Genomic DNA, 144,179 nt, shown 5'->3' on the forward strand with positions numbered 1-144,179 from the left:
TCGTAAGGGCCGCTGAGCCGGAGTGTGTTGTTTCCACCGAAAGAGGTGAAGTGCTCGTCAAGGCCGAAGTGCTAAGAGCAGAGTTAAGCATGCATATGAATAAAACCTTTGTTCCACGGTGAAAACCGTGTGGTTGATTGGGGTCGGGTACATACTTCTCAAAGGCTGCCCTATAGGCATGCAATGTTCGTCAAGTAATTGTAAGACCGGCAGGCCCCTTTCAGAATTTCTCACCGAGGAAGACGGTGATGGCGCAGCCTTGAGTGACATATATTTCACCCGAACCTAATAGAGTTCATTGATGGCCTTCGTCACTCAGAGGTATGGAGGTCGTGGTTATCCTTAAATATCTAAGGATTGAACCCAACTACTGCAGTAGCAGAATGCATTCGGATACCTAGTAAGGATCTCTTCCGGTATGCTGTACCGTCCTACTAGGGGGATGGGGTCAACAGGCCTCTGGGGTATCTAAAATACATAGAATAATCAACCCCCAGATCGTCGCGTTGTCGCCCAGATATGAGTCCCCTAAGCCCAGGGGGAGGTGCAATTATCGAAACAAAGCATTAGCTTAGGTACAGCGCTACTTTGAATGTATGAGTGGATGACGTTGTTGAGTCAGTCCTGCATAACCTTTGTGAAGGTGTCATGGTCGGTATACTACTGGACCGATTGGGAAAGAACCCCATTGATATCCGTACGACTAAGTGAAGCTCGGAGAGCTGTCCTTAGATTCGTAGGATACGGATGTGCCAAGCATAAAGGCTTGAGCTAGACATCCATTCGTGACTCTGAGGAAGTCAAGGCTAAGTCGTAGAGACTTAAGAGGTTATTCTAACTCACAGCCCTGAAGAGGCTTATGTGAAGTCATGACGACTTGCATGGATGTTCAACTCATAGCCCTGATGAGGCTTGTGCGATATACGCTAAGTCATGGAGGCTTGAGCGTCGTATTACGAACTGCGACCCTGAGTGGTCTATGCATTTACTTGAGTTGAATAGATAGGTGTTTGCCTACTTACCAGACCATCAGTGGTTCTGACCCCGTTTAATGGGGATTTCAGGTGTTGAACCTGCGTGGCGATATGCGGAGCAAGGCGGCATCAAGTTCCAGGGTTTCTCTAGACAGAGTTGTACTGCTTCCTTTTTATTGAACCTACACTGCTTTCCTAAGCAGTAGTGTTGTAATAAACATATGTTTTCGATAAAATGGAACACTTTGGTGGTCAATGAGTTGCTTGGCCACATACCTGCAACGTGCTCGGAGTTTTCTAAAACTGACGACTCATTATCGTCTTATTCCGCTGCTAAAAGCTTTTCTAAGTTCCGCTGCAATGAAAAAAAAAAAAAGGAAATTCATGAAAATTTTAACTTAGCTTTGTTTTGGAAATCCGGGGCGTTACAGAATTGGTATCAGAGCGTGAGTCTGAGAAACCTGGTTCAAGATCCGTCATGGTACCGATATCGCACTGTAAGTATATGTTTTTATACTTTTGTTCTGATCTGGGTGCATCTTTGTATAGATGGCAACTCATGACTCGCGTGGATATTGCTATCGCTGCAAGGTCATGCACGATGAGTGGATATGCCCGTATGAAGTCCAAGACTGCCAATATTGTGGCGAAGATGGGCATTCCGCCAACGAATGCCAAAGGAAATATACCGCCGATATGGGTCGGCGGGCTTCAAAGGGTCTCAGGGATGAGACTTCGCGTGTCAGTGGACCGCATCACTCTAGTGTTGGGAGCAACCATACCCCAACATCTTTTGATGAATTACCAAGGCTGAGGGATTTTGATTTGAACTTCCCTGCAGAAGTCTATCACTCGCCAAGCTACCATCCGGCATCACATATGCCGAGCTTAAATGGCAGGAACAAAAGAGGAGATTCTTTCTGTTCGCCAATCATTATTCCAGACTCCCAGAGTCTTGATCTTGCTGACTGGGAAAGTGGACTGGAGTCTCTCATATATCCCCAGTATTCACTTGCTAGTGCGGAAGTGTCGCCCAAGCCGAAGCTAGTAGTGCCTGCACCAAGGCCATGTGGCAATAGATGGACCTTTTGGAGTTCGTCTTCATCAAAGAAATCCAAGTCTTAAAGAGACTGGTGATGTTTTGGAGTCAGTAGACTCATGTATATAGTTTCTCATTGCCTAAAGTCTGCCAGTGCGGCATGACGTTTTGTTTAAGGCAATGCTTGTGTAAATGTGATGTATATTAAGTAAATAAAGCTTTTACTTCCTCATATACATCGAGAAACTAAAAACAAGTGCTTGTGTGTGCATAGATAAATGGCTCCTACGACGAGGAGAACCATACCAAGCGAGGAGTCCCATACGCAAGGATTCCTGTTGGAGACACTCAACAACCTGGTTACCGCCATCCGTGAAACGAGGCCAGAACCAGTCGCACCACGAAACGAGCACCTGGGAGGAGTGACTTATGAGAAGTTCCTCAAGCTTGACCCGCCAGTTTTCATTGGCAGAGCCGATCCTGAGCTCGCAGAAAGTTGGGTCGAAGAAACTGAACGTGCCTTCCTGGTGCTGGGAGTACCAGAAGAAAAGAAGACCAACTTTGGCACGTACAGGCTGAAAGACAACGCACGGAAGTGGTGGGATACCACTAAGATTATCCAGTTCTCGGAAGTTGAAGTCATTCCTTGGACTGACTTCCGGAGAGCTTTCATGGATAATTACTTTCCATTACACTTCAGAAACAAGAAGAAGATGGAGTTTCTGGAATTGGAGCAGGGTGGCATGAATCTGATTGACTATACCACCAAATTTCAAAATCTTGAACGGTACTGCTCCCGGTTATTTGAGACCGACCAAGAAAGGGCCGACAAGTACATCAATGGACTGCGAGAAGGGCTAAGGTCACGGGTTATCACCAGCATGCCCCAAACGTTTCAAACGGCTGTGGCAGCAGCTTCAAAAATACAAGTGGATTGGGAGCGATCAAAAGTGATCATAGCAAAAAGGCCCATAGTTGATGGTGGGAACAAGAAGAGAATGTTTCCAAGTGGCCAGGGTTCACGACAACCCTTTCAGAAGAAAAGGTTCCAAGGTGGGAACAACACTCAACAAGTTGTAAGGCCAAGGCAGAACATGGCTCCAAACAACCTGCAGTCCAACCCAAACTGCCCAAAATGCCATGTTAATCACGCAAGAGGACCATGTCCACGTGACACAGGTGGATGCTTCTACTGTGGCAAAGTGGGCCACGTTGCAAGACAATGCAGGAAGAAGCTTATTGATGAGCAGAGGAGGAATGCCGGATCTGCCGGACCCTCTCAACAAGTACCACAACGAACACTAGTCCAACGACCCCCACCTAGGGTAGAACAAAGGCCTGCTGCAGGTCGTGTATACGCTGTAACGACTGAACAAGTCGAAACCGGTGACCTCATTGAAGGCATCGTACCTGTTAATGGACATGCAGCTTACGTCTTGTTTGATTGTGGTGCTACTCATACGTTTATCTCTGACGATTTCACCGAACAACTCCACGCTTCGGTGCAACCGATTGATAAAATGATCGAAGTATATAACCCGTTGGGTTCACGCACCAAATGTATCCGGTGTGTGAAAAATTTGGATATTGAGATAGCAGGGCAACACTTGCCTACTGATGCCATCCTGATCGATATGATACAGTACGATGTCATTCTGGGAATGAATTGGTTGGCTCAGAATAATGCCAAGATTCTGTGCCGCGAGGGCAGAGTGATTCTATCTCGACCCGGATTACCTAAGATGGAATACCGGTTATCCAAACCAGTTCCACAGAAAAGGCTCATATCAGCACTTAAGGTACAAAAATACCTTAGGAAGGGTTGTGTGGCCTTCCTGTTGAGTCTCTCGGTGGAAAAATCCAACGACCAACCCCTTGAGAGTTTGGAAGTAGTGCGGGAGTTTCCCGATGTGTTTCCTGAGGAATTGCCAGGACTTCCGCCACTTCGTGAGGTTGAATTTGGAATTCAATCCTTACCTGGAACAGCGCCGATATCCAAAGCCCCGTATCGAATGGCGCCAGCTGAACTCAGTGAGTTGAAGTGTCAGTTGGAAGAACTGATGGAACAAGGGTTCATCCGACCAAGTATGTCACCATGGGGAGCCCCGGTACTATTTGTAAAGAAGAAGGATGGATCCCTTCGGTTATGCATCGATTATCGGATGCTTAACCAGGCAACCATTAAAAATAAGTACCCATTGCCTCGGATTGAGGACTTATTCGATCAGCTCAGAACAGCGAGAGTGTTCTCCAAGATCGACCTCAGGTCTGGATACCATCAGCTCAGAGTAAAGGAAGAGGATATACCCAAGACAGCCTTCAGAACGAGATACAGCCATTATGAGTTCGTAGTAATGCCCTTCGGACTCACTAATGCGCCTGCTGTCTTTATGGACCTGATGAACCGAGTGTTCAAACCATACTTAGACACTTTTGTCATCGTCTTCATTGATGACATTCTCGTGTATTCAGAGAATGAGGAACAACACAAGGAGCACTTGAGAATCGTCTTGAAAACCCTTCAAGATAATCAGTTATATGCCAAGTTTTCAAAATGTGAATTCTGGCTAGACAAAGTAATGTTCCTTGGCCATGTGATCTCAAAAGATGGAATCGCAGTAGATCCTGCGAAGGTCGAAGCTGTGATAGACTGGAAGCAGCCAGAAAATATCACTGAGGTCCGCAGCTTCCTTGGACTTGCCGGATATTATCGGAAGTTCATACAGGACTTCTCCCGAATCGCCGTACCAATGACGAAATTACTGAAAAAGGGAGTCAAGTTTGAATGGACTGACCAGTGTAAGGAATGCTTTGAGGTTCTCAAACAGAGGCTTACCACTGCCCCTGTCCTTACCTTACCTTCTGGTCAGGGAGGCTTCATTGCTTATACCGATGCCTCGGGAACGGGTCTGGGTTGTGTATTGATGCAGCATGGCAAAGTAATCGCCTATGCATCCCGTCAGTTAAGAATTCATGAGAAAAACTATCCAACCCACGATCTGGAGCTTGCCGCGGTAGTGTTCGCGCTTAAAATCTGGCGACACTACCTGTATGGAGAGAAATTTGAGGTCATGTCGGACCATAAAAGCCTAAAATACCTCTTTTCTCAAAAAGAACTCAATATGCGGCAACGGCGATGGCTGGAATTCCTCAAAGACTATGAATTCACGCTTTCCTATCACCCTGGACAGGCGAATGTTGTAGCAGATGCCCTTAGTCGCAAGACTGTTGGCACTCTGGCCAGCCTAACCGGACAATGGAAGTTGATGGAGGATTTCGTCAAGTGGAAGCCATTTTTGGCTGATTCAGGTAGAATCAAAATGTCATGTTTGACGATCCACATTGAGTTCCTCGATCGCATTGTAGCCGAACAGTTCAAGGACCCCCAGTACTTGGAATTAAAAGCTCGTGCCGAAAGAGATGACACTTTCTTCCATTTAAAAGAAGATGGAGGAATATGGATGGAAGAAAGGATTTGGGTCCCAAATAACCCTGAGCTAAGACAGGAAGTACTCCAGGAGGCTCATAACAGCAAATACACCATTCACCCTGGAGGTACGAAAATGTTTCGGGACTTACAGAGAAAGTACTGGTGGAGGGGTATGAAACGGGATGTGGCTACATTTGTCTCAAGGTGTTTAATCTGCCAGCAAGTAAAAATTGAGCATCAACGACCTGGTGGAAAAATGCAACGGATCGAGATTCCAGAATGGAAATGGGAGGGCATTACGATGGATTTCATCGTTGGATTGCCTCGGTCCAAGAGACAACATGACTCAATATGGGTGATCGTTGACAGACTCACCAAGTCTGCTCACTTCCTGCCAATCAACACTCGATACTCAACTGAACGATTGGCGGAGATCTACATTCGGGAAATCGTTAGACTCCATGGAGTGCCGATTTCGATCATATCTGATCGTGACCCGAAGTTCACCTCTCACTTTTGGGAGCAACTTCAGAAAGCCCTGGGGACGAAACTCAAGTTCAGTACAGCATTCCATCCCCAAACAGATGGGCAATCAGAACGAACCATACAGACTCTTGAAGATATGCTAAGAGCCTGTATGCTGGAATGGAAAGGTGATTGGGATTCCCACCTAGCGTTGGCTGAATTTGCTTATAATAATAGCCACCACGCTAGCATTGGGATGGCACCGTATGAAGCCTTGTACGGGCGACCCTGTAGATCACCAATCCATTGGGGTGAAGTGGGTGAGCGAACCTTGGACTCGCCCATTGTGTTGCAGCATTACACTGAGCAGGTCCACATGATCAGAAAGAAGCTACTGACTGCTCAGAGTCGACAGAAGAGCTACGCCGATCAGCGGCGTAGGGAACTCACTTTTGCGGTTGGAGATAAGGTTTTTATCAAGGTCTCTCCAACCAAGAGTGTGTTTCGTTTTGGAAAGAAGGGGAAGCTCAGCCCTAGATTCGTTGGTCCCTTCGAAGTTTTGAGCCGAATAGGAGAGACTGCCTACCAAGTAGCATTGCCACCACAATACGCGCAAATACATGATGTATTTCACGTATCAATGCTTCGAAAGTACGTTCATGATCCTTCTCATGTCATTCAACATGAGGACATTGACATCCGAGAAGATATGACGGTAGAAGAAAGGCCAGTGGAGATCATGGACCGACGGGAGCAAGTGCTAAGAACGAAGGTCATCCCACTTGTTAAAGTGAGATGGCAACATCACGGAGTCGATGATTGCACTTGGGAGCCCGAATCAGATATGCGGGATAAATATCCTGAACTCTTCACTTTGTAATCTTAACTGAATTTCGCGGACGAAATTCCTTTAAGGGGGTAATGATGTAAGACCCGCAATTTTTCAGAAAATATCTGAATAAAATTCATGAGGCATTTACCGGTAAAAATAGCATTTCTTCTCAGAATGCGAAACGAATCAATTCCTGCGAGCCAGTTATACTTAGGGTATTCGTCGAATTGCGAATATATGCTCAAATACTCTGGAAGCCATAACTTCCTAACTAAACGAAATCAATAGATTCGTACGAGCCAACTTTCTTAGTTACGTCAATACGAAGAAAATGGCGTACTCAGAATTTTTCGGAAAAAAATCGCCGGAAACCCGAAATTCTTGCGGGACCCACGGAAATATTGGTGGGACCCACAGAAATATTCCTCAGAAAATATCTGGTGGGACCCACAAAAATATCCCATGGAATATCCAAGTGGGCCCCACACCAAGGAACCTCTTGGAATTAAAAAGAAGCCAAGGGGGTAGTTTGGGCATGGAAAAACCCAAGAGGAGGTGGGCTTGGGCTATAAATAGCCCTCCCCACTCTCTCTCTTCTCATAAAAATCGACCCCCTCTCTCTCTTGCCTTCTCTCTCTCTCCTAAACCTCCCCTACCTAGCCTAGCCCACCTGAGCCCACCTGACCTGGTCTGAGCCTGCCTGACTTAGCCTGAGCCTGCCTGACCTGGTCCTAACCCACCTGACCTGGGTCTGAACCCACTTGACCTGGTCCAAACCCAGTTGACTTGACTTGAACCTAGTTGGGTTTAAAGTCAAAGTCAAAGTCCTTTTTGGTCCAGATTCCGGTTTGGATTTCTGAACCCAGACTTAGCCTACTTGAGCTGAGTTCGAACCTACTGAACCCAGTTGACTTGGATTGAACCCTGTTAGGTTCAAACCACTTAGGTTGAGTAGCTTGACCTGCTCTACCTCTTTCTCAACTAAGTCAGCTTCATCTGACTTAGTCTGACCTCTCGAAGGAAGGCTCGAAGCCAAAGAAGCAACCCGGAGCCGTTTCTTCCACGATTTGAAGTAAGTTCGCTTCGTTGATCCATCTCTCTCAAGTATTTGACTGTTTGTATATAGAATATACTTTCTGAAGTAGTATCTTGCTTTAGTTCTTGGTTGAGCCCTCTAGGACACTTCGGTGTTCACGCGCTCGCCTCGTAACTATCGTCGGATATATATGTTCGAATACGCAGTATATGCGTTCTTCAAAATAGTATCTCACCCTAGTTCTTGGTTGAGCCCTCTAGGACACTTCGGTGTTCACTCGCTCGCCTCGTAACTATCGTTGGATACAGATCTAGGTGTATATCTGCTGATACTGCCGACGCGTCTTATATCGCACAGGCCATGTAATTTACCTTTGCCGTCGCGTCGTATGATGCCAAGGCTCCCTGCTTTCTGTACTTCCGATTACTGCACTTCCGATTATGTATTTACTTACGCCGTCGCATCGAACGATGCCAAGGCTTCTGCTTTGTTATATATGTAGAATATTTCGTTCAGTCACACACCCTGAACAATAGTATATGCATTTCTTTACGCCGCCGCTGTATAAAGCACAGGCTTCTGCTTATATTACATATATGGCGCGTAAGTGAGCGTTCAAACGGAGATCAACTCCAAAATCGCCCATGCGATTCCCTTACCGCTCCTCGTACAAGATTCTGCTTGACGAATGAAGCCCCTATTGGAAAGGCTTCGCCTTTTGGCAAAATGCTCTTTACGTAAAGACTAAATCAATTACGTATGGCCTAGTTATGGCCCAAGGTTCCTGCAACCTTGATGGATGCAAAGTACGCACAACGGTGCGCATCCATTTCCCGAGTTAAGCGTAGCGATTTCCCACCAAAGAGGGGAGATGCCGCTGAAATGGATAAAAGAAACGCACGCTTTCTCCGTAAAAGAGAGGAAGTGCTGCTGAAATTCCTGAAGGAGCTTAGAATGGCTCAGAAAGAACGTAGCAGAAGTGCTACCCAGTTATGAAACGCCTTCTACAATGTAGAAAGGTTCGTCGCACCACTGCCGGTAGAACAGAGAAGGTGTTGACAGAATGGTTGGCAGAAGAGCTGCCAAAACCAGTTAAGTGGCACAATGATGTCCTTTGTTGGAACGATGTCAGAATGACTCGTCTTCCTGACACCTGCAAGGGCATCATACTTGTAAGAGCCGTTGCGCCAAAGTAGTGGTAGCGCCTTGACGAGGTCCTGAGCTCGTTGCGTAAAAATACGCCGAGTAGCCGATCCGTAGAGATCGAGTCATGTGCATGCTCATTGAGAATTATCAGACAACCAGACTCGTAAGGGCCGCTGAGCCGGAGTGTGTTGTTTCCACCGAAAGAGGTGAAGTGCTCGTCAAGGCCGAAGTGCTAAGAGCAGAGTTAAGCATGCATATGAATAAAACCTTTGTTCCACGGTGAAAACCGTGTGGTTGATTGGGGTCGGGTACATACTTCTCAAAGGCTGCCCTATAGGCATGCAATGTTCGTCAAGTAATTGTAAGACCGGCAGGCCCCTTTCAGAATTTCTCACCGAGGAAGACGGTGATGGCGCAGCCTTGAGTGACATATATTTCACCCGAACCTGATAGAGTTCATTGATGGCCTTCGTCACTCAGAGGTATGGAGGTCGTGGTTATCCTTAAATATCTAAGGATTGAACCCAACTACTGCAGTAGCAGAATGCATTCGGATACCTAGTAAGGATCTCTTCCGGTATGCTGTACCGTCCTACTAGGGGGATGGGGTCAACAGGCCTCTGGGGTATCTAAAATACATAGAATAATCAACCCCCAGATCGTCGCGTTGTCGCCCAGATATGAGTCCCCTAAGCCCAGGGGGAGGTGCAATTATCGAAACAAAGCATTAGCTTAGGTACAGCGCTACTTTGAATGTATAAGTGGATGACGTTGTTGAGTCAGTCCTGCATAACCTTTGTGAAGGTGTCATGGTCGGTATACTACTGGACCGATTGGGAAAGAACCCCATTGATATCCGTACGACTAAGTGAAGCTCGGAGAGCTGTCCTTAGATTCGTAGGATACGGATGTGCCAAGCATAAAGGCTTGAGCTAGACATCTATTCGTGACTCTGAGGAAGTCAAGGCTAAGTCGTAGAGACTTAAGAGGTTATTCTAACTCACAGCCCTGAAGAGGCTTATGTGAAGTCATGACGACTTGCATGGATGTTCAACTCATAGCCCTGATGAGGCTTGTGCGATATACGCTAAGTCATGGAGGCTTGAGCGTCGTATTACGAACTGCGACCCTGAGTGGTCTATGCATTTACTTGAGTTGAATAGATAGGTGTTTGCCTACTTACCAGACCATCAGTGGTTCTGACCCCGTTTAATGGGGATTTCAGGTGTTGAACCTGCGTGGCGATATGCGGAGCAAGGCGGCATCAAGTTCCAGGGTTTCTCTAGACAGAGTTGTACTGCTTCCTTTTTATTGAACCTACACTGCTTTCCTAAGCAGTAGTGTTGTAATAAACATATGTTTTCGATAAAATGGAACACTTTGGTGGTCAATGAGTTGCTTGGCCACATACCTGCAACGTGCTCGGAGTTTTCTAAAACTGACGACTCATTATCGTCTTATTCCGCTGCTAAAAGCTTTTCTAAGTTCCGCTGCAATGAAAAAAAAAAAAAAGGAAATTCATGAAAATTTTAACTTAGCTTTGTTTTGGAAATCCGGGGCGTTACACGCGAGGTCCTTTTTCTTTTCAGGACAAGAGATAGTTCTGAAATCTTTTATCATCAATTTTCCTTAAAATTCTGCCAATTTCTACCAATCCTTCTCAATTTTTTATCAATTCCAGCAACCTTATGGAGTCTTTCCTTTTGTCGATTCCTTTTGTCCTCTACCAATCTCTACCAATTTTTGATCGATCTTATTGAATTTTATTCTTCTTCAGGATGAGGGATAATCCAGAAACCATCATAAATAAAATTCAAATCTTAGGCCATCTTGGGCCAAGGATCTTGAATCACTTTCTCATCTTCGTCATAATCGTCGAAATCTATTCGTGCCTTTTGTCAATCCTTCCAGAACCTGACTCCTGGGTTGGAGTTATTTCCTTTTCATCTGAGTTCCGACTCAGGTTTTTGTTTTCTTTTTAAAGGTCTGAGTTCTGACTCGGGTCTCATATATATTCTTATTTTCGGAGTTGCGAGTTCCGACTCGGGCTTCCTTTTGGATCCGATGTTCGCATTGGACCAATTGTTACATCGAGAATTCGAGTTCTCAAACTCGATTTTCTCATTCATTCTTTTATTTTGAAAAACTGGGTTCCGACTCGGGTTTTCCCTTTTGTATATATTCTTATTTTCAAAGTTTCGAGTTTCGACTCGGGCTTCCTTTTGGATCCTATGTTCGCATTGGACCAATTGCTACGTCGAGAATTCGAGTTTTCAAACTCGATTTTCTCATTCATTCTTTTATTTTGAAAAACCGAGTTCCGACTCGGGTTTTCCCTTTTGTATATATTCTTATTTTCAGAGTTACGAGTTCCGACTCGGGCTTCCTTTTGGATCCTATGTTCGCATTGGACCAATTGTTACGTCGAGAATTCGAGTTCTCAAACTCGATTTTCTCATTCATTCTTTTATTTTGAAAAATCGGGTTCCGACTCGGGTTTTCCCTTTTGTATATATTCTTATTTCCGGAGTTGCGAGTTCCGACTCGAGCTTCCTTTTGGATCCTATGTTCGCATTGGACCAATTGTTACGTCGAGAATTCGAGTTCTCAAACTCGATTTTCCTCATTCACTCTTCTATTTTGAAAAACCGGGTTGTGACTCGGGTTTTCCCCTTTTGTATATACTTTTATTTCCGAAGTTGCAAGTTCTGACTCGGACTTCCTATCAGATTCAACGCTCGTGTTGAAACCGATCGTTCCTTTAAAGATTCAAGTTTTTCAAAACTCAGGTTTTCCATTTTTATCATTATTTTGAAGATCCGGGTTCCGACTCGGGTTTTCCCTTTTTATATTGTTTGAAGTTTCGAGTTCCGACTCGTACTTCCTATCGGATTCAACGCTCGTGTTGGAACCGATGGTTCCTTTTAAAATTTGAGTTTTCAAAAACTCGATTTTTCTCTTTTATCTTTTATTTTGGAAAACCGGGTTCTGACTCAAGGTTTTTCCCTTTTATATATATTTTTTATTTTTGAAGTTTCAAGTTTCGACTCGGACTTCCTATCAGATTCAACGCTCATGTTGGAACCGATCGTTCCTATGAGAATTCGAATTTTCAAAAACTCAATTTTTCTCTTTTATCATTTATTTTGGAAAACAGGGTTCCGACTCGAGTTTTCCCCTTTTGTATATATTTCTTATTTTCGGAGTTATGAGTTTCGACTCAGACTTCCTATCGGATTCAACGCTCGTGTTGGAACCGATCGTTCTTTTGAAAATTTGAGTTCTCAAAACTCGATTTCCTCATTCATTCTCCTACTTTTGAAAAACCGGGTTCCGACTCGACCCTTTATCTTTCATTTTTTTTGCGATTCTGAGTTCCGACTCGTATTTCCCCTTTGATCTAATGCTCGTATTGGACCAAAGTTTTTTCATACGGTCTTCTTTCAGGTTAAGGGACAAACCTAAACTTCCCCTTTAGGATAAGGGATAATCCTGAAACACCGGCAATCATTCTTGCTTAATTCTTAAGTATCTTCGAATGTCGGTCTCTTTCTCAACTCTCCGTTGGAAAACCCAGTGGTCGTACTGGTGCATTTTGAAAATCCAGTGCTCGTACTGGTGCATTATCGAAAACCCAGTACTCGTACTAGTGTACATTCTTCAAAACCCAGCGCTCGTACTGGTGTGTCTTTCAAAATCCAGTGCTCGTACTGGTACATTTTCAAAATCCAGTGCTCGTACTGGTGTTTTTCAAAACCCAGTGCTCGTACTGGTGTGCATTTTCAAAACCCAGTGCTCATATTGGTGCGCATTTTCAAAATCCAGTGCTCGTACTGGTGCATTTTTGAAAACCCAATACTCGTGCTGGTGTGGATTCTTCAAAACCCAGCACTCGTACTGGTGTGTCTTTCAAAATCCAGTGCTCGTACTGGTACATTTTTAAAATCCAGTGCTCGTACTGGTGTTTTTCAAAATCCAGTGCTCGTACTGGTGTGCATTTTCAAGAACCCGGTGCTCATACTGGGGCATTTTTGAAATCCAATGCTCATGTTGGTACATCTAGCGCTTGTGCTAGTGTCTGGCTGACTGATCAAGTTAGCCCTCCGGGTTCAGTCTTTGTACTAACAAATCATCAACATTCAAGCTCTAAATTCTCAATTTCAACCTTCGGGTTACCATTTTATCAAAAATTCAACCTTGTTCTCTTGCGAAGGACCCTCTTCTAGGGAGAGTTCGAGGGAGCACGTTCCTTTCGCATGCAACCATCTTTCGTTCGCAAGAACCCTTTTCTAGTTAGAGTTTGAAGGGACTCTTTTTTTTCGCGAACAGTTTGCAAAACAACAACCAACTTTACACAAAAAACCCTTTTTCCAGGAGGAGCTTCGACGAAAGCTCGTTTCTTTTTGTGGCCCCCATTTTTCTCATCTTTGGCCAACCCCTTCACAGAGGACCCTCTTCTAGGGAGAGTGTGATGGACTCGTTCCTCTGTGATACTTTCTCAAAACTTTATTTTCGGCGCCTTTCCATAAGAGAAGCCTAGAGATAGGGAGTTTTGATGAAAACTTAATTTCTCTTCGAAAGTTTCGTTTTTGCAAACACCTCCTCTTTGAAGAAGAGAGGAGTATTTCCAACCTTCCATTCAGGTAAGGGCTAAGCCTGAGTCTCTCTTTTTAGGGAAAAATAAAAGAGAATTTTGTCACGGACGTGTCGATTCGATATCAAACAATTTCTTTTATCAAGGATTTCTAGAATACTTTGTCAATTTGCTATCAAAAGTCATTGTTGATCTCAAAGCTTTCATCACATAAAGAATTTCCTTAAACTACCTTTTAGTATTATTTCCAAAAGAGCAAGACTTTTGCGAAATAAGAACTAAATTCAAGCTTTTTCTGTTGGTCAACCAAGAGGATGAAGAAAAATCTTCGATATGACCGGCAAAGGAAAAATTCAATGATGTTGAAAAGTCATAAGTGAATTAATATCGATCATAACTATAGCACATTCTTAAAGATCATTCTTCTGGTAGTAAAGACAGTGGAAATATCCTCGGGAGTAAAAAGGACCTACCCAATCCATATCTCCTCAGTCATTTGAGCTGCAATCAAATATCTGCAAAAGGGATCTCTCAATTGTCGTCAAGATGAAGACGAATATGCGAGCTAGACCCCCGGGGCCAAAGAAGATTTGGATCATCTCCGAGATGAAAGATTTTGTGATGGATCCTTCCAGGGAACGTTCAGATCATCGCCAAGATGAAGGCGACTGCGATGAACCTCCCGACAAACCCTAAAGGATATTTGATCTCTGCTATCACCCAAAGATTTTGACCAATGAACCAATGTCATCAAGCATAATTTCTAAGAAAGAAAAAGAAATATCGGAGCATCTCCAAGATGAAGAAGTTTGTGACGTACCCATCCCCGAAAAAGAGAGAAAAGTTAGGACATCTCCAAAATGAAGGATGATGTAATAAGCTTCTCCCAAAAGCCCAAGAAAGCTCCATGACTCCAAAGAGTGCGAAAAGATCATCATGGAAATGCCCCAGGATATCAAACTGCCCGAAATTGCTAGGAATCATCTTTGTCTATGTGAAATTCTTCATCAATATATTTTCACTCAATTGCTTTTATGAAGCTAAGAATATTTCCTCTCTTTTCATATCAAAGAAATTGATATCATCCTTGAAAAAACTCAACAACAATAAATTTTGAATTTGATTCTTGATTCTACGGAGTTAGTCCAATTGAAGTTAATACTCTAGGTAGAAAGATGTGATATTCTCACACATATGAGCACAATTCAATCACTCTGAATCAACTACAATTTTTGGCATATTATTGGCAATACTTTCTAGTTATCCAAACATGAAGTAAGAACTTGATGTTCGTTTTGACGTATCCTGACATCATCCCTTCTTAGGACTGAAAAGTCCTTTCCTTCCATCTAACCTGAGCGCTCTCAGATTCGCACGCTTCCTTGTGTTCCCCACTATCCCACCATAGACAGTTTCCGCTCAGAATAAGGGTTAAACCTGAACTTTCTGCAAAAGGTTTGTTATTGTCAAAAGCTATTTTCAGTCTCAGCAATAAGGCACCCAAGATCAACCCCTTTTCAAGCCTTAAGGACCCCCATTTTCATCCTTTTACAAACCCCTCTTGGACTTGTTGTGCAAAGTCTAGAGGTCCCATCACAGTTTCCTCGCTCCTCAAGGATTTTGTATCCATTCAGGCTAAGGATTAAACATGTTACCTCGCTCCTCGAGATGTCCCTCAAATCATCCATTTTCCAGATCATCCATTTTCCAAGCTTTAGAGAATCCCTTGTTTTTCTCTTCTCGCAAACCCCTTGCAGATTTGTTCGTCCAAATTTCGAAGGTCCCATCACGGTTTCTTCGTTCGAAGATTCTGTATAGTCGCCCCTTTCAGGATAAGGGTTAAGCTTGAACCTCGCTTCACGAGGTACTTTCCATTCAGATTAGGGTTAAACCTAAGTTTTGTTTCGACTAGATATCCTTTCTAGTCCCATCACGGTTTCTTTATTTGTGGATTTCGTACGATTCCCCCCCCCACTCAGGTAAAGGGTTAAACCTGAATTTCGTTTCGACGATGTATTTCTTTTTGTCCCATCACGGTTTCTTCGTTCGAAGATTCTGTATGGTCGTCCCTTTCAGGTTAAGGGTCAAGCCTGAACCTCGCACCTCGAGGTAGCATCCCTTTTAGGTTAAGGGTTAAGCCTGAACCTCATTCCACGAGGTATCTGCCATTCAGGTTTGGGTTAAACCTGAGCCTCGTTTATACAAAGCAATCCTCCTAGTCCCATCATGTTTTTTTTTCCACAAAGGGATTCATGCTTTGTATATCCATCCAGGAAAGAATCATACTTGAGCTTCATCTCACGAGGCATTTTCTCAAAAATGTCCCATCGAGGTCTGCTTACCTTCCTTTCCCCATCCAAATTATCTGGATATATCTTCGTCCCATCCAGGTTAAGGGTTAAACCTGACTCATTCCAAAAAAAATCATCTTGTCTCACCCACAAGACTTGATCAAAATTCTAATTTTCCACCATTTTGAGACTTTCGCCCAAAGTCCCATCACGATTTCCTCATTTCTATTATTCAGTCATATCATTTTCGAGGATTTTGTCCCCCCAGAACCATTCAGGATAAGGTTTTAAGCCTAAGAAGCCATGTTTTCAAGATAATTCTTCCACACCCAGCTCAGATCTGCTGACTGAGGCATTTTTCAAAATTTAGAGTGTTTCTTTGCCACTAAGCTCGGCTTTCAACTAGCTTAGTAGCAAAGAGGGGCATCTGTGAACACCCTAAAATTTTCAAAATATTATAAATATTCCCTTTTTGCCCCTAACCCCATTTTCTGAATAAATCGAGTCATTCTCGTGCAAAATTTCAGTTTATTTCTCAAAATTACTGGAATCAAATCAACTCTCTATATCTGACTCAATTTCGGATCCGGATCCAATATCAAAATCCAAATCTGAGCCTCGTCGTCCAAATTTCAAATTAAAATTACAAAAATACCAAAAATAGTTTTGAAAGGCTTGGACAGTCCATCCGGCATCCGTTTGGATTCACTGCTCTATATTTTTCAATTCGAGGTTCAAAACTCGAAGATTTTCTCAAATTCTGAATCCAAACCCGTTTTTTGAAGAATTTTTCAGAAAAATAGCTTTGAGTTCTCGAAAAACCTTTCTTTTGTGAATATTTTCAAATTTTACAAAAATATGTCAAAAATCCTTTTGTTTTCTGGAAAATTTTAGAGTTTTATTGTCAAAAATACAAAAAAAATGCGAAAACATGAAGAAAAACAACAAAAAATCCAAAAAAATCGAAAAATATGCAAAAAAATAAGTAGTTTAAAACTCTTAGAAGCTTGTTTTGCTAAAAACCCATTTTTGAAAACTGTTTTATGAAAAACCATTTTTTTTAGGAACCCTCTTTTTGAAAAATGGAAAATGCTGCAACGGTTTTTTTTTCCTTCTTCATGATCCCTCTCTCATTCCCGCTCTCCCTCTGAAAGCCTCCATTTGCCCTCAACCCTTTGATCGGCTGCCTTCATCTCCACCCGCCCATCGCCAACGACCCCCCCTCCTTCCAGATCTTTCCTCCCTCTCCTATATAAGCAAACCGCAGGGGAAGGCTAATCCATCCATGACATCCCCAGTTTCCGCTCATCCATTAGCACTTTCGTCGAGTCCTCATCCCTTCACCAGATTGTATTTCCCCCTCTTCCCCTTTTCACTCTAATTGATTAGCAACATCCATTCTCCCCACAAATCCCCTGGTGGTTTCCCTTTCCTCCTTCAACAGAAGAGAGTCCCCACAGTAGAAGAAGGGTCTCCCCCCTCTGATCTCCAAAATTTCTACAAAACTAAGGTAAAAACTACTTCTCCTATTTTCTAAATTTTGTTTTTCCCCTTTCTGCAGTCGTTGTAGTGTCGATCTGCTCATTGAAAAACCGACCTACACACATGCTATATCAAAAGGAATAATTATGTTCCAACATCCTTTCGTTCCTACATGATGTATTTCGAATTTCTTTAACAATTGGGTATTAGTCCTTCGTTTGCATCAATGTTTTCTCGTAGCAATTTTGTCTGGCATTCTTTGATCCTTTGCACATTATGTTTTCATTTTTTTTTTTTGCTCTTTGCATCTCGTTGATGTTCTGTTTTACTTTATACTTTTCCTGCGATTACAACCACCATGCTTTTCTAATTTCATTTTTTCTTTTGTTTTCTCAATGCAACACATTCTGCACCTTGATTATCACTTCATTGCCCCACCGTGGATATATATATATATATATATACCCATTAAAGTCCGACCTCTGCTATTTATGTTAGATAAGAGCTGGGGGTTCGTTTTCTTGATTAATGTTCACATTCGATTCTCATTAACGACATGTGGTTTCTTCAAGAGGATGAGATTTTATTGAAGCCATTCATGTCATCTTGACTTTAGTTCTTCAGTATTCAGTAGCAAAGGTTGATATTGATTCAAATCGATTATGAAATGGCCTGAATTTATGACCATCAGAGGAATCAGTGAATAAATTTTCTTGTGCCTAAGTCGGATTGTTTGTTGAAGATCGATCTGCATAAGTCGGATTGTTGGCTTGGGTGTTATCACTAAGCTTGGGAAGTGATTGGTGATGCCCACGTATACTGGAGCTAAAGGGAGTAAGCTGGGATAGTATAATACACAATTTCGTTCCCGTTCATTTACCTTCTCCTAACAAGTGATTGCATTGTGCTATATACCAAGATAATGAAGACTCTTTTAGCATCCATTATACATAATGCATTTTTTTTAATAGACTTTGTATCATACTTAGTTCTGTCACTTTCCCCATGTGTTCATTCCTCATTCCACAGTGTGTTTCTACATTTTGATCCACTCGCACGCACGTGAGCCTCCTGTGCTAGCTGAATCCCTTGGCATTCATTGGCATTAGTTTATACCCTTGCACACCATGGCAAATTGATTCTTGTGCATTTGCATTTAGTTTGACCATTTATATCTCATTTTTTTTTCATTCACATAGGGTATTATTTATAGCAATTCACAAGTAGGCTATCCTAAATCCACGCTACTGTATCTGTCTACAGCAACACCATACTTTTCCCCTTTTCTTCTTTTCCTTTTTTGTTTTATGAACTTAGAAGCATTGGAAGCATCCTGGGTCAATTGTGTGTTGTTTAGCCCTTTTTTATCAGACATCGAGCTTATGTCAATTATATGAAATTAACATTATTCATACATCAAGGTTCATCGCCCAGCATCTCGTTCAAAGATTTTGCCTTATGTTTTTTTATAACATCTAATTCCATCTTTTGCTTTTATGAGGTTTTGTTGGTCTGATTCTAGCAGCATCCTGTCCAGTTTTTTTTTTTTGTCACAACATCACCAACTACCCACTGGAGCAAACGATTTTGAATGCTCACCTTGAGACAAATATAGCTGAAAAGAAATGTATATGCATGTACAAGTTTCATGTGACATGCATACCACTTTGTTCATGTGAATAACACATATGCACATAGAAGGGATTCTCCATGTGTTTTCGTAAGGGTATCTCCCTGGCTTCACTTAGCAGTCTACTGCACAATATCAGGTCACTATTCTATTGGGTTGGAAAATTCTGAATCAGCCTGTTGCAGGAATGAAGCAGCTCAAAACACTGACAATAGATAATTCCTTATCCTTAAGGTAATGGTATACCATGAGATACTGCCTAGTCAAGCTAATGTTGAAGTCGGCGTACTCCTGTTAGGATTTTAAAGCTTTGTATGGTGATTCTAGAAGTTAGAAGTTTTTGGCATTAGTTGGAAGGGAGTCTCTCATTCTGCTGGTGTCTGGTTTGTAACTCGCTAGAATACTTTCACAGGGAGACCCTTAGTGCTGAGTGTTGGGTCCACCACGGGCTCTGTTTGACAAGTAAGATGTTGTCTCTTGGTTCATACTGCCTATGTTATGTTGGTCTGAGTTTATTCATCTCCTAAAGCTAAACACAGTACTAGAAAATTTTGCATATGCAGGAATAAGCTCTTCTCTTGATCCCCATATTCATCATATGGTTTGTATATGATGAGTTATGCTGGGGTCAGGCTACTGGAGTAAGGCATTGACATTGCTGAACTTATGGCTACTATTTCGGGCCTGATTGTCCCTGATGCTTGTTATTTCAAAAATTGATATTAGTCAGTAATATAGTTTTATCATTACTCAATGAGGCTACATCCCCTTTATTACTTTTTTTTGCACCCTTCATTGTTACAAACATCTTCTTCACAAGACACATGCTAGAACCTCATCAGCTCCAGCTAGGTCCCTGACACCTTAGCACCCCATTTCCATCATGTGCTTTCATTAGTTACACAGTAGCACTTTGCTATTTTCACCTCATTACATTGTAAGCACTCCAGCTCCTATTTTACCAGCACTTTACCATAGTCGCACTCACCTGTGGCTGCCTCACTTACTCATACCATCTCACAATATGCACAGCTGCTGCGAAAAACCCTAAAACCTGCACTTTAGCATCACCTACTACATGCTGGTTCAACATAGTATCACCTCATAAACATTTAGCTTCCACCAATCACCTGTTGTAGATCCTTACTTCCCATTTACTTCATGGCTGGTATACTATATTCTCATGAGCAACCTCGCAGTAGTGCATTTACACATCTCTCCATGGCATATACACAACAACTTTTGCTTCTTAGGCCATCATATCCTTTTACCTAATGTGAGCATTGTAAATAGATAAGCATTGTGTTTAAGTAAGGCATGGGTAATTGTTCACTAAACACACACACACACACACCTATATATATAGGCAAATATCCATGGATTTTCATTCAGGTTTTGAATGTGTCTACCTACATGTAGATTTTTCATTAGCCTGAGATATCATGTACCTTCATTTTCCCATATGCATACACACTTCATCATTGATATAAGCATGAGCACTTCATCAACATATCCTGTATATTTCCTCATTAATGTGATATATCAAAATATTATTATCAATGTAGAGCATATGCATGAATCTTTTAACATTTTGCATTATGGATCCAAGATTATATTTTATAAATTTCCTTTTATGTGCATCTTTTACTTCGTACTAACTTGGACTTTGCAAGAATTAGGCCAATTTTCATTCTTAATTCAGGAATTTGATTTTCAATTCCATTCAAAAACTTGTAATAGCTAGATATAATGAGAATTCTTTACATTTTCTGCACTAGATTAGAATGTATGAACATCTTAGAAATTGCTTGTTTTCATATCATTTTCCCCTTTTTATTTTCAAAAATTCACAAATGAGAAACATGAATGCCACGTGCACCATTTTATAAGAGGTGATTAAATCCTAAGTTGATGATTTGCATCAATGGCCATAGTCAAGGTGTAAACAAGACTTAGGATTTTCATCTTTTATGAAATAACACTGGATCCACACTGGATCCCTTCACAAAAAATCATCATATTTTAAATATTTTCTTCTTTTATCAGAGCTTAACTTAAAATTAACTCAAAATATATATCTATGGCCACAGTCTGGATATATTGAGAGTTAATTTCATTTTAAAACTCTATAACAGCACCAAAATATATTTTATTCTTCACCTGAATCCAAATATGATTATTATATAATACATTCAATGACCATAGTAAGGGATGTATTATATCTTCAATCATATTTTAATTCACTTAAAAAATGAAATATACTTTTCAAATCTAATTTCAAATTCTTTCAATTCATTCATCATTAGGATAGAATTGCATCATGTTTTCAAAATTCCTTTTTAAAAATCCAAGTGATCTTGAATATCAAAATTTCAATTTCAATTCATTCTTCTATTCAAAATTCAATTTCAAAGTCCAATTTGACTTTGAAATTTCAGATTCATTTTTATTTTATTTTCAAATTCAAATCAGATTTTAAAGTTCAACTTAAACTTTGAAATTCCTGATTGATCTTCTAAATTCAAACTTCAAAATCAAACTTATTTCTTCAAAGTTATACCTAAAGATTGAGTCATGATTCTCAATCAATGTTTTGAGATTGATTTTAAAATCTCAAAAATTTAGTTTTTCCTATGTTTTAAATTCAATATGGGTTTTCAAAAACCCAGATCCCTCTTCAAAAAGTCCCATTTTGGATCTTCAAAAGATCCAAAATTCCACCTCGGATTCTAAATTTAGAACCCAATTCCGTATTGGATTCAAATCTTCAAAAACCAATCTCACCTTGGATCCCAGAATTCGGATCTAATTCCAATTAGGAGTCCAAATTTTGAATCCAAATTCCATTTAGGATTCCAGATTTCAAATCCAACTCAATCTTGGATCTCAGACTTCGCATCCAAATTCCAGATTTCGGATCCAACCCCATCTCGGATCTCAGACGTCGGATCCAGTTCTATCTAGGATTCCAGACTTCAGACCCAATCCCACGTTGGATTCCAGACTTCGAATCCAATTCTATTTAGGATTTTAGATCCCGGATTCAATTCCATCTTGGATTCCAGACTTCGGATCCAAGTTCCATTTTACTATTTCAGATCCAAATCCATCTAGCATTCCAGATTCAAAATTCGAATTCAAAACCCATTTTTGACTTTGAAACTTCATTTCTCCTTTTCTATCTCAGCTTTAAAATTCCCCTTTTCTTCATTAAAATCAAGATTTATTTTTCCAACTCTGATTATTTCAAAACTTAGAACTCCAAAAATCTTCCCAAGATCTATCTCAAAGTTCTAAGTTAGATTCAAATTTCAAAAACCATTTCTTCACTTCACTATCAAGTTCATCTCAGAAACACTTGGAAATTTCCAAATCATTTTCTCAAAAGAGTATACATCTTTGCATTCACACAAGCATGATTCTTTGTGCATTTAGACTTAGAATAAATTCTTAGATCATATTTCAGCAAAGCAAAAGGCACAAATTCGATCCTTGGTTAGATTACTCCTGGTAAAGGCGCCAGGAACGGTCGAACCTCGTTCCGACGAGCGAATCCCGTCTCCCAATTTTTCTGCGAATATTTTAAAACAGAGGCGAGTAATTTTTCTAAATATTCTTTCAAAATTAAGGTCAAATGAGACCTTCACAAAAGAATTCCTCTCTTTTCTTCCTTTTCTCATTCTCTTCTTTTCTATCTTTTATTCCCCTTCAAAAAGGGAATAGAGGTTAGAAAGGTGAAGAGAAAGGAAAAGAGGAACAAGAGGAAAAATTTTGTGATGATCACAAGAATGAAATATGCTTTTCAATATCCAACTTTCAAAATTCTTTAATTCATTCATCATTTAGGATAGAATTACATCATACTTTTTAAAAGTATTTCAAGTTTTCTTCAAAAAACCAAGTGATTTTGAGATAAATTTCATATATTTTCTCATTTCTCAAATCAATTTTCAATTCTTATTCAAATTCATCTTCCTATTATCAATTCTATCTTATTTTTCAAAATTCAATATTACAATTTCAAAGTTCAATTTAACTTTGAAATTTCAAATTCATCTCTAAATTCAAAATTCAATTTCCAATTCAAATCAAATTTCAAAGTTCAATTCAACTTTGAAATTCCAAACTCATTTTCAGGATTCAATTTCAAATTCAATTTCAAATTCAATTCAATATTCCAGATTGAATTTCCAATTTCAATTCAACTTTGAAATCCCAGATTCATCACCTGATTTCAAAAATTCAAGTTTTAAACCAAGTTTATTTTCTATTCTTCAAATCCCTAAGTTCTTTGGAAATCTTCTGAGTTTTAATCTTCAAATCACTTTGAGATTAAGATTAGTGCTAAATTCAAGTCCATTTTTCAAATTCACTCAAGATTTCTCAAATCCAACTCCACATTTTTGAATTCCACTTGATTTCTCAAATCCACTTCCAAAATCAAATTCAATCTGGATTCCCAAATCCAAATCCAAATCCATCTTCAAGATCTATCTAGACTTCTTGAATACAATTCCAACTTTTAAAGTTTCATCTTGAATTCCGGATTTCAGATCCAATTCCATCTTGAATTCTGGATTTCAAAAATCCAATTCCATCTTGGATACTAGATTTTAAATCCCATTCCATCTAGGACTCCAGACTTCAAATCCAATTCCATATTGGATTTCAGATTTAAAATCCAATTCCATATTGGATTCTAGATTTAAAGTCCAATTTTCATCTTGGATTCCAGATTTCAGATCCAATTCCATCTAGGATTCCAGATTTCAAATCTAATTCCATCTTGAATTCAGATTTTTCAAATCCAGTCCCATTTTTTTTTTCAAATTTGACTTCCAATTCCAAACTCAATTCTATTTCCAAATCTCATATTGATTTTCAAAATCCGGATTCCAATTTCAGCTCTATTTTTAAAATTCACTGATCCCTTTTCAAAATCGATTCTTGAAAATCGATCCAAATTCAAAGTTCATCTTGACTTTGAAATTTCATTCTTACTTCAAAAATTCTAATTTCAAATTCCAATTCTCCTTCTCTCTTTATCCAAGATTTATTTTCCAAACTCTGATTATTCCAAGACTTAGAATTTCAAAGTCTCTTCTTCCAGATCCATTGTTCAAAGTTCTAAGTTAGATTCAAAATCTAACTTTTTCAAATCAATTTCAACCCTTTGAATCATTTCTCCAAGTATCTCTAAATTTATTTCAAAAATTACTTGGATAAATCCAAAGGTTTTAAAATTATTTTTCTCAAAAGCATACATCTTTGCATTTGCATTGCACAAGCATGATTCTTTGTGCATTTTAGACTTAGAATAATTTTAAACAATATTTAAGCAAAGCAAAAGGCATAAGTTTGATCATTGGTTCGATTACCCCTGCTAAAGGCACTAGGAACAGTCGAACCTCGTACCGATGAGCGAACCTGTCTCTCCATTTTCCCGCAACTTTCCAAAAACAGAGGTGAGTAATTTTAAAATATGTTCAAAATTATGGTCAAGTAAGACCTTTGCAAAAGAGTTCTTCTCTCTTCTTTCTTTTCTCTCTTTTTTTGTCTTTTATTCTCTCTCAAAAAGAGAAAAAGAGGCTAGAAAGGGAAAGAGAAGGAAAAGAGAAAACAGAGAAGATTTTTTTTGCAATGATCACAGATTTGGCGACTCTGATGGGACTCGTCTTCATTTGGTCAAATTTGTGCGTATCTTGATTGGGATCCGATGATCTAAATCTTAGAGTTAGGATTAAAGTCCTACAAGCCATTTCAAATATTGCATTTAGAGTCAGCTTTTAGGGAGTGTTGTTTGTGCATCCTTGTTTGTGCAACTGTAATTATGTGATGTTTTGTATTTCCCTATATATATTAACCTTTTTCAAAACCCTGGGTATATTATTCAAAAATTTTCCTTTATTTTCCAACCCAGGCGTATATTTTTCCTTTGTCTTCATTCTTTTCTCTTTTATATCAAATTTCTTCAAAACCCTGGAAATCCTTTTTCTAAAAATCCCTTGATTTTTTTCCAAAATCCCATGTATGTATCTATTCTCTTTTTTCTTCAAGAGTCTATCCGTAAGTCCTGCATTCTATCTAATTCTCCTCATTCTTATTTGCCCCAGTATTATTCCAATGGTGTCCAATTCCCTCGATGCTGTCTTTTCCAGAGATCATATCTTATAATAGATAAAGGATGAATCCCCAGATCATCGAACTATCCAGACTCATTCCTTCTTTCCTCGGTAGTATTATTCTTTGTTCGCCACCTTCTCACGTATGTTCTCAGACCACTTAGATGACTGTGGATTGGAGATGGCATCGATAGTGGGCAAGCAGACCATCAACGGAAGTCTGATTTAGGCCATGACAGAGCAGTGAAATCTACATACCTGCATATTTTGGTTTCCATGGGGAGAGATGACTCTACTGATAGATGAATTCAATGATATCATGAGATTGCCAGAATCAGCTAGTCAATTAGATGATCCTGTCAAGCTGTAAGACCCGCAATTTTTCAGAAAATATCTGAATAAAATTCATGAGGCATTTACGGGTAAAAATAGCATTTTTCTCAGAATGCGAAACAAATCAATTCCTGCGAGCCAGTTATACTTAGGATATTCGTCGAATCGCGAATATATGCTCAAACACTCTGGAAGCTATAACTTCCTATCTGAACAAAATCAAAGGATTCCTGCGAGCCAACTTTCTTAGTGGCATCAATACGAAGATAATGGCGTACTCAGAATTTTTCGAAAAAAAATCGCCGAAAACCCGAAATTCTTGCGGGACCCACAGAAATATGGGTGGGACCCACAGAAATATTTCTCAGAAAATATTCTAGAAGATTCTAGAATATTCCAGCACCTTTCAGCACCTTCCAGAGCCTTCCAGCTCCTTCCAGCACCTTCCATGGAAGGGATTCTCAGAAAAGCCCAAGGGTAAAGAGGGGATTCTGAAACTTGGGGCCCAAGTTTCAGAATCTATAAATAAAGGAGCCCCCCTCTTTTTAAAAATCGCCAACCCCTCTCTCTCTCCTCCTTTCCCAAACCTCCCCTACCTAGCCTAGCCCACCTGAGCCCACCTGACCTGGTCTGAGCCTGCCTGACTTAGCCTGAGCCTGCTTGACCTGGTCTGAGCCTGCCTGACATGGTCCTAACCCATCTGACCTAGGTCTGAACCTACTTGACCTAAGTCTGAACCCAGTTGACTTGACTTGAACCTGGTTTGGTTCAAAGTCAAAGTCCAAGTCCTTTTTCGTCCGAAGTTCGAAGTTGATCCTTTTTCGAAGTCGAGCCTCGTTCGAAGCGTTTGAAGCAATCGGAGTCGTTTCTTCCTCAAATTGAAGTAAGTTCGCTTCATTAAACCATCTCTCTCAAGTATTTGATTGTTTGTATATAGCATATACTTTCTGAAGTAGTATCTTACTTTAGTTCTTGGTTGAGCCCTCTAGGACGCTTCGGTGTTCACGCGCTCGCCTCGTAACTATCGTCGGATATATATGTTCGAATACGCAGTATATGCGTTCTTCAAAATAGTATCTCACCCTAGTTCTTGGTTGAGCCCTCTAGGACACTTCGGTGTTCACTCGCTCGCCTCGTAACTATCGTTGGATACAGATCTAGGTGTATATCTGCTGATACTGCCGACGCGTCTTATATCGCACAGGCCATGTAATTTACCTTTGCCGTCGCGTCGTATGATGCCAAGGCTCTCTGCTTTCTGTACTTCCGATTACTGCACTTCCGATTATGCATTTACTTACGCCGTCGCGTCGAACGATGCCAAGGCTCCTGTTTTGTTATATATGTAGAATATTTCGTTCAGTTACACACCCTGAACAATAGTATATGCATTTCCTTTACGCCGCCGCTGTATAAAGCACAGGCTTCTGCTTATATTACATATATGGCGCGTAAGTGAGCGTTCAAATGGAGATCAACTCCAAAATCGCCCATGCGATTCCCTTACCGCTCCTCGTACAAGATTCTGCTTGATGAATGAAGCCCCTATTGGAAAGGCTTCGCCTTTTGGCAAAATGCTCTTTACGTAAAGACTAAATCAATTACGTATGGCCTAGCTATGGCCCAAGGTTCCTGCAACCTTGATGGATGCAAAGTACGCACAACGGTGCGCATCCATTTCCCGAGTTAAGCGTAGCGATTTCCCACCAAAGAGGGGAGATGCCGCTGAAATGGATAAAAGAAACGCACGCTTTCTCCGTAAAAGAGAGGAAGTGCTGCGGAAATTCTTGAAGGAGCTAAGAATGGCTCAGAAAGAACGTAGCAGAAGTGCTACCCAGTTTATGGAACGCCTTCTACGATGTAGAAAGGTTCGTCGCACCACTGCCGGTAGAGCAGAGAAGATGTTGACAGAATGGTTGGCAGAAGAGCTGCCAGAACCAGTTAAGTGGCACAATGATGTCCTTTGTTGGAACGATGTCAGAATGACTCGTCTCCCTGACACCTGCAAGGGCACCATACTTGTAAGGGCCGTTGCGCCAAAGTAGTGGTAGTACCTTGACGAGGTCCTGAGCTCGTTGCGTAAAAATACGCCGAGTAGCCGATCCGTAGAGATCGAGTCATGTGCATGCTCATTGAGAATTATCAGACAACCAGACTCGTAAGGGCCGCTGAGCCGGAGTGTGTTGTTTCCACCGAAAGAGGTGAAGTGCTCGTCAAGGCCGAAGTGCCGAGAGCAGAGTTAAGCATGCATATGAATAAAACCTTTGTTCCACGGTGAAAACCGTGTGGTTGATTGGGGTCGGGTACATACTTCTCAAAGGCTGCCCTATAGGCATGCAATGTTCGTCAAGTAATTGTAAGACCGGCAGGCCCCTTTCAGAATTTCTCACCGAGGAAGACGGTGATGGCGCAGCCTTGAGTGACATATATTTCACCCGAACCTGATAGAGTTCATTGATGGCCTTCGTCACTCAGAGGTATGGAGGTCGTGGTTATCCTTAAATATCTAAGGATTGAACCCAACTACTGCAGTAGCAGAATGCATTCGGATACCTAGTAAGGATCTCTTCCGATATGCTGTACCGTCCTACTAGGGGGATGGGGTCAACAGGCCTCTGGGGTATCTAAAATACATAGAATAATCAACCCCCAGATCGTCGCGTTGTCGCCCAGATATGAGTCCCCTAAGCCCAGGGGGAGGTGCAATTATCGAAACAAAGCATTAGCTTAGGTACAGTGCTACTTTGAATGTATGAGTGGATGACGTTGTTGAGTCAGTCCTGCATAACCTTTGTGAATGTGTCATGGTCGGTATACTACTGGACCGATTGGGAAAGAACCCCATTGATATCCGTACGACTAAGTGAAGCTCGGAGAGCTGTCCTTAGATTCGTAGGATACAGATGTGCCAAGCATAAAGTCTTGAGCTAGACATCCATTCGTGACTCTGAGGAAGTCAAGGCTAAGTCATAGAGACTTAAGAGGTTATTCTAACTCACAGCTCTGAAGAGGCTTATGCGAAGTCATGACGACTTGCGTGGATGTTCAACTCATAGCCCTAATAAGGCTTTTGCAATATACGCTAAGTCATGGAGGCTTGAGCGTCGTATTACGAACTGCGACCCTGAGTGGTCTATGCATTTACTTGAGTTGAATAGATAGGTGTTTGCCTACTTACCAGACCATCAGTGGTTCTGACCCCGTTTAATGGGGATTTCAGGTGTTGAACCTGCGTGGCGATATACGGAGCAAGGCGGCATCGAGTTCCAGGGTTTCTCTAGACAAAGTTGTACTGCTTCCTTTTTATTGAACCTTCACTGCTTTTCTAAGCAGTAGTGTTGTAATAAACATGTGCTTTCGATAAAATGGAACACTTTGGTGGTCAACGAGTTGCTTGGCCACATACCTGCAACGTGCTCGGAGTTTTCTAAAACCGACGACTCATTATCGTCTTATTCCGCTGCAAAGAAAAAAAAAAAAGAAATCCATGAAAATTTTAACTTAGCTTTGTTTTGGAAATCCGGGGCGTTACAGAATTGGTATCAGAGCAAGAGTCTGAGAAACCTGGTTCGAGATCCGACTTGTCCACTATATCGCACTGTAAGTATATTTTATACTTCTTGTTCTGATCTGGGTGCATCTTTGTATAGATGGCAACTCACGACTCCCGAGGATACTGCTATCGTTGCGAGATCATGCACGATGAGTGGGTATGCCCATATGAAGTTCAAGACTGCCAGTATTGTGGCGAAGAAGGGCATTCCGTCAACGAATGCCAAATGAAGCATACCGCCGATATGGGTCGGCGGGGATCGCTTGGTCTTAGGGATGAGACCTCGCATGTTAGTGGGCCACATTACTCCAGTAGAAGGAGTAGCCGTACTCCAGCAACTTCTGATGAACTACCGTCTCTGGTAGGATTTGACTTGAACTTCCTTGAGGGATTTGGTCAATCGCAAGGCTATCAACAGGCATCATGTACGCCTAGCTTGCACAGTTGGGATTTGGGATGCAACAACTCCTTCTATAATCCCATTATGATTTCAGATTCCTCGAATCAAAGTACTATTATATGGGGAAACAGAGCGGCTACACCAACGCCGAGTCTGAATGGCCAGGAAGAGGGATACAACCTATATCATCCCGTTATGGTCTCGGATTCTCCGAGCCATGATGCCACTGAATGGGCAAGTGGACCGGCATCACTGATCTATCCACAAGAGTCGCTTGAGAGTGCGGAAGTGCCACCCAAGCCAAAGCTAGTTGTGCCTGCACCAAGGCAATGTGGAAGTAAACGATACTTCGGGTTCTTTGGGTCAAGAAAGAAATCCAGTTCCTAGAAGAGACTGGTAGTGTTTTGGAGTCAATAGACTCATGTACCTAGTTTCTCAACGCCTAAAAGTCTGCCAGTGCGGCATGACGTTTTGTATAAGGCGATGCTTGTGTAAATGTGATGTATATTAAGTAAATAAAACTTTGCTTCGATATATACATTGTGAAACTAAAACACGTTGTTTGTATGTGGTAGATAAATGGCTCTTACGACGAGGAGAACCATACCAAGCGAGGAGTCCCATACTCAAGGATTTCTGCTGGAAACACTCAACAATTTGGTTACTGCCATTCGAGAAACAAGGCCAGAACCAGTCGCACCTCGAAGCGAAAACCTTGGTGGAATAACCTATGAAAAATTCCTCAAGCTCGATCCACCAGTCTTCGCTGGTAGAGCCGATCCTGAACTGGCAGAAAGTTGGGTCGAAGAGACCGAACGTGCCTTCCTGGTGCTGGGAGTACCAGAAGAAGAGAAGACCAACTTTGGCACGTACAGGCTGAAAGACAACGCACGGAAGTGGTGGGATACCACTAAGATTATCCAGTTCTCGGAAGTTGAAGTCATTCCTTGGACTGACTTCCGGAGAGCTTTCATGGATAATTACTTTCCATTACACTCCAGAAACAAGAAGAAGATGGAGTTTCTGGAATTGGAGCAGGGTGGCATGAATCTGATTGACTATACCACCAAATTTCAAAATCTTGAACGGTACTGCTCCCGGTTATTTGAGACCGACCAAGAAAGGGCCGACAAGTACATCAATGGACTGCGAGAAGGGCTAAGGTCACGGGTTATCACCAGCATACCCCAAACATTTCAAACGGCTGTGGCAGCAGCTTCAAAAATACAAGTGGATTGGGAGCGATCAAAAGTGATCATAGCAAAAAGGCCCATAGTTGATGGTGGGAACAAGAAGAGAATGTTTCCAAGTGGCCAGGGTTCACGACAACCCTTTCAGAAGAAAAGGTTCCAAGGTGGGAACAACACTCAACAAGTTGTAAGGCCAAGGCAGAACATGGCTCCAAACAACCTGCAGTCCAACCCAAACTGCCCAAAATTCCATGTAAATCACGCAAGAGGACCATGTCCACGTGACACAGGTGGATGCTTCTACTGTGGCAAAATGGGCCACATTGCAGAACAGTGCAGGAAGAAGCTTGCTGATGAGCAAAGGAGGAATGCCGGATCTGCCGGACCCTCTCAACAAGTACCACAACGAACACTAGTCCAACGACCCCCACCTAGAGTAGAATAAAGGCCTGCTGCAGGTCGTGTATACGCTGTAACGACTGAACAAGTCAAAACTGGTGACCTCATTGAAGGCATCGTACCTGTTAATGGACATGCAGCTTACGTCTTGTTTGATTGTGGTGCTACTCATACGTTTATCTCTAACGATTTCACCGAACAACTCCACGCCTCGGTGCAACCGATTGATAAAATGATCGAAGTATATAACCCGTTGGGTTCACGCACCAAATGTATCCGGTGTGTGAAAAATTTGGATATTGAGATAGCAGGGCAACACTTGCCTACTGACGCCATCCTGATCGATATGATACAGTACGATGTCATTCTGGGAATGAATTGGTTGGCTCAGAATAATGCCAAGATTCTGTGCCGCGAGGGCAGAGTAATTCTATCTCGACCCGGATTGCCTAAGATGGAATACCGGTTATCCAAACCAGTTCCACAAAAAAGGCTCATATCAGCACTTAAGGTACAAAAATACCTTAGGAAGGGTTGTGTGGCCTTCCTGTTGAGTCTCTCGGTAGAAAAATCCAACGACCAACCCCTTGAGAGTTTGGAAGTAGTGCGAGAGTTTCCCGATCTGTTTCTTGAGGAATTGCCAGGACTTCCGCCACTTCGTGAGGTTGAATTTGGAATTCAATCCTTACCTGGAACAACGCCGATATCCAAAGCCCCTTATCGTATGGCACCAGCTGAACTCAGTGAGTTGAAATGTCAGTTGGAAGAACTGATGGAACAAGGGTTCATCCGACCAAGTATGTCACCATGGGGAGCCCCAGTACTATTTGTAAAGAAGAAGGATGGATCCCTTCGGTTATGCATCGATTATTGGATGCTTAACCAGGCAACCGTTAAAAATAAGTACCCGTTGCCTCGGATTGAGGACTTATTCGATCAGCTCAGAACAGCGAGAGTGTTCTCTAAGATCGACCTCAGGTCTGGATACCATCAGCTCAGAGTTAAGGAGGAGGATATACCTAAGACTGCCTTCAGAACGAGATATGGCCATTATGAGTTCGTAGTAATGCCCTTCGGACTTACAAATGCGCCTGCTGTCTTTATGGACCTGATGAACCGAGTGTTCAAGCCATACTTAGACACTTTTGTCATCGTCTTCATTGATGACATTCTCGTGTATTCAGAGAATGAGGAACAACACAAGGAGCACTTGAGAATCGTCTTGAAAACCCTTCAAGATAATCAATTATATGCCAAGTTTTCAAAATGTGAATTCTGGCTAGACAAAGTAATGTTCCTTGGCCATGTGATCTCCAAAGATGGAATCGCAGTAGATCCTGCGAAGGTCGAAGCTGTGATAGACTGAAAGCAGCCAGAAAATATCACTGAGGTCCACAGCTTCCTTGGACTTGCCGGATATTATCGGAAGTTCATACAAGACTTCTCCCGAATCGCCGTACCGATGACAAAATTATTGAAAAGGGAGTCAAGTTCGAATGGACTGACCAGTGTAAGGAGTGCTTTGAGGTTCTCAAACAGAGGCTTACCACTGCCCCTGTCCTTACCTTACCTGCTGGTCAGGGAGGCTTCGTTGCTTATACCGATGCCTCGGGAACAGGTCTGGGTTGTGTATTGATGCAGCATGGCAAAGTAATCGCCTATGCATCCCGTCAGTTAAGAATTCATGAGAAAAACTATCCAACCCACGATCTTGAGCTTGCCGCGGTAGTATTCGCGCTTAAAATCTGGCGACACTACCTATATGGAGAGAAATTCGAGGTCATGTCGGACCATAAAAGCCTAAAATACCTCTTTTCTCAAAAAGAACTCAATATGCGGCAACGGCGATGGCTGGAATTCCTCAAAGACTATGAATTCACGCTTTCCTATCACCCTGGAAAAGCGAATGTTGTAGCAGATGCCCTTAGTCGCAAGACTGTTGGCACTCTGGCCAGCCTCACCGGACAATGGAAGCTGATGGAGGATTTTGTCAGTTGGAAGCCATTCCTGGCTGACCCAGGAAAGATTCGATTGTCATGCCTGACAATCCATATCGAGATCCTTGATCGCATTGTAGCCGAACAGTTCAAGGACACCCAGTACTTAGAATTAAAAGCTCGTGCTGAAAGAGATGACACTTTCTTCCATTTAAAAGAAGATGGAGGAATATGGATGGAAGAAAGAATTTAGGTTCCAAATAACCCTGAGCTAAGACAGGAAGTACTCCAGGAGGCTCATAACAGCAAGTACACCATTCACCCTGGGGGTACAAAAATGTTTCGGGACTTACAGAGAAAGTACTGGTGGAGGGGTATGAAACGTGATGTGGCTACATTTGTCTCAAGGTGTTTAATCTGCCAGCAAGTAAAAATCGAGCATCAACGACCTGGTGGAAAAATGCAACGGATCGAGATTCCAGAATGGAAATGGGAGGGCATTACGATGGATTTCATAGTTGGATTGCCTCGGTCCAAGAGACAACATGACTCAATATGGGTGATCGTAGACAGACTCACCAAGTCTGCTCACTTCCTGCCAATCAACACTCGATACTCAACTGAACGATTGGCGGAGATCTACATTCGGGAAATCGTTAGACTCCATGGAGTGCCGATTTCGATCATATCCGATCGTGACCCGAAGTTCACCTCTCACTTTTGGGAGCAGCTTCAGAGAGCCCTGGGGACGAAACTCAAGTTCAGTACAGCATTCCATCCCCAAACAGATGGGCAATCAGAACGAACCATACAGACTCTCGAAGATATGCTAAGAGCCTTTATGCTAGAATGAAAAGGTGATTGGGATTCCCACCTAGCGTTGGCTGAATTTGCTTATAATAATAGCCACCACGCTAGCATTGGGATGGCACCGTATGAAGCCTTGTACGGGCGACCCTGTCGATCACCAATCCATTGGGGTGAAGTGGGTGAGCGAACCTTGGACTCGCCCATAGTGTTGCAGCATTATACTGAGCAGGTCCACATGATCAGGAAGAAGCTACTGACTGCTCAGAGTCGACAGAAGAGCTACGCTGATCAGCGGCGTAGGGAACTCACTTTTGTGGTTGGAGATAAGGTTTTTATCAAGGTCTCCCCAACCAAGAGTGTGTTTCGTTTCGGAAAGAAGGGGAAGCTCAGCCCCAGATTCGTTGGTCCCTTCAAGGTTTTGAGCCGGATAGGAGAGACCGCCTACAGAGTAGCATTGCCACCGCAGTATACACAGATACACAACGTATTTCATGTGTCAATGCTTAGAAAGTACGTTCACGACCCTTCCCACGTCATCCAACATGAAGATATTGACATCCAGGAGGATATGACGGTGGAAGAAAGGCCAGTAGAGATCATGGACCGACGGGAGCAAGTGCTAAGGACAAAGGTCATTCCACTTGTCAAAGTAAGATGGCAACATCACGGAGTCGATGATTGCACTTGGGAGCCTGAATCGGATATGCGGGATAAATATCCTGAACTCTTCACCTTGTACTCTTAGCTGAATTTCGCAGACGAAATTCCATTAAGGGGGTAATGATGTAAGACCCGCAATTTTTCAGAAAATATCTGAATAAAATTCATGAGGCATTTACGGGTAAAAATAGCATTTTTCTCAGAATGCGAAACAAATCAATTCCTGCGAGCCAGTTATACTTAGGATATTCGTCGAATCGCGAATATATGCTCAAACACTCTGGAAGCCATAACTTCCTATCTGAACAAAATCAAAGGATTCCTGCGAGCCAACTTTCTTAGTGGCATCAATACGAAGATAATGGCGTACTCAGAATTTTTCGGAAAAAAATCGCCGAAAACCCGAAATTCTTGCGGGACCCACAGAAATATGGGTGGGACCCACAGAAATATTTCTCAGAAAATATTCTAGAAGATTCTAGAATATTCCAGCACCTTTCAGCACCTTCCAGAGCCTTCCAGCTCCTTCCAGCACCTTCCATGGAAGGGATTCTCAAAAAAGCCCAAGGGTAAAGAGGGGATTCTGAAACTTGGGGCCCAAGTTTCAGAATCTATAAATAAAGGAGCCCCCCTCTCTTTAAAAATCGCCAACCCCTCTCTCTCTCCTCCTTTCCCAAACCTCCCCTACCTAGCCTAGCCCACCTGAGCCCACCTGACCTGGTATGAGCCTGCCTGACTTAGCCTGAGTCTGCTTGACCTGGTCTGAGCCTGCCTGACATGGTCCTAACCCACCTGACCTAGGTCTGAACCTACTTGACCTAAGTCTGAACCCAGTTGACTTGACTTGAACCTGGTTTGGTTCAAAGTCAAAGTCCAAGTCCTTTTTCGTCCGAAGTTCGAAGTTGATCCTTTTTTGAAGTCGAGCCTCGTTCGAAGCGTTTGAAGCAATCGGAGTCGTTTCTTCCTCAAATTGAAGTAAGTTCGCTTCATTAAACCATCTCTCTCAAGTATTTGATTGTTTGTATATAGCATATACTTTCTGAAGTAGTATCTTACTTTAGTTCTTGGTTGAGCCCTCTAGGACGCTTCGGTGTTCACGCGCTCGCCTCGTAACTATCGTCGGATATATATGTTCGAATACGCAGTATATGCGTTCTTCAAAATAGTATCTCACCCTAGTTCTTGGTTGAGCCCTCTAGGACACTTCGGTGTTCACTCGCTCGCCTCGTAACTATCGTTGGATACAGATCTAGGTGTATATCTGCTGATACTGCCGACGCGTCTTATATCGCACAGGCCATGTAATTTACCTTTGCCGTCGCGTCGTATGATGCCAAGGCTCCCTGCTTTCTGTACTTCCGATTACTGCACTTCCGATTATGCATTTACTTACGCCGTCGCGTCGAACGATGGCAAGGCTCCTGCTTTCTGCAATGTATTTACTTACGCCGTCGCATCGAACGATGCCAAGGCTCCTGTTTTGTTATATATGTAGAATATTTCGTTCAGTTACACACCCTGAACAATAGTATATGCATTTCTTTTACGCCGCCGCTGTATAAAGCACAGGCTTCTGCTTATATTACATATATGGCGCGTAAGTGAGCGTTCAAATGGAGATCAACTCCAAAATCGCCCATGCGATTCCCTTACCGCTCCTCGTACAAGATTCTGCTTGACGAATGAAGCCCCTATTGGAAAGGCTTCGCCTTTTGGCAAAATGCTCTTTACGTAAAGACTAAATCAATTACGTATGGCCTAGCTATGGCCCAAGGTTCCTGCAACCTTGATGGATGCAAAGTACGCACAACGGTGCGCATCCATTTCCCGAGTTAAGCGTAGCGATTTCCCACCAAAGAGGGGAGATGCCGCTGAAATGGATAAAAGAAACCCACGCTTTCTCCGTAAAAGAGAGGAAGTGCTGCTGAAATTCCTGAAGGAGCTAAGAATGGCTCAGAAAGAACGTAGCAGAAGTGCTACCCAGTTTATGGAACGCCTTCTACGATGTAGAAAGGTTCGTCGCACCACTGCCGGTAGAGCAGAGAAGATGTTGACAGAATGGTTGGCAGAAGAGCTGCCAGAACCAGTTAAGTGGCACAATGATGTCCTTTGTTGGAACGATGTCAGAATGACTCGTCTCCCTGACACCTGCAAGGGCACCATACTTGTAAGGGCCGTTGCGCCAAAGTAGTGGTAGTACCTTGACGAGGTCCTGAGCTCGTTGCGTAAAAATACGCCGAGTAGCCGATCCGTAGAGATCGAGTCATGTGCATGCTCATTGAGAATTATCAGACAACCAGACTCGTAAGGGCCGCTGAGCCAGAGTGTGTTGTTTCCACCGAAAGAGGTGAAGTGCTCGTCAAGGCCGAAGTGCCGAGAGCAGAGTTAAGCATGCATATGAATAAAACCTTTGTTCCACGGTGAAAACCGTGTGGTTGATTGGGGTCGGGTACATACTTCTCAAAGGCTGCCCTATAGGCATGCAATGTTCGTCAAGTAATTGTAAGACCGGCAGGCCCCTTTCAGAATTTCTCACCGAGGAAGACGGTGATGGCGCAGCCTTGAGTGACATATATTTCACCCGAACCTGATAGAGTTCATTGATGGCCTTCGTCACTCAGAGGTATGGAGGTCGTGGTTATCCTTAAATATCTAAGGATTGAACCCAACTACTGCAGTAGCAGAATGCATTCGGATACCTAGTAAGGATCTCTTCCGGTATGCTGTATCATCCTACTAGGGGGATGGGGTCAACAGGCCTCTGGGGTATCTAAAATACATAGAATAATCAACCCCCAGATCGTCGCGTTGTCGCCCAGATATGAGTCCCCTAAGCCCAGGGGGAGGTGCAATTATCGAAACAAAGCATTAGCTTAGGTACAGCGCTACTTTGAATGTATGAGTGGATGACGTTGTTGAGTCAGTCCTGCATAACCTTTGTGAAGGTGTTATGGTCGGTATACTACTGGACCGATTGGGAAAGAACCCCATTGATATCCGTACGACTAAGTGAAGCTCAGAGAGCTGTCCTTAGATTCGTAGGATACGGATGTGCCAAGCATAAAGTCTTGAGCTAGACATCCATTCGTGACTCTGAGGAAGTCAAGGCTAAGTCATAGAGACTTAAGAGGTTATTCTAACTCACAGCTCTGAAGAGGCTTATGCGAAGTCATGACGACTTGCGTGGATGTTCAACTCATAGCCCTAATAAGGCTTTTGCAATATACGCTAAGTCATGGAGGCTTGCGCGTCGTATTACGAACTGCGACCCTGAGTGGTTTATGCATTTACTTGAGTTGAATAGATAGGTGTTTGCCTACTTACCAGACCATCAGTGGTTCTGACCCCGTTTAATGGGGATTTCAGGTGTTGAACCTGCGTGGCGATATACGGAGCAAGGCGGCATCGAGTTCCAGGGTTTCTCTAGACAGAGTTGTACTGCTTCCTTTTTATTGAACCTTCACTGCTTTTCTAAGCAGTAGTATTGTAATAAACATGTGCTTTCGATAAAATGGAACACTTTGGTGGTCAACGAGTTGTTTGGCCACATACCTGCAACGTGCTCGGAGTTTTCTAAAACCGACGACTCATTATCGTCTTATTCCGCTGCTAAAAGCTTTTCTAAGTTCCGCTGCAAAGAAAAAAAAAAAAGAAATCCATGAAAATTTTAACTTAGCTTTGTTTTGGAAATCCGGGGCGTTACACAAGCAGCAGTTCCTGATCAACATCAAAGGGGTAGATGTTCGAGAAGCTTTAGCCAGGGCAACATGGAGCAGATCTTGGCATCTCACTAAGATCAATGTGAATCAATTCATTGACCTATTTGGACTCTATCGCAAGTATGGAGCATACGAGGAGGTTGACACCTTATCCTAAGCAGCCAAAGACAAAATTCAACATGCCATGGTCCTATGCACAGTGGGATTAACATTCTTTCAGGACAGTTAAAATTTTGTTGATGTCAAAATTATCCAACTCTTTCGAAGATGGGAAAACAAGTAGACCCGCCATCTTTCAGTTTCTATATCTGCCCTAGCCTTCCTTTACCGAGGCTTGGCCCACTTCTATTTTGGAGAGACCATTTTGGTGGAAGGATGCACCTATGCCCTACAGTCATGGTTCCTACGACATGTACCATTAAAGACTAGCTTCTTCAGGTTCAACAACAAGAAGCCAAAGTCCACCCTTCAGTGTTGAGCCTTGATCGAAAGTCTGCATTAGGAGGAGATTGTTTAAGATTACTTCAATTGGCAAGAATCAATTTCTCGCTACACTTATGCACGTGACAAGCGTTATAGGTTACTTGGCCCCTTCTTTTGTGTCGATTATCAGCCCAAGATGTGTCTAAGACAGTTTTCGTAGCGGCAGGTTCATGTCAACACTCATTTTCTGGTGGGTAACATGCCAGAATTCAATCTTCAGTCGGATCAGTGGTCTGGAGCATACCATGCAGCCAAATACACTTGAAACTCTTTTATTTCTCTTTCAGTATTTCCTGGACCCAATGTATCTACTGAATATCAAGAGTGGTGGCAAATTGTCTGTCCACCTTCTCTTTGTCTTTGAATTTATCATCAATGAAGTTTACTTTTGTTCTACTGAAAAGCTTTTTGGGGCCAAATTTTATTCTTTTATTTGTTTTATAGCATAAATGGTCACAATTCTTGTGACAACCACATCCCTGGTAATGGGACATTCCGTTAAATATCTCTCCTATTCTTCTTTAATATATTTTATCATGGTTAACAAGGCACATTTTTCAGTTATGATGAAAATGGTAACACAATTATCATAAGTCTTGTGATGACCCGATCCCTGGTAATGAGATAACCTTTTAAATTGTCTACCAAGTCCTCCATTCTTGCTTTTCTCAAAAAAAATGTTTTAAAAAGCTTCTTCCACGCTCTAACCATTCCCTTATTCTGCAAAAAGCATTAGCATTATAGAAATGGTTCAAACAAGAAGCGAAAAGCAAATTGTTTCGCCTCAACACAGTGATAGCGAAATAGAAGGAATGGACTCTCCCAGATCATCTAGAGGACAGAGTCAAGACAACGGGGATGATGTAGATCCCATCATTTACAGCTTGTTCCAAAAGATGATGGCCAAAATGGTGTCGGAGCAAGCTGAGGTCAGTCTGAAGAAGGCAACTCCTAAGAACAAATTAAAGAAGAAGCCTGTGAGAGCACATATCAGGATCACCAGAAAGAAGGTTCAGCCAGACAGTACTTCTAAGGGTACTAATTCAGTGGAGGAAGAAGAATCAGAGGAAAAACAGTTTGTGTTCAGTCACAATCCTCCATGACAGTTCATGAAGATAGTCGAAGAGCCCGAATCAGTAAGCAATAGGCCCAAGTATGGGATCCCAGTAGAGGATCCAATACGTGAGCAGCTGAGGGAAGTAACTCAAGTAGTGAAAGACATTCAAGCCAAGAGTAAGGGCAAGCAGACCTATACTGGCGAGGACTTTTACGATGGCCTCGACAGAGACGATAATTTGAAGAATCTCTCTCGCAAGTTCATCAAGTTTGATGGAACGAGCAATCCAAAGACCCATCTGGTCACGTTCTATGCAGAATGCAGTCGCTTTAGAAGGGACAACAGGACTTTGTTCATCTTCTTCCCGCACAGCTTGGAGGGAACATCAACAAGGTGGTATGCAAACCACATCAACCCTAACAAACTACGAGAGTTCGATAAGATAGTAAACTTGTTCATCGAGTGTTTCATGTTCAATGTTGAGGTCTCACCCACTCTCAACCATCTGTACAACTTGAAACAAAATGAGAATGTGAAAGTAGGAGAATTTATTCACAGGTAAAGAAGCACCTGTAACAAAATAGAAATTCCCATTCTAGAGGAACATGCGCTGCAGATAATCCTCAATAACTTTTCCGATTCCAGAGGAACACTTCTATAAAACAACGATAGCTATTTTGCAACTTTTGCTTATATTGTTATCAAGTTTTAAAACCCTAATGTACTTTACAAAGTCTAAACGTCGTGTCAATTTGTGTACACGTGCATAAAACTATATTCTATGTAAATTCCTAATATAGGTGTGTAAAACCCTATTCTATGTAAAACCCTAATCTATTTAACCTCTCTTCCTCTTTTCTACGGCAACGCAGCTTCATCTTCTTCTTCTTTTTTCTCCTTCGTCTTCTCCTTGTATTTCTTATGGTCGTGAGGAGAGATCTATATAATCTTTGATGATGATTATGGGTGTTATCTTCTGAGTATACATCGATATATTCATGACACATACGACTGTGGAGTATTTGTCATGAAGTATATCGAAGCTTACGCGGAATATAACAACCATAATCATCTTCAATCATTGCCGCCATACCTGAGCAAGCACGGATATTATGCATGATAGACAGGGGGTGATGCTGATGTCCATCTATTTGATCTTTGATATACTTCATAACAAATATATAGCCCATCGGCTCCTTCAAGGGGATAGTGTCTAAGCTGAAGATGGTGAAGCATACTCTCAAGAGTGCACCATTGCTATTGTCTCTAAGAATCAACATATTCTTAATGGTGCAGTGGGATTACATTAAAACCTCCATTGGTAGATAGATTTGCCTTCTATCATTCCTGGTGATGTTTGTTTCTAAGCACATCATTATTTCGACGTGGGGTTGATGCTACTGATGATGTCTGTTTTCTTTGACGATGATGATGGTCATTTAACTAAATACTCATATATTTTATAAATAAATGTAGTTGTAATGTATCGTTGAAGTTAACTCGATTTATAGTTTACCAAGTCTAAACATCGAGTCGATTTATAGACAAATCGTTGTACATATAATGTATCTGAATCGTTATACCAGATATTATCCAAGAGTGATTTACATAATGACGTCTGTATCTTTGAAGTTACTCGATTTGTTCTTTACTAAGTCTAAACATCAAGTCGATTTGTTTAGTTTTCTTTTCTGCCATTCATGAATGTCATTTTGTAAATGGCGATGGAAGGTATTGTTCGCTTAGACAAAGCTCGTAAATGCAAATCACGATAGGATATTGTTATCGTCGCAAAAATTTTCCCCCTCCCTCTGCAAGAGTAAGAAGAAACGATTATGCGAGTCAAACTCGACCAAAGTTTTGAAAATGGTTTTGAAAATTACTCACCTCCGTTTTGAAAATTTATAGAAAAATTTCGTGGAATGGGATCTGCCTGTCGGTACGAGGTTCAATCGTTTCTGGCACCTTTACCAAGGGTAATCGAACCAAGGATCAAATGTGCGCTTTGACTAAGTTAAATTATCTAAATTATGCTCTATTTTCTTAAAATGCACAAAGAATCAGGCTTGTGCTATGAAATTTTGAAAATAATGCAAATTTGAAAAATATGATGTTTGCTTTGGAAAAGTGAAATGTACTTCGAAAATGCTTGAGAAATACTTGGGAAAATCATTGAATTTCATTGAAAATCAGAAATTTGCATTGGAAAATGAATTCTTAGGAAAACTTGCACTTTGGGAAAATCAATTTTAAGATTTGAAAATGAAATTGAGAATGTGGAAATCTTGGAAAATCTTGATTTGAACTTGGAAAATACTTTGAAATCTCATTTGAAAATTCAGAATTCTGAGAAAATCAAATCTTGAGAAAGACTTGAAAATTCTTGGGAAAATCGGTTTATCTGAAATAGAATTGGAACATGATTTTGAAAATAATGCAAATTGAATAAATGAATATGAATTTGAAATATATTTCATTGAGGAATTGGGAAATCCTTTTGAAACTTTGAGAAATACAGTGCATTTTTGAAGTTAGCCTAGGAGTGTAGGATGAATGTGGCTAATACGAAGATCACAAATCTTAGTTTTCTTCGTATTTTGACTATGGCCATAAATATGAATCCCACCAAATTCGTGAACTCCCTAAGAGCTCATGCACGTGCCATTCGTGTCAACCATAGTGATTTTGGAAAATATGCATATGCATTATTCATCAGATATTGAATTTTTCAGAAATTAAACTATATGCAATGCAATCTTATTCTAAGCTGAAAAGTAACTCTTACTTCAAATTATTACATCCGATAATACATTGAATTGAAATAAAAGAAAATAAAAGTCTTCTTCCTGGATATTCCTGTAAAACTAGAAAACAAGTTAGCAAAAAAATGTAGTTTTTTTTTAATTTATCCGAAAATATTGAAAATTATCGAATATTCTTTAGATATAAACCCAAATTAATACCCCCTTTGATATAAACATGAGAAATAAGGAATAAAATTTGAAAATAAACTTGAAAATTCGAAATTGGGGTCAAAATAACCAAAATACCCCTAATGACCTTGAAATCAGGGTTTTCTGAAAGAAATTTTATAAAATTTAGAAATTTGAAAACCAAATGAAATAAAATCAAACATAATATGATGAAATATGATGATATGCATGCAAATTTTGAAAATTGAAGTTTAGAAATTCAAAATTGTGGCCAAAATGACCAAAATGTCCCTGATAACAAGACTATGGCCTTGAAACCAGGGTTTTCTGAAATAAATTTTGCAAAAATAAGAAATTGAAATGCAAATGACATTTAAGTTAACCCTAATATGACATGACATGCTTATTTACATGATAAAAATCCTAAAATGGCAAAAACATAACAAAATATCTGATTTGACTCGATTTTTGGCTGATTTTCTCTTCTGAATTTAAAAATAAACTAACATACAAAGCAAATGAACTTGGATTTGAGCAAAATTTGGCATGGACACCTATACTAATCCTAGAAACAGAATGAAGCTTGAAAATATATTTTTTTGTTATTTTTTTAATGTAGAAAATAGCTAAAAGTCCTAAAAAATCAAGATTTTGCCAAAAATGCAAATTCTAAATTGGATTTTAGATACTAAACTTCCATAAAAATTTCCCAAATTTTATGGGGTGACAGAGGATAGTTAGGCAAATATTTTTTCCTTTTACAGATTCTAATTTTGACCTATGGTCGGAGCTGGACAGCTCTGGCAAGTCGGATCAAAATTCGACAACTCTAGGATTTAGGACAGACAAAAAGGTTTCAGAAAATATTATGTAAAAAATAACAGACAGATGAGAAAATTGCTGAAATTCTGGGAAAATGTCCCTGACAAACAGAGAAAGATTTTCTTTTTTTACAGTATTGAGATTTGGGTTACTGATTGGGAGAGAGCAGAGAGTTATCAGAGACCTAGATCTCTGAAATTCTCAGGCATAGGAATCTGACAGACAGGGAAATTAAATCCGGGGAAAATTTTTAGGTTGTTTTAAAAACTCCAAATTTTTGGGAAACGACAGAGGGAAGGGTTAGAAACAACTTCTATGTTGGAAGTTTTGGCATTCAAACTACAGGTTGAGGCATCACAACAAGTTAGTGTCGGTTTAGACCCTGACAAGGAAAAAGTGGGATTTTCCCAAGGGACTAGGAAAATTAATTTTTGGCAGAACCTAAATCTCTTTGGAAAAACCTAAAAATTTACTGAGAAATAGTAGACTCTAATAGAAACTCACTGTATTTTTTTTTAGGAAATTTGGATAGTCCATCTGGGATATCTCGGATACTCTTGTCTCCTAATGGGAGATTTGAAATTTCCAAGGGGTTCAGAACTTAGTTTGGAATCCGATTTATTTGCTGAAGTTACAGACCCAAATGGATCTAAGTTTTTGGGAGGGCCTCATAGACAAAGAAAACATCATTACCATAATATTTTCAAGATTTAAAAATAAAGAATCAAACATAGAACAACAATTGGACTGAACGTCTAGAATCCAACTTATAAAATAAAGATGATACTTTAATAACTCAAATGAATGAATTACATGTACGATGATGTTATAGATCTAATTATGATGCTTGAAAAAAAAATCTACATAAAAACTATAACAAAATCAAGAAGAAAGCAGGAGACATGATCCATACTTGTTTTTGGCTCTCAAGAATAAGAGATTCAATCCATAGAATGGATGGATCTCAATGTTCATTTAGCCCACATATGTGTTATTCTACTTTCTCAGTATCCACTTAAATCAGATTTTAGGATGGTTACATATCTCCTTTATAACGATGAAATTTGGGATGCTCATATCAAGGGGCAGCAAGAGGAAAAATCGCATGGCATTAACTACAAGGGAAAGAAAAAAAAGAAAAAAAAAAGAAGGAAAGCAAAAAAAAAGAAGGAAAAGGGGAATCCTACCTTGGGGTGCTGTTACGTTGGGACAGTGGAGCTGGTAGAGTCCTTGGAGGGAATGACTCCAAGTAAAGGAGGCTTGGGGATAGATGAAGTGTGGCGCCTGTTATCATCGCAAAATTTTTTCCCTCTCTTGCGAGAGAGAAACGAATTTCGTGAGTCAAACTCGACAAAAGTTTTGAAAATGGTTTTGAAAATTACTTGCCTCCGTTTTGAAAATTTGCGGGAAAATTCCGTGGAATGGGATCCGCCTGTCGGTACGAGGTTCAACCGTTCCTGGCGCCTTTACCAGGAGTAATCGAACCAAGGATCAATTGTACGCTTTGATTAAGTTAAATTATCTAAATTATGCTCTATTTTCCTAGAATGCACAGAGAATCAGGCTTGTGCTATGAAATTTTGAAAATAATGCAAGTTTTGAAAGAATGATGTTTGCTTGAAAATTTTGAAATGTACTTGGAAAATGATTGGAAAAGTACTTGAAATTGAGTTTCCTGAGAAAATCATTGAGCTTCACTGGAAATCAGAAATTTACATTAAAAAATGAATTCTCAGGAAAAACTGGGGAATCTGAGAAAATCGATTTTGAGATTAGAAACTTGGAATTGAGAATATAGAAATCTTGATTCTGAACTTGGGAAATACTTTTAAATCTCATTTAAAAATTCAGAATCTTGAGAAAATCGATTCTTGAGAAAATCTTGAAAAATCTTGAGAAAACCGATTTTTGAAAACTTGGGATTTTGAAATTTGAGAATTTTAAAACATTGGAAAATATTGATTTGAACTTGGGAAATGTTTTGAAATGTCATTTGAAAACTTAGGATTCTGGGAAAATCAAATCCTGAGAAAGACTTGGAAATTCTTGGGAAAACTGATTTTTCTGAAATGGAATTGGGAAATGATTTTGAAAATGATGCAAATTGAATGAATGAATTTGAAAAGGAATTTCATTGAGAAATTGGGAAATCCTTTTGAAACTTTGAGAAATACAGTGTATTTTTGAAGTTAGCCTAAGAGTGTAGGCTGAATGTGGCTAATATGAAGATCATAAATCTTGGTTTTCTTAGTATTCTGACTATGGCCATAAATACGAATCCCACTGAGTTTATAAACTCCATAAGAGCTTGTGCACGTGCCATTCATGTCAACCTGTGATCATCGCAAAATTTTTCCTCTTAGGGTTTTCTCTCTCTTTTCCTTCTCTTTTCCTTTCCAACCTCTATTTCCTCCTTTTTGAAGGGAAAAAAATAAAAGACAGAAAAGAAGAGAGAAGAGAAAAGAAAAAGAAGAGAAGAGATAGAGAGGAACTTTTTTGTGGGGTCTCACTTGACCTTGATTTGAAAATATTTAGAAAATTACTCGCCTTCGTTTTGAAATATTTTGCAGGAAAATGGAAAGATGGGGCTCGCTCGTCAGTATGAGGTTCGCCCGTTCCTGGCGCCTTTACCAGGGGTAATCGAACCAAGATCGAATTTATGTCTTTTGCTTTGCCTAAATATTATCTAAGAATTTATCCTAAGTCTAAATGCACACAGAATCATGCTTGTGCAATGCAAGGATGTATACTCTTTTGAGAAAATGTTTTGAAAATTTCCAAGTTTTCTGAGATGAACTTGATAATGGAGTGAAGAAATGATTTCTGAATGGTTGAATCTAACTTAGAACTTGAGACAGATCAGGAAAGATATCTTTGAAGTTCTAAGTCTTTGAAATAATCAGAGTTAGGAAAATAAATCTTGACTTTGAAAAGAAGGTTTTGAAGCTGGACTAAAAGAAATGAGGTTTCAGAGCTAGAAATGGATTTTGAATTGAATCTTGAATCAGGATAGAGATGAATTTTGGAATGGAATTGGGAATATAATTTGATTTGAAATCTGGAATTCAAGATGGAATTTGATTTGAAATCTAGAATTGGGAATGAAACTGGATTTGAAATCTGGGATTTTAGATGGAATTTGAATCCAAAGTCTGGATCCTAAATAGAATTGAGATCCAAGATGAAATTGAATTCTGGATTTAGAATCCTAAATGGGAATTGGATCTAAAATCTAAGATCCAATGATGGAATTGGATCCAAAATTTGGAAATGGAATTTTGGATCCGAAGTCAGAGATCGAAGATGGAATTGAATTCTGGATCCTAAATGGAATTTGGATCTGAAGTTTGAGATCCAAAGTGGAATTGGATTCTGGATCCTAAAATGGATTTTGGATCTGAAGTCTGAGATCCAAGATAGAATTTGATTCTGGATCCTAAAATGGATTTTGGATCTGAAGTCTGAGATCCAAGGTGGAACTGGATTCTGGATCCTAAAATGGAATTGGATCCAAGATCTGGAATCCAAGATGGGATTGGGTTCTAACTTTGGATTTGGATTTTGAAAGTCCAAATGGGACTTTTAAAGATGAATCTGGGTTTTGCAAACCTAGATTGAATTTAAAATTTAGGAAGGGTCAAGCTTTTGAGATTCAGAATCAATCTCAAACTTTGATTTTAAATTTTGAAGATAAGAAGATAAAACTTGATTTTGAATCAGAAAATGAATCAGAAACTTCAAAGTTAAATTGAACTTTGGAGTTTGAATTTTTGAATTGAATTTGGAGATTTGAAGTTTGAATACAAAATGATTTTGAAATTTCAAAGTCAAATTGGACTTTGAAATTGAATTTTTTAATCTTGAAATGAGATAAAATTGAATTTGAAAAAAGATATTCAAAATCACTTGGGTTTTTGAAAAAGAATTTTGAAAATATGATGCAATTCTATCCTAAGTGATGAATGAATTTAAATAATTTTGAAATTGGATTTAAAAATCATATTTCATTCTATAAATGAATGTAAATAAGATTAATGATATAATACACTCTTGACTATGGTCATTGAATGCATTATATAATAATCATATCTAAATTCAAATGAAGAATAAAATACATTTTGGTGCTTTTATAGAGTTTAAAATGAAATTAATTCTCAATATATCCTGACTATGGCCATTGATATATGTATTGAATCAATTTTAGACTAAACTCTGATAAAAGAGGAAAATATTTAAAGACAATATGATGAATTTTGAAAGGGATCCAGTGTTAACATCCATAAAAAATGAAAATCCTAAGTTTTGTTCACAACCTGACTATGGCCATTGATGTAAATCATCAACTTAGGATTTAATCACCTTTTATTAGAATGGTGCACGTGCCATTCGTGTTCCCATTAGTGAATGGTGTGAGTTTTATGAAAACCCCTTTTAAAACAATATTTTTAATGAAAATCCAGTGAAAGCCAGACACCAAAAATATAAAAACCGGCTCGCACAAGTGGTGGAGTCCGGGTCGATCTCAGGGAACGGAAAATACTTCGTATTCAAACACACAATCTAACTACTCTTTATTGCCAAAATAAAAAGAATTAATTAAATAATTAACTACGATAGTATGGCCCTACACAGAGGGCTTAAACAAAATAAATAAATGGTTTTATTACAGACCCAATTAATAAAATAAAATAAAACCCTAATCTAAAAAGAAAAGAAAAGGCTTCAGTGCTTCGAGTAGTCTTGTCCTTTCTTGAGGTAATGTATGTTTTCTTGAACTTTTGCTTTTCTGAGGGCACTTCTGAGAGCACAAAAAGGGCTATACCACAAGTTTGAACGCTTCCCTTCACACAACAAAGACACAGGACACAGCAGTACTAATAGAAGTAAAACAATTCTAAGTAAAAAAAAAAACACTACAAACAGATCTGAACTACTCTAGCAAACCACTGCAAGACGAAATAGCATAACCAATTGCTAATCTAGAACACGAACGAGATTAACTAATCATGAAACAACTAGTAAACACTACTCTACTTTCAAAAATCAAATGTGACACTTACTAAAATAAAACGACTAAAACAAATTGCTAATACTAAAACAAATGGCTAATACTAACACAAATGATTACATGACATGAACTAATGACATAGCTAACTATCATGTTAATTAATGTGATCAGCCTAATGAATTCAATGCAGCCACTAAAATGAATAACTAAAACAAATAATTGTGGATGAAGTAAAGCACAGCTAGTAAGACAGTTAATATCTAAGGAAATAATAACTAATGCAATTACTAACCTAAAGCAACCAGCATCTAATATAGTCAATACTAAACAGCAAACACAACGAAAATATTCAAACTCAATAACTTAACCTATACTAGCTTGACCTATATAAAAACTGTATAAACATGAATCAACTTAGCTATATGCACTTTTAACGTTAACAAATAATTGCTGCTGAAACAAGGCACACTAACTTAAATAAAAGGAAGAGATGCTGAATGAAAACTAAAAAAATTGACCTAAGTAACACAACGACTGAACCTAAGTAATTGAAACATGCTGCCAAAAAAAAACAAAAGATGCTATGTTAGTATTAACTCTAATCTAACATATAATATTCTACTGCAAGCATTAATACTAATGAACAATAAAAACAATAGTACCTGTGTAATGCAATAAAATAAAGACTCTAACTAACTACTGCAAATTGAGTTCATTTCAGGTATGCACAGCAATGTCATTTTTTTCTTCACAACGTGAAGCGCTGTGTATTTTTTCTTTCTTTTCTAATTTTTTTATTTTTTTATTGTAGACAGCTAAAATCCAAGAAACCGTGTAACATGTAACCCTAAAGAACACAATGAAACGAACAGTCTAATACAGAATTCAGGATACGATTTTATTTTTTTCTTTTCAGCACAAAATAAAAAAATAAAATAAGAAACTATTCTGAACACATAAAAAGAAGTGGAGAGAAGGAGAAGGAATTACCAAATAGTTCGGCTGGACTGGTTGAGAAAAGAGGGGTCTCTCCCGTATCAGATCGTCATGCTACTCCATTGTGCTGAAAGAAGATGAAGAAGAAGAAGCCGACGAGAAGGAAGAGAGAAGGAGAAGAAGAAGAAGAAGAAGGGAGGAAGAAGAGTCGGCTGGTAGTGAGAAGGGGAAGAGAGAGAGAGAGAGAGAGAGAGAGAGAGAGAGAGAGAGGGAGGCGTACAATCCACCAGGGAAAAGACGCCTCTCCTTTGCTTTAGTATCTTATTTATAATATAATATTAGGTTAAAGCAAATTTTTCAACACAAGTCCAATATTTTCAATAATTTTCAAAAAGACCCACTTTAGTAAAACCTGTTTTATTGTCTAAAAAGAAAACTTCCTAAACTAATAAAAAAATTATAAATTAGCTAATGCAGACCTAAGCTAGCTAATCTACCATTAAGAAAATCTAAATCTAATAAAAATACTAAAACCGTAGGGAAAGCTTTGAAAACTTGATTTTCTGATAAGATTTAATTCAATGCGATTTCTCAGAACTAACAATAAAAATGGGTTTTTAGAGCGATTTTAACATAGATCATGCATAAATAATGATTAACAAAATGCAAATATTATGCATGATCAAATACCCCCATGCTTATCGTTTGCTAGTCCTCGAGCAAACTGAAGCAAAAGCAAAAATACTAAACTAGACACAATAAAAACCTAACTCACTTTCGTAGGAATCACGGTTGCATTTAGCATATGCAACAAGCCCTTTCAACCCCTGAGTTACCCCAGTGGACGAGTAAGGTCTCGTGTGGGTTTGCAGTGATGCTACCCACAAACATCTGTGTCAAGTATGCATAAGAATTTTAAAACACAAAGCATTAGGCAGTTAAGGAGTTCGTTTCCACAAATATTTCATGCCATTGCATCATCAAAACATGATTAGAGTCATCTACTTGCCACCACAGAATAAAATATTTTCTTTCACTTTTCTAAATAGCATAATCATTTATGTTTCATCCTCAGAAATTCAAATACATACATATCTTTATTTACTTATCCTCACTCAGATGTGTTCTGCACAGGTTTTCTCAATATTTGCTTTTAAGCAATGAACTTTTCTCTTTTACGCTCTTTTCTCTTTCTTGATTTTCAATTTTCCACATTTTTTAATTTTTTTTCTTTTTTTTTTCCCCGAGCACTATACCCAATTTCCAGTTTTTGTGACCCGTGTAACGAGCTTTGGGTCAGTGACTCCCAGGCCAGACGACCTTAGGGCACCAGATACAAAGTATCCCTCAGACTTAATTGCTCGAGTCACTAGACCTTCAATTTTCTATAGTTTACGTATAGTCTACTTCTCTGTCATGTGCAATGTCAGTATCTATTAGGCTCTCTATAAAGTCCATGTAACGAGCTTTCGGGCCGATGACTCCCAAACCAGAAGGCTTTAGGGCACCAGGTGTAAACACCCCTCAGGCTCTACTTGCTCGAACAAAATAGGCCACAGATATCAACGTAGACAAAGAATTGACTTCCTTCGTTATCCTTTTCACCCTGGATTCAAACACTTCAACTTGTGTCTAAGCCCAGCTACTAGGGAGTACGAAGATATCAAATAACTAAACGTATGCTCGTTTCACTTTTTGAGCTCTTAAATGCAATATTGTTCATTTGCTTAGTTTTTCAAAAAAATAAAATTGTGCATATCCATACTTGTGATTCAAAATAAACTCTAACATGTATCTATAATCATTTCTTTGAAATCCACATAAATAACCATGGTTTTCTAGATTCGTGTTAGAAAAAGTTTTTCGTGGGACTTAAAAATTCTCTAAAAACGTTAGATGTTGCAAAGCAGTCATATAAGTTCAAACTCATTCCCTAAAAGCCTAATTTTAATGAGTTGACATAAAAAATGTAAGTACAAAGGCATGAAAAGTTTAGGTGTGCAAACTACACCCTCCCCCATGCTTGAATGACACTTTCCTCAGTGGCACTCCCCCATGCTTATATGAAACTAAGGGACTGCATATGAAAACAAGAAAATCGGGAGAAAAGAGTAGAAGTCACCTGACATATAAATGCATGTCCTTCGAATGCACAAGAATGGATACCTGATCTAACAATATACTCATGAGATACACAAAAGCAAAGCAAAATAACGAAAAACCATCTATGATATTTACTAGATCTTACTAAAAATACAACATACAAACCTGTGCTCCCCCTCATGCATCCACGAGGTTAATAGCCTCAATGTCTTGCTGCACCACCATATCAGAAATGTAGGGCTTCAGTCGCTGCCCATTAACTTTGAAAATGCTACCCGTTCGAGGGTCCAAAAGATCTACCGCTCCATGTGGAAAAACTCTATGGACTATGAATGGTCCATCCCATCTGGACTTCAGCTTCCCTGGAAAAAGATGGAGACGTGAATGATAAAGCTACACCTTTTGACCAGGCTCGAACTGCTTCCTCACAATATGTTGATCATGGAAATGCTTGGTTCGAGCCTTGTATATTTTGGCACTCTCGTAGGCTTCATTGCGCAACTCCTCAAGCTCACTCAACTGCAACTTCCTCTCAGCTCCAGCTTGGACCATATCAAAATTGAACTTCTTGATAGCCCAATATGCCCTATGCTCCAATTCAACAGGAAGGTGACATGGTTTCCCAAAAACCAATCGGTATGGGGACATGCCAATCGGAGTCTTGAAAGCAGTCCTATAGGCCCAAAGGGCATCATCAAGGCGCTGAGACCAGTCCTTGCGGTCTGGCCGGACTGTTTTTTCAAGAATCCGCTTGATCTCCCTATTGGAGACCTCGACTTGGCCACTAGTCTGTGGGTGGTACGGTGTGGCAATCCGATGATGTACCGAGTATTTCCTAAGTAAGGAAGCTACTTGTACATTACGAAAGTGCGTACCACCATCACTAATGATCGCTCTAGGGACTCTGAACCGACTAAAAATGTTGTGCTTGATAAATCGGAGCACCTCCTTATGATCATTGGTTCGGGTGGCCACGGCCTCGACCCATTTGGAGACATAATCAACCGCCACTAGAATATAAATAAATCTAAACGAATGCGGGAAAGGACCCATAAAATCAATGCCCCACACATCAAAAATCTCAACAATCAAAATAGGAAGGAGGGCCATCATATCACGCTTGGCGATGCGTCCCGTCTGCTGACAGCGCAAGCATCTCCTACAAAAATCGTGAGCATCTCTATGCAATGTCGGCCACCAAAATCCTGACTGGAGGACCTTTGCGGCTGTCTTTCGACTAGAAAGATGACCTCCACAAGCCAAGGAATGACAGAATGACAGAATGATAGAATGGAGTCATACTCCTCCTCAGGAACACACCTCTGAATCATCTGATCCGGGCATAATCGAAACAATTCTGGTTCCTCCCAAAAATAGTGCTTTACCTGCAAGAAAAATCGATCTCTCTCATTGCGGTTCCAGTGCGAAGGGTACTCTCCAGTCACCAAAAAGTTGATGATATGCGCGAACCAAGGGAAATGCTTGACATGAAAGAGTTGCTCATCCGGAAATGAATCATCAATCTGCCCCTGATCAGTGGATGTCTCCACTGTCAGTCTGGATAAATGATCTGCTACAAGATTCTCACATCCACTCTTATCTCGAATCTCGAGATCAAATTCTTGTAACAGAAGGATCCATCGAATGAGACGCGGTTTGACATCCTTTTTACTCATCAAATATCGCAATGCTGCATGATCTGAGTAAATGATGACCTTGGAGCCTAACAAATATGATCGAAACTTCTCAAGAGCAAAAACTACGGCTAGTAATTCCTTCTCTGTGGTGGTATAATGCATTTGCGCATCAAAGAGGGTCCTACTAGTATAATAAATCACATGAGATCGTCGCTCAATCTTCTGACCGAGAATCGCTCCAACCGCGTAATCTGACGCGTCACACATAATCTCAAATGGCACTGACCACTCAGGAGATCGAAGAATAGGAGCAGTAGTCAGAGCTTCCTTCAGGGCCAAGAATGCCTTCAGACAGGCATCATCAAACACAAACGACTGATCTTTCGTTAGCAGGTTGCACAACGGTCGAGAAATCTGGCTAAGTCCTTAATGAACCTTCTATAAAAACCTGCGTGCCCTAGAAATGATCGCACCTGCCGCACAGAGGTCGGTGGAGCTAATCTAGCAATGGTCTCCACTTTGGCCTTATCAACCTCGATTCCTTTCTCAGACACAATATGTCCAAGAACAATCCCTTGTCTCACCATGAAATGACTCTTTTCCCAACTAAGAATCAGATTTGTCTCCCTACAACGTTGAAGCACACGAGATAACTTTTGGAGACAATCGTCAAATGAAGAGCCATAGACTGAGAAATCGTCCATGAAAATCTTCAGGACATCATCCATCATATGTGAGAAGATCGCCATCATGCACCGCTAAAATGTAGCCGGGGCATTACAGAGCCCGAACGACATTCTCCTATAAGCAAAAGTGCCATATGGACAGGTGAACGTCGTTTTCTCCTGGTCCTCGGGATGAACGACCACCTGGTTGTATCCTGAATAACCATCCAGGAAACAAAAATACTGCTGGCCCGCGAGTTTCTCCAAGATCTGGTCGATGAACGGCAGAGGGAAGTGATCCTTCCTAGTTGCACTGTTCAACTTTCTATAATCTATGCATACTCGCCATCCCGTGGTAGTCCTCATGGGGACACTTTCTCCTTTTTCATTCGTCTCTACAGTGAGCCCAGACTTCTTGGGGACAACCTGGGTAGGGCTCACCCACTGACTGTCGGAGATGGGATAAATGATCCCCGTATCCAACCATTTGACTACCTCCTTCTTTACCACCTCCTTCATATGGGGATTTAGTCTCCTTTGCGCCTCTCTTGAGGGTTTAGCCCCCTCATCCATGATAATCCGATGCATGCAAAAGGAGGGATCTATCCCCTTCAAATCTGCCACCGACCATCCAATCGCCTCTTTATGCTCGTGCAAGACATGTAAAAGCTGACACTCCTGTGTGTCAGTCAGGTCTGCAGAAATAATGACGGGGAGAGTCTGATCCTTGCCTAGGAAGGCATACTTGAGTGAGGCCGGTAAGGGCTTCAACTCAAGCTCAGGCAGACTCTCTATGGATGGTCGGGCTGGCTTTTCTGCCAATTCAGGAAGCGGCTCGAAGTGCCACGTCCAACTCAGATCACCTGTCTGACTCTCTATCGACCCATGGCAATCTTCTTTGAGTGATTCATCAACCTCCTCCTGAGGTGGATCACTCAATAACCAGGTATGCTTTGCTTCTACCAGGTCCTGAATGAAGTCGACCTCGAAAGAAGCCTCATCACCGGTAGGTCCCATCGCCGCGTGAAAAATGTTCAGCCTCATCTTCCTATTGCCAAATGAGACATCCATCGCGCCTGTGCGACAATTAATGCACGCATTGGCAGTGGCCAGAAAGGGGCGTCCAAGAATGATGGGGGTCTGTCGCATATCATTAACTCCCTCCATATCTAAAATGATGAAGTCGACAGGGAAGTAGAAGTCCTCTACCTTGACTAGAACATCTTCCAAAATCCCTCGCGGGACCTTGATTGATCTATCTGCAAGCTGCAGGGTCATGGGTGTTGGCTTTATCTCCTTTAATCCAAATTTGTCATAAAAGAAACCCGGCAAGATATTGACACTTGCCCCAAGGTCGAGCAATGCACGCTCGACAGTGATGTCTCCTATGACACACGAAATAATTGGAGTCCCTGGGTCCTTAAGCTTTGGTGGGGTTTGGTGCTGCAACACCGCACTCACCTGCTCAGTCAAGTATATCTTCTTCGGCACTTGTGACTTCAACTTTCTTTTCTGCGTACAAAGCTCCTTTAGAAACTTTGCGTATGCAGGGACTTGCTGAATGGCATCAAGCAAGGGGAGGTTTATCTGAACGTGCTTGAATATCTCAAGCATCTCCTGCATATTCACTCCATGTTTGCCTAATGACTTTGGCCTCTCTAACGCCTCAGGAAAGGGGGCTTTGGGAATATAGGACTTTGAAGGCTCAGATGGTAGAGCCCTCTCGCTTTCCTGAGGTGGGACGGTAGGGACAGGCTGCTTCTCACTCGTTCTCTCTCTTTCTTCTGCAGCCTCCCTCGCTTGGTATTGCTTCCCATTCCTAAGGGTGATTACCGCTTGAGCCTGCTCTTGATGGGCATCTGTCATATGCAGGCCATGCATCGGCTCCTTACCCCTAGGGTTCACCACCGGTTGGCCAGATAAAGCTCCCTCACTTCGCCTGCTAAGCGCCTCGGTGAGTTGTCCCATTTGCGTCTCAAGCTTCGCAATAGAATGTGTATGGGAGCTCAGATTGGCCTTGATATCCGAGAAGGCTTGCAACATCTTGTCCTCAAAAGACTGGCTGGACGAAGGCTCCTGGGACTGAGGCTGACTATAAGTAGGCTGAGCTGAAGGGTAGCTAGTTCTCTGAAATCCAGGCGCATAACCGCCTTGCCTGGGTTGGCTTTGGGACGGGTTGGGAGGTTGGGCTTGTGGATTTCTCCATGAAAAATTGGGATGGTTCCGCCAGCCCGGGTTATATGTACTGGAATATGGATTGGGTGCGGGCCTAGTGAAACTCTGCGCCATGTGAGCTTGCTCTTGGACAAACTCAGGGTACTGTGGCGCAACGGGGCAATCAGCAACATGGTGTGCAGGGCTAGCACACAACGCACACACCTGTAGGACTGGAGAGGGACCCGACAACAACTGATCCAATTTCTGGGACAGTTGGTCGACCTTGTTTTGCAACTCAAGGTGCATCCCTATCTCGAATATACCAGCCTTCTTCGCGCCATCTTGCACAGGTGTGGCTCTCTCAGATCGTGAAGCAGAAGCATGGTGCATGGAGTTCTCGCTCAATGTCTCAAAAAGGGACCATGCTTCATCTTCACTTTTAAGCATAAAAGTGCCCCCACAGGCAGCGTCAACCATTTGACGGTTCTTCTCAGTGAGACCATCATAAAAATATTGCACCAGCTGCCAGCGGGGCACCTGGTGGTGGGGACACTTGCGGAGAAGATCTTTCATCCTCTCCCACGTTTCATGAAACATTTCTCCCTCGATCTATGAAAAGCTGGTGATGGCTTTTCGATACTGGTTCGTCTTACCAATTGGGAAGTATTTCTTTAAAAAATCCCTTTGCATATGTTCCCAAGTGGTAATTTGAACTGTATCGAGGGCCTTCAGCCAATGCTTGGCTTTATCCTTAAGGGAGAAGGGGAATAACGTCAACCTTAACGCGTCATCTCCAAAATTGTTGATCCGCACCGTAGAGCAGATCTCGAGAAATTCGTCGAGATGACGGTATGGGTCTTCGTTGCTAAGGCCATAAAAGGAGGGTAACATCTGGATGACACTGGCCTTGATTTCAAAATGGTTCGCTCCCACATCAGGTCTTGTGATGCAGGAGGCAGGAGTGTATGTGTTGGGCATGAAGTACTCCCTAAGAGGACGGATCAACTGCTGATCTTCAGCCATGGGGCTGGATTGATGGGCTCTCCTAAAGAAAGATTCGGGATCCTCAACAAATTCGGCAAGCTCAGGTTCAAGCGAACGTCGCCCGTGCATGCACCAAAGGGTAGACCGGTGCAGCAACCGTCCTAAATTGGGTTTTTCTACCTAACTAATGCGCTAGCGGCCAAACCACACAAACCACAAAGCGAGTAACAAAAACAATTACTGAAAACAAGAAATAAACAAGCACCACGCAGTTGTACTCAGTAGACAATTTATAAAAAATGAAATCTATGTGCACGGTACCAATCGTACACAGTCACTTCTAAGGGGATCCTAATGGGTGAGCTGTGCAGAAAAGTAAGCTTGTCTCTACGGTATGCACACAAGTGGTTCTAAGCCTAAATGCGACAAACAAACTAAACAATCCTAATTAAAGAACTGAATTAAACTAACAATCTATAAATACGAGAACAAACACAAGGCAATAAAGTGAATACTAGTATTTCGCCGTTCCCCGGCAACGGCGCCAAAATTTGGTGTGAGTTTTATGAAAACCCTTTTTAAAACAATATTTTTAATGAAAATCCAGTGAAAGCCAGACACCAAAAATATAAAAACCGGCTCGCACAAGTGGTGGAGTCCGGTTCGATCTCAGGGAACGGAAAATACTTCGTATTCAAACACACAATCTAACTACTCTTTATTGCCAAAATAAAAAGAATTAATTAAATAATTAACTACGATAGTATGGCCCTACGCAGAGGGCTTAAACAAAATAAATAAATGGTTTTATTACAGACCCAATTAATAAAATAAAATAAAACCCTAATCTAAAAAGAAAAGAAAAGGCTTCAGTGCTTCGAGTAGTCTTGTCCCTTCTTGAGGTAATGTATGTTTTCTTGAACTTTTGCTTTTCTGAGGGCACTTCTGAGAGCACAAAAAGGGCTATACCACAAGTTTGAACGCTTCCCTGCACACAACAAAGACACAGGACACAGCAGTACTAATAGAAGTAAAACAATTCTAAGTAAAAAAAAAACACTACAAACAGATCTGAACTATTCTAGCAAACCACTGCAAGACAAAATAGCATAACCAATTGCTAATCTAGAACACGAACAAGATTAACTAATCATGAAACAACTAGTAAACACTACTCTACTTTCAAAAATCAAATGTGACACTTACTAAAATAAAATGACTAAAACAAATTGCTAATACTAACACAAATGATTACATGACATGAACTAATGACATAGCTAACTATCATGTTAATTAATGTGATCAGCCTAATGAATTCAATGCAGCCACTAAAATGAATAACTAAAACAAATAATTGTGGATGAAGTAAAGCACAGCTAGTAAGACAGTTAATATCTAAGGAAATAATAACTAATGCAATTACTAACCTAAAGCAACCAGCATCTAATACAGTCAATACTAAACAGCAAACACAACGAAAATATTCAAACTCAATAACTTAACCTATACTAGCTTGACCTATATAAAAACTGTATAAACATGAATCAGCTTAGCTATATGCACTTTTAACATTAACAAATAATTGCTGCTGAAACAAGGCACACTAACTTAAATAAAAGGAAGAGATGCTGAATGAAAACTAAAAAAATTGACCTAAGTAACACAACGGCTGAACCTAAGTAATTGAAACATGGTGCCAAAAAAAACAAAAGATGCTACGTTAGTATTAACTCTAATCTAACATATAATATTCTACTGCAAGCATTAATACTAATGAACAATAAAAACAATAGTACATGTGTAATGCAATAAAATAAAGACTCTAACTACCTACTGCAAATTGAGTTCATTTCAGGTATGCACAGCAATGTCATTTTTTTCTTCACAGCGTGAAACGCTGTGTATTTTTTCTTTCTTTTCTAATTTTTTTATTTTTTTATTGTAGACAGCTAAAATCCAAGAAACCGTGTAACATGTAACCCTAAAGAACACAATGAAATGAACAGTCTAATACAGAATTCAGGATACGATTTTATTTTTTTCTTTTCAGCACAAAATAAAAAAATAAAATAAGAAACTATTCTGAACACATAAAAAGAAGTGGAGAGAAGGAGAAGGAATTACCAAATAGTTCGGCTGGACTAGTTGAGAAAAGAGGGTTCTCTCCCGTATCAGATCGTCATGCTACTCCATTGTGCTGAAAGAAGACGAAGAAGAAGAAGCCGACGAGAAGGAAGAGAGAAGGAGAAGAAGAAGAAGAAGAAGAAGGGAGGAAGAAGAGCCGGCTGGTAGTGAGAAGGGGAAGAGAGAGAGAGAGAGAGAGAGAGAGAGAGAGAGAGAGAGGGAGGGAGGCATACAATCCACCAGGGAAAAGACGCCTCTCCTTTGCTTTAGTATCTTATTTACAATATAATATTAGGTTAAAGCAAATTTTTCAACACAAGTCCAATATTTTCAATAATTTTCAAAAAGACCCACTTTAGTAAAACATGTTTTATTGTCTAAAAAGAAAACTTCTTAAACTAATAAAAAAATTATAAATTAGCTAATGCAAACCTAAGCTAGCTAATCTACCATTAAGAAAATCTAAATCTAATAAAAATACTAAAACCGTAGGGAAAGCTTTGAAAACTTGATTTTCTGATAAGATTTAATTCAATGCGATTTCTCAGAACTAACAATAAAAATGGGTTTTTAGAGCGATTTTAACACAGATCATGCATAAATAATGATTAATAAAATGCAAATATTATGCATGATCAGTGAATTTTTGGCATAAAGGGTAAAATGATATGAGAACAGGTAATTCATGATATTTACAATGCTCATTCATTCTAATCTAGAATTGGAAATGTAAATTCTCATTTAAGATCTAACTTATTACAATCTTGATTTTGAATGAAAATTAAAATTCCTAAACTACAAGAGGAAAGTAAACTTTCTACCTAATTCCTGCAAAACCAAGATTAGCACAAGGAAAAGGTAATGGAAGACATTCTGTTTTAACGCAAATGCTCTTGCTTACTCTAAATGGAGAATACATATTCAATATGCTAAATGTCACACCTAGACCAAGAAGGAAATATGTATGTGTTATCTATGTGTATACATGATTGCCTAGGGGTGATGAAGACATGTAAAAGGGAACACCCCAGCCTTCATTGGATTGATGTGAAGGAGAAGGAGCTACAGCCGTTGGGTGTGAATGGAATGCAAAGATGGGCTGAAAATGGGCATAGATGGATAACAGGGGCAGCTTTAGACAACTTAAATAAATGGGTTATTCTTGATTGTGATGCTCCAATTACCCTAAATTTCATCTCTTTCATATTTTCTATCATTTGTGTCATCCCACAAAACATTATTCTGCAGCTCTTCATTAGCATAGCCTGAAGCTTCACAGAGTGGGGGATTCAATTGGACTGATGGACCCAAATTTAGGTCTAGGATCAATGGACTGTTGTCCAAATTCTCTGCAGCTCCTAAGTAGATGTAGATTGAGTCCCTAAACCTGACAGTTTAGGCACAAAACCTGATAACGGAGGCCGATGAAGCAAAACTGGGAATTCACCATATTTAAAATCGGGGAGGAAAATTTTATTCTCCCAATGGGACATGATTTTCACAAGGGTTTCAGTAGCAAAAGTTCCATCTTCTGTAGGATGCCTTCAGCTATCTTGAACAGTCACAACCAGAAGTTGGGATTTCAATAACAATGAAACATGTTTCTGTTACGGACTGTGAGTTTAAGGTGGGGAATATGTTATGTGGTGACATGGAGATTTAAGTACTCAGCAAATTTCAGGTGAGTGGCGATTGCAACAGGGTAAATTAGTGCTGGTAGATATGTGTGGAAAATGTGCAATATGCTGGTGCACAAGTGCAGAATTTTTTTTTTGTGTGTGATGGGTGCAGCACACCGGTGATTGATGAGTTGAATTTGTAGGTGTAGCTAGTGAACTAAAGCCATAACTGACTAGTGATATGCTAATCAGCAGACTACTGGGTGCCATCCAGTTTTCTATATCTTCCCAGAACTGGACTAAGAGCATATATGCATTGAATATGCACATATCACTGAAATGATAAATACCTAGGTTGCTAAATGTGCACACATGCTTATATATGACAAAATAATAACACATGTGAACAATTGTATATGTGTTTGCAATGTACAAATGCATACATAGATACCTATACCAAAAGTAAGTACGATGAAGATGCTGATTGTCACAGAAAGAATTTTATAGAAGATGTAACTACCAACTTGGATTCCTTACAAGATGGTTCAGCCAAAATTTCTCTGGTGTATGCCACCAGATCCTGCACACAGAATACTTAATATTCAAACCATCTTTGGGCAATCTTTTCAAGTCTCTACGCCAAATCATTTGTTTGAGCCACTAGATTTGTCTTACAGAAGTTTGTTTTGAAGAATAGAATACTGTGGGGAAAACATAATCCTGCCACAAAACCTTACAATGACCTTTTTATAGGAGTTTCAGCTCAAATCTATCAACATCAGAACTATTGGCAAAACCGTGACATATCCACATTATGAGAGGGGCACGTTGGTTTTCTCAGACATCTGCTACTTCTCAGTGATTTGATGCAGTTGAGATCACCATACCATGCTTGATATAATTAGTAGCTAGTTTAAATTCAGTGTATTGACAGGATTAACACCAAAGCTATGTTGAAAATAGGGACAAAATGATAAAAAAAATGAGCTACAGGCAGATGTTAGTTACAAAATATGGATAGCACAATAAGACTTGAAATATTAAGTGGGATATGGTAATGATCATAAAGAAACTGAGGATATAGATGAAAAGAAATAATGTTACAGAAGACATAGATGAAAAGCACAAGGCTATCTGTTAAAATATTAGCATATAGCAACTAGAAATCGCAAAAATACCAACTCTTACATTACAATCCATTAAATATGAACTGAAGTAAAAAAAAATACAATGAGATTGAAATGAAAATCCAGAAAATCACAGTAGCCTCTAGGGCTGCTATGCCGTGAGACACAGAGGGAAATAAAGGCGATAAATACTGAACTTAACAATATACAGATGCAATCATTGTTAATGCAGTGCGAGATGGGTATGAATAACCAGATGGTTTCTGTAATAAATGACATCATCTCAGATTCAATAATTTAAGGCCCTACAAAATATCCTGCTGATTAGTGAATTGAGATTAAGCCTCGACAATGACTCAGGACCAGCTTTTATAAGCACAGCATGGAAAAGAAAACAAGAATTTCCTTGATATCAAAGCAATGGGATAAGTCATGGGTCATCAACCATTGCGAGATCCTAGAGATCTTATTTATGGGCTCATGTTATTGCCAGTTGAGTTGATGACAAACTCATCGTAGAGTAAAAAAAAAATTATACCTAAATGAATGTGATAGTAAACTTTTATGTTAACCATACCCTGGTATGTATGATCATCAGGCAGCAACAACAATATTTATATCAGCAGCAACATTCATGACACGATGATGAACTTTTAATTGACGTCTAGCTATAAGGTAAATATGGCAAATGATCTTTACCAACAACACAGCAACTGAAATGAGTGATTGTATTGCCACTCCTCGACTTACCTGGTTCCCCATTAGGATGAATGAGCATATCGAACTACCTGTAGAGTTCAATGATGACACCCGTAGAGAACTAGACATGGATGCTAATTAGGGAAACAACTCCTGGTTCTACAGAGCTTTAACAGATATAGATGCATATGGCAATGGTGGTGAAATGAAAGAAAAAAAATGCAGAGTGGCGGTTGAAACTAATGGGCACAGGAATGGTTAAGTGTAAAAAACAATGTAATAAATAAAACATGGTAAATGAAAGTGATGCTGTCAAGATGGGAAATCAGACGTTAGAAGACAATCAAATGGGAAAACAAGAGATCAGGCATGGCAAATGTTCACGATCAGCAAAAAAAAAAAGTAAAAGAAAGAAAAAGAAACAACACAGAAAGCTGAAAATCAAAATGTCCGTCAAAATGGAACTAGGCATCTGATATAAATGACAGGGCGCGCAACGGGGAATGAGATGTTGCTGTAAAATAAGATGCAGAATTATAATATAAATGAGAATAAACACAGATAAACTGCAAAACAAGAAGTTAATATATACCCAGTAGATGCTGATGTGCAAAATAAAACAGGGAATCCGTTGTAGAAGGAAAAATCAGAACATTCTTGAGAAATTTAAAAGAAAGAAAAGAAAAAAAAAATCACACATGAATGGATAAGGGAAATAACAATGGGAATAAAAGTGAAACGATGGTGAAGATGAAACACAATTCGTAAGAAAATAGAAAGAGATAACATTAAAATCAAACCAATGACTAAAAAAAACAGGAAAACAAAAAGGATGTAGGAATGTGATCGTTTCGTTGATGTTGCACTATTATGGATCAATTTGCTATAAACAAACCGATATCATAGAGGTGCTTGAGTTAGGGAATGAACAAAGAGAATCAGAAGAATCAGGGGGAAAGAGAATGCTTACCGTGAATAGACGGAATATCCGATTGCGGAAGGATAGAGTTAATCTTTCGATGATCTCTGTGATCGTGGTCTATGCTCCAATTGATAAGGAAGGGGCCCTTTTGTATAAAGTTGAAGGAGGTTGATCAGTGTAGCCTTGGTGTAGGACGATCGGCTTCCTTCCGCAGTTTTAGAGGAAAACCAGGAGAGCATATAAACACCCCAAATTTTCCACATCCATTCTCAAACAACCCTCCTCGTGTAGTGCCAACCCTGTTAGGTCAGTGTAGGAGTCAAACCCCAAGTAAGTTTCAGAAAATCACCATTTTACCCATTTTCATTAGAAAAATTACCATTTTACCCATAGGTCATCCCAGACCCCAGTTAGTCAGAGTCAACCAAGCTCATTGGTCAGTTCATGACAGTTAAAATATCAGTCATCTCAAGCTCATCTGAGCTCACAATGAACAGACCATTTTCATTTCTGACCATTCCTGCCAAAATGGGATCATTTCTTCAGAAATGACCTCATTTCTCACTCGAATCCAAGCCAATTGTCTCCAAGTCAGTCATTCTCAGTCAGTCATGTTCCCCAGAGTCTAACTTGAGCTCACCAGGAGTTCAAGTGCTCCAGTTTCAGTTCAAAACCATTTCCAAGTGTCTAGGAGCCCATTTTAGTCCATTTTAGCTCTTTCAGCTGAAATTGAGCTGAGTTCATCAATTGAGCTAGTGTTCAAGCTTTGATTTTAGTTCATATCAATATTACTGACCTTTGTTCTAGCTTAAACCCAACTCAAGTTCGTAATTCACTTCGCTCCAATGATCATTCCGTACCATTTCTCTAAAAATGGCAACTTTTCTTGAAAATTCTATCGGAAAGGTCAGTTGAGTCAGTATCATTGTCAGCTCATTGGAGTTCTGAAACTCTAAAACCCAGCTCAATCTAGCTCATCTCAGTTCAATCCAGCTCGAACCCCAATTTTCAGCGTCACTCTGACCCAGTAGAGTCCCGAAAACCATTTCTTGAGCTATTTTGCAAATTTTATCAGTTTTAATGCTTTTTAAACTGGTACAAGTGTTAATCGGGGTTTAAAATCCAAAATTCTTCATTCAGGGTCTGCATTTCGCATGTCATTTCTCATCATTTCATATCATTTCTCAGCATTTCATAACATTTCATCACATTTCATTTCATTTTCGAAGTCCAGAACTCCAGTTTTATAAATTTCAATCCAGATTGAGTTTTAAAAGTTTTCAGAAATCAATTTCAAACCCCGGGTTTTCAAAATTGACATTTTTACCCCCGAGAGTCTAAATTTGAAAATATTTTCTCAAGAGAAATAATCTGGATTTATTTCAAACTCAAAATTTTGAATTCTACACTGGATTTGCTTCGCAACGAGGTATTGAACTTCAAAATCCGAGCTCGTTTCAAAAACTGCCAAAAATAGCTTGTTTCATTTGGAAATATTTTCTCAAGAAAAACAATCTGGATTTCTTTCAAAATTAAATTTTCAAATTCTACATTGGATTTGCTTCGCAACGGGGTATTGAACTTCAAAATTCGAGCTCGTTTCAAAAACTGCCAAAAATAGCTCGTTTCATTTGGAAATTTTCTGAAAAGACTATTTTACCCCTTTAATCGTCAAAATGAATTTTAAAAGTGAAATTTGGACCCGCTCTGAGATGGCCCATTCATTTGCATTTCTATTTTATCAAAAAAAAAAAAAGAATGTTTCTTTTTATTTGTTTATTTTTGTTTTTATTGATTTTTATTTATTTTTTATTTTTATTTCTTTTAAGGAGGTGGGACCCACAAGATGGTCGCTCAAACCTCCAGCCCCTCTACTTCTTCTTTCTTTTTCTTCATTCTTCTTCTTTCTTCTCCTTCCTTCTTTCCCTTCTTTTTCTTTCTTTTCTTCCTTTCTTTCTTTCCTTTTCTTTTTCTTTTCTTTTTTTCTTCTTTCCTTCCCTCTCCTTCTCCCATTCAAGTAAACCTCTCCAGCCTGCTCCTTCTCTTCCTTTCCCTCTTCTTTCTTCCCTCTTTCCTTCCTCTTCTTTCCTTTTCCTTCTTCCCTTTCTTTCCTTCTTTTTTTCCCTTCCCTTCCCTTCCTTCCTTCTCCTATTAGCCAACCCATTCACGTAAAGGGTTTTGACTCTCAATTCATTAAACCTATCATTGCCTAAGTATGAAGGCAATTAAGCCCTAAGTTCTAACAAAAGAAGGGACGTTGGCTGCCTCCCATCTGATCTGACGCTGCTCTCTCTTTCTCTCTCTCTCTCTCTCCCTTGGTTTTCCATTACACAGCTCTCCCTCACCTACTTGCATCAGCTGGGCCTCCATCAACAACAGCAGCCTTCCTACAGCAACAACTACCTTGAAGCAGCCACAGCATCATCAAAGTCCCAGCACGTACAAGGTGCTGCCCATCATCTCCATTGCTCCAGCCGGTTGCACTTTCTCCACTCATTGCAAACAAGGATCCAAGCTACGCCAACCCCCAACATCTTCAAGCTTTGCAGCCATTGTAGCAGTCACCTCCTTGGACGCCCAACATCTCTGGTCATCTCCAGCTGCAGCGCCGTTGTCGCTTCAGCAAAACCTCCAGCCACGCCTCCTTGTAGCCAGGCAGCTTTCTTGGTAACACCACCTTCAACATCCTTCCAGCCGACGCCCCTTGAGGCTTTCATCCTTCAATCAACCTAGGCGGCATCTCAAGTCTCCTTGCAGCCATCTCTGGTTGAGTCCAGCAACAGCCATCCACCCCTTTAGCCACAGCAACCGGTGCACCACCATCATCTTCAGTTGGCCACTTTCAAGCACCCACCTCTTTGCCGATCCAAGGTAGGACCCTTAAGTCTGATAAACTCTTTAGTTTGAGGTTAGATTTAATACTTTTAATTCATTATTTTATTTTATTTTATTTTATTTTATTTTATTTAGTCTCATTTTAAGCATCCCTCTGTATTGAACATATGAGTATTATGTGTGTGGGCAAAATAATCGATAAGATCCATCCATTCAATGGATTGGATCTCTCGTTTCACAAGCCAACAACAAAAATAGTTTATGCCCCTTATTGGTTCTCGTTTTCCATGTCATTTCATATTAAAATGTGCATTTAGGATAAGCTACCATTCATTTTATACGTTTTATTGTTATTTAATTTAGGATTCGTAAATTGTCATTTATACATAAAGTCCATATGTTATTTTATGTGAGTTTCCGCATCAATAAATTCTATAAATTTTAAATAAGTTAGGCTTACATGTCTTGGTTTTACTGCCGAAAATTTGATTCTATTCGGGTTTTGGAACTCATCCAAATTTGTAAAACCCTAAATCGAGTTTTCTGTCTCTCTGATTCTCCAGTTTATGCTTTAGCAGACTTTAACCTCCGGCACCACGCTTGTGGAAGATCCTAATCATCCTCCAAAAATTACAGTAGATTCATGATTAAATCTACTAATGATCTGGAAATTTTGAGATTTTTCCAATTAGTTTTGACCTCTGTAAAAAATCGGATTTCTCAGACCCTTGGGAAAATATCGATTTTCTTTTGTCAGGGTATAGACATACCCTAATGCACCAAGTCCATCCAATATGTAACCCGTCTGCAAAAACTTTCAACACGGAAGTTGTTTCTAACATAAGTTACTGTCATTTATCAAAATTTGGGAATTTTTAGATCTGGTTTAGTATTTTGACCGGATTTTCTCTTTCTGTCTAACAGATTCCAATGTCCAGAAATCTCAGATATTTAGGTCTCTGATAACAGTATGTCCTTTTCCAAACCATAGCCCGAATCCCAATGGTGTCAAAAGATAAAATCTTCATCTGTTTGTCAGAGACATTTTACCACAATTTCAGCCTTTTTTCAATCTGTCTTCTATTTTGCCCATGTTTTCTACTGAAACCTGTCTGTTTCACCTAAATCCTAGAGTCGCCGGATTCCGATCCGACTTGCCGGAGTGGCACAGCTCCGACCATAGGTCAAAACCAGAAAGTGTAAAAATCCAAAATCATTTACCTACTGTCTTATGTCACCCCATAAAATTTGGGAAAATTTTATGGAAGTTTGATATCTTAAATCCCCTTTAGAATCAACATTTTAGGCAAAAATCACAAAATTTAGGGTTTTTATTTGAATTTCCATATTTAAAAATACAAAAAAATTAATTTTTCGAGCTCCATTATGTTTCTAAAGTTATTTTAAGTGTCCATGCCAAATTTGGTTTAATTCCATGTTCATTTCCTCCATGTATTAGTTTATCTTTAAATTCAGAAGCGAAAATCAGGCGAAAATCAGGTTAAATTTGATATTTATGATATTTTCGCCATTTTAGGGTTTTTATCATGTACATAAGCATGTTGAATCATATTAGGGTTAATTTCAATCTCCTTTGCATTTCATATTTTTCAATTTTGCAAAATTTATTTCAGAAAACCCTGGTTTCAAGGCCATAGTCTTGTTATCGGGGGTATTTTTGTCATTTTGACCTAAATTTCGAAATTTCAATTTCTAATTCTCCAAAATTTCATGCATATCATCATATTTTATCATATTATGTTTGATTTATTTCATTTGATTTTCAAAATTCCAAAATTTATAAAATTCTTTCAGAAAACCCTGATTTCAAGGTCATCAGGGGTATTTTGGTCATTTTGACCCCAATTTCAAATTTTCAAGTTTATTTTCAAAATTTATTTATTATTTATCATGTTTATATCAAAGGGGGTATGAATTTTGGTTTATATTTGAATAATATCTGATAATTTCCCATATTTTCGGATAAATTCAGAAAAACCTACATTTTTGTGCTAACCTTGTTTTCTAGTTTTGCAGGAACATTCAAGAAGAAGATTTAGCTTTTATTTTTTTTATTTCAATTCAATGTAACCTCAAATGTAATAATTTGGAATAAGAGTTACTTTTCTGCTTATAATAGGGTTGCATTGCATATAGTTTAATTTATGCAAATTTCAATATTTGATGTATGATTCATTCACATTATTTTAAATTCACTATGGTTTACACGAATGGCACGTGCACAAGCTCTTATGGAGTTTATAAACTCGGTGGGATTCGTATTTATGGCCATAGTCAGAATACGAAGAAAACCAAGATTTATGATCTTCATATTAGCCACATTCAGCCTACACACTTAGGCTAACTTAAAAAATGCACTGCATTTTTCAAAACTTCAAAAGGATTTCTCAATTCCTCAATGAAATTCCCTTTTCAAATTCATATTCATTCATTCATATTATTCAAATTGCATTGTTTTCAAATTCATTTTCCAATTTCAATTTAAAAAAAAATCAGTTTTCTCAAGAATTTCTAAGTCTTTCTCAGGATCTGATTTTCTCAAAATCCTAAGTTTTCAAATGACATTTCAAAGCATTTCCCAAGTTCAAATCAAGATTTTCCTATGTTTTCAAATTCTCAAATTTCAAAATCCCAAGTTTTCAGAAATCGATTTTCTCATATTTTCCAGTTTTCCTGAGAATTCATTTTCCATTTCAAAAGTCATTTTCCAATGAATTTCTTAGATTTTCTCAGAATTCTCAAATCCATTTTCTCAGAAAAGCAATTCCAAATTTCAAAATCGATTTTTTAAAGTTCAAATTTTCCTGAGAAATCACTTTCTAATGCAAATTTCTGATTTCCAATAAAATTCAATGATTTTCCCAGGAATTCCATTTTCAAGCATTTTCCAGTCTTTTTAAATGCATTTCAATTTTCCAAAGCAAACATCATATTTTCTCAAACTTGCATTTTTCAAAATTCCATAGCACAAGCTTGATTCTTTGTGCATTCTTGGAAAAATAGAGCATAATTTAGATATTTGAGTCAAGTTAAAGCACGTAATTGATCCTTGGTTCAATTACCCCTGGTAAAGGCGCCAGGAACGGTTGAATCTCGTACCGACAAGCGGATCCCATTCCACGGAATTTTCCCGCAAATTTTCAAAACGGAGGCGAGTAATTTTCAAAACCATTTTCAAAACTTTGGTCGAGTTTGACTCGCAAAATTCGTTTCTCTCTCGCAAGGGAGGGGAAAAATTTTGCGATGATAACAGAGCACGAAAAAGAAGAGGAAGAGTAAAGGATTAAGGGGAGAAGATAAGAACCGAATAGGGATGGCGATGATCGATGACTGATGGATGCTGAGTGTGAGGAATGGCTTCCCTTTTAACGAAGAAGGAGAAAACTCTAGAAGAGCTTCCGTTAGAGATGAAGGGTGGGTGCAGGTGGTTGTTACAGATCAAGGGTCGGAGAGTGAGAGTAGGTGATAAAGGGTTTGGAGAAAGGGGAAGGCCAGTGAGGCCGTTGGCCATCGACGGTTCTGGAGCCATGGCTAAGGAGGGTTCGGGAGGCTGATGGAGGCGTGCATCACGAAGGAAGAATGAGAGGGTTTCTGAAAAACCCTAAAAAAAATCTTGCTGAAAGCTTTTTACCAAAGGGCGTGACCCCATTTTTAGGGAATTTTCAAAATGGCGGCTCTTTTCAAAGGTTTTTTCTAAAAAATGGTTTTAGAAGGTGTTTTTCAAAAGGAAATTTTTCAAAAAAACCGATTTTTGTTTCTATATTTTTTATGTTTTTTTGTTCTTTTCTTCATTTTATATATATATATATATATATATTGATATTTTTGGAATAAAATCCTAAAATTTATGAGAAAACAAAGATTTAAAACTATTTTTTTTGCATTTTTGAGAAATATTTACAAAAGAGGGTTTTTCTGAGAATTCAAGGCTATTTTGGGGAAATTTCTTCAGAAAATGAGTTTCGATCCAGATTTTGAGATGATATTCGAGTTTCGGGCCTCGAATCGAGAAAATATCAAGTAATGGATCCAAATGAAAACGGATGAGCTATTTGAGCCATTCAAAAAATGTTTTTTTTTTGACATTTTATAATTTCAATTTGTAAATTGAGTAACGAGGCCCAGATTTGGATTTTAAACACTGGGTTCGGAACCAAAATCGAGTTTGAATATATCAACATGGAATTCAATCTAGAAAATCTAAAGAATAACTGAAATTTAGCTTTGATTTTCTCAGAAGATGGAGCCAGGGGCAAAAAGGGAATATTTATAAGATTTTGAAAAATTTGGGGTGTTCATAGATGCCCCTCTTTGCTACTAAGCCGGTTGAAAGCTGAGCTTAGTGGCAAAGAAACACTCCAAATTTTGAAAAATGACCCAGTGAGCAAATCTGAATTGGGTGTGGAAGATTTATTTTGAAAGCATGGCTTTTCAGGCTTCATACCTTATCATGAATGGCTTTGGGGAGACAAAATTCTCGAAAATGATATGACTGAATAACAAAAATGAGGAAATCGTGATGGGACTCTTGGGCGAAGATCCCGAAATGATGAAAGATAAGAATTTTGATCAAGTCTCATGGGTGAGACAAGATCAACTTTTTGGAATGATTCAGGTTTAGCCATTAACCCGGATGGGACAGAGATATCTCAAGATAATTTGGATGGGGAAAGGAATATAAGCAGACCTTGATGGGACATTTTTGAGAGAAATGCCTTGTGAGACGAAATTCAAATATGATCCTTTCTTGGATGGATGTACAAGCATGGATTCCTTTGTGGGGAAAGACCATGATGGGACTGGGAGGATTACCTCGTCGAAACGAGGTTCAGGTTTAACCCAAACCTGAACGGAAGATACCTCATGGAACGAGGTTCAGGCTTAACCCTTAACCTAAAGGGGGATGACCATACCAAATCCTTAGACGAGAAAATCATGATGGGACAACGAAATGCATCGCCAAAGCGAGATTCAGGTTTAACCCTTGACCTGAGTGAGGGGGACCGTACGGAATCTTTGGATGAAGAAACCGTGGTGGGACTAGAAAGGATATCTAGTCGAAACGAGATTCAGGTTTAACCCTAACTTGAACGGAAAGATACCTCGTGGAGCGAGATTCAGGCTTAACCCTTAACCTGAAAGGGGCGACCATACGAAATCCTCGAATGAAGAAACCATGATGGGACCTTCGAAATTTGGACGAACAAATCCAAAAGGGGTTTGTGAGAAGATAAAAACAAGGGATTCCCTAAAGCTTGGAAAGGGGATGATTTGGGGCGTCTCATATGTGAGACTAAATCAGCTTTCTAAAAACAGATGACTTCTCGCAGAAGGTTTGGGTGATGCCTCGTGGAGCGAGGTAACAGGTTTAATCCTTAGCCTGAACGGATATAGAATCCTCGAAGAGCGGGAAAACTATGATGGGGCCTCTAGACTTCGCACAACAAGTCCAAGAGGGTTTTGCAAAAGGATGAAAATGGGGGTCCCTGAAGCTTGAAAAGGGGTTGATCTTGGGCGTCTCATTGTTGAGATTAAAAATAGCTTTTAACAATAACAGACCTTTTTGCAGAAAGTTCAGGTTTAACCCTTATCCTGAGCGGGAACTGTTTACGGTGGGATAGTAGGGAACACAGGGAAGTGTGCAGATTCGAGAGCGCTCAGATCAAAAGGAAGGAAAAGGACTTTTCAGTCCTAACGAGGGATGACGTCAGGATACGTCAAGACGAACATCAAGTTCACACTTCATGTTGGGATAACGAGAAAATATTGCCAATAAGATGCCAAAAAATTATAGTTGATTCAAAATGATTGAATTGTGCATATATGTGTGAAAATATCACCTCTTTCTACCTAGAGTATTAACTCTAATTGGGCTAACTCTGTAGAATCAAGAATTAAATTCAAAATTTGTTGTTGTTGAGTTTCTTCAAGGAAGATATCAATTTGTTTGATATGAAAAGAGAGGAAATATTCTTAGCTTCATAAAAGCACTTGAGTGAAAAGACATTGATAAAAGAATTTCACATAGATAAAGATGATTCCTGGCAGCTTCGGGCAGTTTGATATCCTGGGTGTTTTCCCATGATGATCTTTTGCACTCTTTTGAGTCATGGAGCTTTCTTGGGCTTTTCTTTTACATCATCCTTCATTTTAGAGATGTCTTGACTTTTCTCTCTTTTTCGAGGGAAGGGTACGTCACAAACTTCTTGATCTTGGAGATGCTCGGATCCTTCTTTTTCTTTCTCAGGAATTAGGCTTGATGACATAGGTTCATTGGTCAAAATCTCTCTAGCAGAAATCAAATATCTTTTAGGGTTTTGTCGGGAGGTTCATTGCAGTCGCCTTCATCTTGGCGGTGATCTGAACATTCCCTGGAAGGATCAGTCACAAACTCCTTCATCTAGAAGATGATCCAAATCTTCTTTGGCCTCGGGGGTCTAGCTCGCATGTTCGTCTTCATCTTAACGACAATTGAGAGATCCCTTTTGCGGATATTTGATTGCAGCTCAAATGTCTGAGGAGATATGGATTGGGTAGGTTCTTTTTTTACTGCCCAGGATATTTCCACTGTCTTACTGCCAAAAGAATGATCTTTAAGAAATGTGCCATAGTTATGATCCATATCAATTTACTTATGGCTTTTTGACATCATTGAAGTTTTCCTTTGTCGGTCATATCGAAGATTTCCCCTCATCCTCTTGGTTGACCAATAGAAAAAGTTTGAATTTTAGTTCTTATTTCGCAAAAGTCTTGCTCTTTTGGAAATAATACTAAAGGTAGTTTGAGGGAATTCTTTATGTGATGAAATCTTTGAGATCAACAATGACTTTTAATAGCTAATTTGCAAAATATTCTTGAAATCCTTGATGAATGAAATCGCTTGATATTGATCAACACGTCCATGACAAAATTCTCCTCTCTTTTTCCCCAAAAAGAGAGACTCAGGCTTAGCCCTTACTTGAATGGGAGGTTGGAAATACTCTTCTCTTCCCCAAAGAGGAGGTGTTTGCAAAACGAAACTTTTGAAGAGAAATCAAGTTTTTGTCAAAACTCCCTATCTCTAGGCTTCTCTTATGGAAAGGCGGCCGAAAAACAAAGTTGAGAAAGTATCACAGAGGAACGAGTCCATCACACTTTCTCTAGAAGAGGGCCCTCTGTGAAGGGGTTGGCCAAAGATGAGAAAAATGGGGGCCACAAAAAGAAACGAGCTTTCGTCGAAGCTCTCCCTAGAAAAAAGGTTCTTTTGTGTAAAGTTAGTTGTTTGTTTTGCAAACTATTCGCGAAGAAAATGAGTCCCTTCAAACTCTCCCTGGAAGAGGGTTCTTGTGAATGAAAGATGGTTGCATGCGAAAGAAACGAGCTCCCTCGAACTCTCCCTAAGGAGGGTCCTTCACAAGAGAAAAAGATTGATTTTTGACAAAATGATAACCCGAAGGTTGAAATCGAGAATTTAGAGCTTGAATTGTTGATGATTGGTTAGTATTAAGACTGAACCTGGAGGGCTAACTGATCAATCAGCCAAACACTAGCACGAGCGCTAGATGTACCAGCACGAGCACTAGATTTGAAGATATACCAGTACGAGCACTAGGTTTTGAAAAACATCAGAACGAGCATTGAATTTCGAAAATGCCCCAGTACGAGCGTTGGGTTTCGAAAATGCACACCAGTACGAGCACTGGGATTTTGAAAGTGCACACCAGTACGAGCACTGGTCTCGAAAATGCACACCAGTACGAGCACTGGGTTTCGAAAGTGCACACCAGTACGAGCACTGGGTTTCAAAAATGCACACCAGTACAAGCATTGGTTTTCGAAAATGCATACCAACACTGGTTTTTGAAAATGCATACCAACACGAGCACTGGGTTTTCAAAAATGCACACCAGCACGAGCACTGGATTTTCGAAAGTGCACACCAGTACGAACAATGGATCTTCAAAATGCACTAGTACGAGCACTGGGTTTTCTAACGAAGAGTTGAGAAAGAGATTGACATTCGAAGATACTTGAGAATTGAGCGAGAATGATTGTCGGTGTTTCAGGATTATCCCTTATCTTGAAGGGGAAGTTCAGGTTTGTCCCTTAACATGAAAGGGAAAGGCAAGGAGAATTTTGGTCCAATACGAGAATTGGATCAACATGGGAAATTCGAGTCGGAACTCGAGAAAATAAGAATATACAAAAGCGAAAATCCGAGTCGGAACCCAGTTTTTTTTAAGAAGGGAAAGAGTGAGAATCGAGCTTGAGAACTCGAATTCTCGACGCAATGATTGGTTCCAACACGAGCATTGGATCCAAAAGGAAGTTCGAGTCGAAACCCAAAGCTTCAAAAATAAGAATATACAAAAGGGAAAATCCGAGTCGGAACCTGGTTTTTTTGAAAATAAAAGAATGAATGAGAATCGAGTTTGAGAACTCGAATTCTCGAAGCAGCGATTGGTCCAACACGGGCATTGGATCCAAAAGGAAGTCCGAGTCAGAACCCGGAACTTCAGAAATAAGAATATACAAAAGGGAAAATCTGAGTCAAAACTCAGTTTTTCAAAAATAAAAGAATGAATGAGAATCAAGTTTGAGAACTCGAATTCTCGATGTAGCAATTGGTCTGATGCGAACATCGAAACCAAAAGGAAGTCCGAGTCGAAACCCGAAACTTCAGAAATAAGAATATACAAAAAGGAAAAATCCGAGTCGGAACCCGGTTTTTCAAAAATAAAAAGAATGAATGAGAATCGAGTTTGAGAACTCGAATTCTCGACGTAGCGATTGGTTCTAATACGAGAATTGGATCCAAAAGGAAGTCCGAGTCGGAACCCGGAGCTTCAGAAATAGAAAATGAAAATATACAAAAGGAAAAAATCCGAGTTGGAACTCGTTTTTTCAAAATAAAAGAATGAATGAGAATCGAGTTTAAGAACTCAAATTCTCGATGCAACAATTGGTTCCAACACGAGCATTGGATCCAAAAGGAAGCCCAAGTCAGAACTCGAAGCTTCAGAAATAAGAATATACAAAAAGGGAAAATCTGAGTCGGAACCCAGTTTTTTAAAATAAAAGAATAAATGAGAATCGAGTTTGAGAACCCGAATTTTTCGACGTAGCAATTGGTTCCAATACGAGCATTGGATCCAAAAGGAAGTCTGAGTCGGAACCCGGAGCTTCAGAAATAGAAAATGAAAATATACAAAAGGAGAAAATCCGAGTCGGAACCCAGTTTTTCAAAATAAAAGAATGAATGAGAATCGAGCTTAAGAACTCGAATTCTTGATGCAGCAATTGGTTCCAATACGAGCATTGGATCCAAAAGAAAGTCTGAGTCGGAACCCGGAGCTTCAGAAATAAGAATATACAAAAAAGGGAAAATCTGAGTCGAAACCTGGTTTTTTCAAAATAAAAGAAAGAATGAGAATCGAGTTTGATAACTCGAATTCTTGACGTAGCAATTGATTCCAATACGAGCATTGGATCCAAAAGGAAGTTTGAGTCGAAACCCGAAACTTCAGAAATAAGAATATACAAAAAAGGGAAAATCTGAGTCGAAACCCGGTTTTTCAAAATAAAAGAAAGAATGAGAATCGAGTTTGAGAACTCGAATTCTAGACGTAGCAATTGGTTCCAATACGAGCATTGGATCCAAAAGGAAGTCTGAATCGGAACCCGGAACTTCAAACGAAGGATAAAAGGGGAAAACCCGAGTCAGGACTCGGATCTTCCAAAAATAAAAATAAAATGAAAACAAAACCTGAGTCGGAACTCAGACGGGAAGGAAGTAACTCCTACCCAAGAGTCGGATTTTAGAAGGATTGACAAAAAGCATGAATAGATTCCGACGATTATGAAGAGAACTTTTTCAAGATCCTCGACCCAAGGTGGCCTAAGATTTGAATTTTTTTTAGGATGGTTTTCAGGACTATCCCTGATCGTGAAGAGAATTTGATAAAATCAGAAAAGATTGATAGGGATCGACAAAGGATGAAGAGTTGAGAAAAGAAAAGAATCAATGAAATTGACAATAAAAATTTGAAAAAGGATTGGTAGAAATAGGCAGAATTTTGAGAAAAGTTGATGAAAAAGATTTTAGGACTATCCCTTGTCCTGAAAGAAAACAAAGGACCTCGCAGGACAAGGTTCAGGTTTTATCCCTTAACCTGAAAGGGAAATACCCCATTGAAACGAGGCATCAGGTTTATCCCTTAACCTAAAAGGGTTTAAAAGAGGAGATTGATAAAACTTGATAAAACTTGACAAAATTGACAATAAATTGATGAAAATTTGATTAAATTGGAAAATGAAATGAATGCAATTTAATAAAGATAACAAGATTAACCAAAAAGTTGATAAGATTTTTAGAAAGAGATTTGTCTGATCCTGCCTGCATATGATGAAGGAAGTATAGATCAAAATAAAAATGCCCCAGTATCATGAAGAAGAATGTGAGAATTTGATAAAAGATTATTGCTTTATTGAAAAAGACTTTTGAAGAGTACAAAAGGCTAGGATGAACAATTCAAGTGTCAAATCTCTTCAAATGTAGAGCGTTGATAGGATCTGGCAGTTCCACCCCATTTGCGTTGATCAGACAATAGGAATTACGAGGCAACGCTTCTTTAACCACATAAGGGCCTTCCCAATTGGGTGACCACTTGCCCTTCGGCCGATGCTTGAGATGAGCTGTTGATCTGAGCACAAGATCATTGACTCGGAATCTTCTCTCAATAACTGATTTGGCGTAGTGTCGAGCTATCCTCTGACGATAGGCTTGAGCATGCTCTGCTGCGTTGAACCTTTTTTCATCTAACAGATCAAGTTGTACCAACCTCTGCTGCTGATACTGATCAAGCGGAAGTTTGATGAGTGACGCGAACTTGAGTGTGGGCTTCTGAACGTGGAGAGGTAATACTACCTCGGCCCCGTAGACAAGCTCTGAAGGAGTAGCATTGGTTGGGGTCCGAATGGTGGTTCGGTATGCCCAGAGCGCATCGTGTATCTTCTCGTGCCAATCGCGGCCCGTCTCCACAGTTCTTTCCAGAATGCGGATCAAAATCTTGTTGGTGGCCTCTGCCTGGCCATTCCCTTGAGAATAATAAGGAGCTGAGAAGTGGTGATGAATCCTGAACTTCGAGTAGAAGGTCTTCATCCTCTCATTCTTGAAATGGCTGCCATTGTCTGACAAATATTATGTGGGATGCCAAAGCGACAAAGAAGATTCTTATGAATAAAAAAAACCACATGTCGGCCTTCTACCGTTCACAGAGTTACAACTTCGACCCATTTGGTGAAGTATTCTGTAGCTCCGAGGAAATATCTATGGCCATTAGAAGTTGAAGGGGTGATTGGACACACCACGTCGAAGGACCACATCGAAAAAGGCCAAGGAGAAACCACAAACTGTAAATATGTGGTTGGCGTATAAATGGAAGGTGCGTGTATCTGACATTTTATGCACTTCCTTACGAAATGATGGCAATCCTGCTGCATGGTTTTCCAGTAATACCCTGCTCGAATAATCTGCTTGACGAGTGTTTGGTAGCCGACGTGACCACCACAAATTCCCTTGTGTGCCTCTTGGACAACTTCCATGGCTTCATCCTTGTCCAAGCATCTAGCGTACTTAGAACTGAATCCACGACGGTAAAGAGTATTGGCAAGGATGAAATAACGGTCCGACATGCGTTGGATCGCACATTGCTTCTTTCTTGGCATCTCCGATGGAAATTCACCAGTTTCGATAAAGTTTTTGATGTCTTGGTACCAAGGCTTCTCTTTTTGAGTGGCTTGGTTTACTTGCTCAGTTGGAATGTAGGCAGGTTGATCAAGTCTGCCAATCTCGAAGGAATAATAGGACTCACTGTCTTTGAAAGACAAAATGAAACCCAGACAGGCTAGACCATCCGCTATGTGGTTGTATTCCCTCTTGATATGATTGAGTTGAAATTCCTCAAAGTTGCCTATGAGAGCTAAGGCAATCTTCTGATAGGGAATCAACTTTGAATCTTTCACTTGCCATTCAGCATTAACTTGGCTAACAACAAGTAATGAATCGCCGAAGGCATGTACTCTCTTGACATTGAAGTCTTGTAAAATCTTGAGACCTTGTATTAGAGCTTCATACTCGGTCATATTGTGAGTACATTGGAAATTGAGCTTGAGAGAATAAGGGATCATCTCCTTTTCGGGAGTGATCAACATGATCTTAATCCCTATACCAGACATGTTTCTAGCTCCATCAAAGAAAAGGGTCCAAACCGGGGACTCCCGAACATTGCAGATGCGATCATCAGGAAAATCATCTTCTGCCTTGATCTCTTCTTCTTTAAGCCCCAAGGCCCTGGCTATCATCTCGGGACAGATATTGAGGTTGCTGCCTCTATCAACAAGCACATGAGGGATTGTCATGCCCCTAGTCCGAACCACTATATATAAAGCATTATTATGAAATGAATGAGGTTTTGGCAAATACTCATCCAAAAATGTAATGGGTGCATTCATCATAGCCTGATTGACGATTTGAGCCATATCTTGCGGTGTTGTGCTTGGTTTGACCTTGATCTTTCTTAGTAGATCTTCTAGCACTTGCTGGTGCTCAGGTGAGGCATGGGTCAAGTCCAGGATAGAGATGTTTGATAGAGCAGTAATTGACTTCTGTACTGACCCTGAAGTTTCACCTTTCTTTGAAGCTGATTTGACAAAGCGCTTCAGAATCTTGGGAACTTGCTTGGTGCTTTCTGTTGTCACCTTCGCTGGCTTATTCATTGACTTGCTGAATAATGAAGTGATATCCACCCTCTTGGCGGAAGACTGTGCCTGATGCAATACGAGGACCTGATGTTGATCCTGAATGTCCTTGTTGGAACATGGTTGGATGCTGTTCTCGAAAAAGACTATTCTGAAATTACTAATGCAGAATGTTTAGGAAAGGGCTTGGACAAGATCTCCGGCTGTTCTTCGTCCTCATCCTCAATCAACAAATTCTTGTCAATACAGTCTTGAATGATGTTTTTAAGGACAAAACAGTGCTCAGTGTCATGTCTGACGGTCCGGTGGAACTTGCAGAACTTATCAGTCCATTTTCCCATAGCAATGGGAGGATCTGCCACCTTGGGGAGTTTGATCATTCCTTTCGACATCATATATTCCAAGATGTCTTCGCGGGACTGCTCTAGAGCTGTAAACTCCCGATCATAACTCCAACCTTCATGTTTCGGCTTCTCTGGTTGCTTCGCTTCAGGCTGCGGTGCTGATTGGATGGGCTGTGGCTTAACAAATTTTCCCTTTTGGGCTACAGAGTTTGTTCTTTCGGCCCTGGAGTATTTGGCATTCTTGTTATAATTTTTCTTGCCCTTCTTGCTGCCAGAACTATTGCTCTTGTCGGAAAAATTTGTGGAGTAAGCAACGTGTGCTTTCTTCTTTTGATCAGGATTCCCTCGGACGAAAGGGTAACCCTCATATAGGCCATTGTCCAGTCCTGTCTCGAGCCACTCGACTCTCTCGATCAGTTTGATGAATGACTTCGCAGGAGATGTAGAAATGAGGTTCCTCAAGGGCTGGGCAAAGTTATTCAAAATGATCTGTAGGGCGTGCTCCTCTGGGATGGGAACCTTCATTTTGTTACAGGTGCTCCTCCACCTGTGGATGAATTCACCCTTTCATTCTCATTTTGCTTGAGATTGTATAGATGGTTGAGAGTTAGTGATGCTTCAACATTGAACATGAAGCGCTCAATGAACAGGTTCACAACTTTATCGAACTCTCGTAGTTCGATAGGGTTAATGTGGTCTACATACCACCTGGCCGTTGTTCCCTTTAGGCTGCGAGGAAAGCAAACGAATAACGCCCGATTATCTTTCCTGAAACAGCCGCACTCTGCATAGAATGTAGCCAAATGAGCCTTAGGGTTGCTTGTTTCGTCAAATCTGAGGAACTTGCGAGGGAGATTTTTCAGATTGTCATCTCCGTCTAGGACGTTATAGAAATCTTTACCATAATAAGTTCGTTTGCCTTTGCTTTTGGCCTGGATATCCTTAATGGCTCGAGTCATTTCTCTCATCTGCTCGTACATCAGATCCTCAACCAGAATGGGTTTGTTCACAGATTCAGGCTCTGCAGTGATCTTTACGAACTGCTGCGGAGGATTCTGATGGTAGACAAACTGCTCTTCCTCTTCTGATTCTTCCTTAGCTGATTCTGATTCCTCAAAAGTGGTGTCAGGCTGGATTTTTTTTTGACGATCCTGACTGCCTTTTTCACAGCTTTCTTCTTTGGTTTGCTGTTCGGAATGGCCTTTTTCAGACTAGCCTCAGCTTGTTCTGACATCATCCGGGCCATCATCTTCTGGAATAGATTGTATATAGCAGGATCGATATCATCTTGCTTGTTCTGGCCATGCCCTCTAACTGACTTGGGAGAGTTCGTTGCTTCAATTTCGTTGTCGTTGTGCTGAGGTGCTGTCTCTTTCCCAGCTCTTGTCTGAATCATCTTGCCAATGCCAATGATTTCTGGGGAATAAAGGAATGGTTAGAGCTCGGAAGAACTTTAGAAAACACGACCTTTTAAAAAAAAAGGACAAGAAAGGAGGAATCGATAGACAATTAAACAGGTTATCCCATTACCAAGGATCGGGTCACCACAAAGCTTGTGGTAATTGTGTCACCATTTTGCAGTAACGAAAAATGCGCCTTGTTACCTAGGCGAGGTCATCTATCATGATAAGAGATCTTTGAAGAAGAACTAGAAGGAATGTCCCATCACTCAGGATGAAGTCGTCACGAGAATCATGACCACACATAAAACAAAGTAAAATTTTGGCCAAAAAGAAATTTTTAACAGAACAAGAAGTTGAACTTTATTGATGACAAAACTTAAATACAAAGAGAAGGTGGATAGACAGTTTGCCACCATTCTCGATATTCAGAAAATACATTAGGTCCGGGAAATACAGATAAAGGAATAAAGGAATCCCAAGTGTATTTGGTCACATGGTATGCCCCAGACCACTGATCCGACTGCAGATCAAATTCTGGCATGTGGCCCATCGGAAAGCGAATGTTGGCCCGAACCTGCCGCTGCGAGAACTGTCTGAGACACCTCTCTGGCTGATAGTCGACACAGAAGAAAGGGCCAAGCAATCTGTGACGTTTGCTACGAGCGTAAGTGTAGCAAGGAACTGATTCTGGTCTGTCGAAGTAATCTTAAAGGATCTCTTCCTGGTGCAGACTCTCAATCAAAGTTCGATACTGAACAATAGACTTCGGCTTCTTGTTGCTGAACCTGAAGGAACTGGCCTTTGATGGTATGTGCCGCAAGAACCATGACTGCAGAGCGTAAGTGCATCCTTCCACCAGAATGGTCTCTCCAAGGGCAAAACGAGCTAAGCCTCGGTAGAGAAAGGCTAGAGCTGCCATGGATACTGAAAGCTGACAGGTCTGCTTGCTTCCCCACCTTCGAAAGAGTTGGGCGACTCTGACGTCGATGAAATTTTGACCATCCTGAAAGAATGCTAATCCTACTGTGCATAGGACCATGGCATGTTGGATTCTTTCTTTCGCTGCTCGAAATAAGGTGTTGATGATGCATGAAATGCACATCCTGTTAGCTATTTATTCATGCATTATGTGGTGAATTTAAGGTTTAAAAGCCATGTTTAGATGTATTTTGATATCAAGGGGTTGTGGTTCAAATTTTAGAAAAATTAGAGTTAAAATGAAAGAGTTATGGCTATTTTAGTGTTTGAGCACGAATTTCGAGTTGGATTGGATCCATATCCGACCCAATTAGGCTGTTTGGACCTTGGATCAATCTTTAGAAAGCCCAAATCCAACCCACACGCATATCCATACCCATTTAGAAAATATTTTCAAAAAACCCTCTCAGAAAGTGGCGCAAAGTGAAATAATTTTTTATAACACTGTTTCTGAAAATTGCCAAAAGTATAAATATACTTTTTGCTCCAGCCCTAGACATTTTTGGCTTTGGAACTGATGCCCCTCTTGTGAATCTTGCTCCAGCCCTTCTTCCAACCTCCCATTTCACGCCATTTGCATTGAGGATCAAGTTTTGCTTGAAAATCAAGCATTTCTTTATCTCTCTTCACCATTCCTTCCATTGTTTTGTCTTCCTTGGTGGATCTAATCTTGATTTGCTGTGTTTTTGCAGGTGTAGCAGAGGTGGAAAGCACTTATCTTGCGTGGAAGTGCGAGACACTCCAACAAGACGAACCGACTCTACCTCCATCCGGTTTTCTAAGCCCTCCGATCGCGAATCAGCTCATTTCCCATCCTCGGTGAATTTCCAACATGGTGCAGCTGCAAAACCCACTCTCATGGTGACGCTTCAGCATTATTGAACAATCCGGGATGCCAATTCAAAGCCATCTTCCGCTCTCTTCTTCCCCACAATCGTTGGATCGCCCTGGAGGTAGGTCTTCTTCGTTCTCTTCTTCTAGTTAAAACCCGAATCGTGTGTGATATTTTTTTCTAGTTTTTTTTCTGTTTGTGTGCTATGTTTTATTTTTTCATCCTTAGTATAGATTTTGTGCACGGACCAGCACGTTAGATCTAGGGTGTTTTTCATTTCTATGTGTTGGATTGTTAATCTCCAGTCGTTTTAGCCCCAAAACGTGAGAATCGGCTAGATCTAGTTCTAGCCGATTTTTGTATCCCTTTATTCTTCAGTTTTCGGTATTAGTTTAGCAAAAAAAAAATCTTTTACATTCAATATTCAATCTAGGTTGTCGTTGGATTTATTTTGGTGTCTTGTTCGAGTCAAAACCCAAGAATCGACTAGATTCAATCTAGTCAATCTTGGTGTTGCATTGTGCATGTGTGCTGAAATTTTTCCCTGCAGATAAAACGTGTAATCAGAATTGTGTTTCAGTCATTCCTAGCATGATTTGATTATAAAGTTCAAATTGGGTTAGTTTAAGTGTGTTGGGTGGTTCGTGTTTGAGAATTCGCGTAATTAGAGCTCAATTGGCTAGATCTAATCTAGTTGATTTTATTGATTCTTCGTTTTCGCTGGTCTGCATTTCTTTCAGCAATAGAATGTGTTCAAGCAGTTATTTTGTTCAAGTAAATTCAGCAAATTAGAGTTATTTGTATTGTGTCATTGTTATATTTTAGGGTTGGCAAAGTGGTTGATCGGTTAGGTCGATTGTGTCTCATTGGATGCATTGTTCGTGATTTAGTTATTGTTTCTATTTTTTTATTTTGTGTTGCAATTCCAGTAGATCTTGTTTCAGCAGTACTTCAATATTGCTTTAGTGATAATTAGGTTGCTTGAATTTTCGTATTGAGTGTGTTCAAAAGAAAAAGTCATAAAAATAATTTTCTATCGATTTCCTTAGTGAGATAAAGATCGTTTTTTGTTTTTAGGGTCTTCTTCTTCAGCTGGATGCCTGCCATTAGAGGTCCAGCTGAAGCTTGATTTTTTATTAGAAGGTTCTTAGAATTAGGTAAGTTCATTAGAGTGTCTAGGTTCATTTGAGTGGTTAGCATATAAAATCGTTTTTGGTGGTATTGTTAGGTAGTTTTGAATTATGCATTAAGTCATTTCTAAAAGTCGTGCATTCCATTCTAGTTTTAATCTTGCATTGCATTATTTACTTATTTGTTAGTTTAGTAATAGAGCATTTTCATTGATTAGGTAAGGTGGCAATTTAGTATAAAGGCAATAGATTAATTATCCTCATTTAGGATAGATTTTAGCAAGTTTGGATTCTCTCAAATTCGTGGGGCCTTCTTTGGAAAGTTTGAAGTCTCAATCCAACCAAGGGAGGTTTTGGAAATTGTATTTTTCAGCTTAGTTAGCAAAGATAGAGTTTTCAAAATTGGAAATAAATTTGGATTTCAAAACTATCTTGCTAAAATTGTTCTACACGAATTTTGTTGGAAAGGATTTGATTGTTGGATAAAAAATTTTGGAAGTTAAAGAAAACGTGTGGCCTCATTTGGCTGGACGATTTCTCTTTTTATAACTTCCTAAATTGATTTTAAGTCAATTAAGGAGAAGGCTTTCCCTCCGCTGTGCATGTTTGGAAATTAATCTTGAATTTCAAAACTCTTTCTAAAAATGTTTCCAAAGATTAGGGAGGGACTTTTCAAATTGGTTGGTTGCTTTTAATGCTAAATCAAAAAGTTTAATTTCCCACTTGGCTGGACGGTTTCAAGTCCTCAAAGTTTCCAAGTTAGATTTTGAAGGATTTTAATGGAATTAATTCCTTACTTTTGGACAAATTTTGAGAATCTATATTTGCCAATTTCGTGCCTTGTCAATTAGTGATGTCCTCTTTTTAACTTCCCATATTACCTTAGATTAATGTTAACCTTAGTATTTTAGTTAAGATTGCATTAACCTTAGGTTAATATTTGAATTATTACTTAGGTAGGGTACTTAGACTAATTGCATTTAATTTAGGTCTTGGTTTTAATTAAATTCATTTCACCACTTTCTTCTTCAGGATGCATAGATAGTGTTAGTCATTAGTGGTCTATCTTAGGTAAGTTGCAATTAGAATTCACATAGTGAGTCAATCTAGTTGACTCATCTAGGTGGGGCGTGAACCTAGTCCAAGTCAAATCGTAAACCGCCCTTCATTGGTTCATAGTTGTTGAATTAACTTTATTTTTAAGTAACATTAGATAAGTGCCTGTTTATTTAGTCTTTATTAGTTTCTTTTATGTTTTATTGCAGCATTTAACTTAGGTTATTGTGTTAGAGTATAGTAGCTTACTCATTTAGATAACGTATTTAGGATTGCATATTTAGAATAGTTACATTGGATTTGTTGTTTATGTTAGATTTAATTGTGCATTGCATAGTTAATTTAATTTTTCATGTAGCGAGTTAATTGCATTCATTCGCTGTGTTTTAATAGTCATTTAACAACATTTAATTCTGTGTTAGTGTTTAATTTACATTCATAGTGTTAAAGATAGACTTCTAAAGTGAATAATGAATTGAACTTGAAACCCGTTTTTTTTTCTATCGCACACTCGCTATTTTATGTGCAAAATTTTTTATTTTTCTAAAAATTCTTTTTCTATTCTCTTTATTGGCGTGTTCACTGTCTACAGACCAAATTTCAGCTCATTCAGAGTTGGTTTGGTCTGGTTTTTAAGCGTTTTGTGAAAACAGCTTTTTCGGGTTTTCAAATTTCGGGATCTGCAATATCCAGATTTTCCCTGGTTTTGAAACGCGTATATCTAGAGTTACAGATATCATTTTTCAATTCTGTAAAAACTGTCAGATTTGTTAATCTGTTAGTTACAGAATAGAATAAATTTTGGGAGATTTAGACTTTGTTTGCTCTGTCAAATAGTCATTTTATGAAAAGCTATCAGAAGTCATTTTTGCACTATTCAGGGGTAAGATAGTAATTTTATTAGTTTAGTCATTTTTGGTCAATTTTCAGTATTTTCTGCATTTTAATTGCTGCATCTGCATCATTCATCATAGTTAGACCTAGATTGCTTAATTTTCTAATTAATTTGATATTTTATTTGTTATTTTAGTGTTAATTAAGTTTTGCTTGTGTTAAGTTTTTCAGAATTAGGTTTAGTTTAAATTTTAGTGTATTTTCATTGAATTATTTACTAACTTTGCATTTTCTTGGTTTATTAGGTTGAAAAGCATATAAAAATTTCTAGGAGATTCTTGTTCAAGTGCGAAAAATTGATAAGTGGCGAAAAGATAGAAATACCCTTGGCATGCAATAGAAGATTGAAGTGCTTTTCTAGTTAGATTTAGTGTTAATTTGTAATTGTTATTAGCAGTGTATTTGTTGACTGGTATTTATTGATTAATAAATTAGATTTCTTATAAATAATTGAGTAATTCTCGTTCCCTGTGGATTCAACCCGTGCTTACCACTTTTGTGGAAAGTCGGTTATTTACTTTTGGTTGACGATTTTCCAAAGATTTTATTGAAAAACTATCTTTTAAAAAAGAGCATTTAAAAAAAATCAACCAGGTGTCAACTTCCTCGTAGGCTCCATACTTGCGATAGAGTCCAAACAGATCGATGTACTGATTTCCGTTGATCTCGGTGAGAGGCCAAGATCTGCTCCCTGTAGCTCTGGCTAATGCTTCTCGAACATCTATCCCCTTGATATTGATCAAGAACTGCTGCTCAACCGGATCATCTGGCTGACCAAATGGCTCTGGCAGTCTCATGATGTCACTGAATTTGTCCATTAGCAGAGTCATCTCTCCCCATGGGAACCAAAATGTGTAGGTACGTGGATTCCACCGTTCTGCCATAGCTTGAATCAAACTATCGTTGATGGTTCGCTTGCCCACTGCCAATGTCATCTCCAATCCACAATCATCCAAGTGGTTCGAGAACATACGCGAGAAGGTAGCGAACCAAGAATAATACCACCAGGGGAAGAAAGGATGAGATTGGATGACCCGATGATCTGGGGATCTATCATGTATCTGATAGAAGACATGATCTCTGGGAAAAACAACATCGAGGGAATTGGACGCCATTGGAATGATACTGAGGCAAAGAGGAAGAGAATTAGATAGAATGCATGACTTACGGATAGACTTTTGATGAATAGAGGATACACAAAAATCTTGGAAATTTTGAAAGATCAAGGAAATTTAGAAAAAGGGATTTCTAGGGTTTTTAAAGAAAATTTGATATAAAAGAGAAAGAATGTGAGTAAAGGAAGAATATACACCTGGGGTTTTTTAAAATAAGGGGAAATTTTGAATAATATGCCCAGGGTTTTGGAAAAAGAGGTTTGATACATGGACAAATATAAGAAAACATCGCATAATCAAAGCTGCACAAAAAAGGATGCACACACAACACTCCCTAAAGGCTAACTCTAAATGCAATATTTTGAAATGGCTTGTAGGACCTTAATTCTAATTCTATGGTTCAGATCATCTGATTCCAATCAAGGTATGTTGATATACTTAAGCCGAAGCTCGAAGTACGTGTCATAGAAATATTTCTCTGGTTCTAAGATAATGGCTTCCCAACATCCTTGGGCACCTACCGATATACCTCGTACTATGGCCCTTAGGTACGTGGTAGGGGGGCGCGAACCCAAATAGGTGGTCCAGTTGTGAGGCTCTCTCCTAAACTATGGTTCAGTGAGACAGCCCAGTAACGTGAAGACCGAGACAATATAGGTAGGGATGTTTTTGAAAACATGATCAACATGCAGATAAAACCAGAAGGCTCTAATGCAAGTCCTAAAGAGATAGATTTAAATGAAAAGAAGCATACACTTGCATATATTGTTTACATTTAATCCCTAGAATCGAGGAGAGTTGTATTTCAGACCTAAATCTAATGTGAGCATGGAATAATCTCCTCAATATGGTCCTACCAAACCATACTTAAATTCTATATGCAATGATGTCAGCTTAGGACAGAGTCTAGGCTCCTAAGGTTTGCATGAAAATGAAGTTGGCATTAGTAGAATACAGACCTAGATAATATCAAATCAAAGCAAAAAGGCACAATTCGACTTGACGAAGATGTGTCCCATCACGGTCGCCAAATTCTGTGATCATCTCAAAAATTTTCCTCTTATGGTTTTCTCTCTCTTTTCCTTTCCAACCTCTATTTCCTCCTTTTTGAAGGGAGAAAAATAAAAGACAGAAAAGAAGAGAGAAGAGAAAAGAAAAAGAAGAGAAGAGATAGAGAGGAACTTTTTTGTGGGGTCTCACTTGACCTTGATTTGAAAATATTTAGAAAATTACTCGCCTCCATTTTGAAATATTTTGCGGGAAAATGGAGAGACGGGGCTCGCTCGTCGGTACGAGGTTCGACCGTTCCTGGCGCCTTTACTAGGGGTAATCGAACCAATGATCGAATTTATGCCTTTTGCTTTGCTTAAATATTATCTAAGAATTTATCCTAAGTCTAAATGCACACAGAATCATGCTTGTGCAATGCAAGGATGTATGCTCTTTTGAGAAAATGTTTTGAAAATTTCCAAGTTTTCTGAGATGAACTTGATAATGGAGTGAAGAAATGATTTTTGAATGGTTGAATCTAACTTATAACTTGAGACAGATCAGGAAAGCTATCTTTGAAGTTCTAAGTCTTTGAAATAATCAGAGTTGGGAAAATAAATCTTGACTTTGAAAAGAAGGTTTTGAAGCTGAGCTAAAAGAAATGAGGTTTCAGAGCTAGAAATGGATTTTGAATTGAATCTTGAATCAGGATAGAGATGAATTTTGGAATGGAATTGGGAATATAATTTGATTTGAAATCTGGAATTCAAGATGGAATTTGATTTGAAATCTAGAATTGGGAATGGAATTGGATTTGAAATCTGGGATTTTAGATGGAATTTGAATCCAAAGTCTGGATCCTAAATAGAATTGAGATCCAAGATGAAATTGAATTCTGGATTTAGAATCCTAAATGGGAATTGGATCTAAAATCTGAGATCTAATGATGGAATTGGATCCAAAATTTGGAAATAGAGATTTGGATCTGAAGTCTGAGATCCAAGATAAAATTGAATTCTGGATCTTAAATGGAATTTGGATCTGAAGTCCGATATCCAAAGTGGAATTGGATTCTGGATCCTAAAATGGATTTTGGATCTGAAGTCTGAGATCCAAGATGGAATTGGATTCTAGATCCTAAAATGAATTTTGGATATGAAGTCTGAGATCCAAGGTGGAACTGGATTCTGGATCCTAAAATGGAATTAGATCCAAGATCTGGAATCCAAGATGGGATTGGGTTCTAACTTTGGATTTGGATTTTGAAAGTCCAAATGGGACTTTTGAAGATGAATTTGGGTTTTGCAAACCTAGATTGAATTTAAAATTTAGGAAGGGTCAAGCTTTTGAGATTTAGAATCAATCTCAAACTTGATTTTGAATCAGAAGATGAATCAGAAACTTTAAAGTTAAATTGAACTTTGAAGTTTGAATTTTTGAATTGAATTTGGAGATTTGAAGTTTGAATACAAAATGATTTTGAAATTTCAAAGTCAAATTGGACTTTGAAATTGAATTTTTGAATCTTGAAATGAGATACAATTGAATTTGAAGAAAGATATTCAAAATCACTTGGGTTTTTTAAAAAGAATTTTGAAAATATGATGCAATTCTATCCTAAGTGATGAATGAATTTAAATAATTTTGAAATTAGATTTAAAAATCATATTTCATTCTTTAAATTAATGTAAATAAGATTAATGATATAATACACTCTTGACTATGGTCATTGAATGTATTATATAATAATTATATCTAAATTCAAATGAAGAATAAAATACATTTTGATGCTTTTATAGAGTTTAAAATGAAATTAATTCTCAATATGTCCTGACTATGGCCATTGATATATGTATTGAATCAATTTTAGACTAAACTCTGATAAAAGAGGAAAATATTTAAAGACAATATGATGAATTTTGAAAGGGATCCAGTGTTAACATCCATAAAAAATGAAAATCCTAAGTTTTGTTCACATCCTGACTATGGCCATTGATGTAAATCATCAACTTAGGATTTAATCACCTTTTATTAGAATGGTGCACGTGCCATTCATGTTCCCAGTCGTGAATTTTTGGAATAAAGGGTAAAATGATATGAGAACAGGTAATTCATGATATTTACAATGCTCATTCATTCTATTCTAGAATTGGAAATGTAAATTCTCATTTAAGATCTAACTGATTACAATCTTGATTTTGAATGAAAATTAAAATTCCTAAACTACAAGGGGAAAGTAAACTTTCTACCTAATTCCTGCAAAACCAAGATTAGCACAAGGAAAAAGTAATGGAAGACATTCTGTTTTAACGCAAATGCTCCTGCTTACTCTAAATGGAGAATACATATTCAATATGCTAAATGTCACACCTAGACCAAGAAGGAAATATGTATGTGTTATCTATGTGTATACATGATTGCCTAGGGGTGATGAAGACCATGTTGTGAAAAGGAACACCCCAGCCTTCATTGGATTGATGTGAAGGAGAAGGAGCTACAGCCGTTGGGTGTGAATGAAATGCAAAGATGGTCTGAAAATGGGCATAGATGGATAACAGGGGCAGCTTTAGACAACTTAAATAAATGGGTTATTCTTGATTGTGATGCTCCAATTACCCTAAATTTCATCTCTTTCATATTTACTATCATCTGTGTCATCCCACAGAACATTATTCTGCAGCTCTTCATTAGCATAGCCTGCAGCTTCACAGAATGCGGGATTCAATTGGACTGATGGACCCAAATTTAGGTCCAGGATCAATGGACTGTTGTCCAAATTCTCTGCAACTCCTAAGTAGATGTAGACTGAGTCCCTAAACCTGACAGTTTAGGCACAGAACCTGATAACAGAGGTCGATGAAGCAAAACTGGGAATTCACCATATTTAAAATCGGGGAGGAAAATTTTATTCTCCCAATGGGACATGATTTTCACAAGGGTTTCAGTAGAAAAAGTTCCATCTTCTGTAGGATGCCTTCAGCTATCTTGAACAGTCACAACCAGAAGTTGGGATTTCAATAACAATGAAACATGTTTCTGCTACGGACTGTGAGTTTAAGGTGGGGAATATGTTATGTGGTGACATGGAGATTTAAGTACTCAGCAAATTTCGGGTGAGTGGCGATTGCAACAGGGTAAATCAGTGCTGGTGGATATGTGTGGAAAATGTGCAATATGCTGGTGCACAAATGCAGAAAAAAAATTATGTGTGTGATGGGTGCAGCACACCGATGATTGATGAGTTGAATTTGTAGCTGTAGCTAGTGAACTAAAGCCATAACTGACTAGTGATATGCTAATCAGCAGACTAACTGGGTGCCATCCAGTTTTCTATATCTTCCCAGAACTGAACTAAGAGAATATATGCATTGAATATGCACATATCACTGAAATGATAAATACGTAGGCTGCTAAACGTGCATGCATGCTTATATATGACAAAATAATAACACGTGAACAACTGTATATGTGTTTGCAATGTACAAATGCATACATAGATACCTATACCAAAAGTAAGTACGATGAAGATGTTGATTGTCACAGAAAGAATTTTAAAGAAGATGTAACTACCAACCTGGATTCCTTACAAGATGATTCAGCCAAAATTTCTCTGGTGTATGCCACCGGATCCCGCACACAAAATACTTAATATTCAAACCATCTCTGGGCAATCTTTTTAAGTCTCTATGCCAAATCATTTGTTTGAGCCACTAGATTTGTCTTACAAAAGTTTGTTTTGAAGAATAGAATACAATGGGGAAAACATAATCCTGCCACAAAACCTTACAATGACCTTTTTATAGGAGTTTCAGCTCAAATCTATCAACATCAGAACTATTGGCAAAACTGTGACATATCCACATTATGAGAGGGGCACGTTGGTTTTCTCAGACATCTGCTACTTCTCAGTGATTTGATACAGTTGAGATCACCATACCATGCTTGATATAATCAGTAGCTAGTTTAAATTCAGTGTATTGACAAGATTAATGATCATGCATATATTTTAGGGATTTTTCATATAAAAATATGCATGATTTCATGAGAAAATGAATTAAAAACCCAATTTTATGTTAGTTTCGAGTAAATGTGCTAAAATGATTTAAAAATAGAAAATGCATGAAAAATAGTTTTATTTTACATTTTAATGCCTATTTTAGTGTTTGACATAATTGTAGTAGTTTAGTTTTTGAAAATCATAAAAAAATTAGAGTTAAAATAGACTTAGTTTTGTATTTTCTAAAACATAGTCATTTTGAGTTGTTTTGTAAATAACTTTTTGAAGAGAGGTTTTTGAAATGCAATTTTACAAAGAAGAGGGACTTATGGAGAAAAGTTCAAAATTATAAATATCATACGTAGGGGGAAGAGAGGCTTGTCTTCTCTCTTTTGCCTAAGCCCTCTCTTCTTCCCCTTCCTCTCCACCTCTTCTTACCTCTTCTTCTTCTTCTCCCTATTTTCCCCTCTTTTTCTCATCTTCTTTCCGGTGGAGAATTCCTACAACAGCTGAAGCAAGAAAGAGGATTCCAACCTCTCTTCTAACCCCTCCATTTACGGTGAGTTTTTCTTCTTCCTATCTTCTTCTTCTTCTTCTCTTCTCTAATTCTTTCTTCTATGTTTCAATAGATTAGTTTATCTGGAATAAAATCAAAACAAAATAAAATTGTAGCATTTATGATTCATTCTGAAAATATAGATTCAAAAAGAAAATTCTAGATTTCACTGTAATTTGTAGTTCATATGTAGTGCACAGTATTAATTTTTTTTTTCTGCATTGATAATAAAATCGATGAAGCTTTAGCATCATTTAAACATTAATTTTTCAAATTCACTCAATCCGGTAATCAATAGCAATTTGTGATCGATCATCGGATGCCTGGAGTAATTACATTCAATCAAATGGAATTCTGATGACTGATCGGGGAAATTAAAACTGGAATGCATCTGATCCGTGTTGTTGTAAAATTTCTGGCGAATGAATTCTTTTGCTTCTGATAAATCAAATTTTGTTGATGTAACGATCTGAATCTATCGATCGATTGCCTAATATTGATCGATCAGAAGAGGCTTGATTGAAATTCAGTCGATCAGAACCATCTGGATACATTCAAACTTGTTTTCAGCTTTCAGCCGCCGGAGATTACTTCAGTCGCCAGATCTTCTCTTCAGCCGCCGGAGATTACTTCAGTCACCAGATCTTCTCTTCAGCCGCCGGAGATTACTTCAGTCGACCGATCTTCTCTTCAGCCGCCGGAGATTACTTTCAGTCGCCAGAACTCGTCTTCATCCTGCCGGAAGTTCCCTTTTCCGGTGGATCCTTCTTCCGCTGTCATCCTGCCGGAAGTTCCCTTTTTCGGTGGATCCTTCTTCCGCTGTCATCCTGCCGGAAGTCCCTGTGAAATTACAGATCTTCCCTGTTAGCTGCTGGAATCAATTTTTTTGGGAATGCATTTACATTGTCTGCAAGTTGTCTATCCACCGGATTTTATTTCTTGCTCTGCCGGATTCTTACAACTTCCGATCATTTTCCAGTTCTCCGGCAACTTCTCTCACTGAGCCACTGTGAAAACCAATTTTACCTGTGTGAGATTGAGCATTGTGATTCAAATGTGAAAAATAAGTTTTACGATAATATGATTTTGATTTTTACAGTCTATTGATTAAAGAAAAAAAAAAACTGATTCTCACGGTTGTGTTGATTTTAAACTTGATTTTCACTGAAATTTCTACTGTTTTTAACTGCTGGTTTTCACTAAAAATTGTAATGTTAGTTAATTGAAAAAAAATAAATTTATAGTTAGCTATTAGTTAATTGAGTCGTTAGTTGTTAGTTTACTAAATCAGTAGTGATTAGTATAAAATTTTTGTAATGTGTAATTGTTAGCTTAGTTACTTTTGCTAAGTAAGTAGTAGTTATTAGTAACTTGTTAGTTAAGTGTTTTGGAATTAGTTAGTTGTTATTAGATTTAATTAGAATTAGTTGTCAATTGTAATTAGTCAATTAGATTTCGTTAATAATTTCTTTCGTATTCTTAGTATTTAGTTAGTCTATTTTTGTTTAGTATAGTTTTATTCTTGTATTGTGTACTGCTCATGTTTCGTTTGAATAGTGCAGGATTGAAAGGGATTGGAGCTGAAGCAATTACGTGACACGACGAAATATGAAGAATAAAGCTTCTTTTTGCTTTTATTATTAGAAATTTTAATTGGGTTTGTAAATATTGCACTTTACGCCCTCTGCGAAGGGTATTCATTTGTTGTAATAGTTAGTTGTTTTTACTTTTCTGAACATTTTACATTTCAAATAATTCGGCAATAAAGAGTAGTTTAGATTTGTGTACTTGAATACAACATATTCCCGTTCCCTGAGTTCGACCCGGTCTCATCCACTAGTGAGAACCGGTTTTTATTATTTGATGTCTGGTTTTCACATGTTTTACATTTAAAAATCTTTTCAAAATTACAACGATTTAAAAAAAAGACATCAAATTTTTGGCGCCGTTGCCGGGGAACGGCGTAATATTAGTATTCACTTTATTGCCTAGTGTTTGTGTGCATTTAGGTTTAGAACCACGTATGTGCATATCTTAGAGACGAGCTTACTTTTCTGCACAGCCCACCTATTAGGATCCCCTTAGAGGTGACTGTGTACGATTGGTACCGTACACATAGATTTTATATTTCTTTGCATAATCTCTGTTATGTGTAACTGCGTGGTGTTTGTTTAGTTTTTGTTGTTTTTAGTTTACTCGCTTTGTGGTTTGCGTGGTTTGGCCGCTTAGTGCGTTAGTTAGGTAGAAAACCCAAAATTAGGACGAGTGCTACACCGGTCTACTTCAAGGTGTATGCACAGGCAACGATCACTCGACCCGAGCTAATTGAGTTCTGAGTTTCTTGTTAGGAGAACTCCTCATCTTATCACCATGGCCGAAACTCGGTCGTTGTTCCGTACCCTTAAGGAGTACTTCATGCCCACCATATACACTCCCACCTCCTGCATCACGAGACCTGATGTAGGAGCCAATCAATTTGAAATAAAGGCCAGTATCATTCAAATGTTACCATCATTTCATGGCCTAAGCAACGAAGACCCATATAGTCATATTGATGATTTTCTGGAGATCTGCTCGACAGTGCGGATCAACAATTTTGGAGATGACGCATTGAGGTTGACGTTGTTTTCATTCTCTCTCAAAGATAAAGCTAAACATTGGCTAAAGGCTCTCGATACGGTTCAAATTACCACTTGGGAAGGAATGCAACGCGAATTTCTTAAAAAGTACTTCCCAATTGGTAAGACGAATCAGTTTCGTAAAGCCATAATCAGTTTCTCGCAGATTGAGGGAGAACAATTCTACGAGACTTGGGAGAGAATGAAAGATCTTCTCCGCAAGTGTCCCCACCACCAGGTGCCTCGTTGGCAACTGGTGCAGTATTTTTACGATGGTCTGAACGAGAAGGACAGGCAAATAGTGGATTCATCATGTGGGGGCACTTTTATGCTAAAAAGTGAGGATGAAGCGTGGTCGCTTTTTGAGACGTTGAGCGAAAATTCGATGCACCATGCGACAACTTCACGGTTCGATAGGGCTGCACCTGCACAGGATAGTACTAAGAAGGCAGGTATTTTTGAAATAGGGATAAACCTTGAGTTAAGAAACAAGGTAGACCAACTGTCCCAGAAATTAGATCAGTTTTTGTTGGGTCCCTCTCCTGCCATGCAGGTGTGCGCGTTGTGTGCGAGTCCTGCACACCATATTTTACAGTGCCCAGTTGCACCACAGTATCCTGAGTTTGTCCAAGAGCAAGCTCAGAAGGCTCAAAACTTCGCTAGTCCCGCACCCAATCCATTTTCCAACACTTATAACCTGGGCTGGCGAAACCATCCCAATTTTTCATGGCGCAACTCACAGATTCAAACCCCTAACCCTTCCCAGAGTCAACCCAGTCAAGGCGGTTATGCGCCTGGATTTCAGAGATCCAGTTATCCCCCAGCCCAACCTGTTTATACTCATCCCCAGTCTCATGAGCCTTCGCATAGTCAGTCCTTCGAGGACAAGATGCTACAAGCATTTTTTGATATTAAAGCGAATTTGAGCTCGCATAATCAGTCTATTTCAAAATTAGAGACTCAAATGCGGCAGCTCGTCGAGGCGCTTAGCAGGCGAAGTTTGGGGACACTGCCTAGCCAGCCTATTGTCAACCCTAAGGGAAATGAACCCATGCGTAGCTTGCATATGACCAATGCACATAAAGATCAAGATCAAGTTGTAACCCTTAGGAGTGGGAAGCAGTACCAAGCGAGGGAGGCTGCAGAAGAAAGAGAGAAGATAAGTGAGAAGCAGTCTGTCCCTAAGGTTTTACCTCAGGAAAGCGAGAAGGTTCTTCTATCGGAGCCTTCACCATCCTACATTCCTAAAGCCCCCTTTCCTGAGGCGTTAGAAAGGCCGAGAGCATTAGGTAAGGCTGGAGTGAACATGCAAGAGATGCTTGAGATATTCAAGCACGTTCAGATAAACCTCCCCTTACTAGATGCCATCCAACAAGTCCCTGCATATGCAAAGTTCCTCAAAGAACTTTGTACGCAGAAAAGGAAGTCGATGTCCCATGTGCAGAAAAAGATTTATTTAACCGGGCAGGTGAGCGCAGTATTGCAACATCAAACCCCACCTAAGCTCAAGGACCCAGGGACTCCTATCATCTCATGTGTCATAGGAAACATCACTGTTGGGCGTGCATTGCTCGACCTTGGGGCAAGTGTTAACATCTTGCCGGGTTTCTTTTATGACCAATTTGGATTGAAAGAGATGAAACCTACACCTATGACTCTTCAGCTCGCAGATAGATCTATCAAGTTCCAAGAGGGATACTTGAAGATGTTTTAGTCAAGGTGGAGGATTGTTATTTCTCTGTCGACTTCGTGATATTAGATATGGAGGGAGTTGATAGCCCACAACAGACTCCTATTATTCTCGGTCGCCCCTTCCTAGCTACCGCCAATGCGTGCATCAATTGCCGCACTGGTGCGATGGATGTGTGTAAACACACCAAATTTTTACCTTCATTCAGTGTTTGTCCATTTCATAAGTCATCACAGATCATTGCATGTCATTGCACGCATTTTGCATAGCATTGTATGACATTGCATCTCATTTTCGAGATCCAGCACTCCTATTTCAAAACATTCAATCCAGATTTGAATTTTAAAGTTTTATTTCAAAATCAATTTCAAAACCTGGGTTTTTATTCAATACTCTGTCATTTTCCAACCCCAGGACTTTGTATTTCGAAATATTTTCTCAGAAAACAATCTGGATTCCTTTCAAATTCAAACTTTAATCGATTTCAATTCACAGATGAGACCCATTGAGGTGGTGTCGCTTCTGAATTCCTCTATTCATCAAATTTCTCAAATTTTTGAAAGTTTCAGTCCGATTAGGACTCTGTCTCAGAGTCCTAATTCAGTCAGGAGTTTGTTTTTAAGTCTGTTTTACTTCCATTTTTAGTCTTTTTCGATTATTTTCAAAATTTAGGTCATTTCACAGAGTCCAGTTAGTTCAGGACTCTATTTTAGAGTTCGGTCGAGTTAGGAGTCTAACCCTGACTGTGTTTTCTGACTTATTTCATCATTTCTTGATAAAATCTTTTGAAAATTCTTTCATTTGGATTTTAAAATCTAAAATCTCAGAGTCCTAAGAGTTCAGGACTCTAACCCGGAGTTCCAGTTCGCTTGAGACCCTATTTTCAAAGATCTTGAATTTCAAATACTGATTTTAACCCCTTTTCAAAGCCATTTTCAGTGTTTATTTCAAAAATGTTCAAAATTCGATGTGGGCCCACTCAGTTGGTACCATATCCAGAAGAATTCTAACTCAGTTAGGACCTTATGCCATTTCAAAAATCCTAATTTTAAGTTTACTTTTGAAAATCTTTTGAAAACTCCTTCAATTTCAAGTTTTAAAATCGCTTTTTGGAAAAACTCAAGTAGGGCCCACTCGGGGTGGCGCCATATTCGAATAAGTTAGGGCTAGACTAGGGTTAGTTGATGTCTTGGTTAGTGTTAGAGGTTTAGAAGAGTCAAAACCATTTTGAAAAACTCATTTTTGAAAGTTAGTTTTTAAAACTAGTGTTTTTAAAGGTTTTTAAAAGTGTTTTAAAAACCCAATGTGAGAGAATGCCAAGTGGCACCACATTTGGGGGATTTTTAGGTTTAGCAAGGGGTTAATTAGGAACTATTTAGGATAATTTAGACTAGGGGTAGTTAGGTAACTCCACCCCAAAATCGCCCCCCCCTTTAGAGTCCAAAATTTTCAAAATTGTCAATTTTTAAACCTAATTTTTTTATTATAAATAGAGGCATAAGGGGGGTCGATTTTCCAATCTCTCTCTTATTGGATTCTTGGAGCTTCTCTCTCCTCTCCAGCCCTTCCTCCATTGCAGCAACCTCAAGGTAATGTTTTTCTTTAATTTTTAGTTTTTATTTAATGTTTTTCATTGTTTTAAGCATGATTTAGCCATTGGCACCATCATCTTCATGGATTAAACCATGGATTTAACCTCAAGAATCAGCAAGAATGATCCAAAAAGGTGATCTAACCCTGTTTTATATGATTTACAGAGATTTTAATCCATTAGAATTGATTTAAATATGATTCTTTGCATTATTAACCAATAAAATATATGATTTACCCTTTTTAATGGGTTAAATCTATGTTTTAAAGGTGATACCAAATTCCAGCCATTGATTCCCTGTTTTTAATTTATTTTCATGGTTTATTCATGTTTGTTTTATGTTCTACAGCATAAAAATAATTTTTATTTACTGTTTTATGGTTTATTTTATTTATTTACATTAGTTAATGCATGGTTTTTCAAGTTTCTTAAATTTCTGTGTGTTCTAGGTTTAGAACAGTAAAGATGATGTTATTTCGGATTGAAGCACTCATTGTTTATTTCTGATTTTTTTATATGTGATGCATGCATAAGTTATTGAGTTACTGTAGAAAAATCAGAGGTTTTGGATCTCGGGAACCCTGTCAAAAAATCAGACATCAAATCGGGTTTTTAAAGCTTTAAAATCGTGGTTAAAATCAAGAAGGTAACTTGCTGTTATAATATTTCTCTCATCTTATATCCGATTTTAGATCTGTAAAGTGCTATGGATTCACATTGAGTAGATCTGTCTGCTGTGAAATTTTCGGATGTATTGATCACAGTTTAGTATTTTTCCCTTTTTAGAGAATCTGTTTTTAAATTTAAAACTCGTTAGGGTTTACCAAAACCCTAATCAGACTTGTGTTAGTCATAAATCCCAAACCACAGATCCGATTTTAGATCTGTAAAAAGTGAGTATTATTATTTTTCTGTCTACTGTTCACCACTAAAATTTCAGAGATTTGTGTTTAGGATTGCTATTTATGTCTGTATTTTCAATCTGAAGTAGCCGTTTTAATCCCTGTTGAAAGTGATATATTTTAGCTCAGATTGCCGGAAGGGTTTCTCCCTAACCGGAGATGATTTTTCCGATCTGTAAATTGGAAAATCTCTGTTTTTTTTTCTAGTTAGTCTCTGTAAAATTTCATAAATTTACATGGAGATTTGACCCCTGGTTCAGGTCTTGGACTGAGACTGGTTGGTGAATTAGGTCAAAAATAGCATATTTTAGGGTTTAATGCAATTTTCGGATTAATTTAATGTCAAAAAATTATTTTTATAATTCCAATTCGACATTAGGGTTATAACAAGTTCAGGTACCAATTTTTTTGGATTTTGGAATCCATTTGATGGCTGAATTAGGCAAATTGCAAAACCGGGTTCCTGAAAGATCCAAAAACACTGCTAAAATCACAATTTTTGTGATATTCTTGAATTTTCGTGCATAAGCATATATTTTTATGGTTTAATCATGTTCATAATCATATTAGGATGCTTTAGGATTAATTTTGTGCTCATTTGATTTCATTTAGTGCATAAAACCTAAGTTTTTACCAAAATCTATTTCTAAAAACCCTGATTTCAAGGCCATAGTCTTGCTATCAGGGGCAATTTGGTCATTTGGACCCCAATTTCGAAATTTCATATTTTACCTTTATTATTTCTTCATATTTTATCATTTTGATTTAAGGGAATCATGGAAAAGGCTTATATCTAGCAAAATCCAACAATTTCCTGATATTGTTGGATAAATCTAGAAAAGCCAACATATTTTCATTAACCAAGTTTTCTAGTTTTGCAGGTACATTGAAGACTTTATTTTCCATGTATTTAAATTTCAATAGTGATGTAATTTGTAATTAAACTTTGGAATAAGAATTTACATTTCCTGCTTAGCTTAGGCAGCATTGCATATAGCTTATTTTTATAATTTTAATGTGTGATGGATGATGATTCATGCATATTCTTACAAATTCACCATGGTCTACACGAATGGCACATGCACTAGCTTTTATGAAGTTTATAAACTTGGTGGAATTTGTATTTATGGCCATAGTCAGAATATGAAGGATATCTAGATTTATGATCTTCACATTAGCCACATTCAGCCTACACTCTTAGGCTAACTTCAAAATGCACTGCATTTCTCAAAAATACAAAAAGTATTTCTCAATTCCTCAAAATCATATTCATTCATTTCATGCATTTGCCAATTCCAATTCCAATTCAAAGAAATTCATTTTCTCAAAATATCCCAAGTCTTATAGCAAAATCGATTTTCCCAAAGACATTGAATTTCAAAGTATATTTCAAGTATTTCCCAAGTTCCAAATTCAAATTTTCTAAGTTAGAATTTCAATTTCCAAGTTTGAATTCAGAGAAACCAAGTCTCTCAGAATCGATTTTCACCAAATGTCAAGGATTCCTCAAAATCGATTTTTACTTTTCTCAGAAATATTTTTCAAGTCCTAATTCACGATTTTCCATGTGATATCATTTCCAAGATTTACCTATTCTAAATATTTCAATCATTCAAAGCAAACATCATGTTTTCAAAATGTGCATTTTCTGAAAATTCATAGCACATGCCTGATTCTATGTGCATTTAGAAATTAGAATATGATTTAGACAAGTTGAATAGAGTAGAGCATAAGATTGATTCTTGGTTCAATTACCCCTGTTAAAAAGGTGGCAGGAACGGTTGAACCTCGTACCGACAGGCGAGTCCCATTCTACGGAATTTTCCTGCATTTTAAAAAACGGAGGCGAGTTATTTTCAAAATCTTTTTCAAAGGTCAGTTTGATTTGCAAAAGGTTAAAAATTTTGCGATGATAACAATGTGTCATTCAGAAATAGGAAGATGCGGCTGAACATTTTTCGTGCTGCTATGGGGCCTGCGGTTGAGGAGGCTTCTTTCGAGGTTGATGTCATTCAAGACCTCGTAGAAGCAGAATATGCTTGGTTATTGAGTGATCCACCTCTTGAGGAGGATAAGGAATCACTAGAAGAGGATCACCTAGAATTACTTGAGAATCAGATAGGTGATTTGAATTGGATCGGGCACTTCGAGCCATTCAGAGGTAGACAGGATGGGAACACACTGCGCAGTGTCACAGATGACACTATTTTTCATAGAGAGCTCGATTGAGCCTGACTTCATGTCCATTGATCTCATGGACGATGAAGGATTTTTTCGGGGATCCGTCTGGCTGGGGACGTGAAACTTAGCGCTTTATGGGAGGCAACCCATATCTTGTATACTATTAGATTTGCTTAGAATTTATAGATTTTATTTTGTTTTTACTTTTTCGTTTTATTCATGAGTTTTTCATGTGCTTTTTGTTTCATTCTATGAGTTTTATGTTTTGTCATGTATACATTGCATTCATTACATTCATAGAACGTGTATTTTTAATTCATGTCAGGTCATTCTACTCTTTTCCCTCATTTTTCTCATGTGCATTCACGTAGTTTCATATAAGCATGGGGGAGTGCCACTGGGACTGTGTCATTCAAGCATGGGGGAGGGTGTAGAGTGCACACCTTGATATTTCTGTTTACGTTCTTGCACATGTTTACACATTTCTCATGAAAAGTAGATTTTTAAAGAAAGAGTTTGAACTTATATGAATGTTATTTCAAATCTGATGTTTTTAGAGGATTTTTAAGCCCCACGAAATTTTTTTCTGACATAGATCTAAAAATTATGGTTGTTTATGCGGATTTCAAAGAAATGATGATAGATATATGTTAGAATTTATTTTGAATCATAAATATGAATATGCACAGTTCTATTTTTGAAAAACTAAGCAAATAAACAAAAGCGTAAAAATGAGCTCAAAAAGTGAGAAAAAGCATGCGTTAGGTTGTTTGGATAATTCCACAATCCTTAATAGATGGAATTTAGATGTAAGTTGAAACTTTTAATTCCATTTTCGAAAAGGAGAGTGGAAAACTTCGTGATCCTAAGTAACTGAGAACAAATACAAGTTGAAATGTTTGACTCTCATGTTATAAAGGTGAATGAAGGAAGTCACTTTTATGTCTTAGTTGATATCTTTTGGTATGTATTGAAAAAGTATAGAAGATATTGACATTGCACAAGGCATAAAAGCAGACCACACGCAAGCTATAAGAGAAGAATAAGTGCGCAAAAAGAAAAAAGCGTGAAAAATGAAAAAAAGAGAGAAAAGAGCTTAAAAAGAAAGAAAAGTTCAGTGCTTAGAAGTGACTGAGAAAACCTGTGCAGAAAACATATGAGTGAGGATAAGTAAATGATAACTTGTTTTTATTGGATTTTCTAAGAATAAAACATAAATAATTGTGATATTTAGAAAAGTGAAAGAAATTCTTTTTCTGTGGTGGTATATAAAAGACTCTAATTATGTCTTGATTTTTTTTTGTAACATGAAATATTTGTGAAAACAAAGTCTTTAATTACCTACTGCTTATGAGGATGTGTAATATTTTTCATACAAGACAGAGATGTTTGTGGGTAGCATCACTGCAAACCCTCACGAGACCTTACTCGTCCACTGGGGTAACCCAGGGGTTGAAAGGGCTTGTTGCATGAGCTAAATGCAACCGTGATTCCTACGAAAGTGAGTTAGGTGATAGTTTGATTTCTTGCATTTTTCTAGTTTGCTCGAGGACTAGCAAAACATAAGCATGGGGGTATTTGATCATGCATATATTTTAGGGATTTTTCATATAAAAATATGCATGATTTCATGAGAAAATGAATTAAAAACCCAATTTTATGTTAGTTTCGAGTAAATGTGCTAAAATGATTTAAAAATAGAAAATGCATGAAAAATAGTTTTATTTTACATTTTAATGCCTATTTTAGTGTTTGACATAATTGTAGTAGTTTAGTTTTTGAAAATCATAAAAAAATTAGAGTTAAAATAGACTTAGTTTTGTATTTTCTAAAACATAGTCATTTTGAGTTGTTTTGTAAATAACTTTTCGAAGAGAGGTTTTTGAAATGCAATTTTACAAAGAAGAGGGACTTATGGAGAAAAGTTCAAAATTATAAATATCATACGTAGGGGGAAGAGAGGCTTGTCTTCTCTCTTTTGCCTAAGCCCTCTCTTCTTCCCCTTCCTCTCCACCTCTTCTTACCTCTTCTTCTCCCTATTTTCCCCTCTTTTTCTCATCTTCTTTCCGGTGGAGAATTCCTACAACAGCTGAAGCAAGAAAGAGGATTCCAACCTCTCTTCTAACCCCTCCATTTACGGTGAGTTTTTCTTCTTCCTATCTTCTTCTTCTTCTTCTTCTTCTTCCTCTTCTTCTCTTCTCTAATTCTTTCTTCTATGTTTCAATAGATTAGTTTATCTGGAATAAAATCAAAACAAAATAAAATTGTAGCATTTATGATTCATTCTGAAAATATAGATTCAAAAAGAAAATTCTAGATTTCACTGTAATTTGTAGTTCATATGTAGTGCACAGTATTAATTTTTTTTTCTGCATTGATAATAAAATCGATGAAGCTTTAGCATCATTTGAACATTAATTTTTCAAATTCACTCAATCCGGTAATCAATAGCAATTTGTGATCGATCATCGGATGCCTGGAGTAATTACATTCAATCAAATGGAATTCTGATGACTGATCGGGGAAATTAAAACTGGAATGCATCTGATCCGTGTTGTTGTAAAATTTCTGGCGAATGAATTCTTTTGCTTCTGATAAATCAAATTTTGTTGATGTAACGATCTGAATCTATCGATCGATTGCCTAATATTGATCGATCAGAAGAGGCTTGATTGAAATTCAGTCGATCAGAACCATCTGGATACATTCAAACTTGTTTTCAGCTTTCAGCCGCCGGAGATTACTTCAGTCGCCAGATCTTCTCTTCAGCCGTCGGAGATTACTTCAGTCACCAGATCTTCTCTTCAGCCGCCGGAGATTACTTCAGTCGACAGATCTTCTCTTCAGCCGCCGGAGATTACTTTCAGTCGCCAGAACTCGTCTTCATCCTGCCGGAAGTTCCCTTTTCCGGTGGATCCTTCTTCCGCTGTCATCCTGCCGGAAGTTCCCTTTTTCGGTGGATCCTTCTTCCGCTGTCATCCTGCCGGAAGTCCCTGTGAAATTACAGATCTTCCCTGTTAGCTGCTGGAATCAATTTTTTTGGGAATGCATTTACATTGTCTGCAAGTTGTCTATCCACCGGATTTTATTTCTTGCTCTGCCGGATTCTTACAACTTCCGATCATTTTCCAGTTCTCCGGCAACTTCTCTCACTGAGCCACTGTGAAAACCAATTTTACCTGTGTGAGATTGAGCATTGTGATTCAAATGTGAAAAATAAGTTTTACGATAATATGATTTTGATTTTTACAGTCTATTGATTAAAGAAAAAAAAAAAACTGATTCTCACGGTTGTGTTGATTTTAAACTTGATTTTCACTGAAATTTCTACTGTTTTTAACTGCTGGTTTTCACTAAAAATTGTAATGTTAGTTAATTGAAAAAAAATAAATTTATAGTTAGCTATTAGTTAATTGAGTCGTTAGTTGTTAGTTTACTAAATCAGTAGTGATTAGTATAAAATTTTTGTAATGTGTAATTGTTAGCTTAGTTACTTTTGCTAAGTAAGTAAGTTATTAGTAACTTGTTAGTTAAGTGTTTTGGAATTAGTTAGTTGTTATTAGATTTAATTAGAATTAGTTGTCAATTGTAATTAGTCAATTACATTTCGTTAATAATTTCTTTCGTATTCTTAGTATTTAGTTAGTCTATTTTTGTTTAGTATAGTTTTATTCTTGTATTGTGTACTGCTTGTGTTTCGTTTGAATAGTGCAGGATTGAAAGGGATTGGAGCTGAAGCAATTACGTGACATGACGAAATATGAAGAATAAAGCTTCTTTTTGCTTTTATTATTAGAAATTTTAATTGGGTTTGTAAATATTGCACTTTATGCCCTCTGCGAAGGGTATTCATTTGTTGTAATAGTTAGTTGTTTTTACTTTTCTGAACATTTTACATTTCAAATAATTCGGCAATAAAGAGTAGTTTAGATTTGTGTACTTGAATACAACATATTCCCGTTCCCTGAGTTTGACCCGGTCTCATCCACTAGTGAGAACCGGTTTTTATTATTTGATGTCTGGTTTTCACATGTTTTACATTTAAAAATCTTTTCAAAATTACAACGATTTAAAAAAAAGACATCAAATTTTTGGCGCCGTTGCCGGGGAACGGCGTAATATTAGTATTCACTTTATTGCCTAGTGTTTGTGTGCATTTAGGTTTAGAACCACGTATGTGCATATCTTAGAGACGAGCTTACTTTTCTGTACAGCCCACCTATTAGGATCCCCTTAGAGGTGACTGTGTACGATTGGTACCGTACACATAGATTTTATATTTCTTTGCATAATCTCTGTTATGTGTAACTGCGTGGTGTTTGTTTAGTTTTTGTTGTTTTTAGTTTACTCGCTTTGTGGTTTGCGTGGTTTGGCCGCTTAGTGTGTTAGTTAGGTAGAAAACCCAAAATTAGGACGAGTGCTACACCGGTCTACTTCAAGGTGTATGCACAGGCAACGATCACTCGACCCGAGCTAATTGAGTTCTGAGTTTCTTGTTAGGAGAACTCCTCATCTTATCACCATGGCCGAAACTCGGTCGTTGTTTCGTACCCTTAAGGAGTACTTCATGCCCACCATATACACTCCCACCTCCTGCATCACGAGACCTGATGTAGGAGCCAATCAATTTGAAATAAAGGCCAGTATCATTCAAATGTTACCATCATTTCATGGCCTAAGCAACGAAGACCCATATAGTCATATTGATGATTTTCTGGAGATCTGCTCGACAGTGCGGATCAACAATTTTGGAGATGACGCATTGAGGTTGACGTTGTTTCCATTCTCTCTCAAAGATAAAGCTAAACATTGGCTAAAGGCTCTCGATACGGTTCAAATTACCACTTGGGAAGGAATGCAACGCGAATTTCTTAAAAAGTACTTCCCAATTGGTAAGACGAATCAGTTTCGTAAAGCCATAATCAGTTTCTCGCAGATTGAGGGAGAACAATTCTACGAGACTTGGGAGAGAATGAAAGATCTTCTCCGCAAGTGTCCCCACCACCTTTGATGTAAACATGATAAATAATGAATAAATTTTGAAAATAAGCTTGGAAATTCGAAAATGGGATCAAAATGATGAAAATGCCCCTGATGACCTTGAAATCAGGGTTTTTGATTTTTTTTTATAAATTTTAGAAATTTGAAAATCAAATGAAATAAATCAAACATAATATGATGCAATATGATGATATGCATAAAAATTTGGAAAATTGAAGTTTAGAATTTTGAAATTTAGGTCAAAATGACCAACATGCTCCTGATAACAAGACTATGGCCTTGAAACCAGGGTTTTTTGAAATAACTTATGCAAAAATAGAAAATATGAAATGCAAATGATATTGAAATTAACCCTAATATGATTCTATATGCTTATTTACATGAATAACACCCTAAAATGACAAAAATATCATAAAATATCAAATTTAACTTTATTTTGGCCTGATTTTCGCTTGTGAATTTAAATATAAGCTAACATATAAAGCAAATGAACTTGGAATTGAGCCAAATTTGGCATGGACACCTAAACTAACCCTATAAACAGAATGGAACTGGAAAATATATTTTTTTTGTATTTTCTTAATATGGAAAATAGCTAAAATCCTAAGAAAATAAAAAATTTGCCTAAAATGTTGATTCTAAAGGGGATTTCGGATATCAAACTTCCATAAAAATTTCCAAAATTTTATGGAGTGACAGAGAACAGTAAGGAAAGGATTTTTTCCTTTTATACTTTCTGGTTTTGACCTATGGTCGGAGTTGTACATCTCTGGCAAGTCGGATCGGAATCCGGTGACTCTAGGATTTAGGGCAAACAGACATGTTTCGGGAGAAAATATGGGAAAACTAATAGACAGATGGTAAAAAGGCTGAAATTTTGGGAAAATGTCCCTGACAGACAGAGAAAAAATTCATCTTTTCACACCATTGGGATTCGGGTTACGGTTTGGAATAATTAGAGTCCATTTAGGTTAGAATTCTCCAAAAAAATCATCCTCCCCATGTGTTTTATCAAAACAATTAAAAAGAGTCCAAAAAATCAACTCTTCCTAAACAAATCCAAAAAAAAAAAAATCTATAAATAGGGGACCTAAAGGGGGTCAAAGGGAGCTCTTTTCTCCCTCAAATTTTTATGGCTTCTCTCTCCTATCCAGCACCTCCACCTTCCTCCATTGCAGCTGCAGCCCCAAGGTGAGTTATTTAATATTATTTTATTATTTTTTATTATTTTATTATGATTTTATATTAGATTTCACCATTGGCACCTCCCCTTTCATGGATTAAACCATGGATTCAAGTTCAAGAACCTCAAAAGAGGTTCAAGAAGATGATCTAACTCTGTTTTGGTGTTTTTACAGTGATGCTAATCCATTAGAATCGATTGTAGCATGGTTTTTCATGTTCTTAACCATTAAAACATGCGATTTACTCGTTAAATGGGTCAAATCCATGCTTTTTAAGGTAAAATCAAATTCCAGCCATGGATTCCCTATATTTTATTTATTTTATTGCTTATTTATGTTTATTACATGTTTTCTAGCATAGAAATCAATTTTATTTTACTGTTTTGTATTTTCTTTATTGTTTTCATTGATTAATGCATGCTTTATTAGGTTTTATCAAATTTCTGTGTTTTAAGCTTGAATCAGCAAAGAACATGTTATTTCGTATTGAAGTACTCACTGTAAATTTCTGATTTTTTAATATGTGATACATGGATATGTCAGTGAACTACTGTAAAAATTTCGGATGTTTTGGGATTCGGGAACTCTGTAAAATAAAATAAAATATTAAACCATGATTTTCAGTCGTTTAGAATCGATATTGAAATTCATAGGTAACTTGCAGTTGTGATATTTCCCTCATCTGATATTCGATTCAAGATCCGTAAAGTGCAGTGGATTTATATTGATGTGAACTATTTACTGTGAAATTTGGATAATTTTTAGCCTCTGTTTAGTATTTTTTCTCTGTCAGAGAATCCGATTTGAGATTTAAAACTCATTAGGGTTTACCAAAACCTTAATCTGACTTGTGTTGATTATAGATATCAGACCGTAGATCCGATTCATGATCTGTAAAAAAGGAGTTTCATTATTTTTAGGTTTACTATTCACTTATAAAATTTCAGAAAATTTTGATTAAGTTTGCTATTTATTTCTGTATTTTCAACCCGAAGTATCTGTTTTAACCAATGCTAGATTCATTAAATTTTAGTTCAGATTGTCGGAAGGGTTTCTCCCTAACCGGAGATGCTTTTTCCGATCTGTAAATAGGAAAATATCTGTTTTTCTGTCTAGTTTACCTCTGTGAAATTTAGAAATTTTCATAGTGATTTGACCCCTGATTCGAGTCTAACATTGAAACTGGTCTGTAACCATGGGTTAAAATAGCTTATTTTAGGGTTTTAATGCAATTTTTTAACTAAAATAATGTCAAAAATACATTTTTATGATTCCAATCTTATTTTAGGGTTATAATAAGTGCAGGTGTCGATTTTTATTAAATTTGAAATTCATTTGATGCTTGAATAGATCAAATTGCAAAACAGGGTACCTGAAAGATCCAAAAACACTGCCAAAATCATGATATTTGTGATATTTCTTGATTTTCGTGTATAATTTTATAATTTTAGGGTTTGTTCATGTTTAGAATCATATTAGGATGTTTCATGATTGATTTTATGTTTATCCCAAGTTTTTACCAAAATCTATTTCAGAAAACCCTGATTTCAAGGCCATAGTCTTGCTATCAGGGGTAATTTAGTCATTTTACCTCAATTTCGAAATTCAAAACCCTAATTTTCACATTTTTAATCATGTCATATCATATTTGAGTTAATTTATCATTATTTGTATTTCAAAAATTGTATTTTATAAAATATCTTTCTAAAACTCTGATTTTAAGGCCATAGTCTTGCTATCAGGGGTATTTTGGTCATTTTGACCCCAATTTCGAATTTTCAAATTTTATTTCCATTATTTATTCAATTTTATTTCATATTTACATAATTTTATATCAGGGAATCATGGAAAAAGACTTATATCTAGCAAAATCTAGTAATTTCTAGATATTACTGGATAAATCTAGAAAAACCAACATATCTTCACTAACAAATTTTCTAGTTTTGCAGAGACATTGAAGACTTTACTTTTATGCATTTAAATTCAATTAGTGATGTAAATTGTAATTAAATTTGGAATAAGAATTTCAATTTCTGCTTAGATTAGGATTTGCATTGCATATAGATTAATTATGTAAATTTTAATATCTGATGAATGCATTATTCATGCACATATTACAAATCCACTATGGTCTACACGAATGGCACGTGCACTAGCTCTTATGGAGTTGACAAACTCGGTGGAATTTGTATTTATGGCCATAGTCAGAATACGAATGAGACCCAGATTTGTAATCTTTGTATTAGCCACATTCAGCCTACACTCTTAGGCTAATTTCAAAATGCACTACATTTCTCAAAAATACAAAAGGATTTTCTCAATTTCTCAAAACCATGTCTTTCAAATCCATATTCATTCATTTCATTCATTTGCAAATTCCAATTCCAATTTAGAGAAATCAATTTTCTCAAAATTTTCTAAGTCTTATTCAGAAATCGATTTTCTCAAAACTCTAAGTTTTCAAATGATATTTCAAGTATTTTTTAAAGTTCAAAATTCGATTTTTCAAGTTATAGCTTCAATTTCCAAGTTCTAATTCAAAGAAATCAAGTTTTTTTAAAGTTATTTGAAATTCCTCAGAATCAATTTTCACAAAACTTCAAGATTTCTTCAGAAATCGATTTCCAGTTTCCTCAGAAATATTCCATCACCATGATTCACGATTTTCTAAGTGACATCTTTTCCAAGAATTCTCCAAGTATTTGAAATCTTAAAGCAAACATCATGTTTTTAAATTTGCATTTTCAGGAAATTCATAGCACAAGCCTGATTCTTTGTGCATTTAGGAAACAGAACATGATTTAGACAAGTTGAGCAAAGCTAAGCATACAATTGATCCTTGGTTCAATTACCCTTGGTAAAGGCGCCAGAAACGGTTGAACCTCGTACCGACAGGCGAGTCCCATTCTTCGGAATTATCCTGCATTTTAAAACGAAGGCAAGTTATTTTCAAAATCTTTTTTCAAAGGTCAGTTTGACTTGCAAAAGTAAAAATTTTGCGATGATAACACTTATGAAATGTAATCTTGAGCCAGGATTTGGAGATTCCCGTCTCCTATCAGGGATTAAAATTTGAACATCTGAGCTAAAATAGGGAAATTTTGAGACTTGAAGATGAAATTTGGGCTTTTGCAAGTTCAGGCTCGAAAAATGACCATTTTGCCCTTCAACGATCTCAAGGGTGGAATTGTGATGCTTGGTGGAAGTGTCGAGGGAGGTGAGTGAAAATTTGGAGTGTTTACAGATGCCCCTCTTTGCTACTAAGTCGGCTTGTGGCCGAGCTTAGTGGCAAAGAAAAACACACCAAATTTGGGCTATATAAAAAATGCCCCAGTTAGAAAGATCTGACTGGGTATGGAGAAATTAGCCCGAGGAAGATGGTAGATATGAAATGGGGAATGAAGAGGAAAGATTCACTCTATGAGAACGAAGTTCAGGTTTTTGCCCTTATCCTGGATGGGACAAAAAGTACCTCGTATGAAACAAAGCTCAGGTTTGACCCTTAACCTGATTGGGGGAATGAATATCTCATAGAAATGAGACTCAGGTTTGTACCCTTAACCTGATTGGGCAGAAAATGAAATACTTCTTTGAAATGAGGCTCAGGTTTGTACCCTTAACCTGATTGGGCAGAAAATGAAATACCTCTTCAAAGGAGGCTCAGGTTTGTACCCTTATCCTGATTGGGCGGAAAATGGAATACCTCATCAAAGGAGGCTCAGGTTTGTACCCTTATCCTGATTGGGCGGAAAATGAAATACCTCATCCAAGGAGGCTCAGGTTTATAGCCTTATCCTGATCGGGCGGAAAATGAAATACCTCATTAGATGAGGCTCAGGTTTGTACCCTTAACCTGATCGGGCGGAAAATGAAATATTGGAAGGTAAATAAGACAACTTTTCTTGAAGAGGAACGAGGTGATGAAAATGGGATTATAAGAGGCAATCTTGTAAGTCGATCAAGACGATCCGGTGACTTTTTCATCAGTGTGAAATATGAATAAGGTAAGGAGTAAGACGACTCTTTCGACAACGCGAAAGATGGACATGACAATCTTTTGACGAGAATAAGGTAACTCTTTCGGCAACGCGAAAGACAGACAAGGCAAACTCTTTCAGAGAGGAATAAGGCAACTCTTTTGACAACGCAAAAGATGAATAAGGCAATCTTTTCAACGAGGAATAAGGCAACTCTTTCGGCAATGAGAAAGATGAACGCAGGCGATCTAAAGGAACAAGGCGATTCTTTCGACAACGTGAAAGGTGACAAAGGCAATCCAAAGGAGCAAGGCGATTCTTTCGACAACGCGAAAGGTGACAAAGGCAATCCAAAGGAACAAGGCGATTCTTTCGACAACGCAAAAGATGAATTCTTCAGACAACGCGAAAGATTACAAAGGCTATCTTTTCGGAGAGAAGGTTAATCTTTCAACAACGCGAAAGATGATAAAGGCTATTCTTTCGGAGAAAAGGCTAATCTTTCAACAATGCAAAAGATGATAGAGGCTATCCTTTCGAAGAGAAGGTTAATCTTTCAACAACGCGAAAGATGATAAAGGCTATTCTTTCAGAGAGAAGGCTAATCTTTCAACAACGCGAAAGATGATAAAGGCTATCCTTTCGGAGATAAGGCTAATTTTTCAACAATGTGAAAGACGATAAAGGCTGTCCTTTCGGAGAGAAGGCTAATTTTTCAACAACGCAAAATTGATAAAGGCTATCCTTTCAGAGATCAGGCTAATCTTTCAACAACGTGAAAGATGATAAAGGCTATCCTTTCGGAGAGAAGGCTAATCTTTCAACAACGTGAAAGATGATAGAGGAAAATCTCTCGAAGGGGTCAAGATGCATCAATATGAACATCAAGCTCTCACTTAACGTTAGGATAGCTAAAAATATTATAAAAATGTTGAAAATTTATCGTTGATTCAAAGTAATTGAAAATGATGCTCATTATTGTGAAATATTCCTTCTACCTGAAGTATTACCTCCAAGCGAGATTGACTTCATAGAATCAAGATTTGGAATCCAAATTGCTTGCGATTGACCTTCTTTAAAGAAGTTATCAATTTCCTTGATATGAACAGAAAGGTGAGAATTTAATATTATGAAAGCAATTAATGAAAGAATATTGATAATAGAATTTCACAAATTTAAAGAAGATTCTTGATAGATTTGGCAGTTTGATATCCTAGGAGCTTCTCTCATGATAATCTTTCTGCACTCTTTTGAGCTCTCTTGGTATTCGAGGGAGTTTATTACATCATCCTTCATTTTGGAGATGTCCTGACTTTTCTCTCTTTCTTTTCCCTCTTTTGCTCTCTTTTGGAAGGGTACGTCATAAACTCCTTCAACTTGGAGATGTTTCAATCCTTCCTTGCTCCATGGTTCATGTTGATGAAATTGGCTCATGGGTTGGAGATCTTTGGATGATAGCTGAAATTAAATATCTTTTAGGGATTGTCGGGAGGTTCATCGCATCTACCTTCATCTCGACAGTGCTTTGGACTTTGCCTGGAAGGATCCGTCACAAACTCCGTCATCTTGAAGATGTTTCAAATCTTCTTTGGCCCCAGGGGTCTACTCGCTTAATTCGCCTTCATCTTGACAACAATTGAGGGATCCCTTTTACGGATATTTAATTGCAGCTTAGGTGGTTTTGAGGAGACAGAGTTTAGGTAAATGCTATCTTTTCTAGAGCTCAGGATATTTCCACTGCCTCATTTTCACAAGAATGGTCTTTAAAGATGTGTCATTGACTGCGATCAATATCAATCATTTGTGGCTTTGCAATAACATTGAATCTTCTTTTCTGGCCATATTGAGGATTTATCCTTCGTCCTTTTGGTTGGCCAATAGAAAGAATTTGAATTTTAAATCTCTCTTCGCAAAAGCTTCACTCTTTTGGAAGTAATGCTGAAGGTAAACTGAGGTAAAGATTTGTATAATAAAGTTTTTGAAGTAATTGATTGACAGATTGACAACATGTTCTTGAAATCCTTAGTAAAAGAAATCGCATGACATCCGAGTTGACACATCCAATAAGATGGTGCTCATATTCGAAGGTAAATCTAATACGAACTTGGAATTTTGAAGGTAAGTCCTGGCATAATGCTGGATTTTGAAGGTAAACCCAACTAAGAAGTTTGGTTTTGAAAGAACATCTGAATCAGAGCTTTCAAAGAAAAGCTAGGAAGTTTGGTTCTTAAGGAGAGAACATTCAGGTCGAAACCCTAATCTTCAAAATAAAATTAGACCAACTCAAATTTTGAAGGAAAGAAAATTCGAGTCGAAACTCAAATCTTCAAAGGAACGTTGGGAGGTTCGAGTCGGGGCTCGAATCTCGAAGGAAAATTGGAAAGCTTCAGATTTTGAAGGAAAGAAAACTCGAGTTAAAACTCAAATCTTCAAAGGAAAGCTGGAAAGTTTGAGTTAGGGCTCGAATCTTAAAGGGAATTTGGAAAATTCGAGTCAAAACTCTCATCTCAAAGAAAATTTAGAAGTTCGAGTAGAAACTCAAATCTCAAAGGAGAATTGGAAGTTTGAGTCGAGTTCGAATCTTGAAAGAAAATCTTTAATCAGAAGATTGAATTTTGAAAATCAATAGTGCGAGGACTGGGATTGAAAGTTTTGAGAATGACCAGTTCGAGGACTGGATTATTTGACTTGCAATGAAAAAGACCATCATATTTAGATGTATGTGGTTTGATTTTCAGGATTAACCCCTTATCCTGAATGGGGATATGAATAGAAATTGGAGAATTTTGGGGAAAATCATGGAAAATGATTTAGGTTTATCCCTTAACCTAAAGGGGAAGAAAATGGATGCAGAATTAATGCAAAATGAAATGCAAATGCACATGAAAATGTAAATGAATGCAAAATTAATGCAAGTGGGTGCATATACATGCAAAATGAGAGATTGGTTTATCCTGCGTGCATACAGGATGTTTTGAGGTAAAGATAGTTTTTCAAAAAAAAAATGCCTCAGTGTAACTAGGGAGGAAAATTTTGAAAAAAGAAGGATAATCGAGGAATAAGGAGACAGGCTTCTTGATTGAGAGACGTTCTCAAGGTCATTCCTCACAAGAGACATATTGTGAAAAGGAAAGAGACGCAAATAAAATGGTGCCAAACTATTGGCAAATTTAATAATTTTATTGATGCTTAAAAATCGAGGAAAGAAAACAGAATTATATTATCCCTTTGAAATGATAAAAGCAAAATGAGAAGTGAGAAAGTGCTTGCACATGGGATCTTTAAAGTAAAAGGAGAATGTTACTTTGAAAGTGAGAAATCATTTTGGGAAGAAAATCAACTGCAAGGTTGATTTTGAAGAATGATCAGTGTGAGAGCTGATCTTTGAAAGGGATTCTCAACACGAGGGTTGATTTTGAAGAGAGATCATTGTGAGGGTCGATTTTGAAAACGAATTGGTTTAACACTAATTTTGGAAAAGAAAATCAACACAAGGGTTGATTTTTAAAGATAATGGTTCAAAATTAAATTTTGGAAGTTAAGATCAACACGAGGGTTGATTTTGAAAACGAATTGGTTTAACATTAATTTTGGAAAAGAAATTCAACACAAGGGTGATACTGGTTCGAAATCAATTTAAGAAAAGAAAATCATCGCGATGGTTGATTTCTGAAAAAGATTGGACCGAAATATTAAACTTTTGGGTGATCATAATGAATCGTAGAAATTTTTTAAAATTTCGTGATTTTTGAAAAACCCTCATAGGTAATTTCATTTCTCTCACGAATGATGTTGGGATTGCCCCTCATCTTGAAAAGAATGGAAATTTAATGTGGCTTAATAGAAGCCGATGGCAAAGAAGATTCTTTAACGAAAATGTAGGCAAGGTCGTCAACTACGAGGAAAACACCATTTTTGAAGAAAAGAGATATCTCTTGGAAAAACAATTCGCAAACGGATTTAGAATAAGGAGAAGGCAAGTGGGTAAACAATTTCCATCGCAATAATCAAGGTATGCATGAGAAAAATAAGGTGAAGAATTTTGCAAATAGATAAAATGATTGAAAATCCAATGAGAGAAAACATATGATTTTGGAAAATTGCAGGCAGGATAAAAATGTAGCTGGAAATTCAAGATCCAGTAGAATGGAAGAATGAAAAATCACCTGGAGTTTTTGAGAGAAGTTAGATGTTTGGAAAAATCATCCAGGGTTTGAGAAAATAAAAGGAAAAGATGAGAGTATGGATATTTGAAATTTTTTTTTTTTGGGAAAATATGAGAGGAATAAAAGGTAACATACAAACAGTCACATCCTGCACAAACACTTATGCACATACAACACTCCCTAAAAGGCTTACTCTAGATGCATTATTTTGAAAACATCTGTAGGACCCTAATCATAACTCTGGGTTCAGATCATCTTTGTCTAATCCAGTTAGGCCGATATACCCGAACCGAAATCTGAGGTACGTGACATATAATTTCAACTCCTGTTCTAAGGTAAGGTTTTCCAACATCCTTGAGCGCCTACTGATATACTTCGGACTGTGGCCCGCGGTACATGGTAGGGGGGCGTTAACCCAAATAAGTGGCCCACTTGTGAGGCTCTGTCCCGAACTAGGGTTCTGGAAAAGAGCCCAGCAACGTGAAGACCAAGTAAAAGTAGGTAAGGGAGGTTTGAAAAAAATGATCACATGCAAGAAATAGAGGGCTCTAAAACCTAGAGAGATAGATTTTTAAAAATCTTTGAAGGAGCATACATTGTTTTCATTCAGATCCTAAATTAAGGAGAGTAGTATTTAGACCTAAGTTTATGTGTACATGAAAAATATCTCCTTAATCTGGTCCTACCAAACCATGCCTAGTCTACATGCAATAAATGTCAGCTAGGTCAGAATCTAGGCTCCTAGGCTTGCATGATATCAGAAAGTAAAGAGCTGACATTTTGTGAACACAGTTTTGATAATTGAACTTAGTCAAGCACATTTGTGATCAGGCAAGGACAGGTCCCATCACGGTTGCCAAACCTGTTATCGTCACAAAATTTTTCCCTCTTTCCTTCCCTTGCGAGAGAGAGAGGAAAATGCTTTCGCGAGTCAAACTTGACCAGAGTTTTGAAAATTGTTTTGAAATACTCACCTCCGTTTTTTAAAATAGCGGGAAAATCCATGGGATGGGGCTCGACCTGTCGGTACGAGGTTCGACCGTTCCTGCTGCCTTTTGCAGGGGTAATCGAACCAAGGACCAAAAATGTGCTTGACTTAGTTAAATTATCAAAATCGTGTTCTATCTTAAATGCACAGAGAATTCAGGCATGCGCTATGAGATTTTGTAAAATGCAAGTTGGAAAAACATGATGTATGCTTAGAAAACATTTGGGAGTTGGAAAAGTCTTTCTCAGTCAAAAGATGAAAATCAATCTCTCACGAAACTGTGATAAAAGGACTTAAAATCTCAAGAAAATTTATAAAGATTTGGGAAAATCATGAATGGATGAAAATCATGGGAAAGTAGAAATAATTCTCGAGAAAAGGCAAACACTCGAAGAGAAAATGCTTATCAGGAAAACTCTAACTTTGAGAATTTTCTTTGGAAAATGATTGAAATTCATTGAAAAATCTTTGAAAAAGGAAAATCAAAACTCAGGAAACTGAAATCCTGAGAAGCTTAGCCTTGAAGTGTTTGAAAATCGATTTTGATTCTTGAGAAAGGTGAGAAACTCCTTTTGAAAATGAATCTTAAGAAAATAACATTTTCCAGGGAAAATCATGGAAAAACTTGACTTGGAAAATCCAATTTTGAAAATTTTAGAAGTTTCTTGAGAAATTGATTTCCATGGAATGGCATTTTCTTGAGAAAAGTTTGAGAAATGCAGATAATTTCATGATGGAGATGATTTGAATGTATGAATGCACTTTAGAAAAGATATCTAGAAAGCTTTTGTGAGAAAATTGTTGGGAAAAATGTGTATTAAGCCAAAGTAAATTCTTCACATATTCTGACTGTGACCATGAACATGTGTAGAGTTTAATTGATTTAATTCACAATATTTTGCAAAATTGGAAATATGATGTGCAATTTTGAAGATAGCCTAAGAGTGTAGGCTCAATGTGACTGATAGAAAGATGATGAATCTGGGTCTTGTCAATATTCCGACTAGGGTCGTAAATATGGACTCCACCGAGTTCATCAACTCCCTAAGAGTTGGTGCGCGTGCCATTCGTGTACATCCATAGTGCTTTTGAAATAAAATGCATGAATCACATAATCAGGATATTGCATGAATTCAAACAATATGATATGCATCCTAGTCTAAGCAGAAAATTAAACCTCTTATTCCAAAATTTACATTATTACATCACTAAATAAAAAAAAAATAAAGATAATTGCATACTTCAGCTCCTTCCTTTGAATATCCCTGCCAAACTTGAAATGGGGTTAGCTCAAATGTGTGGGTTTTTCCAAGATTTTCCAATAATATCCTGAGATTATTGGACTTAGTTGGATATAAACTATGTTTTTTACACTTTCCTGATATTTAAAATGATTTAAATGCAATAAAATACAATAATAAATAGTTTAAAATTCGGAATTATGGTCACAATGACCAAAATACCCCTGATATTGAAGTTATACCTTTAAAATCAGGGTTTTTTGAAGGAATTTTGGTAAAATTTGAGATTTTGAAATTTGAATTGGATCAAATGATAATGAAATGCATGATGAGACATGATGACATGCTGTTAAACGCATTAAGGCTGTAAAAAACAGAATATGACATTTGCAACTTAGCAAAAATAACGAATTTCGCTTGTTTTTCGCTTGGATCAGGGTCCCATAGGGCCCTGTTTTGATGATATGACTAAACCGAGCATCAAACGATTTTCAAATACTATCAAATTCGGTATGAAACATCCCTCTACCCTTATAAACAGCCTACAATGATAAAACTTATGAAATGACATGGTTTAGATGCGAAAATATGAAGAAAATTCTAAAATGGGTGAATTTCGCCTACGGGCACGAACCAAATATCGCATTTAATGTGATAATAGAAAAATTACAGCATAGAAACGTCTGATATTTTGCAGACTGATAAATGACATGAAGAGGAACAATTTTGGCTTTCACAGCTTCGGGATTTGAACTACGGTGAGTTGGGTAACGAGAATTTGGTTCTAACAGGAACAACTTTCATTTTTATGTCTTTGGCATTTGGTCAACAAGAACAGGGATACAAATGCGACATCATGTACCTAAATCCGAAAAACAGATAAACATGCCAAAACAGGAGACGGACAAGAAAAATTCGAAACTGATATTAAAACTGTCCTAAAAATCATAAAATTTCAGAGGCAAATAGAGGATATTCTGATAATGACATTTATTTTTTATAAATATGGATTTGGAGCAATATCCAGAGAGAATCTATCGACTTAAGTCAATCCAAAGTCTCAGAGACTCAAATCAAGCTCTGACACGTGTCCTAAACTGTCGGATTTTTGTCAGACATCAAAAAAATTCAGAAAACTCCGAGAAAATCACGTACAATACTAGACATCATCCCAAGTTCAGGGAATTTTTTGGATAAAAAATTGGATCTCATATGAGGGAGATTTTGATTTTATAAGTCGGAAATAAATCTTCAGAATGCTTCCCGGGTCACAAAACCCGACTTAGCATTTTGAACTTTTAATACAGTAAACGAATTCAAATGATTTCTATTTTTTTGCAGATTATTAGGGACATCTAAGGGCACGTAATATGATTTTTTTGATATTTTTAGAGGAAAATAAACACATAAAATAACAAGTGGACTGACTGACAAAAACAGAGAATTACAGAATTTAAGCAACATTGAAATAAAGGCTAAAAAAATCTAATTAATTCTTAAAATATACTAAATCAACGAAATGAAATATGAACTAAATCTAATTAATGCATGGATGCTAAAATCACCAAGGAAGCATAATTCTAATTTTGATATATGTTGTTTTATGAGAATAGCTCGATCCATCATTCGGATGAGCTCTTTCTTCAAAACAAAAGTTCAACATGCAAATCGAGACAAGGGCATTACTTCAACAGAACCGATTGGAATAGAAACCCACCTTGTAATCTTTTGTTGTTCTGAAACCTCAGAGACAGATGACTACCTTGATAATGGACTCCAGAGGGGCGTGAATTCAGAGGAAAACAAAAGAAAGGAAAAGGGGAATTCTAAGTTAAAGTTCAGATCTCAAACAGGAGCCCCTTTCACTGGGCATGGGCTAGGGTATTTACATAATTTTTGGAGATTTTTGAAATTCAAACAAAATGAATCTGGACCCTCCATGTGGCGCCATCTCAGGGCATGCGATTTTGGATTTTTGAAATAAATAAAATGCAAATTTTGTGAATAGGACACCTCAGCTAGATTTGAAAATTTTCAAAATTAAAGTTTGCTTGATTTTCTCTGCAGGAGTTTCCCAAATGGCACCACCTCAGAGGATGTCCTCTTGGAGTTTGAAATTCAAAGCTTGGTTTTTCTGGAAGAAGGAGAGACTGCCATGTGTTGCCACCTCAGGGTGGCTCCACACTGCCATGTGTTAGAAGGTAGGAGCAGAGAAAGCAAAAGACTCCACCTCAGAGGGGTTTGAATTCTACTTTTTCTGATGAAAAGAGATCTGGACATGTGGCGCCATCTCAGACTAGATGGAAAAAGTAAAGTTCAGGATTTGCGCCACCTCAGCCTGGAGTTTAAATATTTGAATTGTTGCTTTTTCTGAAGGAGGCAAAGAGTGACATGTGTCTCTTGCTTTTTCTGAGAAAAGCAGAGAGAGACATGTGTCCCTTGCTTTTTCTAAGAAGAGCAGAAGGTGACATGTGTCACTTGCTTTTTCTGAGAAAAGCAGAGAGAGACATGTGTCGCTAAATTTTGAGAGTTGCAGATGAAATTTGGGCTTTTGCAAGTTTCAGGCTCAAAAAATGACCATTTTGCCCTTCAGCGATCTAAAGGGTGGAATTGTGATGCTTGGTGAAAGTGTCGAGGGAGGTGAGTGAAAATTTGGGGTGTTTACAAAGTGACACTGAAAATTAGGGTTTGAGCTGAATTGAACTAAAATGAGCTGGATTGAGCTGCTTTTAGAGTTTAGAACTCAAATGAACTGATCAAACACTGACTCAACTGACCTTTCTGATTAAATTTTCAAGAAAAGCTGGCATTTTTAGAGAAATGGTACGGAATGGTCACTAGAGTGAAGTGAATTACGAACTTGAGCCAGAACAAAGATCAACAATGCTGACATGAACTAAAATCGAATCTCGAACACTAGCTCAACTGACTGGATTTAGCTCAATTTCAGCTGAAAGAGCTAAAATGAGCTCCTAGACACTTGGAAATGATTTTGAACTGAAACTGGAGCACTTGAACTCTTGGTGAGCTCAAGTTAGACTCTGGGGAATATGACTGACTGGGAATGACTGACTGAGAGACAATTGGCTTGGATTTGAGTGAGAAATGAGTTCATTTCTGAAGAAATGATCCCATTTTGGCAGGAATTGTCAGAAATAAAAATGGCCTTCTCACTATGAGCTCAGATGAGCTTGAAATGATTGATATTTTAATTGTTTTGAATTGACCAATGAGTCTGGTTGACTCCGACTGACTGGGGTCCGGGATGACCTAGGGGTAAAATGGTAATTTTCCTAATAAAATGGGTAAAGTGGTAGTTTTCTGAAACTGACTCGGGGTTTGACTCCTATACTGACCTAACAGGGTTGGCATTATACGAGGAGGGTTGTCTGAAATGAGTGAGGAAAATTTTGGGTGTTTACAGATGCCCCTCTTTGCTACTAAGCAGTCTTGAGGACGAGCTTAGTGGCAAAGAAAAACACACCAAATTTGGTTTATAAAAATGCTTCAGTTAGAAGGATCTGACTGGATACAAAGAAATTAGCCCTGATGAAAATGGTAGATATGAAATGGAGAATGAAGAAGAAAACTTTACTTCAAAATAAGTGAGATTTTGGTTTTGCTCTTAACCTGGATGGGACGGGAAATACCTCGTCAAAACGAAGCTCAAGTTTGACCCTTAATCTGACCGGGAAATGAAATACCTCATCAAAATGAGGCTCAGGTTTAACCCTTAACCTGACCGGAAAATGAAATACCTCATTAAAATGAGGCTCAAGTTTAACCCTTAACCTGACCGGGAAATGAAAATGATGTGATTCTCGAAAGAAGAACCCATGATGGAACCTTCAGACTTCTGCACAATGAATCCGATAGGGGTTTTGCCAAAAGGATGAAATTGGGGTTCCTAAAGCTTGAAAAGGGTGTGTTTTTGGGCACCTCATTGCTGAGACTAAATAACTTTTGAAATTGATGACCTTTTGCGAGAAAATGATTCGTGGCTTAACCTCGAGCCGAAATTGGATTGTCTATGGTAGGACAGTGGAGACACAGGGAAGTGTGCGAATCTGAGAGCCCAGGCGCTCAGATTGTACCAAAGAAGGGAAGGAATCTTGAAAACTCTTGTTATCAAGTCCTAAAAGGGATAACAAATGGTGTCAGGATACGCCAAAGATGAACCTCAAGCTCTCGCTTCACGTCAAGATAGCTAGAAAATATTGTCAAAATGTTTTGAAATTTGTTGTTGATTCAAAATGGTTGAAAATGATGCACATTGTTTTGAAAATATTCCCTCCTTTCTACTTGAAGTATTACCTCCGACTTAGCTTCACTTCATAGAATCAAGATTTAGCCTCCAAATTGCTTGCGATTGACCTTCTTCAAGGAAGCTATCAATTTCCTTGATATGAACAGGAAAGAGAGAATTTAATATTATGAAAGCAATTGATGAAAGAATATTGATAATAGAATTTCACAAATTTAAAGAAGATTCTTGATAGATTTGGCAGATTGATATCCTGGGAGCTTCTCTCATGATAATCTTTCTGCACTCTTTTGGGCTTCGGGGGAGTTTATTACATCATCCTTCATTTTGGAGATGTCCTGACTTTTTTTCTCTTTCTTTTTCTTCTCTTGCTCTTCTTTTGGAAGGGTACGTCACAAACTCCTTCAACTTGGAGATGTTTCGATCCTTCTTTGCCTTAGGGGTCATGTTGATGATATTGGTTCATGGTTGGAGATCTCTGGATGATAGCGGAAATTAAATACCTTTTAGGGATTGTCGAGAGGTTCATTGCATCCGCCTTCATCTCGACAGTGCTTTGGACTTTCCCTAGAAGGATCCATCACAAACTCCGTCATCTTGGAGATGATTCAAATCTTCTTTGGCCCTGGGGATCTACTCGCCTAGTTCGTCTTCATCTTGATGATAATTGAGAGATCCCTTTTGCAGATATTTAATTATAGCTTAGGTGATTTTGAGGAGACAGGATTTGGGTGAATTCTCTCTTTTTCTAGCGCTAAGGATATTTCCACTGCCTCATCTTTACAAGAATGATCTTTAAAGATGTGTCATTGACTGCGATCAATATCAATCATTTATGGCTTTGCAATAACATTGAATTTTCTTTGCTGGCCATATCGAGGATTTATCCTTCATCCTTTTGGTTGGCCAGTAGAAAGATCTTAAATTTTGAATCATTTTTCGCGAAAGCTTTGACCTTTCGAAAGTAATATTGAAGGTATTCTGAGGTAATGTTTTTATGCAATAAAGATTTTTGAAATCAACAAATATTTAATGACAAATTGGCAAAATTTTCATGAAATCCTTTATGGAAGCGGGCATTTGTAGCATGACTCAATGCATCCATGACAAAAATTTTCCTCTCCGTTCCCCAAAGGAGAAGATTCAGAAATGGGAAATAGAAATTACTTCTCTCTTCCCTGAAGAGGAGGTGTTTGCAAAATGAACTTTCAAAGAGAAATTAAGCTTTCGTCAAAACTTCCTAACATTAGGCTTCTCTTATGGAAAGGAGGCTGATAATGGTGAGGTCGGTGAATTGGTCATGAAAGAGCGAGTCCATCACACTCTTCCTGAAAAGAGGGTCCTTCATGATGAAATGGCCTAGTATGAAATTGTGGTCACAAGGAAAGCGAACTTTCGTCGAAGCTCTCCCTGAACTAAGAGTTTCTTGTTATGAAATTGAAAATTTGTTTTGCAAACGGTTCACAAAGACACGAGTCCCTTCAAACTCTCCCTAAAAAGGGGCTAAGTGAACAAAGGATAGCATGCGAAAAGAACGAGCTCCCTTGAACTCTCCTTGTAAAAAGGGTCTCTCGCAAGAGGAAATGACTGAAATTGGTATTGAGTGAAAAGATCGAAATTTGAAATTTGAAATTTGAAATTTGAAATTTGAAATTTGAAATTTGAAATTTGAAATTGGAAATTTGAAATTGGAAATTGGAAATTGGAAATTGGAAATTGGAAATTGGAAATTGGAAATTGATTGACCCAAAGGTCGAAATTGGAAATTTGGAAATTGATTGACCTGAAGGTTGAAATTGGAAAATTGGAAATTGATTTACCCAAAGGTCGAAATTGAAAATTTGGAATTTGCAAATTGGATGACTTGAAAGTCGAAATTGGAATTTGATTGACTCGAAGGACAAAATTGGAAATCGGAAATTGGAAATTGGCTGACCTGGGGCCGAAATTGGTAATTGGAAATTGATTGGCCCGAAGGTCGAAATTGAAAATTGGAAATTGATTGACCCAAAGGTCGAAATTGGAAATTGAAAATTGATTGACCCGAAGGTCGAAATTGGAAATTTGGAAATTGATTGACCTGAAGGTCGAATTCGGAAATTTGGAAATTGATTGACCCAAAGGTCGAAATTAGAAATTTGGAAATTGATTGACCCAAAGGTTGAAATTGGAAATTTGGAATTTGAAAATTGGATGACTTGAAAGTCGAAACTGGAATTTGATTCACCCAAAGGTCAAAATTGGAAATTGGAAATTGGAAATTGGAAATTGGAAATTGGAAATTGGAAATTGGAAATTGAAAATTGGAAATTGGAAATTGGAAATTGGAAATTGGAAATTGGAAATTGGCTGACCTGGGGCCGAAATTGGTAATTGAAAATTGATTGGCCCGAAGGTCGAAATTAGAAATTGGAAATTGATTAACCCGAAGGTCGAAATTGGAAATTGGAAATTGGAAATTGGAAATTGGAAATTGGAAATTGGAAATTGATTGACCCGAAGGTTGAATATGGAAATTGGTTGATCTGAAAGTCGAAATTGAATTCTGATGGATGATCAACACGAAGACTGAACCCAAGAGGTCGACTGACATGGCCAACTAGTGAGACACTAACACAAATGCTCCGTTTTGAAAGAATACCAGTATGAATACTGGGTTTTGAAAATATGTCAATATAGACATTGGATTTTGAAAATATACCAGTTTGAGCGCTGTGTTTTGAAAATGTACCAGTTTGAGCACTAGGTTTTGAAAATGTACTTTATTTTTAAATTGAGTCTTTAAAATTTTGAAAGAGACCTATGCTCTTAAAGTATTTGGAAATTGTAACGAGAATGGTTGTTGGGGTCTCAGGATTATCCCTTATCCTGAATGGGTAATGAACTTGATGCAGATGCATGCTAATGAATACCAATACCAATGAATGCAGATGTATGCAAATATGAAAATGATATAAATGAGTGCACATGTGTGTGAAATGAGAGATTTGTTTATCCTGCCTGCATACAGGATATTTGTAGATAGAAACAAAATTTTAAAAATGCCCCAGTATAACTGAGAAAAGAAAATCTGATCATTATTTGAAGAAAATTTAAGGAATTACAAAGAATAAGACATGATTTAAGTATAAAAAAATTTCAAATGTCGAGCATTGATAGGATCTGGTAATTCCACTCCAACGGCAATGATGAGCTGATATGAATTGTGGGGTAATGCCTCTTTGACAACATAGGGACCTTCCCAATTTGGTGACCACTTGCCACCCGGGCAGTGCTTGAGGTAAGCCGTTGATCTGAGCACTAGATCATTGACTTGAAATTTCCTTTCAATGACGGATTTTGCATATTGTCTGGTTATCCTCTGACGATATGATTGAGCATGCTCTGCTGCTCTGAGCCTTCTTTCATCGAGCAAATCAAGTTGTACTAGTCGTTGTTGCTGATACTGATCCAGTGGTAATTCTAGCAGTGATGCAAATTTTAGAGTAGGTTTCTAAACATGTAGAGGAAGTACTACTTTAGTTCCGTAGACAAGTTCTGACGGAGTAGCATTAGTTGGAGTTCAAATGGTGGTTCTGTACGCCCATAATGCAACATGTATCTTCTCATGCCCATCACGACCTGTTTCTAAAGTTCGCTCCAGGATTCAAATCAAAATCTTATTGGTGGCCTCTGCTTGACCATTCCCTTGAGGATAATAAGGAGCAGAGAAATGATAATGGATTTTGAATTTTAAGCAGAATATTCTCACTCTCATTCTTGAAATGACTGCCATTATCCGACACAATATCATGCGGTATGCCGAAACATAGAATATTCTTGTGGATGAATGAGACCACATGTCGACCTTCTACTGTGCGTAGAGTGACAACTTCTACCCATTTAGTGAAATATTCTGTTGCGGCAAGAAAATATTTGTGACCATTTGAAGCAAAAGGGGTGATAGGGCCTACAACATAAAAAACCCAAATAAAAAATGGCCATGGCGAGATGACAGATTGTAAATATGTTGCTGGCGCATGAATGGAAGGTGTGTGCATCTGACATTGAACACACTTCTTCACAAAACGATAGCAATCTTGTTGCATAGTTTTTCAGTAATATCCTGCTTGGATGATTTGTTTGACAAGAGTTTGGTAGCCAACATGACCACCGCAAATGCCTTCGTATGCCTCACGCACAACTTCTTTGGCTTCTTCTTCATTCAAACATCTGGAATATTCAGAACTAAATCCACGACGATAAAGGATTTCGGCAAGAATAAAATATCGAGCAGACATACGCTGAATTGCTCGCTGCTCTTTCTTTGAGAGTTCTGGAGGAAACTCGCCAGTTTCAATGAAATTTTTAATGTCATGATACCAAGGCTTTTTCTTTTGCTCAGCCTGGTTTATCTGCTCTACTGGGACGAAAGCAGGTTGATCGAGTCTGCCAATTTCAAAGGAGCAACAAGATTCTCTGCTCTTGAAACACATGATGGATCCCAGATTGGCTAAACTATCTGCAACTTGATTGAAGTCTCTCTTGATATGGAAAAGTTGAAATTCTTCGAAATTGCTGGCAAGGGATGAGACGATCTTCTGATAAGGAAGTAATTTTTTATCCTTCACTTGCCATTCATCTAAGACTTGATTGACGACGAGCAAAGAGTCACATTAGGCATGCACTCTTTTGACATTGAAGTCTTGTAGAATTTTCAGACCTTGTATCAAAGCTTCATACTCGGCCATATTGTGAGTGCATTGAAAATCCAGTTTGAGAGAAAAGGGGATCATCTCCTTCTCAGGTGTGATTAGCAGAATCCCGATTCCTATGCCTGCCATATTCTTGGAACCATCGAAGAATAAATTCCAAATTGAGGATTGTTGAATATTGCAGATCCGCTTATCAGGGAAATCATCCTCGGCTTTAACATCCTCTGTTAGAGGGAAATCTGCCAATTGATCCGCAATTGCTTGGCGTTTGATAGATTGCTGAGACATACTCCAGATCATATTGCATCAATAGGACTTGCCATTTGGCAATCCGTCAGCTGAGGAAGGGTTGCTCTAGAATGTATTTGAGAGGATTTAATTTGGATAGAATCTTGACTTCGGACGCCAGCAGATAGTGTCTCAATTTCTGACACATCCAAACCAGAGCTAGACATGTCTTCTCTATCTGAGAATATTTCTTCTCATAATCAATAAAGGTTTTGCTCACATAGTAAATGTAATGCTCTATCAGACTGCCTTCTTCATATTGTGCCAAGAATCCACCGCAAGCAACTTGATTAACTGAAATGTATAGCAGTAGGGGTTTCCCCAATTCTGGCGGTTTTAGAACAAGAGGATTGAGCAAATATTTCTTGATGCGTTCGAATGATTGCTGACATTCTGGTCCCCATTCAAACCTCACTCCTTTTCTGAGCAAATGATTAAAAGACTCATATCTCATGGCCAAATTGGATATGAATCGCCGAATTGATTGCATGCATTCCTGAAGACTATTCAATTCTTTGAGGGTAGTTGGGGGTGGCATGTCAATGATGGCTTTGGCCTTAGCGGGATCCACTTCTATCCCCTTTTGCTGACTAAAAAGCCTAGCAACTTGTCAGATTCGACTCCAAAAACACATTTTTGTGGATTGAGTCTTAGCTTGTAAAGAATGAGCCGCTTGAAGACCTGATTGAGAGCTTCGATGTGATCTTCCTCTTCTTTGGATTTTACCAGAATATCATCAACATATGCATCCATAATTTTGTGCATTTGATCATAAAAAATGACGGTCATAGTACGCTGATAAGTGGCTCCAGCATTTTTAAGCCCAAATGGTATGACTGTATAACAAAAAGTGCCCCAAGGAGTAGTGAAAGATGTTTTGGATTGATCATGAGAGGCCAACTTGATCTGATTATACCCAGAATATCCGTCCATAAAAGAGAACATGGCGTGATAATCATCCTTAACAGTCACTTTATTGAGATCTCTGAAGTCGATGCAGATTCGAACCTTGCCATTCTTCTTGGGAACGACAATATTTGCTAGCCAATCTAGATAATCAATGGTTTGAATGAACCCTGCTTTGAGTAGGTCTTCCAGACCTTCCTTAACTTGTTGTTCCACTCGAGGATCCATTTTTCTTAGCTTCTGCTTGACTGGCTTGACATCTGGTTTTAGAACGAGGCGATGCTCAACCAATTTGGTATCTAGTCCTGGCATGTCCTCATATGTCCATGCGAACACTTATTCATGTTGCTTGAGAAAATTGATGAGCCTTTCTTTCTCTTTTAGGCTCAAACTGCTTCCAATCTTGAGAATTTTAGGATCATCTTCTGATCCAATATTGATATCCTCAGTCAGGTCTTGAACTAAGGATGATGGCTCATCTTGTTTCTGAATTGCTGTAAATTCTGGTAATTCTTGAAGAGCTGAATTGAACTCTGCAGGTTCTTCTGACTGCTTTGTAGTCTGACTGCATTCTGCTCTTATTTTGACCTGGTGAATCACTGCCGACTTTGAAAAGGCCTTTGGATTAAGAACGAGCTTCTTGATAGATCGGGAAGACATTATGAAAATTAGAGAATAAATTGATTTAGGGAAATCGCCCATCATAAAACAAATTGCTTTTATTGAGAAAATAATCGGAAAAATAAGAGAGCAAAATATTGGCAAATTTGCAAAGATTTGATATTGAGAAGTAAAGAGACAAATGACATCCAGATAGACGAAGAAAACTTGCAACTTTATTGAAATATTGAATTGATGACAATGATTGAAATGAAATGAGATATCATCCTAAATATAGAAACAAAAGAATAGAAATGAAAAGACAAGCAGATGCCCTTAGTACGTTCCTTTGACAAAAATAGTGCTCTTCTGAGATCTTCTGCCATTGAAGCCCAATTTGGCTCCTCTAGGATAGTGTTGAGGAATGACTGGATCAAGACGACCATCTCCATTTTTGACCAAGCCATGAAAAGGCTGATAACCATGCTTTACTAAAAGATCAAATCCCTTTTTAGCCTTCATAAATTGGGAAAACAGAGGATGATCTTTGAATGTGTTGTAGCCAATTTGTCCTCCAATCTTGAAAAACTATGGGCCTCTCCATCGAGTCATGGCGCTGGTTGTTCTGCCGTTTGCAATATTCCCGAATTCTCTTTGAAACTGACCTCTTCAATGCCTTTAATGCTAGGGATATCAGTAGTGAAAGTGGGCCTGGGAACCATGGGTTGTGCAAGCCTCTGTTCCGGATCTTCGCCCAAGACTGTTGTGATCATTCCACCTTTTGACCACTTGACGCACTGATGAAGAGTAGACGGCACCGCGTTCGTGTTGTGAATCCACGGTCGTCCCAACAATAGATTATACGTTGGCGGCACATTGACCACATGAAAGAGGACAGAGTGGACTGAGTAGTCAATGAAAATCTCTAGGAAGATTTTTCCTTTCACAGTTTGGCCATGATTATCGAACCCATAAATGGTGATTGGGTTCGGGATGTATTTCTCCTCTTTGATGCCCAAAGCTTTGGCTGTCATTTTCGGGCATATGTTGAGGCTGCTGCCTCCATCTATCAGCATATGGGGAACTGTCATTCCTCTGGTTCGAATCACAACATACAGAGCATTGTTGTGAAATACATGAGGCTTAGGGAGATCCTCATCTGAGAAAGTAATCGGAGCATTCGTCATGGCCTGATTGACTATATGGGTCATGTCTTCAGGAGTTATGCTCGGTTTCACCTTGATTTTCCGCAATAGATCATCTAACACTTGCTGATGCTTGGCGGAAGCTTGGGCTAGATCCAAAATTGAGACATTGGACAATGCAGTAATCGGCTTTGGTGCAGATGTCTCACTTTTTTCTGGGACGGGCTTAATGAAGTGTTTGGGGAACCATGGCATTCTTTTATCCACCTCAGGAGATACCCCAGCGGGCTTGGTAGATACTTTCATTTTACCAAAGGCTGAAATAAGATCCATTTTCTGAGCTTTGGACTGAGCCTGCTGCAGTATAAGGACCTGATGTTGAGCTTGCATATCTTTTTTAGAGCATGGCTTAATATGCTCCTGCGGCTGAAAAGGCTGTTCAGAGATGACCGCCGTAGAATGATGGGGAAATGGTTTCTTCAGAATTTCTATATTCTCATCTTTGGCACCCTCTACCAGAAGATTTTTGTCGATGAGATCCTGAACAATATTCTTGAGAACGAAGCAGTTCTCAGTATTATGCCCCACTGTTCTATGAAATTTATAAAATTGATCTTTGAATTTCCCCTTGGGAACGGGGGGATCGACCAGCCTGGGTAATTTGACCATCTCCTTGGTCAACGTATACTCGAGCACAGTCTCGAGTGATTGGTCAAGTGGAGTGAATTTCCTGTCATAGCTACACCCTTCATGCTTCACTTTCTCTCGGGGTTTCGGTCCCTGCTCTAATTGCAGTGGCTTGTTGAATTGAGGCACTGACTTACCTTTTTTATCATTCTTGTGGGGATTTGAACCCCCTGCCCCGTAATAGAAATCTTTGTTCTGCCCCTTACGATGGTTCCAATTATTATTTCTAACAGAATGAGTGAAATGAGTCTTCTTCTTCGGCTCATTCTGATTGTTGTTCTTAGTAAAAGTGAAGCCTTCGTAGAAACCATTTTCCATGCTCAACTCGAGCCATTCGGCTCGCTCTGTCAACTCAATGAATGTTCTTGATGGTGCAGTAGAGATGAGGCCTCTCAGAGGCTGTGAGAAGTTGCTTAGAATTAGGGACAACGCATGCCCCTCTGATATGAGATCCCTCATCTTATTGCAAGCTGATCTCCAGCGATGAATAAAATCTCTGGCCTTTTCATTTTCTCTCTGTTTGAGGCCGCAGAGATGACTGAGGATGGGAAGTGCCTCAGCATTAAAGAGAAATTGCTCGATGAACATGTTTACCACTTTGTCAAATTCTTTCAGCTCAATAGGGTTGACATGTTCTGAGTACCATTTTGCTGTTGTTCCCTCCAGACTGCGAGGGAAACAAAGGAAAATAGCCTGATTATCTTGCTTGAATCTGGAGCATTCAGCGAAGAACGTGGCGAGATGAGCTTTAGGGTCGCCAGAACCATCAAATTTGATAAATTTTCTAGGGAGATTATCCAGATTGTCATCCCCATCCAAACCATCGTAGAAGTCTTCGCTGGTAAAGACTTTCTTGCCCTTGTCGCAGGCCTGCAAATCTCGAACCATTCTGACTACATCTTTGAATTGCGGTTGGTTAGAGTCATTGACGAACTGCTCTTTGAATTTATGGGCTGACCCCTACCCATGAGTTGATTTCCGAAATGTCTGATGAGTCTCAAATTCTTCATCTGTGTCCTCTGTTGATCCCTCTTTATCAGTTGTATCAACATGTTGGACGCATTTTTTAGACATCTTCACCTGCTTTTTGACTGTATGACCCTTAGCCTTTGGCTTGACTTGGGTCTGCTCTGCACTGGCTTCAGCTTGATCTGCCAGTATTTTGGTCATCATCTTCTTGGACATGGCATACATTTGAGGATCAATGTCATCCTCGACCTATTGCCCTTAATTTTTTCCTAAACGCGGGGAATCCATTTCTTCTTCCGAAGCTGTTGAATATGTGATGCCCTCAACTAGTGTAATTTTCTTTCCTGACCATGTCTGAACCATTGAAGATCACGAATGCTCTCTGCAGGGCAAAATTGATGGTTAGGCTTTTGAAAGAGATTTTGATTGAAAGAAAAATATTTGCTGAGAATTTTGGTAGACGATTGAAAGAATATCCCATTACTAGGGATTGAGTCGTCGCTGGGATTACGACAATTGCATTGTTATTCTTTTGCAAAGAAAATAAACAACTGAAAATTAAGCCTTGTTACCTAGGCGGGGTCGTCAAACCAAGAATGAAGAATTTGAAAGATTTGTATTCATTGAAAGAAAAACATGATTGCATCAATAATAAACTTGGGAAAGAAGGGGCGGACAGACAACTTGCCACTACTCTTTATAACTAGCAGAGACACGAGGACCAGGAAAAAGTGGAAGAGTAACAAAAGCGTCCAAGCCATATCTGGCAGAATGGTATGTTCTAGACCACTGTGCTGATGTATGGTCGAACTTTGACATGACTCCTGATAGCAGTCACATCTCTATGTGCTTCTATCTCTAAGAAAATTGTCGAACACACCGCTCTGAATGATAATAAGCACAAAAGAATGGACCAAGCAACTTGAATCTCTTGCCATATGCATAGGTGTATCTGGGAGGCGATAATTCTCGATCAAAATAGTCATATACCACTTCTTCTTCCTGCAGATGATCAATCAGGAACCGGTACAGTGCAACTAGAAGGAGCTCCTTGCCGTTATATCTAAACGAACTAGCTCTGGTTGGTACATTATGAAGAAACCAAGACTGAAGTGCATAAGTACACCCCTCGACTAAGATGAACTCTCCAAGCGTGAAACGAGTCAATCCTCTGTATAGAAAAGCAAGTGCGGTCATGGCTATCGAGAGACGGCTGGTCTGTCGACTTCCTCATCTTCTCAGAAGTTAAACTATTCTGACATCTACATAATTCTGTCCATCTGGAAAGAAAGCGAGTCCCACAGTGCACAGAACCATCGCATGCTGAATTCTCTCTCGAGCTGTTCTAGATAATGAGCTGACTTCTGCGAATGCCCCGTACTGTCGGTAGATCTCGATCAGGCTCACGTACTCATTCCCATTTTCTTCAATCAATGGCCAAGACTTACGCTCTGTCATGCGAGCCACAACATCTTTAGGGTCCAGACCCTTAACATTGATCAGAAATTACTGCTCTAATGGATCTCCAGGCTGACCAGCTGGCTCGGGCAGTCCCATGATCTCTAAAAATTTGTCCATCATCAGGGTCATCTCGCCTCACGGGAACCAGAACGTGCAAGTGCGCAGATTCCACCGCTCTGCCAGTGCATGAATCAGATTGCCATTAACTATCAACTTTCCCACTGCGGATGCCAGTTCCAACCCGCAATCACTCAAGTGGTTTGGAAACATACGGGAGACGTTTTTGAACCAAACATAGTACCATCGGGGGAAGAAGAGTCTGGTGCTGAGAGCTTGATACTCGGGAAGACTTTGTCACACCTCATAGGAGATGTGACCCTCAGGAAAAACGGAGTCGAGCTGACTGGATGCCATTGGACTGAAAGATAGAAAGATTGGAATTAGACTTTTGGAAAAATACAAGAATTTTGAAAATTGCAGGCAGGATAAAATAAAAAGCTGGAAATTCGAAATCCAGAGGAACGAAAGAATGGAAAATCACCTGGAGTTTTGAAGAAAAGGTGGATAATTTGGAAAAATCGTCCAGGGTTTTTGAGAAAAAAAGGAGATATTTCACAAAAGATAGAAAATAAGGTATTTTGGAAAATTGTCCAGTATTTTTAAAAAAAATTGGGAAAAATATAAGAAAATAAGATGAAAATAAATATCATACATTCAAATAATTATGCACATACAGCAATCCCTAAGAAGCTGATTCTAAATGCATTGATTTTGAAAGAGCTTTAGGATCCTAATCCTGACTCTAGGCTCAAATCAACTGTGTCCAATCTAGTTATGCCGATACACTCGAGCTGAGACTCGAAGTACGTGGCATAGAAATTCATCTCTGGTTCTAGGCTTGTGTTTTCCCAACATCCTTGAGCGCCTTCCAATATACGTTGGACTATGGCCCTTGGTACGTGGCAGGGGAGCGTTAGCCCAAATAAGTGGCTTAGTTGTGAGACTCTGTCCCGAACTATGGTTCTGGAAGAGAGCCCAACAACGTAAAGACCGGGTAGACATAGGTGGGGTGGTTTTTGAAATATGATCACATGCAGGCAAACAGAGGGCTCTAAAACCTAAAGAGATAGAGATTTTGAAATTTTTTGGAGAAGCAAACATTGTTTTCATACAAGTCCTAGATTAAGGAGTGTTGTATTTCAGACCTAAGTCTAAGTGAGTATGAATAATTCTCCTCAATATGGTTCTACCAAACCATGCCTAATCTACATGCAATCCATGTCAGCTGGGTTCAAGTCTAGGCTCCTAGGTTCACATGATATCAGAAATTAAAAGTTGACATTCCATAGAACACAATTTTGATAATTGAACTAAGTCAAGCACACAATTGATCAGACGAAGACAAAGTCCCATCTTGGTCGCCAAACCTGTTATCATCGCAAAAAAATTTTCCTCTCTTGCGAGAGAGAAACGAATTTCGCGAGTCAAACTCGACCAAAGTTTTGAAAATGGTTTTAAAAATTACTTGCCTCTGTTTTGAAAATTACTTGCTTCCGTTTTGAAAATTTGCGGGAAAATTCCGTGGAATGGGATTCTCCTGTCGGTACGAGGTTCAATCATTCCTGACGCCTTTACCAGGGGTAATCGAACCAAGGATCAATTGTATGCTTTGATTAAGTTAAATTATCTAAATTATGCTCTATTTTCCTAGAATGCATAGAGAATCAAGCTTGTGCTATGAAATTTTGAAAATACTGCAAGTTTTGAAAGAATGATGTTTGCTTGGAAAATTTAAAATGTACTTGGAAAATGATTGGAAAAGTACTTGAAATTGGGATTCCTGGGAAAATCATTGAGCTTCACTGGAAATCAAAAATTTACATTGGAAAATGAATTCTCAGGAAAAACTGGGGAATCTGAGAAAATCGATTTTGAGACTGGAAACTTGGAATTGAGAATATAGAAATCATGATTCTAAACTTGGGAAATACTTTGAAATCTCAATTGAAAATTAAGAATCCTGAGAAAATCGATTCTTGAGAAAATCTTGAAATATCTTGAGAAAACCGATTTCTGAAAACTTGGGATTTTGAAATTTGAGAACTTGGAAAATATTGATTTGAACTTGGGAAATGTTTTGAAATGTCGTTTGAAAACATAGGATTCTGGGAAAATCAATTCCTGAGAAAGACTTGGAAATTCTTGGAAAAACTGATTTTTCTGAAATGGAATTGGGAAATGATTTTAAAAATGATGCAAATTGAATGAATGAATGAATTTGAAAGGGAATTTCATCGAAGAATTGGGAAATCCTTTTGAAACTTTGAGAAATGTAGTGCATTTTTGAAGTTAGCCTAAGAGTGTAGGCTGAATGTGGCTAATATGAAGATCATAAATCTTGGTTTTCTTCGTATTCTGACTATGGTCATAAATACAAATCCCACCGAGTTTATAAACTCCATAAGAGCTTGTGCACATGCCGTTCGTGTCAACCATAGTGAATTTGAAAAAATGTGCATGAATGATACATCAAATATTGAAAATTGCTGAAATTAAACTATATGCAATGCAGTCGTATTCTAAGCTGAAATGTAAATTCTTATTCCAAATATTATATTGCTTTTTTACATTGAATTGAATAAAACGAAGAAATAAAATAACTAAGTCTTCCTCTTGAATGTTCCTGCAAAACTAGAAAACAAGGTTAGCAGAAAAATGTAGGTTTTTTTTTTAATTTATCCGAAAATATTGGAAATTATCGGGTATTATTCAAGTATAAACCCAGAATCATACCCCCTTTGATATAAACATGATAAATAATGAATAAATTTTAAAAATAAGCTTGAAAATTTGAAATTGGGGTCAAAATGACAAAAAATGCCCCTGATGACTTTGAAATCAGGGTTTTCTGAATTTTTTTTTGTAAATTTTGGAAATTTGAAAATCAAATGAAATAAATCAAACATAATATGATGCAATATGATGATATGCATAAAAACTTGGAAAATTGAAGTTTAGAATTTCGAAATTTAGGTCAAAATGACCAACATGCCCCTGATAACAAGACTATGGCCTTGAAACCAAGGTTTTTTGAAATAACTTGTGCAAAAATAGAAAATATGAAATGCAAATGATATTGAAATTAACCCTAATATGATTCTATATGCTTATTTACATGAATAACACCCTAAAATGATAAAAATATCATAAAATATCAAATTTAACTTGATTTTCGCCTGATTTTTGCTTCTGAATTTAAAGATAAGCTAACATATAAAGCAAATAAACTTGGAATTGAGCCAAATTTGGCATGGACACCTAAACTAACCCTAGAAATAGAATGAAACTCGAAAATCTATTTTTTTTGTATTTTCTTAATATGAAAAATAGCTAAAATCCTAAGAAAATCAAAATTTTGCCTAAAATGCTTATTCTAAAGGAGATTTTGGATATAAAACTTCCATAAAAATTTCCCAAATTTTAGGGGGTCACATATGACAATAAGGCAAGGATTTTTTCCTTTTACACTTTCTGGTTTTAACCTATGGTCAGAGTTGTACATCTCCGACAAGTCAGATCAGAATCCGACGACTCTAGGATTTAGGGCAAGCAGACAGGTTTCGGGAGAAAATGTGATAAAACTAGCAGACAGATGAAACAAAGTCTGAAATTGTGGGAAAATGTCCCTGACAGATAGAGGAAAATTTCATCTTTTCACACCATTGGGATTCAAGTTACGGTTTGGAAAAGGGCACACTGTTATCAGAGACCTAAATCTCTGAAATTTCTGGATATTGGAATCTGTCAGACAGTAAATAAAATTTTGGGAAAAATACTGGGATAATCCAAAAAATCCCCAAATTTTGGGAAATGACAGGAAAATGGGTTAGAAACAACTTTTTGTTGAAAGTTTTTGCAGACGGGCTACGGGTTGAGCGAACTTAGTGCATTAAGGTCTGTCTATACCAAAGGAAAATCGAGATTTTCCCAAAGGTCTGGGAAAATTGATTTTTGACAGAGGGCAAATCTGCTTGTACAGATCTCAAAATTTCTAGATCATTAGTAGATTATCTTGTGAAGCCACTGTGATTTTTAGAGGAAAATCCGGATCTCTCAGAGGGGTGATTCTGGAGGTTAAAGTCTGCTAAAGCAGAAACTGGAAGTTCAGAGAAACATAAAACCCGATTTAGGGTTTGATTGGTTTAGAAGGATTTCGAAACCCGAAAGAACTTGGGGTTTTGACAGAATATCACAGACAAATATAACATCATCACCATAATATTTTTGAGATTTAAAGACAATAAATCACACATGGAATAACAACTGGACTGAACATCTAGAATCCAACTTGTAAAATAAAGATGAGACTTTAATAAAACTAACTTAAATGAGTGAAATGAATATAAGATGGTGTTATAAATATAAGTATGATGCTTGAGAACAGGAAATCTACATGAAAACTATAACAAAATTAAGAAGAAATCAGAGAGATGTGATTCATATTCGATTTAGCTCTCTAAACGAGAGACTCCATCCATCGAATGGATGAGTCTCATCGTTTACATGGCCTTAACATATAAAATCAAAATCTCATGGTATTCTTTAGTTTAATCCCATGAAAAGGACCCTCATATGACTGTGGATCCCATCTTTGATTCGATCTCATGTCATCTTCGGGAAAATAGAATTTGGGCATGGCATATCAAGGGGCGGCAAGTGGAAAATTCCTATGTAGCTAAAAAACAAAAACAAAAACGAAAAATAAAACAAGCATGATATTTTATCAAGCAAAAGGAGGGGAGGCTCACCTTGGAATCTTGCAATGAAGGTTGTGATAGCTGTCACAAAAGGGGCTGACTGGAGGTTCCCTTGTGGTGGATGCTAGAAGATGATCCGGAGGGAGGTAAGGAGGCTGGACTTGAAAGGGGCTGTAACGAGATTGGATGTGCTAGTGGCGGCTGTAGCAAGGTAACATCGATGGGAGATACAGCTGGTGGAGCCCTTGGAAGAGGTGGCGCCAAGTAGGAGCTGATTAAAGGAAGTCATGAAGGTTGAAAGGAACAATGTTGCAGCTGGACCGAGTGGAGGTTGTGGTGGCTACCACCTAGAGAGGAAGTAGTTGCTATACCAATGGAGGCTATGGTTGACGACTACAGTTGCTGGGATGAAGAAGTGCTGGAGATTGGAGATGTTGTGGCTGCAACTGGATGGAGGTCCAGCTAGAGGTGGTTGCTGCTGTGCTGCCAGGAGGTGCCGGCTGGAGTGGATGGCTGGGCAACGGCTGGAGCTTGAACCGGCTGGGTGAGAGGAGTGCAAAGGGGAAGCTGGAGGTGGTTGCTGCAAGCTGTAGGAGGGCTACAATGAGAGATGGGGTGCTGTGCAATGGGAATGAAGAGATTAAGGGAGAGAGAGAGAGAGAGAGAGAGAGAGAGAAAGAGAGGCGTGAGATGTGAAGAAGAGATGGGCGTGAAGAACACCTCATAAGGCAGCCGTCCTCTAACTTTTATGACAACTTAGGTTTTGATAAATTCAAAACCTAAGTTTCTAATAATATTTCATGAATGAATATACGTGAATGGCTGCAGCCATTTGGCTTTGGAGGAAATAGAAAGGGAGTAAGGAAGAAAGGGGAAAGAAGGAAGGGAAGGAAAAGGAAAGAAGAGGGGAAGAAGGAAAAGGAAAGAAAAGGGAAGAAAGGAGAGGGAAAGAAGAAGAAAGAGGGGGCTGAAAGGGCTGTACGTGAGTGGAGGGAGAGGAAAGAAAGGAGGAAAGAAAGAAGAAAAAGAAAGAAAAGAGAAGAAAGAAGAAGAAGGAAGAAAAGAAAGAAAGAAGGAAGGAAAAGAAGAAAAAGGAAAGTGGAAGAAAAAAGAAAGGAAATGGAGAAGAAGAGAAGGGCTAGAGTGGTCGACCCTCTTGTGGGTCCCTCCTTAGGTGAAATAAGATAAAATAATAAAAAAAAATGAAGGAAATAAAGAAAAGGTGATTTTTTATTCATTTTTTATATATAAACTCAAATGGAAAATGCAAATAGATGGACCATCTCAGAGCGGGTCCAGATTCAACTTTTGAAAATCATTTTGACAATTAGAGGGGTAAAATAGTCTTTTCAGAAAATTTCCAGACAAAACGAGCTATTTTTGGCAGTTTTTTAAACGGGCTCGGATTTTGAAGTTTAATACCCCGTTGTGAAGCAAATCTAGTGTAGAATTTATAAATTTGAGTTTGAAAGAAATCCAGATTATTTTTCTCGAGAAAATATTTCCAAATTTAGAATCCTAGGGGTAAAAATGTCAATTTTGGAAACCCGGGGTTTGAAATTGATTTCTGAAAACTTTTAAAACTCAATCTGGATTGAAATTTATAAAACTGGAGTTCTGGACTTCGAAAATGAAATGAAATGTGATGAAATGTTATAAAATGCTGAGAAATGATATGAAATGATATGCGAAATGCAGACCCTGAATGAAGAATTTTGGATGTTAGACCCCAATTGGCAGTTGTACCAGTTCAAAAGATCTTAAAATTGATAAAATTTGCAAAATGGTTCAAGAAATGGTTTTTGGACTCTACTGGGTTAGAGTGACACTGAAAATTAGGGTTTGAGCTGAATTAAACTGAAATGAGCTGGATTGAGCTGGGTTTTAGAACTCAAATGAATTGATCAGACACTGACTCAACTGACCTTTCCGACTAAATTTTCAAGAAAAGCTGTCATTTTTAGAGAAATGGTACGGAATGGTCACTAGAGTGAAGTGAATTATGAATTTGAGCTAGGTTTGAGCTAGAACAAAGATAAGCAATACTGACATGAACTAAAATTGAAGCTCAAACACTAGCTCAACTGACTGGATTTAGCTCAATTTCAGCTGAAAGAGCTAAAATGGGCTAAAATGAGCTCCTAGACACTTGGAAATGGTTTTGGAATGAAACTGGAGCACTTGAACTCCTGGTGAGCTCAAGTTAGACCTTGGGGAATATGACTGACTGAGAATGACTGACTGAGAGACAATTGGCTTGGATTTGAGTGAGAAATGAGTTCATTTCTGAAGAAATGATCCCATTTTGGCAGGAATTGTCAGAAATAAAAATGGCCTTCTCACTATGAGCTCAGATGAGCTTGAAATGACTGATATTTTAACTGTTTTGAATTGACCAATGAGTCTGGTTGACTCCGACTGACTGAGGTCCGGGATGACCTAGGGGTAAAATGGTAATTTTCCTAATAAAATGGGTAAAGTGGTAGTTTTCTGAAACTGACTCGGGGTTTGACTCCTACATTGACCTAACAGGGTTGTCACTGTATGAGGAGGGTTGTCTGAAATGAGTGAGGAAAATTTGGGGTGTTTACAATGCCCCAAACCCCGACCTTGGAAAAACCTTAAATTTTCTATGAATTTTTTTTAAAGGGTTTTACTGAAAACAGCGGAAAACAAGGTGTAAGGAAGGTGGCAAAGCCGCGAGTATGGACTGCTACAGGTGAGTACAACAAAAGTAACTTACAGTGTAAATAAAGGTACAACCATAAATAAAAAGAGGGTATACAACCCGACAGTTTAAAGTTTACATAATATAAGAGTACAAAATCTCAAAAATAGGGAATATATCCCAACCAAAACCCAAAACCACTGGGACAGGATCTGCAACTAAGTGTGGGTTCCAAGCCTCCACCGTGTGCCGTCGCATTAGCACTGCACATGTTCGTTACCTACATCCCCATAAAACAGGGTCAGTTCTCTTACGAGGTGGTGAAGAAACAACCCCAATATATATGTATATATCATATCTAAGAGGAAAAATAGGGACTAACAAGTGTATGTGTCTGTGTCAGGTAAGTGTGTACGTGACAAGCGAAACAGATAACATAACTGAAGTAACTGTAAAACAAGTGACTAAGAGCAGTAACAAAACTGTAATAAGTACTGAACAAGTAAAGTAACTGAAGTAACTACTGAAAGTAACTCAAGTAACTGTTGTACAAGTAAAGTAACTAAAGTAACAGCTGAACAAGTAAAGTAAATGAAATAACTACAATAAGTCAGCTGTGATTAGTTAGTCTTTAAGTTCTTCTTGTTACTCCTTCGGGTACGCGAAGGAAACCTCGCATTCTGTTAGACATGCACCCAGTGTCTGTTATTCAATTTCTAATATGGTAACTGGGGATGCTACAGACCGAGTAAACCTCATGCGAGCAGCATGCAACTAAGAAAAACTCTCGCATAGGCAAGGATTGCAATCCATACTACTGCAGTAGTGACGTCCTAAAAAGGCAACCTCGATCTCCCTGACTCTGAGTGACTGAAGGCCAAAAAGCTCTACGGCTCCTGTCAAAACACGTGTCATAGTAACGACAAGTCACTCAGGGTTGTACCATCCACCCTCTCCAAGGTGAACCGTCTGTGAATGGCGCGAAGCAAGGTTTATCTTTCTTAGGCTCATTGTTCAGTCATACCTCTCAACGAGGATTTTATGCCTCGTGGTCCCCGCGGGGTATGCAAATGAGGACTTAGCATGCCCATCCACGTGCTCAGCTTCACGCGGCCAGCAAGAGCACATCGCTCGTGAAAGCGATCACAACACCATATTGTTTTCTTTCTAATTCAGGGTATAGTCACATGTGAGTTCACTCATGACAGAAGGGCCATTGCCCAGAGACTCCAACTGAGTCCAAAACAAATCATATTCATTCATACCCTATGGTGTTTAAATTTAAGTTTCAACCTTTCATTTCATGAAGTAAGTGCACCTTGTGCACTCACCAATGCCTCAAGAAATGTACCAGTCGAGGTACGCACTACTCAGTACAAGTGTCAGGATGTGTCACGTGCAAAGTGTAATAGTACCACATGCTTTTTATCTTTTTGCACAAACATAAGGAACAAAGGCATTATATAATTTCATTTCTGAGAGACAAGAAAATGTGCAATCAAGTATACAGTTTCATGCATATGAAATTTCATCAATTTTCATCACTCAAGTAGTTGTCTCTAAATCATTAACATTGGCATGTTGCATAACATGAAATTATCATCGTAGGCAAAATTCATGATTTGGCGTACTTAAGTGTTGAGATTGAATTTAACAATATTCCCATACGTATGGGAATTACATTGGCATTCCAAAGTGAATCATCGCTCTTGCCGGAAAAAGATGCAATCGCAACACGAAAGACCATCATACTTGATTTAACACACTTACGTGTTACTGAGGAAGTCTGGGATATTCCCAACTTATGAGAATAACATTAGCATGTCCACGGTGTGGGGTGCCGCGCCTGCAGACCCGATACAAAAATACTGAACAATATTCATGACTTGTAACCAACGTAGACTCTATGTGCGTATAATTGCAATAGTGCTCATCCGCTTACTTCACTGGTCCATCGAAACAAAAACCAAGGTGTGAGTATTTTCCTTACGCAGTACGGCACATATACGTGTCAAAAGTGAATTCTGGAAATATCCCATCTAATGGGGATTACATTAGCTTTTCCACGGTTCCGGGTGCTGCGCCCGCGGACCCGAAACGAAACATTTGACAAGACGATCGTAAAATAAACACTAGGTAACTCATACCATTTCGGAGTGTAAATTTATCTGTGGAAACACTTGGACGGGACACAAGAGTAACACGTGTCCATTCAGTCGCACCGAAACACTCAACTATGTGTATTAACACACACACACACACACACACACACACACACACACATATATATATATATATATATATATATATATATAAGTTACGAGGCTCACTGTTATCGACATATATATATATATTTTATTTATTTATAGGTACAATCAATGATGCATACCCCTTATATGTATATACATATACATATATACACATATCTATATATATACCTATATATAAGGTTATCTAAACATGTGCATCCCGAGGCATGTGCGCGCATGCCAAACACCCTAACCGAATTACGAAAGGGTGCGGGGCAAGACAAAACGTGAATCTGGACCAACTCAGGTCCGACTAGGGGTAAGGTTTTTGTGTTGATCTTAAAAAGAACAAGTCAGCACTAGGGACATCCGATTAAATGGAGTAACTAGGCTGTAGGCATTCCGACAATGAAATCAGGCACTCGCTGCCAATACGAGCCTACGAGAAAATGCGGGTCTGGTCCTCCGGACCAGACTGCTAAGTCCACCAAGGGAATCTGGTCCAACTCATAGTTCGGACCAGACTGCTGAAAGGAATCGGTTGGAGCTGAATCAAGCTGCCAAAAGGGGCAGCCGCGGGTGACTACACTGATCTGGGTGCCAAGGGAGCTAGACAGGGGTCTGATCCATGGGACCGGACCACTGTCAAGCACACTTAGGTCTGAACTCTTGGTTCAGACCTGGACCAAAAGGGGGCGGCCACACATGGCCTGGGTGCCCAGCACCACACGGCTGGCACCCGGCTCCAATAAGGGGAAAAACCGGGCTGGCATCAAGTGCCAAGCCCAGACTGGGACCAGGCTCATGAACCACCCAGCCCAAACCGGCTGTAGTACTGGTCTGAACCCATGGTTCAGACTGGTACTCCAGCCCAAATGGGTTACGAAAAAGAAAACAAGGAAATGAAAATTCTGGGTGACTTATGTTGAGCGCGCGGACCATCCGCATGGCGCCCAGCTCCCAACGCATGGTGAATAGGTTGACTGAGGGGTCTGGTCCGCTGGACCAGACCGTGCGACTTCCACATCCACGGGCCTAAGCCCATGGACTCGAACCACAGCTGAAAAAGGGGTTGGACGCCTGTCATAGGCTGGCTCCAACCTGCTAAAACCGACCAGTGACACATTGCGCCAACCGCAATGAACCAAAAGAAAAAAGAAAAAAGAAAATAAACACCAAAAGGCATTTAATGTCGGAGGGACAGGGGCCTTTCCCACCTCTAATAAAGCCTGGTCACACCGTAACCCAGGCCAACACATGGTTGTGCCAGTCCCAAACGCATTGGGACTGGGCTGAACCGATGTAAGGCCAAGGAGGGAGGTGGCGGCTGCAACGCATAAGCCGATGCTTGCATGCACTTCAAGTGGGTGCCGAAGGGGCTGGGTGTATGCTGGACGAGCCCAGCTCAGTCCAGTGCACCCCAGCAAGGGTATCACGCCCAACAGCAAGAGAGGAATGACAACATCAAAAACGAAACTTCGAAAAAGGAAAATGAAAAGAAAAGCAAGAAGAAAATGCTATTGGAATAGTAGAAAAAATAGAAAAACCAAAATGCATATGCGTGCAGCAACCCACAACCATGAACAAGGATGAATCAATGTAGAACAAAGAAAAGGAATAGCTTATACAAACTAAATCCACCGATGGAGCATGCATACATGGATGCATTGGCTCCTCGGTTTCATGATGTACCGAAACCATGTGCAAATCGAGTTGAATCTTCACCTTGGAGCTTGAAGGAAAGA

The sequence above is a fragment of the Nuphar pumila genome, chromosome 11, assembly GCF_984573655.1.
Source record: "Nuphar pumila chromosome 11, dmNupPumi1.hap1.1, whole genome shotgun sequence".
In the NCBI taxonomy this organism is placed as follows: Eukaryota; Viridiplantae; Streptophyta; class Magnoliopsida; order Nymphaeales; family Nymphaeaceae; genus Nuphar; species Nuphar pumila.